At 36.0% G+C, this 144,179-nt stretch overlaps 8 protein-coding genes and 3 non-coding genes across 22 annotated transcripts in view; 6 read left to right on the top strand and 5 right to left on the bottom strand.

The window, feature by feature from the left end:
* Nucleotides 1-5,888, top strand: part of itm2cb (integral membrane protein 2Cb) — a 7,892-nt gene extending 2,004 nt beyond the window's left edge. Inside the window, exons 2-6 of the mRNA XM_067362902.1 lie at nucleotides 1,214-1,354; nucleotides 1,521-1,709; nucleotides 2,514-2,624; nucleotides 3,127-3,277; nucleotides 5,748-5,888. Of these exons, the coding sequence (XP_067219003.1) occupies nucleotides 1,214-1,354; nucleotides 1,521-1,709; nucleotides 2,514-2,624; nucleotides 3,127-3,277; nucleotides 5,748-5,845 (690 nt within the window). The 3' untranslated portion in view covers nucleotides 5,846-5,888. The remainder of the gene's footprint in view (nucleotides 1-1,213; nucleotides 1,355-1,520; nucleotides 1,710-2,513; nucleotides 2,625-3,126; nucleotides 3,278-5,747) is intronic.
* A 284-nt stretch (nucleotides 5,889-6,172) lies between these two features.
* On the bottom strand, nucleotides 6,173-10,423 carry lpar5a (lysophosphatidic acid receptor 5a). 2 transcript variants are annotated; one of them, XM_067362899.1, is made up of 2 exons: nucleotides 9,376-10,422; nucleotides 6,173-6,315 (listed from the first exon to the last, which is right to left on the bottom strand). In XM_067362899.1, exons 1-2 carry the CDS (start codon nucleotides 10,274-10,276, stop codon nucleotides 6,176-6,178), a joined length of 1,041 nt encoding a protein of 346 aa, XP_067219000.1. In that variant the 5' UTR covers nucleotides 10,277-10,422; the 3' UTR covers nucleotides 6,173-6,175. The 2 variants fall into 2 exon arrangements, with proteins under 2 accessions (XP_067219000.1, XP_067219001.1); XM_067362900.1 differs by having other exon boundaries at nucleotides 6,188-6,315; nucleotides 9,265-10,423.
* Nucleotides 10,424-22,941: 12,518 nt separating this feature from the next.
* LOC137003141 (G-protein coupled receptor 55) lies at nucleotides 22,942-29,104 on the bottom strand. Of its 4 annotated transcripts, none has more exons than XR_010891946.1 (4): nucleotides 28,493-28,641; nucleotides 28,228-28,314; nucleotides 24,623-27,261; nucleotides 22,942-24,194 (listed from the first exon to the last, which is right to left on the bottom strand). XR_010891946.1 is itself a non-coding variant. In XM_067363186.1 (4 exons), exons 3-4 carry the CDS (start codon nucleotides 27,252-27,254, stop codon nucleotides 24,111-24,113), a joined length of 807 nt encoding a protein of 268 aa, XP_067219287.1. In that variant the 5' UTR covers nucleotides 27,255-27,261; nucleotides 28,228-28,314; nucleotides 28,493-28,641; the 3' UTR covers nucleotides 22,942-24,110. The 4 variants fall into 4 exon arrangements, 3 of the variants coding, with proteins under 3 accessions (XP_067219287.1, XP_067219286.1, XP_067219284.1); XM_067363186.1 differs by having other exon boundaries at nucleotides 26,532-27,261; XM_067363185.1 differs by lacking the exon at nucleotides 28,493-28,641 and adding an exon at nucleotides 29,034-29,104 and having other exon boundaries at nucleotides 22,942-27,261.
* Nucleotides 29,105-33,482: 4,378 nt separating this feature from the next.
* gigyf2 (GRB10 interacting GYF protein 2) lies at nucleotides 33,483-64,104 on the top strand. Of its 4 annotated transcripts, none has more exons than XM_067362401.1 (29): nucleotides 33,483-33,579; nucleotides 37,068-37,118; nucleotides 39,068-39,206; nucleotides 39,341-39,436; nucleotides 39,725-39,833; nucleotides 40,066-40,174; nucleotides 40,425-40,465; nucleotides 41,259-41,291; nucleotides 41,913-42,089; nucleotides 42,175-42,389; nucleotides 42,520-42,670; nucleotides 43,057-43,305; nucleotides 43,434-43,630; nucleotides 44,027-44,177; nucleotides 45,751-45,917; nucleotides 46,002-46,096; nucleotides 48,025-48,126; nucleotides 48,301-48,440; nucleotides 49,146-49,243; nucleotides 49,365-49,505; nucleotides 50,670-50,828; nucleotides 52,164-52,409; nucleotides 53,357-53,485; nucleotides 53,639-53,914; nucleotides 58,212-58,399; nucleotides 58,543-58,691; nucleotides 59,356-59,537; nucleotides 60,450-60,603; nucleotides 63,698-64,104. In XM_067362401.1, the coding sequence occupies exons 2-29, from the start codon at nucleotides 37,081-37,083 to the stop codon at nucleotides 63,763-63,765; spliced, it is 3,999 nt and encodes a 1,332-aa protein (XP_067218502.1). In that variant the 5' UTR covers nucleotides 33,483-33,579; nucleotides 37,068-37,080; the 3' UTR covers nucleotides 63,766-64,104. The 4 variants fall into 4 exon arrangements, with proteins under 4 accessions (XP_067218502.1, XP_067218500.1, XP_067218499.1 ...); XM_067362399.1 differs by having other exon boundaries at nucleotides 42,175-42,404; nucleotides 52,167-52,409; XM_067362398.1 differs by having other exon boundaries at nucleotides 42,175-42,404.
* A 2,553-nt stretch (nucleotides 64,105-66,657) lies between these two features.
* snorc (secondary ossification center associated regulator of chondrocyte maturation) lies at nucleotides 66,658-73,175 on the top strand. Its single transcript, XM_067364200.1, has 4 exons — nucleotides 66,658-66,779; nucleotides 66,912-67,025; nucleotides 72,533-72,691; nucleotides 72,871-73,175. Exons 2-4 carry the CDS (start codon nucleotides 66,941-66,943, stop codon nucleotides 72,978-72,980), a joined length of 354 nt encoding a protein of 117 aa, XP_067220301.1. The 5' UTR covers nucleotides 66,658-66,779; nucleotides 66,912-66,940; the 3' UTR covers nucleotides 72,981-73,175.
* Nucleotides 73,176-75,986: 2,811 nt separating this feature from the next.
* Nucleotides 75,987-76,058, top strand: trnap-agg (transfer RNA proline (anticodon AGG)). Its single transcript has one exon. It is a non-coding gene; the product is annotated as a tRNA-Pro (tRNA).
* A 292-nt stretch (nucleotides 76,059-76,350) lies between these two features.
* On the bottom strand, nucleotides 76,351-76,422 carry trnaw-cca (transfer RNA tryptophan (anticodon CCA)). Its single transcript has one exon. It is a non-coding gene; the product is annotated as a tRNA-Trp (tRNA).
* Nucleotides 76,423-76,644: 222 nt separating this feature from the next.
* trnai-aau (transfer RNA isoleucine (anticodon AAU)) lies at nucleotides 76,645-76,718 on the top strand. Its single transcript has one exon. It is a non-coding gene; the product is annotated as a tRNA-Ile (tRNA).
* A 3,274-nt stretch (nucleotides 76,719-79,992) lies between these two features.
* pfkpb (phosphofructokinase, platelet b) lies at nucleotides 79,993-111,760 on the top strand. 5 transcript variants are annotated; one of them, XM_067363165.1, is made up of 23 exons: nucleotides 79,993-80,263; nucleotides 83,788-83,861; nucleotides 85,230-85,307; nucleotides 85,843-86,032; nucleotides 86,122-86,287; nucleotides 88,236-88,280; nucleotides 88,364-88,472; nucleotides 89,667-89,762; nucleotides 91,651-91,743; nucleotides 91,830-91,955; nucleotides 92,291-92,355; nucleotides 92,495-92,564; nucleotides 93,695-93,841; nucleotides 95,851-95,921; nucleotides 96,015-96,102; nucleotides 97,028-97,180; nucleotides 101,314-101,466; nucleotides 104,107-104,271; nucleotides 106,340-106,401; nucleotides 106,521-106,632; nucleotides 106,740-106,839; nucleotides 108,967-109,072; nucleotides 111,116-111,760. In XM_067363165.1, exons 1-23 carry the CDS (start codon nucleotides 80,179-80,181, stop codon nucleotides 111,261-111,263), a joined length of 2,502 nt encoding a protein of 833 aa, XP_067219266.1. In that variant the 5' UTR covers nucleotides 79,993-80,178; the 3' UTR covers nucleotides 111,264-111,760. The 5 variants fall into 5 exon arrangements, with proteins under 5 accessions (XP_067219266.1, XP_067219264.1, XP_067219263.1 ...); XM_067363163.1 differs by lacking the exon at nucleotides 97,028-97,180; XM_067363162.1 differs by lacking the exon at nucleotides 101,314-101,466 and having other exon boundaries at nucleotides 79,997-80,263.
* Nucleotides 111,761-113,298: 1,538 nt separating this feature from the next.
* pitrm1 (pitrilysin metallopeptidase 1) lies at nucleotides 113,299-128,998 on the bottom strand. The gene is made up of 27 exons (XM_067363161.1): nucleotides 128,800-128,998; nucleotides 128,464-128,560; nucleotides 127,275-127,381; nucleotides 127,008-127,159; nucleotides 126,810-126,924; nucleotides 126,616-126,712; nucleotides 125,652-125,812; nucleotides 125,438-125,564; nucleotides 125,248-125,336; nucleotides 123,747-123,875; nucleotides 123,550-123,663; nucleotides 123,266-123,362; nucleotides 122,611-122,745; nucleotides 121,366-121,504; nucleotides 121,171-121,287; nucleotides 120,943-121,072; nucleotides 119,310-119,430; nucleotides 118,994-119,070; nucleotides 118,738-118,903; nucleotides 118,545-118,645; nucleotides 118,057-118,177; nucleotides 115,816-115,866; nucleotides 115,617-115,729; nucleotides 114,927-115,052; nucleotides 114,670-114,815; nucleotides 114,362-114,464; nucleotides 113,299-113,831 (listed from the first exon to the last, which is right to left on the bottom strand). Exons 1-27 carry the CDS (start codon nucleotides 128,844-128,846, stop codon nucleotides 113,738-113,740), a joined length of 3,072 nt encoding a protein of 1,023 aa, XP_067219262.1. The 5' UTR covers nucleotides 128,847-128,998; the 3' UTR covers nucleotides 113,299-113,737.
* A 2,155-nt stretch (nucleotides 128,999-131,153) lies between these two features.
* On the bottom strand, nucleotides 131,154-141,580 carry klf6b (Kruppel like factor 6b). The gene is made up of 5 exons (XM_067363350.1): nucleotides 141,443-141,580; nucleotides 139,616-140,112; nucleotides 136,671-137,151; nucleotides 132,973-133,096; nucleotides 131,154-132,887 (listed from the first exon to the last, which is right to left on the bottom strand). Exons 2-5 carry the CDS (start codon nucleotides 139,715-139,717, stop codon nucleotides 132,836-132,838), a joined length of 759 nt encoding a protein of 252 aa, XP_067219451.1. The 5' UTR covers nucleotides 139,718-140,112; nucleotides 141,443-141,580; the 3' UTR covers nucleotides 131,154-132,835.
* Between the last annotated feature and the right edge of the window lie 2,599 nt (nucleotides 141,581-144,179).

The raw sequence follows: 144,179 nt of genomic DNA, 5'->3' as shown, positions 1-144,179 counted from the left end.
TCTGTCAATGGGGTCAGAAAAATAATCTTGTTTCCTCTTTTGAATAAAGTACCCATTCTTTTAATCATAAACCCACTTCATTTTGATACATTTTTCAGTGAAAATGAAAATGAAAATTCTGTCATCCGTTAACTCCCCCTCATGTCATTCAAAATCCATAAGATTTAGGTTAATCTTTGAAACCCAAATGAAAAATGTCAAATTTATTGTCTTTTTTTTTTTTTTTTTTTTTTTATGATGATAGTTTTAATTTTATTCTTATATAAACACACATTCTCTGTGCATCGCATATCTTGTCAGTTTTGGTTACCTGGTTTAATTAAAAATATCTTTCGTTTCATAGATTTGCCAAAGTCTTATAGGTTCGGAATGACAAAAAAATACTTTTTTTTTTTTTTTTTTTTGGGTAAACCATCCCTTTATTATCTTAAGTCTTTTTACATATCAAGTAAATTTATCTTGATTTAAGAATATTTTGGTAGTTATACTAGAAAAGAAGACAAAAATACTAAGTAAGAAAACCATTTTTGCAGAGTGTTTTATGGCAGCTTGCACATACAGATTTTGGTATGAAAAACTGATATGTAGATCAACCCTAAGCCTTATCAGTGCATATATATTCAATAAGCATGCATGGTGTATTTGACTTGTTTTGTCAAGTATGAATCAGTCCAGACACAAAAAGTAGGGATGCACGATATATGGGCCACCATATTGGTATCGGCCGATATATGTTCATTTTTAATGTTATTGGCCCGATAAGAAAATTTTGCCAATATATATTGAAGCCGATAAAGGATTATTTCCTTCAGATGTGCACTGTTCACCATGATGCTTTTGAATTGCTTGAAATATGATTGGAGTCACTTCAAAAAGGAAAATACAGTTAAGTACAACATATGCAGCGCAAATCTGTCATATAGGCTACATAAAATTCTAATGATATCAAATAACATCATTATAATTGTGTGCTTGGGGAATGGCTTTTTAATGGTGAGACTTTTGTTTTTGTAATCAGGCTCTCAAAAATGATATGAAAAATTTGGATTTAGATTTATAGGCAAATATATATGTTAGCGACTTTGAAATATAAAGAATTATCGGTTATCGGCCAAACTTTTTATATCTGTGCATCTCTACCAAACAGCCAATGAAAAGCATACCAAGTGTTTGAATTCTTTAATCCTAATTGTAATTGTTTTGTGTTTCCCAGAAGGATGAGTTGGTGCTTCCGGTAAGATCTAAGAAGTCTCCCTTTAGAGGCCTTTGGTGCGTCGTGCTCGGCCTTGTGATCTTCCTGTCAGGCTTGATCATGGCATCTGTATGCTTGTACCGATACTACTTCAGCCCTCAGGTGAGACTTCAGACGTCATCGGATCTGTTAATAATCTTTTATTCACGAACAAGTTCATTGCCATAGCGATCACCATAGCAACACCTTGCTGGCTCTTTTACTCAGTCTTCTGTTCACTAGACTAGTTCAAGTGCCCTATAATAAACCGCTCTGCTTTCTTACCCAGATCCCAGAGGACAGTTTGTTCCACTGTCGGGTGATGTACGAGGACCCCCTGTTCGCCCCGTTACTCGGACGGCAGGAGATAGAGGAAAATGTTGGCATCTACCTGGATGATAACTACGAGCAGATCAGCGTACCAGTGCCCGACTTCGGAAGCAGCGACCCAGCTGATATCATTCACGACTTTCACAGGGTGAGGATCTTTCCAAGTTGTGAAGTGAAGTTCTGCCCATTTAGCTCTAGTACAGTTTCTTCTAGTTCTTTGGCTGCACAAAAGATGCCGTTAGTCATCACAGCTCCCCCAGATGGACTGTGAACCATCTCTAAGGAAACCTTTTGTCTGCTGAAATCATTGTTTAATATGCAGTGCAATGTGCCAGGCACAGGAGTACATGCAAATGTTTCTGTGAAAGCCACATTTTCAAGTTTCCTATAGCAGCTATAAATCTATGAGAATGTCAGTCTGGCAGAAATCAGAACTTTTTGTTCTCCTATATGGGTTTAATTGATCAAAAATTCAGTAAAAAGAGTTACATTGTGAAATATTATTACCAGTATTATATTATTATATTCAATATTGCTTTTAATTTATACTGCGATGCCAAACTGAATTTTCAGCATCATTACTCCTAGCCTTCAGTGTCACATGATCCTTCAGAAATCATTCTAATATGCTGATTTGCTGAAGGATCATGTGACACTGAAGCCTGGAGTAACGATGCTGAAAATTCAGCTTTGCATCACAGGGATAAATTACTTTGTCAAAAATATTTAAATACTACACAGTTATTTTAAATTGTAATAATAGTTCACAATATTACTGCTTTTTACTGTATTTTTAATTAAATAAATGTAGCCTTGGTGAGCAGACGAAACTTCTTTTAAAAACCTTAGTGGTTCCAAACTTTTGGACTGTACTGTATAATTCAACATAAATCTCTCACATAATTTTTTGAGTTCTAGAGTCATTTTTAACGGAGGTGTTTCTCATTAACAGGGACTCACAGCTTACTACGACATTGCGTTGGATAAGTGCTACGTCATTGAGCTCAATACGACAATTGTCATGCCGCCCAGGAACCTGTGGGAGCTGCTTGTCAATGTCAAGGTAACAGATTGCATAAAGTTTTATGTAACACTTGAACAAAAGGTATCAGTTCGTGAGTCACACATTTGATGTGCAGCCTTTATTTCAGAAATGTAAAATGTGAAAGAGTAAAAATGAGCCTTCAGAAATCAGTTGTTTAAAAAAAATGTTCCATGGTCATGGAAAACCTGGAAGTATCAGGATTTTTTTAAAAGACATGGCAATTTCATGGAAACTTCTTTATAAATATACATTTTATATTTAAAGAAATTAATTTTTATTTATAATTTTGTACATTTAAAAAAAATTTTATTATTCTTTTTTTCCCCTCATTTCAAAAATGCAGAAAAAATCATGGAATTTTTTCAGAATGTGTGCAACCCTTAAACGGAACTTGTCACTTCCCTTGCAGAGGCGATGCACAGATTTCTAATGTTTGATTCATCATAGCCAATGTGTCATTGTTGATGGAATGAAGTCTGCAGTCCCATGTGACCGTTTGAATGCATTTGTGTTTCTGCAGCGGGGGATGTATTTGCCCCAGACCTACATCATTCAGGAGGAGATGGTAGTGACGGGACGTGTTAGGAACATGCGTCAGCTGGGACCCTTCATCCACCGTCTCTGTTACGGAAAAGAAATCTACAGGCTGAGACGCCGTAGTAGCCAAAGACGTAAGTTTCATGACTTTTATTATTGGTGTTTGCCAAGTCCGTGGGATTTGTGTTTTGAGCAAACTCTTAACACTAAGCATTAAACTTCGCATTCCAACTTAAAGTATTGCTCAAATATTTTTGAATAATTTTGATTTTTTTTTTTTTTTTTTTTGAAAGAAGTCTCATCAAGTATGAAAACCATGATACTTTTTTGGGGGATTCTTTGAATAGGAAGTTCAGTGAACAGCATTTATTTGAAATAGAAATCCTTTGCAACACTATAAATGTCTTGACTGTAGCTTTTGATACATTTAATGTGTCCTTGCTGAATAAAACTATTAATTCTTTTTTTTTTTTATATAATCTTACCCCAAACTTTGAACTATATCACAGTTTCCACAAAAATATTTAGCTGCACATCTGTTTTTAACATTGATGATGATGATGATAGCAATAATAATAATAATAATAATAATAATAATAAATGTTTCTTGACTAGCAATATTATCCACACATTAGAATGATTTCTGAAGGATCATGTGACAATGAAGTCTGGAGTAATGAAGCTTTGCCATCACAGCAACAAATTACATTTTAAAATATATTAAAATAGAAAACAGTTATTTTAAATTTGAAATAAAATTTGACAATATTACTGATTTTTATGTATTTTTATCAAATAAATCCAGCTTTGGTGACTAGAAAATACTTAAAAAATAAAATAAAAAAATATATTTAAATAAATAAATAAAAATAAAATAAAGTTTTATTTATTCCAAACCAGTAACCCTACTTCTTTTATTATTCTGCTCTGTATGTGCCACATGAATAATCTCATAAATTCTGTGGCTTATTAAGAAAAGATGTGCTAATGACTATTCTTCAGTTAAAACCAAATTTTTTGTTGCACGGCCATAAAAAGAGTGAAGAAAAAAAAAATCCAGAAGGCTTGATTTAAAATCTTGTATTTTTGTGTATTACATCCTAGTGACTATATAATAACATCCAAGCATCATCTGTGACTTTTGCGTATTCCAAATTAAAAAGCTTTTACATCTTCTGAATAAATTACCTGTGATATTTTGTTCAGAAGATGTAAAAGCTTTTTAGTTTTTAAGTGTGCCTTTTCATTTTCTTTTGTTATTTGTTACTGGCACCTGCGCACACACACAGACACAGATGTGGCTGTGGTTTATCTGCTTATTTTCTTCCTGCTTCAAGTTATCTTGTGACAATCAACCACATTAACTGTTACACCAGCAGCATCTTCCTCTTTTTAGAGTTAGAGTACTTTGGTCCATTAGAAAATATTGCATTCAGATCTATATGGGCATGTAGTGCGTTCTTTCTAATCCGGTGCGTGTGGCACGCTGACACCGATCTTCATCCTGATTAATGCATGTGAACGTGGGTGTGCGAGCATGACTCATGTTTGTATAGTACACAGAACATCTCCAGTTAGGAAACCACACAGAGGGGGATGTGATGCACGTCAGACACTGATGCATTGTGGGAGTTGTCGTTTGGATCAAAGGGGCATCTCTCTTGGGTGATGCAGAGGCTGAGGTGTAGGTAGTGATGTGGCGTGGGAGCTGTAGTTTGGCTCCATGAGAACTTCCTCTCACTCATCTATGTGCAGATGGTGTCTGGGAAGCCACAGGAAATGTGATTTGCAACATTTGCGCCACACCAAGAATGACCGAGTTCATCCTCTCAAAAAAGAATAGAATATTTCACAATTCTTTCTCAGTGTCCCAAACAGCCAGCCCCAAGATTAAGACATTTTTGATCAAAACATTTCTGATTTGAAACAAAAAATATATATGTTGATTTCAAATAAAAAAGTGAGGGTACAAAAGTACACACAATTTAAAAGTTTGGGGTTAGTAAGGGTTTTTTTTTTATTATTAATACTTGCAATGATGCATTACAATGATGAAAAGTGACAGTAAAGACATATACATTTTAAACTTTTGAATATCAAAGAATAATTAAAAAAAAAGCATCAGTTTCTACAAAAATATTAAGCAGCACTACTTAATGTTTTCCACATTGAAAATAATAATAAATGTATTTAAACACCAAATCAGCATATTACATCATGTCCTAACCAGACGAGATGCGATAAGATTCCAGCGACAAACAATTTGTCTGTCTAGACCAGACGCGACGTTACTTTGAGATGTGATAAAATCTGTCATTTTAAATTCTAATAATATTTCACAATATCACAGTTTTTACTATATTATCAAGTAAATGCAGCCTTGCTGAGCATAAGATTCTTTCAAAAACATTTAAAAAATCTTACTGATCTTTTGAATGGTAGTGTAACATGCTTTCCAAACTGGGCAGCACAAAAATCCATCCTGAACTATGATGTTGAACATTGTAAATCAACATTAGTATGTGTTCATCCAACACTTACACAGCATGCGAGTCCTATAAGAAATAGTCCATGTAATCCAACTCGAATCTGCTTCTTCCTCAGACATCGATAAGAGAGAGACCAGGAACTGCCACAGCATCCGGCACTTCGAGAACACGTTTGTCGTGGAGACGATGATTTGCGACCGGCTCCTGCTGTAGTTTCCTTCCTTTCTCCTCAAATCTACTGAGCAAAACCCAAAAGCGACCCTTCCCCATCTGTCCAGCTTAACAGCACTTTATCAGCATGATAAACCTGTACATAATGTTACATAATGCCATCTTTGTTCATTTTTTTTTTCCAAGGATAAACTGTAATTTATTTTTTTTTTGCACCCAAGTATGTATTGTTTTGTCTTTGTCCAAGTTATTTTGAAGTTTTGATTTGCATATTCTGAAGTCTACAGTTTGTAGTTTTATTTCACTCTCAGGTTATTTGTTTTTCTTTTTTTCAGTGGGGAAGTTTCCTTGAAAATAACTGTGAGATTAGTCTCATTCGTCGTCGTCGTCTTTATTCTGGCTTGCACTGACGAATGATTTGCGCTTTTCTTTTTTTCTCTGTAACGCCTCAGTTTGCGTTGACTGGCAGTTCCTGTGGTTTGTTTCATCTGTCCAAACATGATCATTTCCTCCTGTGTTATAGAAGAAATCCAGTATTAGAAAATTGTCTTCAATGCCAAAAGATGTATACCTCATATTTTCGAAATGTATGACTTCAAGCCTGTTATTTAAGTCATAGCGTGGGTTTTTTGAACGTGATATAAGCAATATAAGTTTTCTTATCTTGGATTTCCTAACTTGACATCCATGTCTTTGTAGTAATGTTGATTTAACTGAGCAGTTTATCATGTTTAAATACTTTGTGTGTTGCTTTTTATTACGTGCAAATAAAGTTTGTAGAAAGATGTGAAAATCTATCCACCGGATGTTGGTTTGAAATGTTTTGTATTCTCTAAATGGTGAGATGTTATCTCCGTACTGATGAAAATTGACTGTTTCAGATTGTTTTGAATTTAATTAAAAGTGAATCTTCTTAGGCACAGATGTTAAATTATTTCTTGCTCTCCTTTTCCTTTTATTTTTATGTACGATTCACCCATGAATAATGGTGGATCCTTAGAACTTATCTGAGGTGGAATCATTTCATATCGCTAGCACTTTTTCTAATTGTACCATTTATATGTGTTTGTTCCTCTTCCACATACTGGTGTAGCAAGTTTTGTCTAAATGAGGCGTTTGATTTGATGCACTCTATTCTGCTGCTCTCGCTTTGTAAATAATAATCGCTTGTAAAATCCATCAATAAACTGCTGAAACCCTACTTCTGCATTCTGTTGATCATTACAGCTACTTTACCCTAGTGAAAAAAATACTAATACGTATTTAAAATACATTTATTTTGTGCTAAGTATACTGCAAATACATTTACATATTGATGTGCTATATGAAAATACCCTGCAATTGTACTTTAAGTCTGCTAAATTGGAACAATTAATTTTGGAGCTACTTTATGCACTTTAATAGTGCTGAGGTCCAACTAAAGAAATACTTGAGTATATTTGATTGTGCTACAGTGGAATTATTGCAAGTATACTTTATGTACACTTAATCTTGCATTTAAAGACTGATATTATACAATCTGTATTAAAAGTGATATTAAAACACTTTTTAGGCATAATATTAAGAAATGTGCAGTACTCCAAATAAAGTTGAATTATAATTTTATATCAGTAAGTCTTAAGCAGGGCTGCAGGTTACTTTTGAAATGTGTTTCACTGCAGATTACAAAATATATGCTTTAATGGAAATCTAATGGAACATATCTCATTAGATTACCCAAGTTTTGTAACTTAATCTAAATACTTTGGAATACTAATATGTAACACAAAAACAAGGTAATTGCGAGTTTTTATATCACAATTCTGACTTTTTTTTCTCAGAGTTGTATGATGTTAAGTTGTAATTGCACATTAGGTCAGAATTGTGATATATAAACTTGCAATGTTGAGAAAAGAAGTCAGAAACTCAAGTTATAAACTCAATTTTGAGAAGAAAAGTGTTGCGAGAATTGCGAGAAAAGCCAGAATTCTGAGATATAAACTCACAATTGCGAGAAACAAGTCAAAATTTCAAGTTTATATCACGTACTTCTGACTTTATAACTTGCAATTGTGTTTACATCTCCCAATCCTGACTTAAAAACACAAAAAAGTCAGAATTGTGAGATAAAAAGTTGCAATTATCTTTTCTTTTTCTTTTTTTTTTACAATTACAAGGGACTCACAAACAACTATCATCATTCAGGTAATGACAGACACTTAAGATTTAAAGGTATATATGTAAATTTTTGAATGTGGCAATTTTTTTTGTCTTGTTGAGTATATGTAAACATCTGTCATGTGAAATAGCTTATACAGGACAGTACTAAATAAAAAAAAAATTTTATGCAGAATGTTGCATATTCTTCAATGGGGTATGAATATGAGCAGAACTGTAGCTTAGGATGCTTTTGCAGTGTCAGAGAATCACCAGTTCCTGATTACATTAATGTTTAAATGAAATAAATGACTAAAATACAAAGTAATCACTTTTTTTCGGATGTAACTGTAATTTGATTACCATTTATTTAAAATGTAACTGAAATGAAATACAGTTACTCAAATTTTGTATTTTAAATATGTAATTAATTACATGTATTTCGTTACTCCCCAACCCTGGTCTTAAGTGATGCGTCAGTAAATATGTCTGAAGTATATTTAGTATGAAATAAATGTAACCTGTTTTAAATAGCATGCAAGAGACCTTTCAGGGCACTTGCTTCACAAACCACAAATAATAAGAACCCTTGTGCAAAACAACAGGAGAGGGTGTGGAGTTTAACTCTGTTGTTGACTCAGAAATTCAGCTTTCACTTCCTTTTTTGCCAGCCTGTGAGCTTCGTGAAACTGTGAATGTTTCTCACACACATCTCAGTTGAAGTTAGATAAAAGTGAGGAACCCCTATATTGCAGATATCATCTGAGAAGATATAAAAGTCGTGGATTAAACTCGCAGAAGTTTATTTCTGCTAACATAATGCATGACACTAAAGTAAAAGTGTATATACTTTGCGTAAATATGAACTCTGTTGATGACACAAAAACAATTATAAAAAAGACAAACTATGATAATGCTGGTAGAAATTACAATGCAGCTAATGCGGTAAAAAAAAGAAAAAAAAAGAAAACCACAGCAATACATGGCTAGAGGGGCCAAAATTTTTAGCTACAACCTTTTGGCTCTCAGTGAAAAGCAATTATACAGCTTTGTTGATGATTTGCTACATGTGTAACAATGCAAGTTTTCCAAAAACACATTAAAGTATTCACGTCACATTGGCAGGTATTCCTCTAAGAGAATCACTTCAGCTCAACATTTTCTTTCCTTTTCAACCACTAAGTGTAAGGACACCCAAGCGAACGAAACAGATTTGCAACTTTTTCACGCGCTGCACATGATAGGAGACATGCAACATTGTCTTGCGTGAGTCAGCTTTTGTTACAGTGTATGGTTTTTTTGCATAACCATTTCCTCTTGTTTACCTCAACAACACTGTTATTCGGATAGTTTGTTGCTTTACTGTCCTGTCCAACTCGTGCTCTGGACCAGGCCGAGACCGATGCTTTTGGAAGAAGAATCGCATCTGCCCCTACCTTTTATTCTCTTTGAGCTGAAGTAGTAGATCAAAGGGTCCAGACAGCTGTTCGTGCTGGCCATGCACATGGTAACAGTTTGCAGGTCGAAGAAAAAATCTTGATATTTTTTTTGTTGCCAGATTCCAACTTTGTTCACACCTAAGAGGATGAAAGCGATGTGAAAGGGGATAAAACAAATGGCATAGATGAGCAAGTTGGACAGAAAGAGATTCACAATCTTGCTTTTGCTCAGATCAGTGGTGCTCGAGGAAGTCGCCATGCTGTAGCCTCTCAGCTGCCGCACGACTGCCACCGTACAGCCCAGAATGATACCGAAAGGTACTAAAATACCGAAGAAAGTGGTACAGCAGAGGATGATGAAGCCTGTTTTCCATTCATCACTTGTATATTTTTCAAAACAACGTGTAACGTTACAGATTTCATCCACATTTTCGCGGTGGTTTATGGCAGTTGGCACTGCCAATCCACCGATGATCAACCACACTGCCAGACACAGCATCCAGGCCACCGGTGCCGTCCTGAAAGGCCGAGATCTCAGAGGATACACCACGGCCAGCATGCGGTCCACACTAATGAGAGTGATGAACAAGGAGCTTGAATAGATGTTGACGGCAAAGAGGGTCCCTGGAATCATGCATAGAAAGTTTCCCAGCGTCCATCGACCTGTGGCAAAGTAGAAGATCCGAAAGGGCAGGGAGAGCGTGAAAAAAAGGTCCGATAAGGCCAGGTTGGCCATGTAGATCACCGGAACGGATTTCTTCAAGCCACCCCGACATAGCAATATCCCAAGAGACACGAAGTTCAGAGGAAAACCCAACGCCAGCACAATGCTGTAGGTGGAAGTGAAAAGTGGATATCTAAAATGTGATGTAGAACAGTCTGAGTCGTTGTATGGCATTTTCCAAAGAGATGAGAAGATTAAAGAGAAGTGCTGTGCTGAAATGTGCAACGGATCTGTAACGATTTTTTTCCTGTGTGGTACCTTTTTTTTAAGTTCCACTTGGTAGCAACGTAGCAACAGGAAACAGTGGGAGGTGTTAGCGTGTGTATTGCATTTACATGCAAAATTAAAAAGGATATGTTTTTTTTTTTTTGGGGGGGGGGGGGGGGGGGAAAATATTCTGACGTGTGGTCAGAAGACAGAAATTGAAATTAGGTCATGTTTGATGCAAACTTTAAAGGTTGCTCTTGTTTACTAAAGCTTTTTGACTACAAAAAACATTTTAGATACAGAAATTAATATTCATCATGTACATGTAATTTTTCGATAATTCAAAACCAAGCTAAAATGAATAAAACCTTTATTAAACTTCCCCTTTCAAGCACAAGTAAAACGTCACAGCACATCAACATCAGTGATTGTGTTGCAGATAAGAGCTAATGGTATTAGCGTAATCACACACCAGCAACAACAACAACAAAAAACTGCTGCATTCTTGGTAAAGTCAGCATGGTAACTATGAATGTGAGCTATTTCATTCAGACCTCAAGTGTTTTTGTATGTTTTGTTAGCTGTGATGTCATATACAGAGCATACAGTACACAACAACAACATATAGTATGTGATAAAATTGTGTGTGCAGATAATGTATGAATTAATCGGCTGCAATCTTACATCTGCTTTCAGAGCAGAGAAATAAACAGCTTACTGCTTGCTTAACCACAGTGTGATTGTCTTCCCGTAAAGGTCAATTAAGCAACGCAAGCACAGATGCAAGAACCTTTTGAAAGTTTTGTGGGTGGAGGGGCTCAATGCAAACAGGATGTATAGGCTATATATATATATATATATATATATATATATATATATATATATATATATATATATATATATATATATATATATATTTATATATATAAACACATATGTATTTGCTTTATTTCTATGATATATGCTGTTTTAATCTTAGCTTTTTACATTTTAAAGGTTTTATGTATTCTTTCAATATTAGAAAATGAAAGCTGAATATGTGTATATACAGTCAAAACAAAATTTATTCAGAAACCTTGAACATTTCATTCATTAATACAGTTTATTCACTATAGTTGTGGTAATAAAATGGTAATAAAATATAACAAGATCTCAGAGTTATCTCACATCTTAATCATGTCAGATAACACTTAAGCAAAACATGGTCAGGTCAAAGTGTCTGAATAATGCCAATTTTTTTTTTTCAGTTTTACTGGATTTTTTGGGTATGATATGTCATAGTTTATTTTATTTTGCTATCCTCACTTACATAAATTACCCATAGTGTCCTGCACCCACTAGTAAACATATATCAAAAATATCATAAATGTCTGAATAGGTTTTGGTTTGACTGTTTACACACACACATATAATAGTTATTTATTTCATTTAAAGAATACATTCGAATGAATTATTCATATGTTTTTAATTGCTTTCGATGTATAGCATCATCACATTGCAGTATACTGCTATCTCTGCTTGTCATGTTAACTACCAGAGATGATTGTAGAAAGCATTTTGCTGTCGTGGCGCCACCTAGAGGTCGATTTTGCACAGGTATGTCGAACCTCATTAGGACATGCGCACTGAATCGTTTTTTTCCTCACGAGATACTTAGAAGACGGAGAACAAAAACAGCGCTGTATGAAGAGTATTTATTTAAAATCCATTCAAACAAACTGCAGATGTATCCTCCTACATGTTGTGCCCGTCCAGCTTGTGAACAACTCTAATGCAGGTAACGTTACAGATATTTGACAACTAACAGAGTACACTAACACTAGCTACGCGAAAACACTTAAAGTACAAAAAGACTATGGTATTACTACTTTGTTAAGCATGTTCCACGTTATATTATGGTAGTACCACGGCAATCTTTCATGTTGTGAACATGGCTGTGTCCTAAATCGCCCCCTATACCCTCATTCACTTCCTGCAGTGGTCCACTAGTTACCTTGAGGGAGTGAATGAAAACGAGTGAGTGAATTCGAACACTAAGACTGTTTCACAGACAGGGCTTAGATTAAAGGATTAGTTCACCCAAAAATGAAAATTCAGTCATTTATTACTCACCCTCATGTCGTTCCACACCCGTAAGACCTTCGTTCATCTTCGGAACACAAATTAAGATATTTTTGATAAAATCCAATGGCTCAGTGAGGCCTGAATTGCTAGCAAGATCATTTCCTTTTTCAATGCCTAGCTACTAAAAACATTTAAAACAGTTCATGTGACTACAGTGGTTCAGCCTTAATATTATAAAACAACGAGAATACTTTTTGTGCGCCAAAAATAAAAAATAAAGGCTTTATTCAATGATGTCTGTGATGGGCAATTTTAAAACAGTGGTTCAGAGCGCCAAAAATCACATGATTTCAGTAAACAAGGCTTCGTTATGTCATAAGTGTTTCAAAGGGGTAGTTTGACTACCCCTGCATCTCAATCAGCTCCCTAGGTCGTGAATCAGTATATCATGTAAATGAATGTGGCTGATTCCCTGATCAGTGCCCTGACTATAGGGAGCTGCACAGATGGATCGGCGCTGGGTTTCTAGGTTTTCACAACAAAACCCGCCCAATTGCTTCTTAAAACTAGCCCAAAACCAGCCCAGTCGTGTTTTGGGGGTGTCCCCTGGTAAAATCCACGTTTTTGGCGGGGTTACCCTGGTAAAATTGCATTCCAGGGGCTAAATATCATGTTATTTGGGGTTGCTTGAACCCGCAGATGTGAAAAACAACCCGCGGCAACAATGTAAAAGTAGAAAACTGGAATACTGCGGACTTGGCAACACTGGATTGGCGGCTGACTTGAAGCGGTGCATGCCGGTAAGAAATTTTGTCTGACTCAAAATAGCGCCAACTAGTGTTGTCAAAAGTACAGACTTCGGTACCTATCGGTTGAGCGCTGTTGAGCAGATTCATAAACATCTCTGATTGGCCATTGTGTTGACGCGCTCATCGGATATGCCTGTGATTGGCTACAGTGATCAACACGTGGGAGCATTTGAAAGCACACGGAAGTGTTTGAATTTGAAAGCGTTTTGAAAGTGGGAGCGTGGGCGATTGAAAGCAGGCGTCTTAACAGTGGACTGCTCCACGATAGTCGCCTGCTTTCAAATGCTCCCGTGTGTATCTGTGTAAGCGCTTAGTGAAGAGAATAATTGATGACTATTTACAACGTTTTTACAGCGTTGATCATTGAAGCCTATCACAGACATATCCGATTAGCCGTGAAAACAACGGCCAATCAGAGATGTTTACGAATCCGCTCAACAGCACTTAAAGCGTCACGTTTTTAAAATTTCAGTACCGACTAGGTACCGAAGTCGGTACTTTTGACAACACTAGCGCCAACGCCATGTGACTGTTGACATATGACATTAAAAGGCCGACGCCGACAAACTAGTGGCGACAAAAGCAGACTGCGGGGTTGGCTCACGTCGGCAGTGGCAAAGTTGACCTGACACACCAAACTGACGTTCGACAGCCGGTGACCAAGTAGCACATCCGTTCTGCAAGATGAAATGCCTTTCCGTAGCAGCAGGTGGCAGTAGCTGAACAGCCAATCAGAATGACCAGATGGCACGATGGACCGACGAGCTCCGATGCCAACTCAACATGTCGAATCGGCCGAAAAAAAGCTGACGAGGACCAACTTCAGCCGATGGTTTGGAACACACTGAGAAAACTTAGTTGGCCGACGAATAAAAACAGCTCGACGGCCAACCGTCGACTTGTTGTGTTCTTGCCTAAAGTACCACAAGAGCGATTCGAGACAAAGTCCTTTTAAGACGAGTCATTTCACCCGGCGGCCATCTTTGAAACTCCTCTCGGGCATCCTGGGCATCATGCAATCTCTTTGAATGGGGAAACATCAAATTCTCCAAAACTGTTCGCCAACCTTACGATTAAATTTCATATTTAAAATCACCAATGAAATCTAACAACAACCGGCTCATAAATTTAGTTTCTAAACGCTCGAATCGTGACAAAAAAAAGGTATTTTTCAGGCTGGATCAAGCTAATGCGCATTTGCAGACCTAAATGCGCGTCTCTTCGGAGGCGCATGTCTGACTGTTTCTATAGAAACCGGTGATTCTAACGGCCGCTGAAGTGACGCGATGACTTTACCAGTCGGCGGTTGGCTCTTATTTAGAAGGCGGGACTTATTCCACCATATTGCGCGTTACACTTTCTCCCATTCAAAACAATACGAGTGACACGTCTTGTGTTATTCTATAGTCTTTGTTCGAGAGCAGTTGGATGAGTCAGCCAGTGCAGCATCTCCAGCAGCTGCACAAGCTCTGGGGCATGTTCAAGCTCAAACGTGTGCGCAATGTTTTGCTACGATTTCCGGGTTGAACGACATGTTTTATGGAAATGGTGTGCAACGGGGTTTGAGATACGTTTTCTCTTGATTGATGGGTGTGTCAAAAATGTCAGCCCAATCAGAAGCAACATGTATATAAACCACATGGTATTAAAGGTACAATTTGTGATATTTTTTTCCGCTAGAGGTCGCTAGAAGCCTATTCAAAACAAAGGCGTAGTTCGATGACGCCAAGTTTTAGAGCGGAAACTTGGGACATGTGGTCTCCATCTCAACGGACGGTGCAAAAGAATAGGGATTGGAGTCTGGAAGAACTCATGTTCGTGGATGCGATTATTAACGTTACTGTAGTATGAAGCAGAGCAGGAGCGAGTGTTGCGGGAGCTGAACGAGGAGCTGGAACGATTGATAAACACACACCTCACGAGCAGCGGGACTTTTATTATGACACAGTCGCCGGCGCCGCTTCCGCTTTTCCGGTCATGAGTTTACGGGAGCTGTCCTTGTCGACAGAACCAGCGGCAGATGGTAAACAGTAATTATGTTCCATAAATAAGTAACACAATCCACCATAAAACGTGCAAGAAGTAAATAAGGAACTGCTTGAAGCAAGCTAGAGGTTTGCTGGACGCTAGACACTACTTCCGCATTTGTCCACGGCACTGTTGTCATGTGGTTTCTACGTCAGTAAAGGCGATAACAAAGGTAACTGACGTCATTGACAGGCGACTGCACTGCCCCGTGTCACGGTTTAGAATGGGAATTTTCTCATGATTTACAAGTAGTTGAAAACATTAGAGATATTGTTTGTAATCAGCTGGACAAAATATATAACACTGCCTAGTGGTTTTTGGATATTTTACTGCAAAAATTTTACATATTGTACCTTTAAAGAGACAGTTCGCACAATGGTCCAAGTAAAGTCGTTTACAAATGCGTCATCTTCAGCACGGTACGCAACAGTTGAAGATATTAGAAGACATGTTTGTCGTAAGAGTTTTATAGTAAAAATATAGCATATCAACATGATGATGTAGTTGTTTATATTTTTTTCTCTTTTACTCTGGACGGCAAGGGCAGTGTCTGTAACATTTTGCATTATTAAACACGTATTTATACTGATTTCACCATGCTCTGAAAATTCTTCAAAAAGAACGCCATAGTTGCAACTCTTGCGTCATCAGAACAGGGTGCACTACCGTTTCCGTTTTAAAAAAATTTTGCAACGTTTTGTCGGGGTTGAACGCAGCCCTTATGATGACACAGCTGTTTCGTGTTTATTCTGAAAACTTTAGTTCCACTAATGCTCACAAATCTGAACAGTTAAAGCTCTTTTCATGTAGTGGCGATGTTATATTGTGTCATGTTTATCAAAATAAAACATAAAAAACGTAGACCCCACTACATTGGTATTTAACTATATGCTTATGTTGAACTTTATTCTTGTAAAAACACATTTTCTTCAGGTAATGTACATTCTAGTGTTGAATTTTATTGTTGTAAAAACAGACGCTGTAAGCAGGACATAAAGTATTGAATGAAAATATCTCTGAAACAACTGTGTATTAGTCAAATATTGCATTTATTTCACTTTAGCTGTGATAAAGTATGCAAGCGCAGCACGAGCGTCAGTACGGGAAGCAGAAAGTGTCTGACTTCATGTCTCCGTTTTCAGCTCCTCCTCGCCTGCATGCGACTACTGTCACCAATCGATTGCATCCAGTCGCAGCCGCTGTCGAACATACCTAGTATTTGAATAGTTTACGTGACTTTGGCTCTTTGATATGTGCTCCAAACCACTGATTCCAAACAAAAGATTCGTAAAGCTTCGAAGCTTCATGAAGTCGCTATTTTGTTTGGGTTTTTTTTTTTTTTTTTTTTTGGTGCACAAAAAGTATTTATAATATTATGTATATTTGAACCACTGTACTATTTACATGAACTGTCGTCAGTGGCATTGAAAAAGGAAATTATCTTGCTGGCAATGAGCCATTGGATTAAAAGTATCTTAATTTGTGTTCCGAAGATGAACGACAGTCTTACAGGTGTGGAATGACATGAGGGTGAGTAATTAATGACAAGAATTTTCAATTTTGTGTGAACTAACCCTTTAAACCAGGATTAGGCCTTAGTTCAATTAGGGAATTTAAGTATCTTTTGTAAACATGTAAACATGCATATTCTCTAGCCATTGAACGTACAATATAGAACATACTTTTATAACAGTAGTGAAGTAATCACTTATTAAAAAAAAGTACCTACTCAAGAGAGTATTCCATTTCAGATACAGCCAAAGGCCCTTTCAGGTGAGTCATTTCACTCAGCAGTCATCTTTGAAACGCCTGTCAGGCAGCTATTTCAGTTTTGCAAGTGCAGCTCCTCTGTCTCTTTGAAAGGGGAAACATCAAATTCACCACAACTGTTCACCAAGCTTACGATTAAATTTTATATTTGAAATCACCATTAAAATCTGACAACAACTGTTACATAAATTGTTTCTTAACACATTACAAAAAATGCTTTTTTCAGGCTGGGCCAGTATGCGCAGCCCAGCATGCATACAACAGCTGTTTGGTTACTCATATTCTTCAGAATATCTTCTTTTGTGTTCAGTATAAGAAAGAAATTCATACAGGTTTGGAAAAACTTGAGGGTGTGTAAATGATGACAGTTTTCTTTTTAGGTGAACTTTCCCTTTAAGACAATGATCTGGCGCCACCTATTGGCGCTTATCTAAAAGTATAATTTCATTTAAGCTGAGGGGCTGAGAGAGTGACGAAGATTGAATGCTGTTTTTGATTTAGGTCGTGATTGTAACAGTAGTTCTGGTTAAAGAGACAAAAAGCGTTTATAAGTAAGAGTGTAATGAGAGATAAAATTATTAAATATAACAGCGATAGTAAAGTAATTGCAGCCGCACAGCATTAAATGACATAGCATTGTCTGTCTTTTTTTCTCATTGGGGGGCCTCCAAATTGCATTTTAAATAATAATAATAATAATTTCCTTCTGCAGATATTTTTGATTTTGCAATAAACAGTTTGGTTACTTTTAATATTTCTTCTGTTACTTTTAATAAAATTAATTTATGTTTGAAATTTGACTATATACAGTGGGTACAGAAAGTATTCAGACCCCCTTACATTTTTCACTCTTTGTTATATTGCAGCCATTTGCTAAAAGCATTTAAGTTAATTTTTTTCCTCATTAATGTACACACAGCACCCCATATTGACAGAAAAACACAGAATTGTTGACATTTATTAAAATTAAATTTGTTTGAAATTTATTAAGAAAAGAAAAACTGAAATATCACATGGTCCTAAGTATTCAGACCATTTGCTGTGACACTCATATATTTAACTCAGGTGCTGTCCATTTCTTCTGATCATCCTTGAGATGATTCTACACCTTCATTTGAGTCCAGCTGTGTTTGATTATACTGATTGGACTTGATTAGGAAAGCCACACACCTGTCTATATAAGACCTCACAGCTCACAGTGCATGTCAGAGCAAATGAGAATCATGAGGTCAAAGGAACTGCCTGAAGAGCACAGAGACAGAATTGTGGCAAGGCACAGATCTGGCCAAGGTTACAAAAAATTTCTGCTGCACTTAAGGTTCCTAAGAGCACAGTGGCCTCCATAATCCTTAAATGGAAGATGTTTGGGATGACCAGAACCCTTCCTAGAGCTGGCCGTCTGGCCAAACTGAGCTATTGAGGGAGAAGAGCCTTGGTGAGAGAGGTAAAGAAGAACCCAAAGATCACTATGGCTGAGCTCCAGAGATGCAGTCTGGAGATGGGAGAAAGTTGTAGAAAGTCAACCATAACTGCAGCCCTCCACCAGTCGGGGCTCGACTGGTGCAAACATGTCAACAATTCTGTGTTTTTCTGTCAATATGGGGTGCTGTGTGTACATTAATGAGGAAAAAAAATGAACTTAAATGATTTTAGCAAATGGCTGTAATATAACAAAGAGTGAAGAATTTAAGGGGGTCCGAATACTTAACGTACCCACTAATATATATATATATATATATATATATATATATATATATATATATATATATATATATATATATATATATATATATATTTGTTATAATATGCGTGTTATATATTATAACAAATATATTATGAATTTATATTATATATAACATTTTATTTATAATTGTATTAATTTTTTAATATTTTATTTTATTCTTCTTTTTTTTTTTGATGTTTACCATTGCTTTACCCTTCTGAGTTTGTCCTCTCTAAATCATTTTTATTTGTTCACAAATACGATGTTATTCAGGCGCCATCTGCTGGTCATAGATGGAAGAAAAAGTTTAATCTATACCGTAAAAATGAGGAACTAGCGCAGCCTACAAACACATGGCAAAGCATTATGAGATTAAATGAAAGATTTTACAAAATTTAAACAAAATATAGCACAATGATTCACATAAACCTAAACAACTGTCCAAAAAATATCCCTTTCAAGCTTCTCAGTCTGCTAGTTTTGTCCCCAAATAGAAAGCAAGTCGAGCAGTAAAGTAGGTTAAAGTGCATCGAGAGCATGTGGTCAAGGATGCACTATAGTATGAGCAACCGTTTAAAATAGACAAAGGAGACATGGTGGATGCAAAATACACACACAGACTTTGGTAGTTCAGTTTGATCTATATGGCTTCATCTTGCACTCCACTGTAAATTTTCTCTTTATCATTATCACAATTTTTTAATGTATAAATTGTGACTAACTACCAAGGATAGAAGTAATTTTAGCAGCTGGCAGTAGCACTAAACAACAGCTTACACCGCAGCATGTCCTGGTGTAACCACAAGCAGGCGTTTTTTTGATCTCCAGCCTTTTCCTTTTGGTTTCCCTCAATTTTACTCTATGCATGTGCAGAATGTTTTATTCTGATTAGCCTAAAAGAGTAATATGTTTGTGCATGTGTTCATAATAATTTATTATTTAATTCTGTCTGACACAGGTTCACACATACTCAGTTTGCAGTGCATATCGTTGTACGTATGTGGTGCAGGAGCAGCACAAGCTCATTGTGCTTTCACATATGACACATTTGCAAACGCAACATTTATTCATTTTAATATCAAATCCAAAAGTTATTACTGAAAATGTTTTGTTCAGCATTATGATTCTGTTTGTACACAGTACAGTTATACAACCTTTCACAGACATATTCATGTATAAACACACTATGTTTAAACAACGTTTAGAACTAATTATGAAATCACAGCTAGAAAAAATAAATGACTTTATATTTTACATATAATTAAGACTAAAATCATTTTCCAAAATGAGTTTTCTACATCTGACCTTTGACCTTTCAATTATTTTTGACAAATTGTCAGAAACTTCACACACATTTCAATGCATCTGAAAAGTAGTGAAAAGCTCTTAGAGTTTAAAAAAAAAAAAAACATTAAAAACCTTTGTTAACATTCCATTTCATTTGGAACTCATATGTGAAAATTTCAAAAAATTAACACAAATTCAGATGTAACTTCACTGCCTGAAAAGTAGTGAAACCATCTCTTGGTGTTTCAAAATGCATTAAAAACATTTGATCTCATTCACTAATAATTGCATATGTAACCCCCCTATCCAGGTCCTACTTGCCCTCCTCAGTGCGGGCCTAGAACCTGGGTCTCCGGCATGGGAGTCCGACTCTCTATCAAAGAGGCTACAACCCCTAGCGAGAGCATCAATTGAGATCAGAGGAGTGAGGTTTACTTGCACAGCAACTACTAGCTGGCCTCTGTTGCACATACACTCTTTGTATTTATCTGCGCGCTTGAACTTTTCACGAAAACTTTCCACCTAATTCACAACGCATAGGCACATGAATTTGTTCTTAAAGGGTTAGTTCACCCAGAAATTAAAATAATGTCATTTATTACTCACTCTCATGTCGTTCCACACTCGTAAGACCTTTGTTAATCTTCAGAACACAAATTAAGATATTTTTGATAAAATTCGATGGTTCAGTGAGGCCTGCATTTACAGTAAGATAATTAACACTTTCAGATGCCCCTGAAAGCTACTAAAGACATATTTAAAACAGTTCATGTGACTACAGTGGTTCAACCTTAATATTATGAATCACTGAGAATATTTTTGTGTACAAAAAAAACAAAATAATGACTTTATACAACAATATCTAGTGATGGCTGATTTCAAAACACTGCTTCGAAGCTTTACGAATCTTTTGTTTCGAATCAGTGGTTCGGAGCGTCAAAGTCACATGATTTCAGATTTTTTAGTTCATGAGACTTGATACGCAATCTGAATCACTGATTCGAAACAAAAGATTTGTAAAGCTTCATGAAGCAGTGTTTTGAAATCGGCTGTCACTATATATTGTTGAAAAGTCCTTATTAGTTTTTTTGGCACACAAATAGTATTCTTGTTGCTTTATAATATTAAGGTTGAACCACTGTAGTCACATGAACTGATTTAAAGCTGCTGTCCGCGATTTTTGGCCCTCTAGCGGTTAATAAACAGAACTGCACGCGTCTTGTGGAGGAACATTCTAGCCGGAGCTACTTTTCTCCTTGTATGTCTATGGCGAGTCACGCAGTTACTGTGATACTCTGCGGCGAGTCCTACCAGTCCGGTCTGAAATAGTCCGAATATAAACACTTATTATAAGTGTACCATAATGATTCAGAATAAGACAAAAACACGGTTTGGAAAATGGATTCATGTTGTATATTATCATTATATAATTTTTGTAAATCTTTAACACAAAAAAGTTGCAGACTGCAGCCTTAAATATCGTTTTACTTTTAGTACCTTCTTGGGCATCTGAAAGTAGTGATAGGAAATGGAAGCTTTCTGAAGCATTTGAGGCTTTCATCAAATTGTGCCGAAAAACGGTTCAGTACTCAAAACTTTTAACACAGTGCGCATTAGCGACATCTGGTGGTCAGACTTGTTTTCTCTACCATATCTAAATCATCGCGGAGCAGATCTACGGTTTGAAAAAGCACGTGACCAAAGCTTCAAGTCCGTGACATACGGAATCACTCTTGACTTGTCTTGAATCAGTTTTATCTAATCTGATGTAATCTCATCTAAATTAATTTGTGACAATGAGGCCACCACTCGTGTCATATGTAACCTGATTTGATCAATAATATAAAATATACAATGATGTGATCATAACTGACGTGAGTAGTTAAAAAAATATTTTGGGTGAGCTGTTTACCCTTTATATTCTGTTCAAGGTCTCTGAGACCCCAGCAATAAAACATGATTAAATGCATTTTCCTTTATGCATCAGGTGAAGCGCCAATTTTTCTCGACTTTCCGATACTGCATCATCAATCACGTGGTATTGTCATTTCAATACAAGCATCGGTACAGTGTGTGATACAACAGTGCTTTGAAAACTGCGTCGGAGCATTGAAGCCCCGGTATCAACTGTCCCATCACTAATTGAGAGTTTTAATTGTTAAGTGTTAATGGCCTCACTGAGCCATCGCATTTTATCAAAATATCTTAATTTGTGTTCTGAAGATGAACGAAGGTCTTATGGGTGTGGAACGACATGAGGGTGAGTAATAAATGACAGAATTTGTGGGTGAACTAACCCTTTAAATTAATTCTAATGTATTGTACATGAGCGACCACGTGTCTGAGCTAAGTAATTTAATATACAGTAATTTAAATGGTTCATCTAAAAATGAAAATTCTGTCATTAATTACTCACCCTCATGTCATTCCAACCCAATAATACCTTCGTTCATCTTCGGAACACAAATTAAGATATTTTAGATGAAATCAGAGAGCTTTCTGACCTCCCCATTCACAGCAATATCATAACAAATTTCAAAGATCAGAAAGGTAGTAAAGACATCGATAAAATAGTCTGTGTGACAACCAGTGGTTCAACCTTAATATTATGAAGCGACAAGAATACTTTTTGTGCACAAAACCAATACAAAAATAACAACTTTAATCAACAATTTCTTCTCTTTCATGTCAGTCTCCTGTGCTGTTCATGTAGTAGACACAGTGCAGAGCTTTCAGGTTCTACGTCAGAACGGTGACTCAGCATTGGCCGACTCCTGCGTCAGCATGATATGCATGCATGGTGCTGCTCTTTTGACCAGTGTCGCAACCTGAAAGCGCTGAACGTAAACAGCATATGAGGATGACACAGAAGAGAAGATATTGTTGAATAAAGTCATTCATTTTTGCTTTGCTTTTGTGCACAGAAAGTATTCTCATCACTTCATAACATTAAGATTAAACCACTGTAGTCACGTGGACTATTTTAACAATGTCTTTCTGGGCCTTGATGTTGCTGACATAAAGCCAGTACTGGTGCAGCTATACAGAAATAATGTATTCCCTAGAAGGACTTTGTCATTTAGGCATGATGCACAGATATTTTGGTCTTCTTTTATTGTTTTTACAAAATGTGCATTAAAAATTACCAAAAACATTAGAAAGCACATTTTGATATGGAATTATATATATTTTGTAGTCTAAAATGAACTCACTATAGTGTCTTTACAGCATGTGACCTAACATGTGCCAATGTCTTCTTCACTTCCTTGTTGCCAAAATGCCAAGCACATGGCTAAAAGAATTTCATTTTATTAGCTGAAAAGGATGTCATAAGATATTACTAAAATGCCATTTCTTTTGGTTGAACATTAATGTATTTTGAAGGCAATTTTATTAGCATCATTTATAAGGAGTTAATTGTTTATCTAAATTTAAGGCAAGGTGCAGTTTTCCTTTACCCTGAGCAAAAAGCCATGTGTTGACTGAAACACAGTTTAATTCTATGCATTTATGGTGAAATTACTACATTTTCGTCAAGCCGTGTTCGTTTTTCTGCAAACAATGCGCTTTCACTTTAATTCAGTGCATATAGCACAGCAAAAACACACTGCGGAAATGATCGCTGCACTTCTGCATACGCTCTGCCCCTGGAACGCATTGCCGGACGGCATCCGTGTGCAGTGAGAATGCTCTAACCTCTTAACATGGGCACGGAAAAAAACATGCACCACATGCACACTAGTATGTGTGAACCTGGCGTGATGATGCATATACAGTAAATGTTTTCACCTGAGCTCTGCCACACTTCGTATATCATATAAACACAGCTGAAATCCAGATATGATGAGAAAATCACCATCTGACTAGGTGAAACTAGTGGCATATATCTCTGTACCCACACATGCTTATCCACAACTTCAGATTCAGTGACAAAACTCTTGCTCAATGGGAATCTGTTTCAACACAACACTATAACAAAACAACTGATTCTTGTGTAGGCCAAGTCAACACAAGTCCACACAAATATTTTAATATTCTGATTTAAGAGGCTGATTACAGAATAAAAGAGGTAATTGTGAAGTAATGCAATAACCAGTGTTGCATCAGAAACACTTATGAGTCATTGTGAAGGTTTCGAGATGGTTTGCCAGACGACCATCGCGTGTGAGCAGGAACACCTCAAGTTTTTCATGTTGACAGTGGGCTGTTAGATAAAGACAAATACAGAATCTTTGATGAAAAATCCTAATCGCAATGGCAAATGGACAGACACAATTTCATTTAAAATAAATGAATTAGAGCACTGCAGTAATGACATATTTTTGTAGGCCCACCTGGAAGTTGGTTCCCTTGACAAAAAACAAATAGGATTTTTTGGATTATTGCATAAAAATAGGTTTGCCATTTTTAAATGGCTTGATCATCAAATGAACACAACTTATATGAATTTTGAAGCCTAAATACAATCGACAGATGTAAAAAGATATCGTAGGCTATAAACGAACTGCACCGCGGTCGGATGACTTTAACGTCGACCGAAACAGGAGTGCTCAAACTCATTTATAGGGTTTTGGCCTACAAAATATGTCATCCCTGCAGCACTCTATTAAATGCAGTAAACACTTTGAATACCGCAAATGAAATGTCCCAGTAATCTTTAAATGAGTGTCTTGAGATGCCACATCTTTATGACAGACCTAGACTCAAAAACAGCAAAAAGGGGTCAGGGTTGCGGAAATGCTATCAGAAATGATCTCAGACTGGCAGTCGTTCTGTGTGGGTGGTTTTGTTGCCATGGCTTTAGAGAGGACGGGGTTTCAAGGATGTGGTTCAAGGAATACAGAATTATTTAATGCTTATAGTCTTGTGAATGTTAAATTTCACAAATGGAATGGATTTGGGAGATCCTGATCTTGAAATCCCAACCAGCCAAATTATCAGATTTTGGGACTGTTCAAATCTGAAGATCAGGTTAAAGTTTCTGTACTATTCCTGTTTCATCTCAATTTGACACACTTGGTAAAATTAAAGGGATAGTCCACCCAAAAATGAAAATTGTCATCATTTATTCACCCTCATGCCATTCCACACCTGTATGACTTTTTTATAATGCGGAACATAAAAGAAGATATTTTATAGATCATTGGGAACCAAACAACATTAAAGTCCACTGACTTCTTTGCATGGGCAAAAAAAACAGAGCGACATTTCTCCAAAATACCTGTTTTTTGTTTAAAATTGGCATGAAACTGAATCTGTAATCCGTAAATGTAATGTAATTAAATTACAGTCACTTATGAAAATGTTAATGATTAAAAAGGGGGTTTCCACATTGCCACCGAAAACTTTAGGCTACAACCTGTCTGAGAGTTGCCACCAGTGATAAAAATGCGTTCCAGTGCTGGAAATGTAAAAATCATTTAATCCAGAAATCTGTATTTAACCTCAGAATGATCTCAAAGTAAAAATGAGGTGATAAAGTCTGACTTTGGGGTGGCTGCGCTTTAAAATTAAATTATTATAATCTTGATTCAAGTGATGAAGTATTTTGAAAGTCTGACACTAATCGGTGTTGAGTACCACTGTAAGGTTTAAATATTTGAAAATGATTAACAGTTGAAAACATTTGTTAGAAATTTAGAAAAGTAATCAGATGTAATCAGATACATTACTTTAATAAAGTAATTGAAATAATTACACTACTTATTACATTTTAAATAGGGTAACTTGTAATCTGTAACCTATTACATTTCCAAAGTAACCTTCCCAACACTGTGTATATGTGAAACGACTTCTCGAACAAGAAAAAATTTAGGGCGTGACTTTATTTTGTTCATTGGGAATTGATTGGATCGTTGTTGTTGTTTTCTATTGGTCGATCTTACGTGAGTGACAGGTTGCCCCGCCCTCGCGTCATTAGAGAAGAGATGTCAATGCAAGAGGGAGGGGAATTATTTTGATTAAAGATTATGAGGGCACGTGAATTTGAAAAAACTAGTGTGCATGGATAAATAATTTCTAACAAATACTGCAATATTCTATAAAAAAAATAAGAATTGTCAGTTTAGATTTTTTATGATGGCTTTAAAAAGAAACAATAAATAAAGTCATACAGTTTTAAAATTACATGAGGGTTAGTAAATTATTTTTTTTGTGGATGGGGGGAGGGGGATTATAAGCCTTTTAACTGGAATGAGAGGAGTAATATTTTGTCCATTTATGTCCATGAAACATGCAATTAACCTCGAAATTGGTCCAAAATATTTCCTTGCGGTCTCTTACAGTGGTCAACAAGCCACCAACACACATTCTGAAAGTCTAATAAACTGAATTTGACTTCTCAAACTTCTGAGGTGCTGGTGTTTCTCGCTCTGCTGATGGACAGTTTAAGTGTCTCCTTGGTGGATCGGACTTCCTTCGCGATGAAATAGTAGCATAGCGCGTCCAAGCAGCAGGTCACATTTGCAATGTTCATTGACACCTGTATAAAGAGGGCTATGTTCTTCTGCTGTTTACAGTCTAAAATGAATTCATTACGCACCAGGTACTGAAGGAATATGGCTATGTGACAGGGAGTGAAGGGCACTAGGAAGGCTGCTAGGCTGCTGTAGATGATTCTCACACCAGCTTGCTTCTTGGGGTTGCTGCTCTTTGAGGCTTTGAGAGTACGGATGCTTTGAATGGAACAAACCACCAGTACTGCGGCGGGCAACAGGAAACCGAAGAGCTCCAGACACACAATTATTGCAGTGCTCCAACCCTTCTTAGAGAAACCGTGGAAACAAGTGAAATTACCCTCTTTCTTATTCCGGAAGGTATAGATGGGTGAAGTCGCAGCCATAACGAACACCCAGATGAGAACACAAACAATCATGGCATTTTTCTTCGAACGCACCTGCTTGGCGCGAAACGGGTGGTTTATGGCGATGTATCGGTCTATAGCTATGGATGCAATTGTGTAGATGCTGCCGTACATGGCCACAAAGTAAAGACTTTCCAGGAAAGAGCAAAGGAGCATCTTGTTTTCTTCCCACGTGTGGTATGCTGCGTGCATTTTGAAGGGTAGCTGCAGCAGCAACAGCAGGTCCATCAGGGCCAGGTTAGTCATGTAGATTGAGGACTCTGTCCATTTTCTGAGCAGCTGACAGAACACCACCAATGCCGCAATGTTTAACGGCAAGCCGAACACCAAGACGGGCACATAAATCGCCAAGTCCAACTTCTGCGTCAAAGTGTCCACATCTTTAGTCGAGCAGTTCGTCATAATGAAACTGGCAGGAGAGAGGCACGAAAAATCACTTACGTATTTGTGAAATTTGTAACTTTCACAACTGAAATGTTTAAATCAGGTGCAGACTCATCAGTGTCATGCTTTCGTTTTTAACTTGTTGATACAAAAAGTTTGTTTATTTTAGATTTCAGAATATGCAAATTTCTTCAAGAATAAAAAGAGCAGCTCTGTATTTCGATTAGTGAATGTTGTGAATACAAAATGTATTTTTAAAACCGCCTTTACACACAGAACAGCATGATTTCTTTCTAAAATTAAATACAAGTTATATATATATATAAAAGTGTTTTTTGTCATTGAAAAAAAATGTTAAAATGTTAAAAATATCTGGATGGTTTCAGATCAAGCAGAAGAAAGTACCTTATTTTTCATTATAATGATGTTTCATATTTTGGAAACATCAAACAGGGCTCTAAGTTTCTATTCTTCTTTTCACTTCGAACAACTTTACACTCATTTAAAAAAAAAAAAAAAAAAAGAAACGAACATGAACATGTCAATGTGCTGATAATAAACATTTATTTTCTCTAGATGATAAACCCTTCATTTTATTTGTAAAAATTATTTCCGATCATACCAGCTGCCACAAAATGAAGCAGAGATAAATAAAAATTCTGATCTGACTCTCATGCACTCTTGTTTCATAGAACTCAAATATTAGCAATATTAATATAACTTGCTGCAAGCAACTGCATCAAGCACTTTGCTGCATTGATGATTAAAACTCAAAATATTAATATTAATTGAGACATATTAATAATTTTCATCATTGGTTGATTGACAAATTTTATATGATACAAATGTATGTACATTTTCTTCAGCAGACAGATGTGAATATTCATTTTTAAAAAAAGCAAATGTAATCATTGGCAGTTTTGCACAATTCATTCAGTTGTTGTGCATATAGTTTTTTACTTCTATTTAGTACATTAATAGTTATTCCTACCTTAGCTAGTGATACTTCAAAGAATCATTTCTTTGTAGAGTGAAACTGGTGGTAGCTTTCCGTGGTATAAGCTCTCATGAAGGAAATCTTTTTAAAAAACAAAATATGACCGTTAAAAAAAAAATTGGAAAGGAAATGGTGAATGTGCAACAACGAAATTACCAAATACCCCCAATTTCGGACACATGCTGACAAACACACATGCACAAAACCTGCATTAATCTCACAACATCCGTACAGATAAGTGTAGTTGTATGAGACGCACCTCTGCTGCCAAAGATCAGCAATATTTTCTCAAAGCAATAAACCACAAGGACAAAATCCGTTGAACATGACCTAAGCAGGACAAACTAACGGATGTCTTTTTTTCATCCTGCATTATCTACGAAATACAGCCATGTAATGTTTAAGCTTCTCTCTCACACGTTTCTGAAATTTTTTTGACATTTCATATGCTTCTATGTGCGTCTGAGACACATGTCAAGAAACCACAGGCTTTCCCCTTTTTAGACATGTGGGCTGCATCTCTCACGAAATCATGTCTGGTACACAAAATCACCTTTGCAATCAGTTCTGTGAATGAAGTGAGGATTGGTTTTGTTCCACTTGCACGCTATTGAATTAGTTACTATATACTATATATCATTCAGCTGGAATATTTCACACACTGTTGAACCTGCAGTCAATTTTCAAAACTTACTGGAAAAGAGAATACATTTACTGAAACTATGCCTCTCTGCAATATCTAAACTGACTTTGTGAAAATAATAATAGCGCTGAATTAAATATGGAGTGTCTGTGCTTACCAGGATGACAGTTGTCTCATAGTAGATACTTTCCCTTAAATGCTTCAAGAAAACTACTTAGTAGCACTTCTGTTTTCAGAGGTTTTGTCTGTGACCACATCCTTGCTAACAGAAACTTTAGCTTTGGTACTTTTCTGATATCTTCCTGTTAGCCAATAGGCTACTTCATTTTCTCTTAGTCAGTATAATTAGAGATCATATATGGGTATAGTTGACATGAGATGAGTTTGGGAAGTTAACATGCCCTGCGGTGTGATACGTTTACTTTATTTTAAACAGCATTTGTTTCACTTAAACAGCATACTACTATTTTACAAGTATAATGCACGCGGCTTTGGTGAGCTCATTTAAGATTTTTTTTTTTTTTTTAAATGCATATGACACAACAAGAGCATTTAAAATGTACATGTGAAAACTGATTAAAAATTGTGAAAAGAAAATGTTATTTTGTCAGTATCTCAAATGAACTTTCTATAATGATAAATTATTTTACTGACTAATGATCTCTGATGTGTTAATTAGGGGTGTAACAATATAATACATCGCAATACAAAAATGCAACAATATGTATCATGCATAGTGACAATATATATTGTGTATAGTTCACCCAAAATGAAACTTGCTGTGGGAATATTTGTGGGTCATGATAAATGTTTTGTGTTACCAGTAAAAAGTGGCCTACATTCTTTTAAATATATCTAGCCGATGACAGATTGGAAGTATATTTGTATTTTTCTGTATTTTCAGATTTAAAATCATGAATATTTTTATTCTGGTGTCACCATTGTCCCATGTAATTGGGTTACCAGCACCAAGTCCAAGCCTATTCATTTCCACCCCTAATGTAATACCAAATTTAGCATTTTAATCAACACATCATTTCTGTTAACCTTTTACCTTATGACTTGGAGTATCATAATAATATAGTATCTTGATATTTATCGAATTGTGACATGAGGGTATCGTCACACCGCTAGTTAAAATCATTTCACTGAAGGACAAAAAAGGTTGAAAAGCATGTGTGAGTTTACAGGAAATTAGACAAACATAAATGATAAAAAAAGAATTAATCATACAGGATACTTAAGTCATTGCTTGTACAGGAGACAAAGTGGATCACATTACAATTCAGAGGAAATAGAGATTGTTTCCTTTTGTTCTGACTGTTTTGGGGGCAGTACGTAACCCACCTGGAGTATAGATACTTTAAAGTGAAATTTACTATATGTGCCATTTCTCAGAATTACATTGTTGCCTGACGCAACACTTTTGTCTTGCTTGCTTTCAGATCTAGATGATAGCAGGTTATGATTAGGGTTAGCGTGTTTCCATAGAGAGTAAAAGACAGAATAATGATGTTCACAGATTAAATCAAGCGTGATTTGCAGACAAAAAAAATTGTGTTTAACGTCTTTAAATGCATAGAATAGCATACAAATAAAATATTTGTATTATAAAAGTGTAAATGTGTTTTGTTACGTCTAATGATTACACTGAAAGACATTACTGTTGATTTGTTTTGTAAATATCCTTTCAGCAGTTTCCATTCCATTTTTAGTCATTTAGAAAAAAAACTCCACTACAGTGTAGAAGAAGAAAAGCAACAGTGCATAAGATAACTTCTATCTCAATACTTTTATTCTATTGTATTGTGACTTTTTAGGAGCACAAATCAAAGGAAGTATCTAGTTATAAATTGTGTGGTAAACATTTATATATGTAAAAATAAGTTAATAAAAAATAAGCACATACACACACACACACACATATATATATATATATATATATATATATATATATATATATATATATATATATATATATATATATATTATTGATGAAAATGGACTTGTATTCTGTATCAAAATACTTTAGAGTTTTGTATTTTTGTAGTTTTAAAATACTGCAAAATACTTTGTAAGAAGTCTACATGACGACATCATAAAAATGCAACCTCTGGTGCTCAGTAGTTTGCCCAGACTTGTTGAGTTCAGAACAGATGTTAAGTTTTGGTGTTTGTTTTAGTAGCCTAGGCTAAATAGTTTACCAATTTACATAGTGTTCTTGAAAACTATTATGCTGAGCAGCAGCCCCCTATATTTATGATTAACAGTCAATTTATTAATTAGTTAGAAACTAGAGCCATCAGTTGTCTTCTTATTACTGACTTGTTTGTCATCGAGTCAGTGTTGCTGATGCAAAGTAGGCCCTTCGTTACCAAACATCAAGTAACTAAATTAGAATACAATTATGAGTCATTCACAAACTGTTATACATTATACTGTTGGTTACTTTAAAACTAACCTTCATCTGGGAGATTACAAGGATGTGTGAATATTTGATCTGTTAAAGCCACAATATGTACATTTTCGCAGCTAGAGGTCACTTATTCAGTCGCTTATCCTTGATTTTGTGGAACCATGGGATGCTGAATGAGACTGCTGGAGCAATTGCTATTGAGAGACGAGTGTGACATGTCTCAAGAGCAGCGGAAAATTTATTATACCACAGTCACAACTTCTGCTTTTTTCGGTCATGCATATGTGGGTAATGCAGCACTTTTTATCATATTAGATACATTTGTGTGTTGAAAGTTGTTATAATGCTATTCTGTGCGTTCGCATGGCAGCTGCTATGAAAAACTTGTTGTACATTGCAGTAAGCTAGATCGATATTAGTCATGGTAAAACATGGTACTCGCGGTAAATCAAGAAAACGAAATTTAAACAAGAAGCTATAGAACATGATTTGTTTACAGTCGATGAATGAATCCAAAAGGTTCCTCATCTGTCTAATAAAACATATAATATGTTTTATTAGACAGATGAGGAATATAATGCATCTTTGGTGTTTCCATGGTTTCTACAAAATAAAACCGGAAATTGAGGGTATGATGTCTTCGATAGGCAACGCATGGACACAGCCCGTGTCCTGGTAAAAATTTCTTATTTCTCTGGATTTAAACATTCTTGGAAACATTTGGGATAATGTAAGTATACACAAGTTAACAAAATATATAACATTGTTCTAGTGGTTTTGGATATTTTAATCCAAAAATCCTACTGTACATATTGCATGACTCGGGCAGAGAAAAGCTGTTGCTATCAAACATTGTTTACTTCAACTGAGTCAGTGTAATGGTGAAGGTGTAGATCAAATAGGCCAATTGATGGAAGGTTTGCAAAGAAATGTAATGCTTCCTTCTAAAAGTATTTTTTTAGTATTTTTAAACTAAAAAAATACAGTAATTTATTTTGAAACACTTAAAATTAAAGTATTTGGTGTTTTTTTTTTAAGTTTATTTAATTTATATTTAAGTTATATTTAAGTTTTTAATGGTCTTAACTACAAATTATTGGTCAGGAAATTAGCACAATTTACGCAAATGCACTTAAAAAAAAGGCATTGCTGTCTCAGAAAAACATTAAAGACAGAATAAAATTTTTATCAGAATTTAGGAAGTTGTGGAGTGATGAATCACAATAAAGCATGAGTCGCATGGCGATGCTCCAGAGCTTTGTCTTCGAAAATCTGCTGAGAAATATAATCATAGGCTAAGTGCATCTCTACCGCAGTGACGCATGTAGGAAGAGTGTCATTGTGTGGGGAGCCTGGCTGGTATTGGTGAGATGCTTCTTGTGAGAAGTAATTTAATGCTTTGGAGTACAAGAGAATATTGCAGAATGGCTTGCTTCCCACAAATGAAAAGTAGTAATCTAAAGAGGAATGATCAGATGTTATTTTTCAACAAGATAATGCTCCTGCCCAAACTGCAAAGATAACCAAGAAGTGGCTTGAGAACAAGTCCATCAGGCTCATGTTTTGACCTGGTCAGAGTCCAGATTTGAACCCTATAGTGAATATTTGGTCTCATATTAGACTCAAACGAACTGGGAAACATTTTTCAACTACACATGAACTGTTTGAAGCTAGCATTGAATGGAACAACACTCACTCTTCTTCCTCTAAAAAGCTGTCTGCAAGTTGGGGAAGGCTATTCTGTGCTAAGCTTCTTTATCTACAGTGTTTGTGCGATTCTTGCTAATTTCCTGACCCGTGATTTTATGATTAAAATGGTTAAGACCATTAAAACACCACTAGCTACATATTTTGCCATTTTTGGCTTGGCCCATTTTGTTCATTATGGGGACCAAATGTCACCTCAAACTAAGTAATACCAGTCATTTTTGATCTTGTGGGGAAATTTTTTGGTCCCCATGAGGAAAATAGCTTATAAGTCATGCATAGTTATGTATTTTTTTTAAATGTAAAAATTCTGTAATGGGTAGTTTTAGGAGTAGGGTTAGGGTCAATGGATAGGATACAGAGTTTGTACAGTATAAAAATCATCATGTCTATGAAAAGCCCCCTTTAAACATGGAAACTCAGCGTGTGCGCAAGGAAACTGCTGCTGTCAGCACGCTCACTCTCATCCGGGCAATTTTCAGCATACGTGTTGTCATGTGACCTACTTTCAGCCATCTTGTGGATACGAAACGAGAGACGCCACTCGCACACAAACTCAGCGCTGTCAGTAAAAGCAGAGGTAAGACAGCGGGCCCGGCGTACACGGTTTTGCTCTAAAATAAAACTTAATTATTCCTACGCTAACTTTCAGTGATATAGACCCGCCCCAACTTAGCGGAAAGACGCTATTCTAGCCCGCATGTTTGCTAGGCCTGGAAACACTGGGCTCGATTTGACCGGCCTACCGCTGATGATGCTATCAGCGATCCGTAGGCAGCTCTAGTGGAATGCGATGTGGCTGGAAACTAAGCACAGGCCGCACGGATTAAAACTCGTGTCAACACACTTACACATTTACTCCGGTCGGCCGTACGATGCGCTTCAATGCTCATGTCGGCATTTATTACGGCAATATTTGACAGCTCGTACACTTAGCGGCGGTGCGTGGGACTGTTTTAAAGTTGGTAGGAGTTGGAAGTCAAAGTTAAATGTCCAGCGATAGCCAGACTAGGATATTTCACCTTATTAAAACGCCTCTTGAAAAGGTTACATGACATCTGTAACTATCAATTCAGTAGTTCACGTTACATCTAAACGAGCTTTAATTGATTTATTGGTGTTTTCTTGAACTAGCATGTGGACTGCAATGCTAACAGGGTGTATGAAGGCATGTCCCGACAGGGACGTGATCGTCGAAACCTTAAACTGACATTTATCGGTCTTTACTTTTGAGGTTTGTGGAAATAAAAACATGTTAAGTCTTGATACAGATCAGTTACACACGATCACTTATACAAGCCTTAATAACTGGTCAAGCCACGTATAGAATCTGCAATCTGTTGACCATCTGTTTTCAAACTAAACTAGCTTTATTGACTTTCGTTTTGTGTTCAGCTGTTTCCTTTTTCCCTGACTGGCGTTAAGCAAATATAAGAACATATAATGTATGTCTAATTGGCATCTGATGTAATCGCATGATTTGATCAGATGAACCTATCAAAATGTCATTATATATATATATATATATATATATATATATATATATATATATATATATATATAATATAATATAATATAATATGGGGTTTGTTTTTTGTTGATGGCATGTGTGATCTGGATCGGATTGCTTCATTGGGTTGTACACGTGGTTTAAATCCCTGCAGCCGCAAGTCACTACTGTTTGTTTTGTATAGACCTTATGTCATCTACATAATGTGGCTGTGTAAAAGTTCATACTAAATTTAGAATATATAATATTACGCCGAAAATAAAATTGAGAGGTCTCCTTTTTCCATGAGGTTAATAGGTCTGGTTTGACAGGTCTGCCAAGATGCCACTGCAATATGTGATCAGTTCTAATCAAGTTCAAAAAAGTTAGTTGCACTACATAGTGAGCAAGGGAAGCCATGGGTTGCACAGATGTCTGAGAATGCCCTTCCTAATCAGGAGAGGTCTTAAAATAGCTCTTGCCACAGTAAGGGGGGTACACTAAAGTGCTGAATGAATGGGGGTCACCTCTTGAATATGCTGGGAAAAAAATGTTTTACTGCCAAAGTAACTAGTGTGAAGGCGTATGAAAACTGGTCATGCTTTATATACGTTATTATACCTATCTGGCACTATAAAATTGAATAAAATTGCACACTCTTTAAGGTGTTATTTTGGAAATAGTCACTATGACAGCTTCATTGATTTTAGAGCAAAATATGTCACATCAACAGAATTTATCCACTTTTGTGTATTCATAAGCTTTGTGTTGGCGAGTATTTGCTGTGTGCATCTGTTTTTGCAATTGCAACCAAAGGGGATGACCCAAAAAAAAAAGGAATAGGAAAATATCAATATGCAATTTTCAGAAACCTTGTACTAGTGCACCAGTTCACCTTTTGATCTGTTGTCGTCCTTTTCTTTCTTTTTTTTTTTTCTTTTTCCAGTGTGTGTAGGTGTAGTTTTCATTTCATGAAACCTCTCACACTCAACACAAAGATTGTTTATTGCAGATATGTACGTGGACATTTTTTGTAAATTTTATGAATTTGATGGTACACTGCAAACCTGTAAAGTCATTTGTTGTAAACATGCACCGGTAGATAAATGTGTAATCCTATATGTCGACATGCGTCCTTGCACACATGTTGTAAACCATGAATGATGGCAATTTTCAGATATGTTTTTGTTGTATTGACTTAGGGCTGGGACGATACATCGATTCTTGATCGATACACTGAATCTGGATCGATCCTTAGATTTTCTCTCTCGAATCGATTCTGAGCTTAGTTTTAACAGCAGATTGCGCTTTAGGCTAGTTTTTAACCACACACTCTCAAACGCTCACAAAGAAGACTGCTGGACAGTGCTTGTGCGTTCTGCTGAGTCATGTAAATGGTTAAATATACTTGCACCTCAGCTCAGAATGCTTTTATGATGCGAGACTTGTAATTCGCTTCAACCTTTTTGAACTTTATGAATGATTACTTTAGGTTTAAGTGGTGTGTGTAAAGGAACTGGAAGCAGGCAGTGTACGAGTGTTTTTAAAGCACGTATAGTAGTGCCATCTGCTGTTTAAAAACTAAGCTCAGAGTTGATTCGAGAGAGAATCCCGATACAACGGAAAATATCAGAATTGCTCCAGATTCTTCGTATCGCGAATCGAGATTCAATGTATTGTCCCAGCCCTAGTACGTTACATGACGTTAATGTATTAAAAAAACAGTGTTTTTCCTTTGCTTTTTTTGCTTATAGTTTACACCATTGTCAAAATGATCCCTGTTCACATGGATCTGTGAAAAACGAAAACAACTAAACAAAATATCATAATTTACTAGAAGTCCTGACAAAATATTAAATGCTGCTGTCTATTTAAATAAGGTTAAATAATTTGAATGAATGATTTTTTTTAAAAATCGGTTTGAATGAATGATTTATAAACACTTCACTTGTTTCATTAATGAATAATTTTTGAACACATCTCTTCAATAAATGATTCAATGACAAATACATTTTTTAATAGTCACTTGTCGCCACCTACTGGTGTAATGATGTATTCAATACAGTCATTATTTGAAGCGCCAGGTTACTTTCAAAAGGTGATTCACTTTATTTTGATCAGTGTTTATATCCAAACTATAAACTTTTATCTCAATACTTCTGTTTCATACCGAAACATGACAGCTCCTCCCTTTGGGTCAGCAGCAACACAAACACAGATTTGAATGTTCCTCTGTAATTTTGTCAAAGGTTTAATAGACAGATGAATTGTTGTGAATTGTAGGAATAAGATAACGTGGGTGTTTGAATTGAGATTAGTCTTTTTAACGATTAATTGTGCAGCTCTACTTCGTGGCTGTAGACTGAACAAGTAATACGCGTGCGCATGAGGTCACTGTTTTCACAAATTTGCGTTTTTGTAGTTTATATGCCATTGTCGTGCAAATGAATGACTAAAACACACAAGTTGTGTTGTGTAAATGGCCCCTTATTTTCTGAATGTTCAGTACTTTTTCATGTTGCATGTCAATTTATATTTGTATGCTGAGTTATTAATTGAATAATTTTAATTTTCTTCAGACTTTCTAGGAAAATGGCAGAAACCCAGACGCTTAACTTCGGACCTGAATGGTGAGTGTTGTTGCTGAAGCATAAGCATCTGAAGCAGCATTGTGAATTGTTTTTTAATGACATGCCATAAAAGTTTAGGCTGATTATGTATGTGCCTCAGGAATGCTTCTGAATTTTTTTCATTTTTTGGAAGTTTAGTGATTATACAAAATGAAACTTGAGCTCTGTGGACATCATATGTGGCGTGCTGTCAATTACAGATAAAATTATTTTTCTCAGAACATGCAAAACAGGGTATTGCCACTGATTTTTCAATTTGATTGATTCACAAGTTAAGTGTTTTGTTGGTTGAAGTTTCACACACTAAAAGTGGAAGATCTCATCTTAATGTCTGGAAAAAGTATTATTTAAGATTGAAAGTGATATCAGAATTATTTAACATATTAGACTTATTGGTAACACTACAGTAGGGTTTCTTTTGTTAACAGTAGTTATCTACATTTAGTTAAAATAAACAAACGAGCAATACTTCTACAGCATTTATCAATCTTAGTTAATGCTAATTTCAACATTTACTACATTATTACAATCAAAAGTTGCATTTGTAAACATTAATGTACTGTTAACTAACATGAACAAACAATGACAAACTAACATTAACCAGGATATTATACGAGTCTAGTAGGCTTGAAAAAAATCAGGGGCGTTTCCCCTGAGAAGGGTTGGGAGGTAGACTGGGTAAACCCAGCCTGATCTGCCGGCGATTTGATTTCGCCCGGCAACTCAGTCTGGAAACCCGTACGTTAATTTCTACTGCTTCTGTTACACTTTTGCGGGAACCAATCACAGACTGGCTTATCCACCTTGCTCGCTATTGGCGGGTATAACACGATGACGATAGAGAAGCGGCGGCAAGCACGACTGTCAGTCCAATTCCTTTTAACCTCTCGACGATGCTGAATGACTTCTTTAGTTTAGCAAACAAATCGCTCGAGTGGGTGTAAATACCACTCACTTTCATGTTTTTTTGCACAACCAGCAAAAATCGCTCGATGCCATTGCTGCTTCTGCAAACCGCTGATCAATGCTACAAACCAATACAAACTAAACCTGTCTGGAGTTTTCGCGTCGCTCTGCAAAGTATGTCACCCGGATCGTTGATCTGATTGGTTGAAGTACTATCCAATTGCATGAATAATGCTCGTTGATCTCGCCTCTTGTGCAGTAGAAAATACATACAGACTCCCCAGACCAATTTTAAATTTTAAATTGAGCTTGGTCTGGTGATAGCAAGACAAGTTGGGAATAATAATCGATATTACAAAAATAAAACAATGCAAATATTACAAAATATGACATTAAAAAGTGTAAACGTCACTCGTTTTTAAAAAGTAAAGCTGCCCAACAGCAACGCCCGCAGGAGAAGTTACAGCGGGAGCCTGCATCTCTTGTGCCTCCCCTGATCCCATTGACTTATAACAGACCACCTAATAATGTGTGTGGTGGGTTTAGTGGGGGGGTAATTGAGAATGAGTGGGGGAAAGCGCTATGAATGGACATGTTCGGTTATGGTTGTATATGATTGGTTTGTGCAATAAATCCCGCTTCTTGTTTTCGTGCCTGTTCGTGAAACGGCTTGAATGAAGACTATGTTAATGGGAAGACTATTTAAAAAGTGCGTAAGCAACTCAGCCAGATATCACCAGTTTGTCATGTCAAAATCAAACTTGAAATGGCCTGAAAACATGACTGGGGGGGTTTTTAGTAAACAATCTCTGTCTGTGACCAGTGTATATAAGCTTGATGACTACTGAAAATATGTTGACTATTAAATTTATTACTATTTACTATTAATTTTACAAAATTTAGAATGAGATTTATCTGTCACACAAATATATAAAGTACATTTTCTCGGTTTTCAATGTTCTTGGTGTGAGGAGAATACAGTATTTGTGTCTACTAACATATCAAATGATGACGTAGCATATTTTCTTTCGGCTGTGTCCCAGGCTCCGCGCCCTGTCTGGTGGAGTGGGTAGTAGCAGTGTGGCCTCCCCTCCGCTCTCACCTGCATTGCCAAAGTATAAACTTGCAGACTATCGCTACGGGAGAGAAGAGATGCTAGCACTTTATGTAAAGGATAACATGGTGAGGATGCCGGTCAGCTTTTGCTGACGTTGAATTTTTTGTCATGCTCTGAAGTCTCATTTATCTTCCTGATTTTTATTAGAGCAGGTTGTGAAATTTAAATATTCATGTTTAAAATGTTTTATCTCCATTAGATTCCGGTAGATCTTCATGATAAGGAATTTCTACCTATATTACAAGAGGAGCCCCTGCCACCATTGGCATTAGTCCCATTTACAGAGGAGGAACAGGTGAGAATTTGACCTATTTACTCTGAAGAATTGCAAATGAATTAGAAATGTCAAAGAGGTGCTTCCTGCAGCAGCTCTCTATGAAACTAAAGTCGGTGGAACTTCAGTGAAAAGCTGTGCCTACGTATTCAAGTAGTGGCATTTGTTTTTTTGCATATGATGTCATTTTCTCGTTTCAGCACAAGCCGTGGTCAAAACAGAGCCTACTCACAGTCTCACTGTCACGCAACCCATTGCCAAGCATGGGGTGGCCTTAATGTTGCTGTGCATGTGTGTCTGTCTCCACAGAGAAATTTCTCCATGTCTGTAAACAGTGCAGCAGTACTCCGTCTGACAGGAAGGGGTGGGGGCACGGTGGCAGGGGCACCCAGAGGCCGAAGTTCTTCACGGGGACGAGGTGAGCTACGTTGCAACCACAGACTTTCCTTTTTTTCGTTCCAAAAATTAATGCAGTAACTTGATACGTTTTTAGAAGCGGAAATGCTGCACTTTCTGTTAAACCAGAGCAGAGTGCAGACACTTGTCACCTCGTCTAACATTTTCCTTCCTAAGTAGTTGCATGCATGGTTAAGTAAGCAAAGGTTATACTTGAGCATATGCTTATGAGCCCTTTTTTGTTTGCTTGACAGGGAGGGGCAGAGGAGATGGAGGGTTTTACCAAAGAAGTTTTGATGATGTGGAGGGAGGTTTTGGCCGTGGAGGGAGAGAGATGCATCGCTCCCAGAGTTGGGAGGAGAGGTATCCAAAAATAATTGCACCTGAATGACAAACTGTCTATGAGCATTTGCAATATCTCCAGCTTGTGATAGGTTGGTAGGTAACTCAGTGTATGCAGACTAAGTGCTGAAAGGATCAGTTTTGTGGCCCAGATATGTTATCTAAAATAAACCGGGAGAAGGGACAAATTGTCCCAAAGCGTGTCTTTGTTTTTGCACATTTGGTTCAGGTTACACTGATAATATTTTTTTTTTTTTTTTTTCCTGCCCAGGGGAGACAGAAGGTTCGAAAAGCCAGGTCGAAAAGATCCAGGTTAGTATGCTGACTTTTTAAGACATAAGTCAGAGTGGGATCAGACGTGTCCCCTATAATCTATAAAACTGCAAAAGTTTTGTCACAAAACTCACCAGTGTCTTTTTGAAATAACTTCCTTGTGATCTGATGGGGATTCTGATTACTGTATGAGGCAGAAATATACTTGTATGCAATGCTAATGGCTACTTATGATAACCATTGTGATAATAAATACACACGTGTTCATGGAAAATACCAGACTGAAGAAAGTACACAAATCGTATATAATTGATATATAGGATTATAACCAAAGGGATAACGGTATAGTGAGATGGGAGAGATCGCTCAGACCTCCTCAGAGTGCATAATTTTGTGGAAAATTAATACAAATGCTCGCTCTTTCTAAAGAAATATGATGTAAACATTATATTTTATCAGTATTTTTCTAAATGGGTAAGCTTTTGGACTTAAAAGGTGAGTTTATGTGATGTTGTTCTATGGAGGCGTGTTAAGGGTGGGTTTTAGGGCCATCAGGCCCATCCGTGGAAACGCAACTTGATTATGTCCTTGGTCCTTGAGGTTTGAGGCTGTTGGCCCTGCCAAAAGTGGCTATTGAGAGATTGCAAATGAGAAAATTGGTTAGGGCTGTCTACATGCAAAATTTCTGTGCGTTTTTTCCAAAGTTATGGGTAGTTACGGGATAAAAAGTGGCACAGATGACCCCACTCTCTCCTACAAAGCGTGACCTGATGTAATGTATCTTATTATTATGTATATCAGCACTGAACCAACTGAATCTCTCTGTCCATAGATGGAGCACCAGCCCATTTTCCACTCAATCACAGTAAGCCCTCTTTACTAACAAACTGATAAATTGTACACTACCATTACCATTAGGTTGAGGTCAGTAAGATTTTTTTTTTTCATTATTTTTAAGAAAATAATACTTTTATTGAGCATGGATGTATTAAATTGATCAAAAGTGACAGTAAAGACTTTTAGGTTACAAAAGTTTTTTTATTTTTCAAATAAATGTTGTTCTTTGAACTTCTGAACTTTCTGTTCATCAAAGAATTCCAAAAAATGTATCATGGTTTCGACAAAAATATTAAGAAGCTCAACAGTTTTCAACATTTAATAATGAGAAATGTTTCTTGAGCACCAAATTGGCATATTAGAATGATTTATGAAGATTCATGAAACACTGAAGACTGGAGTAATGATGCTTTGCCATCACATAAATGAATTGCTTTTAAAATATATTAAAATCGAAAAAGTTTTTTTAAATTTTATTGTCTCACATGCCTTGTTGATACACATAAGAGACTTTTCAAAAACAAAAAATCTTACTGACCCTTTAGGAGTTATGAGCCATTACTCCAGACTTTTGATTGGCAGTGTGTAATAGATGCATTGCAAATGCTTCTAACATTTTTTTGAAGCAACTGTTTTTTCTTCCCAAAAGTACGGGCTAACTATGAGGATGCAGGTGCAGGTAACACTCGCAAACACGAGTTCATTCGCTCAGAGAGCGACAACTGGCGCACGACTCGAGATGAGCAGAATGGAGAGGATGATGATGGAGGCTGGAGGCTTGCAGGTTCTCGTCGGGAAAACGAACGATGGTGTCCTCCAAGTCCAGGTGTGTTGCATGCCCTTTTCTTCTTTCATGAACTTGTATACCTAATTTGAAAATGTTGGGATTCAAATAAATTCCTCATTTGCAGATGGCCCACGATCAGCAGGGTGGCGGGAACACCCGGATCAACGTCGTCGCTTTCCTTTTGACTCAAGGGATGAGGAGCGTGTTGGTTACCGTAGACCTCGGTCTGGCAGCGGGAGCGTAGAGGAGGAAAGGGACAGTTTGCCAGAATGGTGTCTGGAAGATGCAGAGGAGGAGACGGGGACATTTGACTCTTCAGGGGCCTTCCTCTCACTTAAGGTGAGGGCGTGGGAAGTGAGTTCTTGAACTTTGATCTTTTATTATATTCTATTGTATTAGTAGTAGTAAATAAGGATTATCTGTTGCGATGGTGTTTTTGATCAGTAAATTTTCCTCATTGCTCAATTAGAAAGCTCCTAAGGAGCCGATCCTGGAAGAGGTGGAGCTGGACTTCAGGCCACTGGAGGAGAATGATGAATACACAGAAAAGGATGACAGTGAATCAGAACAAACCAAAGATACTGACACAGAAGCTAGATGTGAAAGTGATCGAAATGAAGGTGAGAAGGCAATAAGACATCCCATCGTGTACTCTTTTAAGTTAATCAGTTTAGTTGCATGCATGCAGGTCTCTCACAAAGGCTGTATTTATTTGTTCAATAATACAGTAGAACAGTGATATTGTGAAATATTACAATTTCAAACAACTGTTTTCTATTAATATATTTTAAAATGTAATGTATTCCTATGATGGCAAAGCTGAATTTTCAGCATCATTACTGTTCTAAGTTCTGGACTAGAAAGTTCAAAAGAACAGCATTTATTTTACTGTATTGTAATTTTACCATTTTTAAGTCTTCAATCTTGTATGTTGTCATTTCACTTCTGAACAACTCTTTAACAATTGTCATCGTTTTTAATCAAGCTTTATTTTGGTTTATTGAAGGCAGTAAATCGGAAGAGCCATCGCCAGTTGCCGTACCGTTTTCAGCTGTGGCAACACCTCCCAAGGCTGTGACTCCAGCACCCCTTCCGTCTGTGAACCCGGAACAGGCTGAAGAAAGTGAAAGACCGCTGGAGAGGACGACAAAACCAGAACTCAGACCTGAACTCAGTAAAGCACCACTACACACAAACCTACCAAACAGCATTGTGGAGGCCATTTCCATACCACATGTCACAAACACACTCCCAGGTAATAATCAAATGAGTAAAACGTATGCAAATACTTAAGCAAAAATAGTTTCTTGTGAAGAGATTTTTGGAAATAAACCCTGTAGCCTTCATTTAGGGAATGCTGAATTGAACTGTCTCTGCTTCCAGCTCTTCCGCTTTCTACTACTTCTGTGCTCCCCGTTCAGTCAGTGCCCACTCAAACCCAGCAGGTCAAGCCTCTGGAGATGCCAGTGGCAGTGGCTCCTATTCTCCCCCACTCCACAGGCATTGTGGGTCCTATCAGCCGGCCCTCTGCACTGCCCTCTGACATGGATGAGGATGAGGGACTCAAGCACTTTGAGCAGGTGTGAATGGCTGTTTATTGTACAACTCTGCTTGCATCTAAATATTAATTTGGTGCCTAACACTGCGTCTACACTGGATGCGATAAAGCAACCATTGCAAATGCATTTGCTCTTTGTGTCAGAAATAGCACAAGCACAAGTTTGTCAGAAATAGAACGTGTCATCAGTTTACTGTCGGGAATTTGTTGTTTCTTTGCGCCGCATCCAGTGTAGACAATCACTTAATGGGTTGAATTTGCATTTATCGCATTGCATCGCACCGCGTGAGTCTGGTGTAGACACGGTGTAAATTATTGGTATAAAATACTGCTAAAGGTATCAGGTCTATCAGTCATATTATAATGCTGCTGTGAAGATCGACTGTTTGAACAGTAGACTTTTTCCTAACTGACACAGGAAGCTGAGAAAATGGTGGCATACCTGCAAGACGGCGGTGTGGACGATGACCGTTTGGCCGCCAAGATTGGTCCCAAACCAACAGCTCTTCCTGTTACCCATGAGGCTGCATTCAAATGGTTTTACAAAGATCCACAGGGAGAGATCCAAGGTAGGCAAATCAGGATCCAAACTAATTTTATCGCTGCATTATAAATGCAGTTGTGAAGATTTTAAAGATTACATTTTTAAGAATTTTAAATGTTTCCGAAAGAAGTCTCTTATGTTCACCAAGGCTGCACTTATTTTTATTTATTAGGGGTTCAAGCGCTTAGCGCTGAAACCCTATTGTAATTGTTAAAATTTCCAAGGATCAGCATTCTCCCCTAAAAGTGATCTGGCAGACCAAACCGTAAGTCGTAGAGACTTGAAACTTTGAGGGCTGGTAGTACTCGCACCATCTACAACGTCACCAAGGCTTTCCCCGATCGGCTTGACGGGGGCACTTCAGCGGTCAAAAGTACGTAATGGCTCATAACTCCTAATCCGTTAGGCTCAAGTGTCTTATATCATTGGAATCCTTGGCTCAAGACGGACAAAATGCATGCCAGAATGGTGGATTCGCTCATCGTTCTGGTTTAATTTTCGGGTATTTTGGATTTTTTGAAAAAAACTACTTTTTGTGAACTTGTCCTAGGTTTTTGGGCCAATCGGAACCAAAACAGTGCCACAAGTTTCTCTGGAGTCTGATTATGAATGATTATCCAAAAAAAATTTGATATTTAATTTGTGGGTGGTGTGGGTCATTTCATCAAGTGGGTGGAGCCACTTCTACTAAAATGGCTATAACTCGTGAGCGAAATTAGATATTGGCTAGAACTACTACACCGTTAGTCCGATTGACTTGAAAATTAGCATGCAGCGTCTTTGTCCGAGGTGCCACAATAGTCTACGAGGACATTGATGTATCACAAAAAACGTCTGCCATTGGCCAATGAAACGTGAACAGCTATCAGACAAGGTTAACGGAGGCCAATTGAAACGAAACTAGCTGGCCTAGAGGGCTGTGAGAAAAAAGAAAGAAATCGGCCACCGGGGGGAGAATTTGCCTTTTTTACATACGTAAAGCATTGCGTATCGAGCAATTTTCCACGGCATTTATACCATGTGTTAGATCTTGGAGCAACTTTGCCTCTAAGACCACCACTGTCCATCTAATCGTTCATTAAATATTGAAGATTATTTCAAAAACCAACTCAACCTCAAAAACCATTAAAAAGCTTTATAAACCAAAAATTTCCTATGGTAAATTGCCTGTATTGGCCCTAATTGGTCTTTTCCATCTATGATCCAGATGGTTACAGGCTTAAATTATATTTAAGTAATATATGCTGCGTGGATATTTTACACATTGAGATATGATATAGAAAAATCTCCAATGACACTTGTCACATTGATAAATATTGTCAATACTGCCCATCCTTAATATCAGGTATATCATTCTAATTTAAACATTTTTATTTTCAACCAATCAATTGTCAGTACTCAACTAGAAATTACTCAATGCCTTATTATTAAATCTGTGCCATGAATGTTAAAACCTGTACCTTGAATGCTTTTCAAAGAGCATACAACTTTTTCCCCTTGCCTGTGATGAAGCCTTCCAACTGCAGAGAATTCAAAATGTTACTGTGTTACTCTAAATAGCCACTTTCAGTGACCCTAGTCTGTCTGTCTTCTCACAGGACCATTTAATAATCAGGAGATGTCTGAGTGGTTTCAGGCTGGCTATTTCACCATGACCTTGCAGGTGAAGCGAGGATGTGACGAGATGTTCCAGCCCCTTGGAGAGATGATTAAGTTGTGGGGGCGAGTGCCCTTTACACCCGGCCCCACACTACCTCCCATACTGGTAAAGAGACTCAATTATCTGATAAGACTTCTTCCCCTGTTGCTCAGCATCCTAAAAGTTTTATGTGTGTTTGTCTGTATATAGGGAGATCCAGATCAAGAGAGGATGAAGAGACAACAGGAGATTAATGCTCTAAATATGTATCAGCTACAGCAGCTGCAATATCAGTACTTACTCAGGTATGATGGCAAACGATGAAGTCTTTTTCTTTTTTTTTCCTTTTTTTTTGCACAAACAGAAAGAACATCAAAAATTAATTGGTTAAAAAAATCCTTCATTCCACTCGTCTGTTGTCAGGCAGTTCTGTCCTAAACTCTGTAATGATATAAAGTCAGAATTATGACACATATATATGACACATTCGGAATTCTGAATTTTTTTTCAATTGCAAGTTTTTATAAAGTCAGAATTGCGTGATATAAACTCACTTTTGCATCTTATAATGAATTGAGATATAATCTCCGTTCAGTCAATTCTGACTTTATATCTTGCGATTCTGACTTTATAACTCGCAATTCTGACTGGGGTACGCGGTATACCGGTACTGGGAAAATACCGGTATATATTTTATTTTCAACCGTACGATATTATGATTTTGCTCATTTTGGTATATGCTGCTGTTCCAAAGTTCACCGCTAGGTGGCAGTGTGCTACCCAAACTGACACGAAACCGGCAAATGTGACAACATAGAGGAATGAAATGGATAAAGCAGTTGAATCACACTCAACACGCCCAAAAGTAATTAATAATGACATCAGTAGAGGCATAATTTGGAATTACTTTGCTTATAAAAATGATGAAGAACCATCAAACCTTGCCAAGCACCTGTCACTTGCTCATCCTGACTTACAAGACGAGATCGACAGGTCAGTGCATCATTCAAACGATCAAATTTATACATTTTATATCAATGCACGTAAGTTACATAAGATCATAACATTAAGATAACATGAAAGCTCCAGCTTGCGTTTGAACCAATGATGTTTAGATCTCTTAATATTTGTACAAGTTTAGGTAGTTCTAACAGTATTCAGGGATGCTAGTTAAAGAAATTAAATAAAGTAATCAAATGTAAAATAACACTGAATAGTCACTATTAATACATTAAATAGGTAAATATGATCCATGCGATTAATTAACGTTATTTGCGTTTGTAACTTTACACATTTACACTACTACACATGCGATGATACTATTAAACTTTTTAAAATCACAGACATAACCGACTGTGTTTATGTGAATACTCACTAAGACGGAAATTTTTTTGACAATTTTGTGTGTATTTGGTAAAACAACTCAATTCGGAATGCACAAGCTCTATACAGGCAGCTTGTGTGTGTGTGTGTGTGTGTGTGTGTGATTGTTGGTTCAGTGCAAAGAAACCATCTCTCAAAGAGCTCCCAAGAACGTTGCTACTGAATGATAAAATTGCTTGGATGTTCAAATTGGCAAGGTTTAAAAAGATGCGGGCAAGTGATTTCTGTCAGTTGTCCGAAACGCGCACGAGAGTGTTGTATCACAGCGCGCATATAGGCCTATACTTAGTGCTATATTTTCCCGCACTAATTTTGTACTTAATATACTAAAGATTCTTCATTAGTACTTGTAATTGAACTCAACTGTGCTATTTTGAAACACCATGAATATGAACTAAATGTGCTTTTAATATACTATCTCTGTATTTAGAAAGTATTTAGTTACCACTTGTAGTACACTATGGGTTCAAGTGTACTATAAGTGTTAACCAATTACTGATTTGATTACTTTGTTGATTCATTTGCTAATAAACATTTGTGGTAATTTCCCACTTTGTAAACGTGAAACCTGCGAGAATTAGTAAAATTATGCGCAATACTCAGGCCAAAATTTAGACTCTGTATGGTATCGATTTAATACCCATATACCGGTATTAGATTGAGGTACTGTACCGAAGCCAAAATTGTGGTATCGGCCCATCGCTAATTCTGACTTTATATCGCAATTGTGAAGATTTAAAAGAACAGCATTTAGATCAAATCAAAATCAGTTAGAAACATTATAAATCATGTAACATGTAAAAAGTTTTAAATATGAGAACAAAAGTTAAGACTCTCTCTTGTCCTCTAGGCAACAGTATGCTCTGGCTCAGCAGAAAGTTTTAAGCTCTGCCGCTCCTCCTCCTCAACAGCAGCAGCTCAATCTTCTCCTCCATCAGGCGCTCAAGATCAGGTGAGATTCATTTGCTTTTGATTTCAGCAACCCTGTCAGAATCACACATTCATCAGGGCAAACAAAGGACAGTAGCATATTAATGCATTGCGTGGGAAGTGTGATACACTGCATTGGTATTGCGGTTGAGCGTCTGTGACACCATCTCACAGTTTGATTTGTGTGCCCTTGCAGAACATCAGAGCCGCAACAGAGCCTCTTACCTCCCGTCACACGTTCCATGTCCGTTCCAGACTCGGGATCTGTTTGGGAAATGCAGAACCCTTCCACTCAGGCATCCTGTTCTCCAAACATGCAGCCCACCACTCCCAGCAGTACGTCAGCTTCGATATCTGCTCTGCTAAGCATTATAAGATCAGAACATGGACATATTTAGAACTGGAAATGTACATTTTCCTAGTCTAAAATATGTTAAGAGGCATATTTTTGAATATCTAGACCCACCCCCACATTCTTGAGTCAGTTTATGCATTCATCTGTGTCTCAAACTTTCAGATGTTTTAGAATTGATGGTTGCAGTTTTTTTCACTTCATTTTGTTTGTTGTCAAGAATTCCTCAACTCATTAGTTCAACAGTTGAGTCAAGAGCGCCACACTAGCTTTAAATGGAAAAAGTGCTGTGGTTTTCCTGCAGCTCTTGTATTGTGTGTTTGTGTGTGTGGTGTGCTTGTTTTCTACTCTCACTTACAGTAACGCGCCACTCGTTTAGTTTTGGATATGACTCATGCTTGTCTCGTGGTATAACCCTGTTGCAAGTGATTTGACTCAGCTGAATAGATGCCAATCAAGCAGAAGAGAAACATGGCATTTGACAGTTGTTTTTTTTTATTTTAAGAGGAACGGTGGCTTTTGCTATCATATTTTGTGTTTACATTCACAATATTCATGCTCTTTTATGTAACATAAAACATTGATGACTCACAGATAAGACTTGTAATTATGTTTGTAAATCTCTGTCAGTCAAATTGAGTAATCATATTACATTCTTATTGGAAGTCTGTTTGTGTTTTTTTTTTTAGCATGGGAAGGGAGTAGCGTATGGGATCTGCCTCTAGACTCCATGCCTCAAGCGTCTTCCATTGAACAGATGCAGCTGGAGAAAGCCAAAGCTTTGAAGGTGAGAAAGATAAGAGTTGTGATGTAAAATTTCTGATACCATTGCACTGATACAGGAGTTTCATTTTGTAAATGTAAATATTGTTTTATTTTCTTCTTAAATGGTCTTTTCTGCTCTAAAGCTTGAAATGGAGAGACGGGAGGCGGAGATTCGGGCCAAAAGGGAAGAGGAGGAGAGGAAGCGACTGGAAGAGGCACTGCGTGCCAGACAGGAGGAGGAGAGGAAACGTTTAGAGGAAGAAGAGCTGGCCCGCCGTAAGCAGGTCAGTAGATAAGAGAACTATGTAATGACTGGTGCGGAGTTTCAAATAAAAAGCTCTGCAATTAAAAAAAATGGTACCATAGAGGTGAATGAGAGCTTTTTTGCTTTAACACTAGAACTACCAAGGCAGTCATTTTGACCGTTTTAAAAGATTTGCAATGTAATAACTTTGTTGAAATAAAACCCATATAACTACAGTTTCATGACTTTTCTTAAATTAATGTAAATTTTATTTTAACATTGTTATTTTATTAAAATTACAAAACACAAAAGAGTTCTGAGTATTTCTACCTTGAATGGCCATAGCGGTCAATTTGACCGCACATATTACAGGCGTTGTATCTCCTCAGCGCTTTTTCCCGCCGTTAAAGATGTGCGTAGCTGTTGCCTAGCAACTTTTCTCTGGCAGTTTTGTATGCTTTTGCTAAGCTAAAACTTAGCTTTACCGTCAAAATGGCAACAAGAAAGAAAATGACTGTCACTGAGGTTTTATCCTTGCTTGAGAACATTGATTGCGGAAAGCAAATTGCGGCATGCACTTTTGTGGGAGGTCTAGTAGCTCTTACACAATAATATCACAAACATATTATATTATGTATGCTTAAATTACCCCACATTTTTCATAAAAAATGACCATAGAAGCTTTGAAGTAAATATAACATGACAAAAATGACATTCACTGCTGTCTGGTATGAACAGTCAAAATGACCGCTATTGGCAGTTCTAGTAGTTATAGAATTCCGGTAGTGCTAGTGTTAAGCATGCATTTCTCGTGCATATTCACGTGGCACTTTTGATTGCTGTTCAAGCATGTTCTTTATGTGCTTTCATTAAAGGAAATGGCACACTGACATTCACACACCTAGTTAATGTTAATGTTAATGATTTTTGGTTTATATATTAGGGATGCAAATCTTTTGGAAGATGAACATGCTGCTTGTATGTAAAAAAAAAAAAAAAAAATAGCTATACACATAAGAGGCGGCAAGATTGAAAGAAAAGCTTGATTTGTGCCATTAAAATAGGCACTTTTGTCGTCAAATAAGCTTCATTCATAATGAAAAGAATAAAGAAAATCAATTTTTTTAAATTTGTGAATCAATTTCCCCACCCCTAATATGTATAAAAAGCTGTGATATAAAAAAAAAAGCGGTCTCTTCTGTAGGAGGAGGCTCTCCAAAGGCAGCGGGAGCAGGAGGCCGCGCAGCGGCGAAAGAAAGAAGAGGAGGAAAGGTTAGCTCAGGAGGAGGCCCTCCGTCGGCTGGAGGAAAGGAGGAGAGAAGAGGAAGAGAGGAGACAAAGGGAAGAATTCCTCCGCAAGCAGGTGAGACTTGCCTGCTTATGAATATTAATTATAATATGGATCCGAAATCAAATTGATTTAGCCATATTCAAAAAATTTGTAAAATAGCATTTGTTGGGTCATTACCAATAACTAAGTTTGGAGAAATAGACTTGTTTAGGCCAAAAGTTTTTAAAATTGGTATTTTGAATGAACAGGTGAAATGTACAACATTTATAAAAAAGTCTTAGGACCCTATAATACACCCGGTGCAATGCGCAAGGCACAGCGCAAGTGTGTTTGCTAGTTAGCGTCCGGCGCCTTTCGTGTTTTCCCGTTCAGTGCCAAATTATGTACAATATAATTAACTATATTACTTGACCACTTGTCTACTTACATGATGTATTTCCTGTATTTGGCCCAAGTGTTCAAGTAGGCATGAGGACTGCAAGTGTATAGAACTTTTCATTACCCGATGGGACACAATTATATGTTGCAAAAAAAATGCAAGTGTTTACAGAGCTTTTTTTTTTATTTCAGTACTTTGCATTTTAAAATAAACTTCTAAATGTCTGTTCAGTGGTCGCTATGTAACTAACAGAAGACACGATTTTAAAATTATGGTGCTTCTAATTAAGTGATAAAAAGCAGTTGGAAATGTTGTAAAAAATACACAGCCTACTCATCTTTGCACCAATTTACTACCAAATTATATGTTATATCTAATTAATAGGCAGTGGAATTAACTTTTAACTTTCCTCAACATCTCGTGATTTCAGGGCATTTGAGTTCCCGAACATAATGCATGACGGGATACGCTTAGCCTTGAATACCGCTTCGGATAGTGCGGATTTAGTGTGCATTAAGGGCACTGCACTTTGGCATTTTAAAGATATGGGACTTGTGTACTCACTTCCTGTCGCGTACACGTGCTCTTAAGTGGCTAAGACCACAAGTGTGGGTAACTAACAATGAGTAATATATTTGTTACAGTATTTATAGTCTTGAATGTTAATGAAAATACAGTAATTCATAGTTTGTTCATGCTAGTTCACAGTGCATCAACTAATGTTAACAAATACAACTTCTGATTTTAATAATTAGTAAATGCTGAAATTAACAAACTAAGATTAATAAATGCTGTAGAAGGATTGTTCATTGTTAGTTCATGTTATTTTGATATTTGATATTTTATAAAGTTTTGTGTCGGAACTAAGATCAGCAATTAACCATGGTACAATCACTAATGCATGGATTTATTCTACCACAAATGACTTGGTTCTTCTGAGATTGGTCAGTTTGGCAATATTAGCTGAGATGACATTTGGTGTGGTATAGTGCTGTTATTGATTCTTTTGTTCATTATTTTTGTTCCAGCAGGAAGAGGAGCGGCGGAAACAGGAAGAACTGGAAGCTCAGAGGCGGCGTGAGGAAGAGAAGAGGCTAGAAGAGGAGGCAGCGGCTGCAGCAGCTGCATTGGCAAGGCAACAGCAGGAGGAGCAGAAGAGGAGAGAGCAGGAGGCGCAGAGGCAGCAGGAGCTACAGAGGCAGCGGCAGCAGCAGCAGGAGGCGCTCCGTCGACTGCAGCAGCAGCAGCAACAACAGCAGCTCGCACAGATGAAGGTGAAAAATCCTGCAGAGCGTATATTTACTGTCTTTGTAGAGTTCAGTTCCTGAAAGGATGTCATTTTGATATAGATTGATAGATAATCCATTATTCATGGAAGTGATTTTTCCATATTTATTTGGATTATTTGGGCCTGTGAATTGAAACGCAGCATTTTTTCCCTCAGATTTAAGCAAATACATGTATTTCATGCATGTTTACCATCTCGCCAACCATCTAAAATCATCTAAATCTGTAATGAGAATTGTTTATAAATCTGTCAACAAAAGAGAAGCTTTAAGGTCTCCCTGCGGTTTTCAGCCAAAATAAAAGCTCTACAGTTTATTATTTGGAGTCAAAGAATTTAAAGCAGCCATAAATAATATTATTGTAATTTTACTGTTTTTATTTATTTATTTTTTTATATAAATAATGTATTTACATCTCAATGGAATTATTGCAGTAGTTATACATTTGATTCAATTTTTATACTTTAAATAACATGATTTTGAGTATTTAAATACAGTTGTAAATAAATATAATTACAAAAAGTAATTAGAAATAACTATTGTTACTATTACATTTTTACAGTGCAATAGTATTATTGCAATTGCAATATAATTTTAGATTTTTATCATTGAATTTTTGCCTTAAATTTTTATTATTTAAATAAATTCAATGTGATTGTGTATTATAAAAATGTAAATATAAATATAATAATTAGAAGTAATGAATTATTAATATTATTATGTTGTTGTATAGTTATTATGAATAGGTTTTCCTTATTTGTGCTTAGCAGATCACAAAAATATTTTACAAAAGGGAATTTATGATGGTAACATGGTTGGTGCATAACCTGAAAATACCACCTATTTTTTCTTTTCTTTTTTTTTTTTTTTCCTTTTTTTTTTGACTGTCTGACTGAACAGTTATTTATTTATTTTTTTCGTGTCTATATTGCCAGCTTCCTTCATCCTCCAAGTGGGGCCAGCAGTCGACCACAGCAAACACCCTGTCTCAATCTCAGAATGCCCTGTCGCTTGCTGAAATCCAGAAACTGGAGGAGGAGAGAGAACGACAAGCACGAGAGGAGGTATGCCTGGGATTCTTCCCCAACTCAAGCTTTCTCATGTGACCAAGCTTTCAACAGGTTCCCATGTGACCAAGCAGGAGGCAAAAACCACTTCATAGAGAACGCTTTCTTTTTTTTTTTTTTCTCATTTATCTGTGTTCATTTTTCCTACAGCAGAGACGACAACAGCAGGAGCTCCAGAGGGCCCAGCAGCAGCAGCAACCTCAGGCCAAGCTCTCAGGTTGGGGCAGTGTGGCCAAGCAGCCAGCAGCCACCAAGTCCCTGCTGGAGATCCAGAGAGAGGAAGCGCAGCAGATGAAACAGCGAAAGGAACAGCAGCAACAACAGCAGCAGCAGCAGCAGCAACAGCAACAACAACAACAACAACAGCAGCAGCAGCTACAACAGCAGCTGCAGCAACACTCAACCGTCACTCAGCAGAACCGAGTGGTGAGTTACACACATTCTGATGCAATTAGCTACCTTTTAACGTAAGAGTGGGTATGGTCATTTGTGACTTGAATGTAAGCTTCTGGTGTCATCCACTAACCCTAACCCTAACTTTTATTTTAGATATACAAGAGCAGTCCGTTATTCTGCAAATTTCAAACTGCTATTTATTATCATAATATTTTAAATTTGTTATTGTTATCGTAAACGCACTGGTTTGTAGCACAAATAATTTTGATTAAAATAAATTTGATCAAACTTAAGGTTACAAGTCTTCATTTTAAATGGTATAACTAAATGCTAGGGCTGTAACGATATGCGATATGAAACAGAAATCGCGATACGCAGGTCCACGAACCTGTATTGCGATGTGAGAAGGCAGAATCGCGACACACCCCTTCTAACTCCCAGAGTTATCCTTCCTGTCCAGATCCAATGCTACCACATTTTTAAAGTACTATAAGTATTAGGGGTGTAATGAGGTTTAAACGTTTCTCATGTCAGTCTCTTGCATGGTTGCGTGAGAAAAGTTGTGGCTTTCTTTCACCGCAGTGCACAGCAACAGCTGTGCTCACAGAAAAGCAAAAGACGCTTGCGATGCTTTGCTTTAAGAAGTTCTGTGGGGCCGTTCACATATTGCGTCTTTTCCGCGTGCAAGTCAGTTATTATTTTCAAATGTAGCCGCGCGGCAGTCGCGCTCATAATGGGATCAACGCGGTCGCAACGCGCATGCAATTCTCGACTTCTCAGAATGCCGCAAGCGCACCGCAGGTCGTGTGACAAGAATCAACCGATCAGCTATGGCCTTTCTGTAACAAAACATCAAAAGCTCAGTCGAACAGCTGATCATAGCTGTACATGGTGGTTTTTGTATCTTATCTCCATCAATATAAACTAATGCAAGGGCTAGAAATCATTTATCCTTTGCAGAAACATCCTGATCCTCTTGGAGAGCTCAGTTCATGGTTGCATAGCAACGACCGATGCCACAGGAGTGCAAGCGCTTTGGAAAGGAGAAGAGGTGCAGCCGCGCCTTCCACACATTTTTAGACGCGATTTGTGAACGGCCCCTATTCATAATTCTAAGTTCATGTTAAATTTAACATTTTTTTCAGTGACAGACAGCCGTATTCAACTGTTAATTTGAATACAGAAGGTTTTTATTAAAATGTTATATTTATTTTATTGAAATGTGATCTTGTATGTACAACAAGGAAAATTATTGAAATTTGTTCGTTTTTTTTAATAAATCTTGTTTGAATTTCATTTTGTTCAAAATATCGTGATACGTATCGTATCGTGAACTCCGTATCGAGATACGTACCGTATCGTGACCTGAGCGTATCGTTACACCCCTACTAAATGCTTAATTATCATTTTAGGATGTCTTAAATTTGGGGATGGAAAAACAGGAATTGCTATAAAGCCTAACATGATGATTAAACTTCAAAAGGCTATGATTTGCATAATGTTTTAGGGAGTCCTTTTTTGGAATGAGCAGCTGCCAGTTGTAAACCATAGACATATTTCAGAATAAGAGTCCCACAGGGTTCCCACTCGTCCTTGAAAACCTGGAAAATTTATGACACATTTTTCAGTCCTGGAAAACATATGGAAGATTAGAGAAAATGTAAAATGTCCTGGAAAATCTTGTTGTTGGCCTGGAAAATAATTTTTAAAAAAGTTCTTGGGTTTTTCTTTAGTCGAGAACAAAGAGTTTATCACTGGCCTAAAACAATCACCATTAGTTGCAGAACGTGCGACGTTCTGGAATGCTGAGATTTGACACGTGAGAGTAGTATTTTCAGTGATGATGTTTAGTCTTGGGTTGCCACTTGCAGCAGTTATTATATTGTTATAGTATTTTATTAACTGCTTAAATGCATAATTTTACCAATTCCAAACCAATAAGCCTTAATAACTACTATTAATTTTGTATTTAGTCATTTAAAAGTGATATATAATTATGAAGGCTGGTTTTCTTTTATAGATTAAATTAGCCAAAAAGAGATTTATTTCAGACTGAAAAGTGAAAAATCATTAAATGCCCACAAGAAGGATGCAATACTAATAAAATACTAGAAATTGCAGTTAAAGTATGACCATTGGACACTGAAATGCTCATTGGGTCAGCAGGGTCAGACGAAAACAGGTGGAGAAGAAAAGACACGTTAACTGCAAAAGAATTAAGAATTGAGGTGAAGAATTAAGTGTGAAACCATCAGAAACCCTTTAGTCTTCAGCGACACCATTTTCCAGAACTGCAACCTACCTGCAGTCTCCAGAAGTGCAAGGTGTCAGGATCTTAGAGACTTAGATTAAGTAAAGAATCCTAAAAAATGACCACCACAGTATGAGTCACATACTTGAATTGTAGTAAAATACAAGAAGACAGATTTTTATAGGCTTTATAGACAGACAGATTGAGAGTGACTCTTGAAGGACCAGCACCACATCCTCTTGTACCACTTTTTGAAGAATTTATCTTCCGGAATCTAGCTGTAAGGTGTGGGAGTTTATTTTTAGTCCATCACTTATCCTAAAATATCCACCTTGCACAGATAATGATCTTCCAAAACTTACTGCCAAAAAAATAGATATGTGCATCAGTAGTTAAGTAATGACAATAAACTATGGAATCTTTATTCCACCTCTGAATAAAAAATAATAAAGGTAGCCTAATTGCAACTTTTTATCTCACAATTCTAAAAAAAAAAAAAATGCTTGCAATTGCAAGTTTACATAATTGTGAGTTTATATCATGCAATTCTGACCTTTTTTTCTCGCTATTATTACTTTTTTCTGGCGTTTGACAGTTTATATCTTGCAATTCTTACTTTTTTTCTTAGAATTGTGAGATATAAACTTGCAATTGCGAGCAAAAGACAGAATTGCGAGTTTCTGTCACCCAATTCTGACTTTATATCTTGCAATTGCGAATATCAAATCACAATTGCGAGAAAAAGAATAGCGAGATAAAAAGTAAGTCATAATTACCTTTTTTATTTGTTATTCTGTTAGCAGAAACAATCTTCCATAGTCATAATGTATGATTAAGAGCTCATATTAAAAACTGACTTTATAGTTAAATCATGGCAATAAACTGTAGGTACACCTTTTAAAGACTTAGAGAGCAATATATTACTTTAGGGCGTAATTCCAGTCTTTTATTCCCATTGTTGTAAAATTGAAAATGTCCTGGAAAATGATCGCTGAAAAAGAGTGGGAACCCTGTCCCAGTTTGTTTATAAATGAAAGTTCTACATTATGCATAAATCTTTCTTTCTTTCTTTCTTTCTTTCTTTCTTTCTTTCTTTCTTTCTTTCTTTCTTTCTTTCTTTCTTTCTTTCTTTCTTTCTTTCTTTCTTTCTTTCTTTCTTTCTTTTTCTTTCTTTCTTTTTCTTTCTTTCTTTCTTTCTTTCTTTTTCTTTCTTTTCTTTTTTTTTTTTTTTGATAAAATGCATCTGACATTTAATTTAATGTAAACTCTTGTGGCTTTGGCTGCCCTGTAACAGGAAGGAAAGAATAGGGAAATTGAATTCAGTATATAAATTTTACTAGTATTAGCCCAATAATATTTTTATTTTATATCAATCAAGCTCTAATTCAAATGAATTGATATATGTGACCCTGGACCACAAAACCAGTCATAAGGGTCAATTTCTTTAAAAGTGAGATTTATACATCATCTGAAAGCTGAATAAATAAGCTTTCCATTGATGTATGGTTTGTTAGGATATTTGGCTGAGATACAACTATTTGAAAATCTGGAATCTGAGGGTGCAAGAAAATCTAAATATTGAGAAAATCGCCTTTAAAGTTGTCCAAATGAAGTCCTTAGCAATGCAAATCCACTCACAAAAATTGATTTTTTTTATATATATTTAAGGCAGGAAATTTACAAAATATCTTAAATGGAACATGATCTTTACTTAATATCCTAATTTTGACCCATAAAATGTATTGTTGACTTGCTACAAATATACCCAAGTGACTTATGACTGGTTTTGTGGTCCAGGGTCACATATTAGTACATATTCACATATATTGACTGAAAGAGTATTTTAAACTTGCAGTTACCCTGTTTTTAAGTTGAATGTATGCCTGTTTAATTAAGTAAAAGAGTCTGAGACTTATGATTTATTTTTAGATTTAATGGGTTTGTTCTCTATGGACATAGTGTTGCTTTTACATATTTACATTTGATGGAAAAAAAAACCCTGCAGAAACCCTGAAAATCTGCTCTAAATACATTGGTTTAAAATAGATTGCGTGACCTCTCTCTTTCTCCATCTAGGCTCTCAGTACATCGGTGTGGGGTTCTGTCAATAATGTGGGCTCGAACTGGATGATGGATAGCAGTGTCTGGGGTGACGCTCAGAACTCTAATATTGGCTTCTGGGATGAAGCAGTAAAGGAGGCCGGCCCGCCTCAGGCCACACGCAAGAGCCACAATCAGAAAAATAAGGGCAACGCTAACCTCAGGTAAACCACCAACACATAATAATTTCTTTCTATTGCTCTAAAATGTATAACCTCAGACTTTAGTATGCTAACTAGTTCCAGTGTGCAAAACTGCTTTTTGTGTCATTTCCTTATTGTATTTTGTAAAACAATATGTGATGCAGTAATAGCAGCAGTGTTAAAGCAAGTAAAAAGGTGGAGGAGGAAGAGAAGCTACTGAAACTGTTCCAGGGAGCCAATAAGAATCAGGATGGCTTTATGCAGTGGTGTGAACAGACTCTTCACACTCTCAACACAGCCAATAATCTCGATGGTGAGTCACTGGCACACACTCGTCTATCTCACTCAACCATCTTTGCGTTTGTTTAATGCGCAAAAGATGCACAGATAATTCTTCCCGCAAACCACTTCCCTCCCCCTGTTTCCCCTTTTTTTCATGAGAATGTTTTGTTGTCATTGTATACACCGAATGTAGCTTCTGATGTTACTAGGGTCATGTTATTATTACCTTTTGCAAAGTCTTCATTTTGTTTTTGAGATCTACTAGTATAGTTTTTCATGCTTGAATTTCTAAGAAACATTATTTTTCACGTATTTCACATTGTTCGCTCTGTTTAGTTCCTGTCTCTGTCCCCCCTTTTTCTTTTTCTTTTTTCTTTTTTGCATATGCCCTTGGTGGGAATGATTTAAATGAGGAATATTGTAAAATGTATGTTCTCTTGAGAAAACTCAAGACTACTGTACAATCGAGGCGTTCCAGACGTCCTCTTTTTAAAGCATCTTTTTTTTCTTTTGACATGAAAGTTCATTGTACTTTGAAAACCACCAGTGTGTGTACAAAAATTTGGCTTGTAATATGGTAATGAAAAAGTACATTGCAAACAAAAAAATCATGTATCATACATAACCTCTTAAAATGTGTGATTGAAAGACAATGTAGCTTTCTGAAATTCATCAGTCTTTCACTCTTTCCACAGTTCCCACCTTTGCATCCTTCCTGAAGGAAGTGGACTCGCCGTACGAGGTACATGACTACGTGCGAGCCTACCTGGGCGACACTCCACAGGCCAAGGACTTCGCCAAGCAGTTCCTGGAGCGGCGTGCCAAACAGAATGCTAACCAGCAAAAACCTCAGCAGGGCCAGCAGCAAAAACAGCAGGTTCGTTTGCGTGTGTGCGCCAGTGTTGATTTTGACAGCAAATTTTAAGTTTAGTTTTAGTCATAGTCTTTGGACTAAAATGACGTTAAGTTTTAGTCATTTTAGTCATCTGAATTGTTTTAGATTGTCTAGTTTTAGTCAACTCAATCTACAGTAGATTTAGTCGACTAAAATCTAATGGGTTTAGTTAAATTGTAATGCATCACTTAAATATTTCTCTAAAATTACCAAACTCAGTATATACTCCTGGAGAAAACATCCATTAACCTGTTAATATGAATGATATTAAGGTTTGAACATGCAATACAGATACATATTTAACTGCTGTGACATATAACATGTCTTTATTTATGTTAAAATGAAATGTAACCACTTCTCTTAAAGAAACAAGAACATGGTCTTCTTTTTAATTAATGAAATCTGCATTCTTTATAATAACTTGCATAAAACATTCTTCATTCTTTCAGACATATTTGTTTGTATAAATTAAATATAGATTAATCTTATTAAAGCTATTAAAGTTATTCAGTAAAGAGCAGTAAGTGATTTTCTTTGTTTGATTAACATTAATGACAGACAGCAGCGGCTTTTAGTCTGCTGTCACTTTAAGGCTGAATGCACGAATCCAACATACTGATACACATCCGATATTCTCCAAACTGTTTACGTATACTTAAGATATGACCAACTGTTTTTACCTGAATACTCTAAAAACATATTATTTTGAAATAATTTTGTGTGTATTTGTCCTTTCAAGCCTGTAAAGACTCGAAAGAGAGCTCAATTTAGCACCCTGACTGAGAAGCTGCTTTCTGTGTGGAGAAAATTATCATCACACATCATACATCAACGAAACTAACACGGGTGTGCACATGTCAATTTGCTGCTGAACTTCCCGTGTTTGTGTCTTAGGACTCCGTGTGGGGAATGAGCCAAGTGTCACAGTCAGTCTTGCACCAACAACAACAACAGCAGCAGCAACAGCAGCATCAGCGTTTTGAGACAGTCACTTCTGGAAAGAAGAAAAAGAAACAGAAGATGGTACGGGCTGACCCAAGCCTTCTAGGTTAGTGTCGGCGAAGTCATTCATTCAACAAACTGTTGTCTTTCTAAAACTTGATATGATCTGCAGGGAAATTACTCATCAGTGAAGTTTGAATTCCTGTGAACTGAAGTTCAATTCGTTAAAACCTAACAGCATGTTATTGAGCCGCACATAAGTTAATCATGATGGCTGTCAGAGCAGTTTGATTTGATTAAAATTAGGTCAGTAGATTTTAATAAAAACCACAAATTTGTTGCTTGTTGACATTTACACATTTATTTATATATACAGTATTTGTAATGGATAATCCATGGCTAGCTGTGCATTCAACTGTTTTAATGCACAAAGTGGAGGCAAAGAACCCCCTGACACAAAGCGGCGTGCATTAAAATCATTTAATTCACGGCTAGCCATTGATTATCTAGTTTATATTATGGTCATTTGCCAGCATTGACAAGTTAAAGCTGCAGCACAATATTTGACCACAAGGATAAAAATGACGGTCATTTTTGTCAGTTATGGCTGATTAGATCTAGCATTCTGCCCACTTTACATCAGACATGGAGTATACCAGTGTTGGGGAAGCTACTCTGAAACTGTAGTTTGACAAGCTACAAGCTACTCATACATTAAAGTAGTTAAAACTACTGTCAAGCTACCCTTTTGAAAAAGTAGTTGGCTACACTACAAGTTACTATCAAAAAGTAGCTAGCTACATTGAAACTACTTTTATTTATTTTTTTAAAAAAAATTTTTTTTTAATGACATAGCTTATTACAAATAACTGGATAACTGTTCATGAAGAATGTTTAAGTAAGATGTTTAGAGTTTAAAACAAAGCAACGCACTACAATTATGATTTCAAAGCGTACTGTTTTATTTATTTTGTAAACTTTATCAAAAGATACAACACTCAAATGTAGCCTATATCTCACACTGACTCTCTTTGCACGCTTTATATATAATACGTTCAGAATTTTAATATAAATTTAGTTTTTCATGCTATGAGAGGACCGACCACCAATTGCACTCTGCAGTTTCAGAAGTGATTTCTACATATAAATGCAGGATTCATGCTCAAAATTGCTACCATAACCATAACACGGGACAAAAATATGCAATAATAAGAATAAGAATAAGCAATGTAAATGCAGACTAGAAAAATATTAGAATTTTTTTTATCAATATTTTTGAAATTTTATTCCAATTATTTGTAAAATTACTTAATCTTAAATGTCTCACTATACATTGCTATTCTTATTATGGTGGAGCCTTTGTTTACACATTACATCTGCACTTTATTATAATAATACCATCACTTATTTCATAAGCACCCTCAACGATTTGATTCTGGAACCGGACCTGCACGTAAACCGAACCGGAACTTAAATTGGATACACAGAAAAATGCAGGTTAAACTCACAGCATGCAGTTATATGCAGCTTTGAGACGCGAATCATGCGCTTCTTACGTGAACGTTCTTATATCCGAGCAACTGATTTTATTAGATAAGCCGTGTGATAAGCGCACTAAGCTATAACGCGATTTTGTTCTCAAAAAGTTGACGGATGCTTTGTCCTTACATAATCATCAGGCGATCTCTTCTCGATGAATTGCCAATGAACGGATAAAGCCGCAAGATGCGTTATATAACAATAGATGGCGGTAATGCACGATGTTAGTTCGTGATCTGAAGATGCTGAAGACGAGCTCGTCAGAACGCAAAACAGAAAGTAGCTTGTAGCTTTTGGTCGCGCTACACCGATACTTGCTGGAAAATGTAGTTAACTACTGGAAAAGCTACACTATTTTAAAAGTAGCTGAACTACATACAAGCTACTGAAAAATGTAGTTAAACTAGTAGCGCCGCTACATGTAGTTAACTACTCCCCAACACTGGAGTATACACATCTTGTGTGTAAGATTACATTTATTTGATTGAATTATAGCATTTATTTGAATTAAATTGTGATTAATCTGACTGGAATTACCTGTACATTGAATGGTTTTAATGCACACCATCCAGCCAATTAGAATTCAAACAATAGTGTGTATATGTCATATATTAGGCACATGATTAATAATAAATGGACATATTGTGAATTAATTTAATAAACTTAGTTACCTAGCTTTCCTGGTAGCCTTCAGTCAATTAACTTCTCTAAGAAAATGATTTAAAAAACATCAACTGAGTGTCTGTACTGACACAGATGAAAATGAAAAGACTATCGGTCAAAGCTCAGCGTTAGGAGCAGAAGAGACAAAGGAGATGGGAAAAAAATAGAGGAGATGATAATGACAAGGAGAGATTCTAAAGTTATAATTGTCCAATTTTTTTGGCCTTCAAACGTCTTAAAATGCACATATGTAGATCAGAGAAATCTAAATTTTAATAAGTTAATGGTGTTATTTTAGACAAAATACTTCTCCTGAATGAATCAGCTGTTTGAACAAAAATAATTAATTAGACCACCAGAATGACCAGAATTAAACCACCACTTGCTGGCAGTTTTAGTTTCTTATTTAGAGTATAATTTCTTTAAAAAATAAATAAATATCATATTTCCATATTAATAAAAAATATATAGTTCACCCAAAAATAAAAAAATTCAGTCATCATTTACTCAACCTGATGGTCCAAAAATGTGTAATAAATTCTATGTTGAATCAAATAAAATTTCTTTTTGAATCTACTTTTTGTAATATTTGACGCTTTACACAATGACTTATAAAATAATCTTTTGTGGGTAATTTCTCTGCCAAATTTGATGTACGATTAGATTAATCACCACCATGTAATTAGATAAAAAAAAATTGAATCGCTTGACACACACATTTTTTATTTTTATATATATATATATATATATAATTTTTTTTTTTTTTTTTTTTTTTACAGGGTGATAATTCTGATTTCTTTACACTGTAATGCATCTGGACAATACGCACACACATAAACACACATACAATGAGAATTTAGAGGAAGAATTGGGGAAGAATCAAAAAATGAATTATCTCTAATTATAATTATTAATTATAAAATTTAAAATAAATTTTTCTGTATGCAAAATATTTTTCCCTCCCTCTAATGTTTATCCTTTTCCAAATGTGTCTGCAGGTTTTTCTGTCAATGCCTCATCTGAGAGACTCAACATGGGCGAGATTGAGACCGTGGAAGACTTTTGAGGCTGCTGATCAACAGGCTCCCCCTACCGACTGTTTCCCTTCTGAACAGCTGCCCTTGTATTCCCCTCAAACTTTTTCCTCTTTTCTGTTTCTTTTTCTTTTTTTCTTTTTTGTATTGCCAATTCTCTGATTTGGAGTAGATTCGGGGCAGCAAGTTTTTCTTCCTCCCTAATCCAGAGGAAACCACAGTTGCAATAACAGCGCTGCCCCACGGCCACGAAAAGAACCAAAAACATTCAGCCCTGATTAAAGGAAGAGAGAGGCTTGCATCTGCAGGAGAGGAGTCAACCGATAGCGTCTGCTCACGATCATGCTCATCTCCCAACTGATGTTTCTTTAAGCATGAATATAAGGAGTGCAGAGGAAAAAAATATTATGTATTATCCCCATTACAACTTCCTTTTTTAATTTATTTGCTCCTTCCCTCATTCTTTTAGTGTTTTCCATTTTCTTCCCTTCTCTCCTCTCCCGCTTTGCTGCCCCCATGTTGACGGACGTCGAAAACAATAAAGGACTCGAGGAAATGTCATCAACAGTGTCCTGTTTTAAGGACATGTTTGAAAGTTCCAGACACTTATCCATTTCTTTGTAAAATACTAGGCTGTTTAAAGAATAAACTTTCAATTCTGCATCTGTATTATAATATATGGAAATGATGAACCAATGGAGTCATACTTTTTTTTTTTATTACAGTACAACAAATAAATCAAACAGTCTCTTATGTGGACTGTTCTGCACGCCCTTACTCCTAATGAACAAAGCAGGGTTGTGCAAAGTCTGCTTGCAAATGTTTACCCAAGTTGCCGTTTACAAATTTGCACCATACAGATCCCATGTTTATGGAAAACCTGGAAATTTCTGGGAATTTTAAAGTTGATTTCCAGGCCTGGTGTATTTAAAGTGGAAGTGCAGTATACATTTTTCTGGTTCTCTTCTCGGTTTTAATTGGCTATCAGTATCTCTTTATATGAAGCCATATTATTTAAAAAGAAGAAAAAAATCCTACTAATATTTACATACTTCAAGATTGTCTAATCCTGGAATTGTTTCCTAATAACCACAGGAAATGCTTTCTTTAATGCATCATTTATAAACGAGTAAAAATGATTTACACTGTCAAAGGCACTGCACCAGAATAAATGTTAAAATGCAAACTTTAACACAAAAGAAGTACAGCTACAAGTCACAAAATGTTGTATCGTGTTAATATGACAATACTGTCATGAAAGTTTATATAAGATTTATTTAATTTACAAACTGCAAGATCAGAGTTGAGTTTAATTATTATTAAATATTATTAAACTTGTATTTAACGTGAAATATTCCCTTAATTGGTTCTTTGAGATGCATAAAGCTGGCAAATTCAATGATTAATCCACAGTGTTGTGTGAAAATGGTCTCGTCGAGGCCAAAGAGACCCTTCAGAAACTGTTCAGCGTCTGTCTGGTGTTTATGAAGGGGGACTCGGCATCTAAGACCAATATTGATATGTACTATATACTCAGTTCATGTCTCCATAACATAACTTCAGTTGAAGAGTTTGGTGGCAGGGTGGAAAAAAGCCTTGCAGGAAAAACTTGTCACGGATTTTAAAAAAGCAAAAAAAGTTATGAGGCGTATGTAATCTCTTCAGCCTTCACTCAAAAAAAAAAAAAACTGTTGGATTTAAAAGAAGTGTCAAGTAGTTCCTCACAACTATATTGAGTCATTTGTACAACATTGGCGACATTAGTTGTATGAACAAAAGAAATTCAAGTAAAGCTGACAAAATTTCTTTGAGTAAATAAAAATCATTTGAATTTGTCTGTTAGATAATATTTATGTGCAGTTTACTTAATGTTATGTTTATTATGCAAGGTGAGAACACATTTATTGACTTAATCTACCTTATTAATTTAACTTTGCTCTACAAAATGCACTTAAAAAATAACTCATTGAACAAACTGAATTGAGAGCAGGAATTCCATCCCTGCATACATGAGGCTCACAGCCTAAACACATGTGCCACTCTTCTGCATAATGGTAACCACAAAATTCAAAAACATTACAGAAACTCCTCTAAATGTCCATCATAACTGAACATTAAACGCTAACATAAACCAATAACATCTTTCTTTTACTGAAAAACATAAAAATAACACTTTCTCCTCTAATGCAGTCCCTTGCAAAGCATGCTGGGAACTACGGATCCACTGCCCAGTTAGCTGTCAGCATTAATTTGTGTTTCACCCAGCAATGTTAAGTTGACTGAACAAACACTTAATTAAAGCTGACAACTCGGTTAAATTAAGTTAATGTAGTTACAATAAGTTTAAGTAATGTGAACAAGGATGGTTTGAGTGACACTAACAACAGTGAAAGTTCATTTTTTTGAGTAGCAACAGCTACTACAAAATAAAATTAATGACACTATACACTTTAATTAAAACATTTTATTAAGCAAATTCACAGGATAAAGCAAAGTGAAGAGGTATTTCATGTCATAGCCAACCTGATCTCACAAGATGTAACTGTTTTACGAGGTGGCGATTTTGTATGAATTAATACGTGAATCATACGAAAATGTAAGGGTTTTAGTAAAAGTAATCATGTATGTCTACTCCTATACATAACCATCGCTGGGAAGTGACCAGATCATATGAAAATGTGATGTTACAAATGAGATTGTACAAATTAGCCACCAATTCACTTTGCACTTTGTATTATAACTAAAATGCCCTACATGTTATACTTGCATTTTTCAGTCAGTATTCCACTTTTACATAAATTGTCCCTAATTGAGAATCATGGCAAAATAATTCAACTGTATCATGATCAAACTTCAGATTTCATGATGCCTGACACAGTTTGATTACATCAGTTGTAATAAAATTGAATTGTCATCACCTCTACGTCATCACCTCAATTATCATCACCTCACCTCTATCCTAAATCCTACAGAAAAGGAGCCTGGGGCATGAAGGCCGTCTGCATCGTTCTGCAGGAGTGGAAAGACTTTGCTGGGTTTGAAGAAGGTGGGCAGTTACCAGAAGAGTTGACAAAAGTCTGCACTGTCCATACAGAGTCCTCCCACCTAAATCCAGCTACCCCTACCTCTCTCACTCAGTCTCTCACTTCCTCTCTGTGTTCTTTCATTAACGTACCAGTCTAGGATCGGTGAACAGAACCAGGAACCATGGGTGTCAGCAGCAGTTCCAGCACTTTATCTCGGCTCGTCTTCATTACCGCTCTGGCCATCTGCATGGCTCTTGTGCAGACAGGTAACATCACTATCTTCCCATCTAAACAATGATGGACTTCTCATAAATGTGTTGAGTTATTAAAGGTTAAATGGGTTTTGATAAGTGAATAATTCTGATTGACTGGTGACTATGAGTGAGAAATTGAGTTTCTGTCAGTTTTAGTGAGAATTTTGTTGCTTCTTGACTTGTAGGTGTGTAAATCAGTGTCTTTCTGAGCCCATGTTGATGAAGGTTCAGAAAAACCTCATCTCTGAAATCTCTAATTGTGCATACGTGTCATTCTCGCCATGTTGACCCTCTTGGTTTTGCAAGGCCCCTTTTTTCAATAGCCATTGCTGAGCATGAGAAACCTTCAAAACTGAATAGCAGAAACTATTTTAATGAACATTTGCTTAAATTTCCTAAATGCTAGGATCATTTCAATGGGCAACAAAATGAAAACAGACAAAAAGGGTTAGCTCATTATTGTAAAAAGGTGTTATTATAAAGCAAACCAAAATTACATAATTGAAATGTTTCACTGAACCAATCCCAGGATCAAGTCTTTACAGCGAGACTCTTGCAGACTGAAACGTCACACTGTCTTCGGTGACTCAGACCTTCTCTTTTTCACATCCAGGTGTTGAACCTGAATTTAGTCTTGGGTTCATTGCGTACAAAGACAAAGAGTTAGTTTGTTGGACTCTTGGGGAAAACAAGGCATGTATACAGCTAAGTTCATTTGTACAAACCAAAGAAAAAAAGCAGTTTTTTTAAAATTAGAATTGCATTTTAAAAACAGTTGCCTTTTTCAACCATCATCTTTAAAATAGTACCTTCCAAAAGATATATTAAAATCACAAACCTGCTCATAAAGTAGGAGAAAATAAGTTTAAGATAAACTCCGACTTTCCAGCCAGAAAACATGATGTAATTCCTTTTTATTACACATTCAAGACCCAGAAGGAAGTGGCGATGGAGCATTTGCTTGATATTTCTAATGTGAACTTATTTGCATTGATGTCATGGCAGCAGAAATGGTTCCAAAAGTCTGGATGATCATGATGTCACTGTCTGTTTTGATACACTTCCAGTACAGAACAGAATTTGTGGAGGAAGAACTCTCTTTTTTAATCTTTGAATTCACTGAAGATATTAAAAGCCTTTTTTGCATTACAATAATTTCAAAAGATTTACTTTTACATGCTCTGCTGAAGAGTCAACTTTGAATTTAGGTGTAATGGGATGACTTTTAATCCATGCTGCTTCCTCTCAACCATAACCGCTGTTCGCTTGTATTACTTTCATGTTATTTGCCATTTTTTGCTTTATTTTACGTTTTATTTGGTAAAACAACATACATGAAGACAACAAATTCTGTAAAACTGAACAGTGTTGACTAGTTTATATTACCTTTATATAATGCTTTATAAAGTACAGATTGTTTCAAAGCAGCTTCCCAGTGATAAACAGGAAAATAACAGCATCAATGATGCAAACTTCAAATTTGAGGTCTGTAAAGCAGCCCTGTAAAGATCATTATTCTGTTCAAGTCAGTTCAGTGTTGATTCAGTTCAATAACTATGTAAAGGTAATTAAGAAACTAGTTCAATTTAGCTTTAAGCAGCTCTCCAGCAGACAATACTGTTGTTATTCAGCTCAAATCAGTTCAATGTTGATTCAGTTCAGTTGATGTTGATTCAATCTGTCGATGTCACTAAATTGATCAATTATGAAACAAATTTAATTCAGCTCTACTGAAGACAATAGTGTCATCGTCCAGCTCAACCCTAACCCAGCTAACGGAACGTTCTCAAATCGTTAGCTAATGTTCTGGCAAGGTTCTCTCAAAGTTATGAACAAATGTTCTTTCAGTAACATTAATAGAACGTTTATTCAAAGTTATCCAGTCTTTAATAATGTCCTTAAAACATCAAAATGTCCTTAAAATCGTTCATGGAGTGTTTTTTCAGAAACATTTTAGTTGAACGCTTGTCTAACGTTTCTTAAATGTTATACTTGTTTCAGAACGTTCAGAGAACATGGAAATGTAACGTTCCTATAATGTTTGCAGAATGATGAAATGGATTAAACATTTAACTCTTTCGCCGACAGAATAACTAATAGCTACAGGTAAGAATGCTAAACAAATAAAAATAAATAAGTAAATAAAACGAACGTAGAAAGATATATTTAAATAATACTAACAATAGCTACAAATAAGAATAGGAAACAAATGAAAAATAAGTAAATAAAAATAACATAGGAATATATACTTAAATAACTAATAACAGCTACAAGTAAGAATACTAAATAATCTCAATTTTTCATAAATTGGCGAGACAACTCTTCCCACAGCATTAACGGGATTTTTTGGCTTTCCGTATTTTCACTGTTATATGGTAGGGGGCGCTGTTACACAACTTCTGAAAGAGTAAAGAATCTATGGATCCAAACACAGGCAAAAAAGTAGCAGAAACAATTGATAAAAAGCATTGCTTATGTACTTTGTGGTCTGAAAAAAAAAAATTCTCTGCTTTTTTTTGAAAATTTTGCTTTTTTATTAAACTTACCCCAAAAAAAAGAATGCATGAAACTAGAATAAAACATTTTTTATTTTTTTTTAAAGCAGAGGCTCTGTTCTTTCTTTTGATATATTGCATGTTCAGATATTCATACAAGAAAAAGGTAACACTTTAGTTTAGAGTCCAATTCTCATTAATGACTAGTTTTTTATCAAGCATATTACTAGTATATTGGCTGTTTATCAGTACTTATAAAGCACATATTTATGCCTTATTCTGCATGACCATATTCTACATCCCTTAATAACTTAATAACTACCTACCAAGCAGTAATTAATAGTATATTGAGGCAAAAGTCGTAGTTAATAGTTAGTTAATAGTGACAATTGGACCCAATAGTGAGAAGTGTGACCAAGAAAAATATTCTGGGGGCTATGAAAGTTCAGAAAACACTCAGAAATAACATTTCCATAACTTAATGGGAACATTAGCAAAACGTTCTTAGACCATATTGTTAACTGGATATTAAGGTCTTTTAATACCCTAATGCGTTTCTGTATTTTTTTACTCTAGCGGGAGTAAGGTGAGATGAGGACATGGGCACACACACGGAGGATTGTGTCATTCACACGCACCTGTCTGCATGTTGCCATCTCACTGTTGTGTGTTAAAATAGAAGAAACGAGACAACGTCCTTGTCCTATCACCAAATGTTTAAGCAGTACTTAATAAATATTTAAGCAGGCCATGAAGTGACAAAAAAGTGTACTTTTTCAAATCAACGGGTTGCGTATGCTGACGCCGAGGTGCGTGCTTTTCCACAGACTGGCTTCATAAACAAGCTTGTTTAACTTGCAGTATACTGGCTGTGTTTAGGCCGTTGGTTCCTCTGCCTCAAGCCGTCCTTTCTGACCACACAAGCGCCTTTTTGTACCCTCGAGTGAAGGGCTCATTGATGTATGGCTGGCCTAGCGCCCCGGTGTGCCGTACCTACAGCCTGCTTCGAGTCCAGAAAGTGTGTCTCTCACTGAGCAAACACACTATTATTAAAAATACGCTAAAATATGTTGACCATCCCCAACTCAATGACTTCAAATATTAACCTTTTATTTTAAGATTTAGGGTGGAATATGAGCATTTTAGCATGTTTAATGCCATGGAAAGGTGGTATAAGTGGCCGCTACATGTAAATACGTCTATTTTTGAAACCTAACTGGGCTTTCGGTGCATAAATGAGCACTCTGTTATGTTTGTCTGATTGTATGCTTGTTCTTACTTGTATAGCCCTTATTTAGTTATTTCAATAATTTTTTTTTTTATACTTTATTTAGTATTCTTACTTGTAGCTGTTATTAGTTATTTAAATATATATTCCTTGGTTATTTTTATTTATTTATTTTTCATTTGTTTCCTATTCTTACATGTAGCTATTGTTTAGTTATTTAAATATATCTTTGTAGGTTCTTTTGTTTAATTATTTATTTTTATTTGTTTAGTATTCTTACCTGTAGCTATTAGTTATATAAATGTATCATCCTAGTTTTTTATATTTAGTTACTTTTTTATTTGTTTAGTATTCTTACTTGAAGCTTTTGTTTAGTTATTTAAATACGTCCTTTTATTTACTTGTTTATTTTTATTTGTTTAGTATTCTTATTTGTAAAATCAAGACAAAAGCACGCACATCACCAGCAAAAATATGCTCAAAAATGGATGCTCGACCAAAAAAAAATTTATTGAAAAACAGGAAAAATGTCGACACCAAAAATAAGCGAAACATTTTAATATAAGACTCACACCGAGTCTTATATTTTTATAATATAAGACTTTTTACGGGTTTTTTTGGAGCATTGGTGTGCCGACTTTTTTCCTGTTTTTCAAGTATTCATACTTGTAGCGATTATTTACCTATTTTTATGATCAAAAATACGATGGCCATCCCCAGCTCGCTGACTCTACATATTAACCTTTTATTTAAGATTTAGAATATTTTAGCATGTTTATTTGCATGAAAATTTGGTATATGTTGTCGCTGCATGTATACACCTATATTTCCGAAACCTAATTGTGCTTTCAATGCACAAACGAGTACTCATGAGTGTCTGCTTTATGGGTTTGTTTTGACCCATGACATTGGTTTGCTAAAACAGGGTCAGGCTATATTCCACTGTTTATCCATGTTCACTCTGTCTGTCTTTGTCCCTTCATTTTGAGGTCAGAACCTTTGTCCAAAAGGTGCACTTTGGGATTGGTGGGCAAGCTTTAAGATAGGAAATGGGCTTTGTGCTCAGTGAGTATGATGTAGGTGAGAAAAGTCGCATGGCTGTTCTATGCCTGTGGGAGATGTGGAATGTCAGTGAGAGATGTGAGGAGAAGAAGAAGGGAGGAACATGCAGGACAGGATGCCATAGTGAGGAGCGAGTGCTAATCCTCCATAAAGACGCCCATTGAGTCATTGAGACATAATGTGACTAACATTTGCCACTTTGTAGACCTAAGCATTCCCTGATGTTCAGAAAAAAGAAAAAAAACTTTTCCAGCTCACATTGTGATGCCTTAAGCAATGTTCTGCTGGGAAACCTTGGGTCCTGCCATGCATGTGGATGTTACTTTGACACGTACCTACCTAAGCATTGTTGCAGACCATGTACAGCCTTTCTGGTGGCTGTGGCCTCTTTCAGCAGGATAATGCGCCCTGCCACAAAGCAGAAATGGTTCAGGAATGGTTTGAGGAGCACAACAACGAGTTTGAGGTTTTGACTTGGCCTCCAGATTCTCCAGATCTCAATCCAATCGAGCATCTGTGGGATGTGCTAAACAAACAAGTCCGATCCGTGGAGGCCCCACCTCGCAACTTACAGGACTTAAAGGATCTGCTGCTAACATCTAGATTTTGATGTTCTTTTCATGTTGGTTGCCTTTCCGTTTTGAAATGATTTTTGTGAAAATAGCTTAAAAACATTCTCAAACTAAATATATTGTTTTGATTCCGTGCACCTTCATTTTTTTGTCTTCCATCAGAAACGGTGGCTGATTCCTCCCCTACACTGCAGAATGATAACCAGGACACACTATCCGGTGCTGGAGCCATCGATGTGACAACAAAAGTCCCTTACCAGGACACGACAGAAAACATTGACTATGAGGACAGTACACATTTAGTAACCTTGGATGAGGAAGGTAAAGTTATTTACCTTTACATGTTCACATACTTACTAAAATAGAGTGTGTTTATATTTACTGGTTCAGAAATGGCTTGTTAATGAATCCTTCTGCAGTCATTGAATACGGTAAAAGTAGAACATTGCTACGTTTATGATATGGTGTGTGATTGACAGTTGTATTATTTCTGTTCTCAGTTGTGCTGGGGCCAGGTGCCATCACAGCTATCGTCATCGCGGTGTTCCTCGGAGCCTCTGTCCTTCTCGCTCTCATTGTTATCACGCTCAGAAAGTTCACTGCTTCTTAGGAAGTGTTTTCATTTTCTCCCTTCCTCAATCTCATCTCTTCTCTTTGCTCTCTTGTTTTCCCCTCTCCTCCATCTGTACTCATTGGTGGCAGGTCCTCATGAAATGGTTGTTTGCAGCTGCTCTTTACTGTTCCTCTGAGTTTTGTGATTTGTTTCTCTATGTTCTTAAAGAACTTTTCAGTAAACAGTTTTTTATTTGCATTGATGGTTCCATCACAGCAAAGTTAAATCAACTCTGCTCAGAGTACATATGGTCCCTCTCTAAATAGTGTTAAAGTAACACTGAAGCAGAGTTCAAGTTTAGGAGATAATTAAGCAATTAATAAGGCTGTGACTTAAGTCACGTCTTGTGTTTTTTTATTTCTTCAGTGATTCTGCTTGTTAACAGAAGGTGTTCATCACTACTGCGCAATCATTACTTAATTAATTGCTTAATTATCTCACTAAATTTAACTCTGCTTCAGTGTTATTTTAACACTATTTAAAGAGGGACCATATGTACTCTGAGCAGAGTTGATTTAACTCTGGGGATTTTGCTGTGATGAAGAACCATTAACATCCATGGAAAGTTTACACTGCACAAAACGTCATTATAGTGAAAAAAGGTTATTTAGATTATTAAAATGTTCTTCACACTAAGAAAAACGAGGTTCTTTTTAGAACTGTTTACTGAAAGATTCTTTGTGTAACCAAAAATGGTTCTTCTATGGCATCTGTGTGAAACCCTCCTAGTGGAACATTTTTTTTAGAGTGAAGACAAATCAAACCAGACTGATGCTGAACAAAAGGGCAGTTGCAATCAAAAGAAATTATGGATGCCTTTATTTTGTAACCATATTATCAATGTCGATATCCTCTTGTAATTAGGTTTAGACTAAAAGATAATAGGTTTCTTTAAAATAAGTTAAAATTATTGATATTAGTGACATTTTAAGATATAGTTTAATACCATTCATGTGCAACTATTTTTTTTATTTCATATTGTTTTCTAATGTATACCAAGTTCCAATTTTTTTTGCTATTACATTAGACTGATTTCTGTAAAATGATCATGTTTAAGATAAAGTGTGTGTGTGTGTGTGTATGTATTGAGAAATCAAAGCAGTCTTTGAGAGTGAGTGTTTTAATTGAAATTTTACACATAAACTGATGAATTTGTGTATCACCTTGTGAATGGTCACTGAACAGATTAAAAGACAATGTTTAATCCTCCTCCAAGAGTGATTTCTTTCTCTTAAGATTCTAATCTTATGAAATAATTGGGTTATTAGACAAAATCATTGGTTGTAGAGAGGTGCAGGTATGACGTCACTTTGTAGGCCAATCAGCAGTTAGCATCCCACTGGTTCTCACAATAAAACCCAAATGTTTTTTCTCATAGGCTTTTGGATTATCGGAAAAAATACGCTCTGTGATCAACAAAGGTTTATGATACTTATCAATCTTATTTTGTCCATCAAGATCATTTTAACAGATGAACACAACTTTTATGAATTTTGAAGTCTAAATGCAGTCGCCAGAATAAAAAGCTAAAAATAGGCAATAAACGGACTACACTACAGTCGCTCGACTTCAGCGTCGCCACAACTAAGCTTCCGAAAACCAGTTTTTATCTAAAACATTTTCTCAGAAAGTTTTAGTTAGACTACGTTATAAGAGCACAATTATGAGCATAATGAGGCTGTAAAGCGGACTGAGCTTACCTTTTCGGTGTGATGACGTTTAATGTCCTCGACTGCCTCTGTGGTCCAATTTATCCACTTGTTAGCAACCGCCTTTTTCAAGGCACATTTAAAAAATCACAAATGGGTTGATTTTTTAAATACTGATGTATTTATTTTTTAAATACTGATGTATTTTATGTCGTATAATAAAACGTGAAAGTGTCTTGAGCTTGTGTTCACCTTATTTCAGCCATTTAAACAAAATCCCATTCAAGACAAAACAAAATGAAACAAAAAACACTGATTTTGGGAAGATGGAACTGGAAGTGCTAAAATGCTAATTTGCTAACGTGTTTTGGCCACCAAAAGTGATGTCATACCTGCACCACTCTTGTTGACTGTTCTCTTTATTGTGAGTTGAGGAAGAGAAACAGACTTAAAAGAATTAATTATTAGGCCTAAAATAGTACTTTATATATCGCATCTATTTGATATTATGGTAACACTTAACTATATGATTCCATTTGTTAACATGAAGCAACAATGACAAATACTTCTAAAGCATTTATTAAACTTAGTTAATTTAAAAATTTACTAATGCATTATCAAAATCAGAAGTTGAATCTGATAATATAATTTAATGGACCTGAGCTGACATGAACTAACAGTGAATAGGTTTTTTTATTACCTAACATTAACAAGGATTAAATCCTGTAACAAATGTATTGTTGTTAGTTAATGTTAGCCATTAACGTTTAAATTGTGGGATCTTATTGTAAAGTGTCTCCGATATTAGATAGATTATAGTCTATAACACTTTACCGATATTAACGTAGCATAGATGGCAACAAAGCTAACACACTCACAGCCACAAAATCAAAATCTACAATGTTTGTCATCATAGTGGTGGACAGCAACGAAATAAGCCTATTTTTAATTCACTCTACTTCAGTACACCAAGTTAGCCAAGTACTTGATTTGTGTACTTCGTCCGCCACTGACCATGACTGACGTTTGAGTCTGTGGAATAGTTAGAACAATGTGGAAAGGTAACTTCCTGATTTAACAAAATATCACAAACTGCTTGGTAATTTGTGTAGCTAGAACCAACAATAACACAGTTTAATTGATAAAATCTTTTAAGTGTGAGTATTTGGCAGATAACGAGTGCTTTACGTGTTGGTAATTCAAGTAGCTGAGTGGAATAGGAAAAAAGCATAGGATGTCAAAATCCTACTTGTGCTCACCTTCGCCGATTGGAATTAAAAAATAAAAATAAAATCTGTAGCAACCTTTCATCAACGTGAAGGACTTACTGTATTATTTGGATCGCTTGCATGTCGGCTCGTTGGTCTAGGGGTATGATTCTCGCTTAGGGTGCGAGAGGTCCCGGGTTCAAATCCCGGACGAGCCCTACTTTTCCTCTTTCCTTTTTGACATGTTCCAGCATTGAAGTGTGGACCCTTCCTCTGACTATTCTAAAAAAAAATGTGACAACGAGACTTAATAAAAAGCTGACGCTCCTTCGTATCAGAGTAGTCAACAACCTCGCTAGTTTGTACTTACAGCGCCTCTTTGTGGCGAAAAAACATATATTACATGATTTTAGATTTTTAAATAATTTGAATCGCAGGTCTTACGTTTTCTTGGTATGAGTCCCTTATGTTCTATTACTTTCCTCCGTTTTATAGACTCAAAAGGATTATTGACCCCGACGTGATTTGAACACGCAACCTTCTGATCTGGAGTCAGACGCGCTACCGTTGCGCCACGAGGTCAGTCGCAATGCAGTAACCTCAACCGGCCTATGATCTGTAAGCAAGCTGTCTGGCAAGCCTATGTGTGTGTTTTTTTTTTTTTAAATATATGTATGTGTGGTTAAGGATGCAAGTAAAGACATAAAAAATACATGGGGATATATTTACATATTGCATGCTTAAGCAATGCTGGCTAGCCTGACCCGAAAGAATGAATTAAGTACAGGAAATATGTGCGAACGTGGCCGGTTAGCTCAGTTGGTTAGAGCGTGGTGCTAATAACGCCAAGGTCGCGGGTTCGATCCCCGTACGGGCCAAATTTATTTTCTTACTTTCCCTATTTTCACTTGCCATCGTAAAAATATAGATGGTAGGAATATATAACCATTAAAAAAGTTAATTTAAAAAATGGTGATGACAGGTCATTACTAAACAGTGAAACGGATGTCAAAACAAGCAAATATAAATGTTAAATGTAAAATGCCTAAATATGTTTAATTTAAAAAAATATATTATTTTAAACTTCTGCACTGCACAAATGTAAAACGGACATGCCCAAGGTTCTAAATGTACAACTGTTTCTTATTTGAAACTGGTACATATTAAAATGTCTTGATGTATTTTTTTATTTTTTTTGGTTCACTCATTGTGTAGTAAATAACCATCTGAAGATCTTTCAACCTGTGCTAAGAAAGTGTGAAGGGTGGTTAAGTATTCAATTGGACAAATTTAAATGCTACATTATACAGTCACAAGTGTGTGAATTATATGATGGTTTAAACTTTAAAGGATCAAATAAGTCCTAAACATATGTTCTGCAGCAGACACTCTGGCCCCTGTTTACCAGAATTACTCTGATCATTGTCACACTGCCTGACCTGCAGCCACTGTCAAGCATGTCATGCTGCACTTGCTCTTTCTCTCTTTATCCTAGTGCTTTGTGTGCTTGTCTGTCGTGTGTTTCAGATAGACATCCCACCCTTAGGCAGACTGAGAAGCAGACGTAGGGAGATAAGGATAAAACAGAATGCACACACACTTACACCCCAAATGCTTTCTCTTTTTTCATGAACAACCCCAATTCTCTTTTTATGGCAGGACTGATTTATGGACTGAGAAAGAGGCCTCAGACTGTCAGGTCGAGCATCAGGTCGTGAGGCCAGAGACTGTCAAAAGAAGCTAAACAGCACGATCCTTGCCACATACAGTGCAGCTGACCACTATAGGGCCCTATCTATCTATCTATCTATCCAAACCACAGTCTCTTCAAGTATGGAGGCGGCCTTTGCAATTCGAAGTGAAATGAAATGAAATGTTGTCAGTGTAAATGAATGGATGTAAAACACAACATTAGAGCGTGGTTCTAACAAACTGCTCCCAAGCAAGAACTCGGCAGCCGCGCCGACAAACTCTTGCTCCATGTGCCCTCAATTCATGACCCAATCACAAGACCTGCAACAAAGGAAAAAACCAAAACGCCCAAACCAACACATCTCAACCCTAACAGCTGTCACGTTTGCAATTGTGCTGATATTCGGGAAAACAGCCTTCTATATACTGTTATAAATATTACAACCAAGAACTCATACACAGACATTTTTGCTCCATATATTTTGAATTTTGGGGGCATTTTTATTCATTTTGGTGGCATTTTATTTGAATGCATGCACAATTTTGAGCAATCCCTCACCACGAATTACAACCAAACATCTTTGTATTCTTTCATGCTAGAGTTGTACAATGAGGGTACTTTCTAACCTCTTTGAACTATCTCTCGTCCATGTAGGCCTCTATCGTCACTGTAGCTTGCATGCGTTCCCGTCTGTTCTGTTTATGCAGTTTTTCTTTGACTACCTTGTCAATCGATGCCCCCTGGGCATGGTTGCCACCTTGTGGATAAACTCATTACTGCAAAAAAAAATTAAATTTGCATGTGCGACTTGAGCCTACAAGTGCGCTTACAATATACGGTGGTACTCTTCTGTTGACAAAATTTGCGTCACAAACACTGTATGCTGACCCTCGCATACACGTAAAAAGTGGATTAAGTGGACTATGTACTTATCCATGTAGCGTGTGAATTGTATAAGGTTATTTTGTCATTTAACAATGGAGTCCAATACCCCCTCCGCTACGTAATTAAAGCTGTGACAGTTGAGTGCATGAAGTGTCCAACATTCCACACTTCATTTTTTCTGTTAATTTAGTGCATCATCCGGGTATTTAAAGTGCACTTTTCTTTTTGGAATTTTCGCACAATTTGTACTTAAAAAGTTATAGAATAGTGCATAAGTATGCAAATTGGGACGCACCTATAGTTAAAATAGTCCATGTGACAGTGATTCATCCGTGTTCTATGTCAGAACGTCACTCATTATTGGCCGGCTCCTGCATCCGCATCACATGCATGCATCGTGCTGCACGCGTGAACAGCGTTGGCCAATACTGAGTCGGTGTTCTGACGTAGAACCTTGTTTTGTTTTTGCGCAAAAAGGTTTTCTTGACGCTTCATAAAATTAAGGTTGAACCACTGCAGTCACATGGACTATTTTAACTATGTCTTTACTCTCTTTCTGGGCCTTAAAAGGTGGTTCAGAAACCTCTCGTATTTCATCAAAAATATCTTAATTTGTGTTCTGAAGATGAACAAAGGTCTTACAGGTTTGGAACGACATGAGGGTTAGTAATTAATGACAGAAATTTCATTTTTGGGTGAACTAACCCTTTAATACACGTGCTTCCTTCTTCAGATTCAGAATGAATGGCTGTAAAAGTTAAGTAATAAAAAAGTTGTTTAACCGGAATATGTTTCCTGCTGAACTCAGTGGTGCAATGCGAATGTTGAGTGCTCTTCTTTAAAGACTTGACAGATGATGCCATTACTTGACACATTTTTAAAAAAAATAATAATAATAATCGATTAGAATGTATAGAGACATTAACTTGTGTAAAAAAACAGAAATTTAAAATCTGTATTAAGCTCTATACATTAGCTTTTTATCTTTGTGCAGCGTCACTGTCAGCATGATGTGGTTGCCCTTTTCTTGCTGTAAGCCCAGACAAGCCCATTTGTCTGTCTTTGGCAAGGCAGTGCTCTCTCTCTCTCTCTCTCTCTCTCTCATACACACAAATTCTCTCCGAGTGAATAATATGTCAAGGTCATATAGAGATTCCACTGTCTAGATTTAGTTGACAGAGTTTCACCTTTTGTTTACTAGATGAGAATTGCTATGCAGTGTGTTCTATAGATAGTATTCTATTACTAGACCACAAATGCATACATATTAATATGTTTTGTCTTCGTTTCATTATCATGAAGCCATTTGTGTGTGACAAATAAGTGCATAAACTAGGCTACTTCCTTAATGACTGTAACGTAATCTGTTTTTCCATGTGCTGCAAGAACAAGAGTATCGTGTTTCATTTAGAGTAGGCTGGATCTTTACTGTGTAAATTGTTTTACAATAACTCTCAACTTGATGAAAGCAAAGTAGGACTTCCTTGTCACTTATTTAATCCCAACATCGGACGGCAATTGGTCTAAATTCGTCCAGATGAGACGTGATCAGCAGGACTATTGCCTGACGCTGCTGTCAATCCAGAATGGGGCGGTAGATGTCAACCTACCGGACCGCGCGAAGCGCCGAAACGCACGTCCGACACCGGAGGAGAAGTTGATCGGCGGAGCCTTTTATCCTCTCCAGCCTGCTTTGGATTGCTCTTACTTCAACCAGGAATACAAGGCACTGCTCTGTTCGCAAAAACATCAGCGTAATAATGCCGGACAGTAAAAAATTCTTCGAGAACCTCTCTGGAGCAGGGAAGTCCATTGGCGTCTTGACAAGCGGCGGAGATGCTCAAGGTAATTTTTGTCTATAATAACAAGGATTAGGATGTCAAGGGTGCTTGTTTGCCCGATCTAGCAGTGGCAGATTGACCTGTTTGCATCTAATGATTAACGTTACATATCTTGGCAAAACGCAACCGATGCAACAGATGATAAAAGAGAAAGGCGAGGCAGTTCCGGGCTTTAAAATGACGCTAAAATTACTTTATGAGTACTTATATAGCGATTCTGAACTGTTTTCAGTCGTTAATTAGGCTACTGAAAATATGATTGGAATATGTTTATGAATAAATTAAATATTTTAGTGTTAAAACACAATCATTTAACACATAGTTTATAGATATTGAAATTAAAATAATTAACTCGCATCGCTGCACTGACCGCTCGAGCGTCATGACAACGCGTATAAATAAACTGGGTGCGCTCGAGCGACTTTAAACGCAAATGCAATAAAATATTTATACAATTAGCTATATGACGCAGTATTTACGTTATGTCATACGTCTAATTTTATGCTGACATTGGCATACCGTTAAATCATGAACGAATTACAATAAATGATTGACAGATCAGACTATCTGTTGAATTTTGGCCGTCTATGTGTTTCCTCACCTGGTTTCCTTTGCATCTTTGTGCGCATCGAGTGTTATATTTGTTATATGTCATAATAAATATATAATAGTGAAGAATGTCTACGTGATGACAGGCAAGTATTAGAGCGAGACTCCCATGATGCCGTGTTCACGTGATAAAAAACCCACGGCATCCCAAGCATGAGCGCGCGAGTTAAAAGCCTTGTAAAACCATTTCCGTTTTAAAAGCGCACCTTTCCCGGCGCTCGTTTATTCGTTTGCGCATATTTAACTGAGAATTAAAGAGGTCACGAAGCGTTGTTTTGCTCTCTGATGCAATGTCTGACTCCCTTCATCAGTATCATACGCTACATCCAACCTAGAAGAGACGATTGTATTTTCCTCAGAAACATTGCCTGTTTGTTTACTCTTGAATGCGTTTGCACATTTCCTGGACCAGCATAAAACACTAGTTTTAATTTTGAGTTCGTAGGAAAAGAGTGTATTTAAAATACAGCTACTCCTAGAGTTTCCACTTCTGACCCATTTTGCCTTTTTAGTTCGGTTCCTGGTCTGATGGCACTAGGTTTCCTAGCAACGGTCTCCTGGCAGCAGCCCTCCCATCACTATGGGTTAGGCTGGACATACAGCCTCAGGGGAATAGATGCTTGATTCAACTTGTCAGGTCACAGCATGGGAACATACTGAGCAGAGCCTCCACCTTTCATTCCTCTATTTGTGCCACAAATGGTTTGGAGATCTTTGTTGATTGTTTAAGGGGTGTCCAATCCTGCTCACTGTCAGCTCCAATCCCAGTTTAACACACCTGAACCAGCAAATCAAGGTCTTACCTGGCATACTAGATAGAAACTTCCAGGCAGGTGTGTTGAGGCAAGTTGGAGTTAAACTCTGCAGGACAGTGGAGTGGCCCTCCAGGACCGAGTTTTGACACCCCTGGTTTAAAATTACTTTCTTTGCACTGTAAAACCGAACAGTGAAATTAATAAAATGAAATGAGTTTGTTTCTCTCACATAATAATGATAGTTCATTGTACTTAATAGAAAAAAGTTGCGTGAACTCAAAATTTCATTGTAATAAGCTGAACTTAATATGATTGAGTTTCTAATTCACAGGATGCTTTGCCTCAGACTGTATAAATAAATGTTGAAATTAAGTGTTATTTTGTGTGTTTTTGCACAAGATTAACATAGGGAGACATAAGTTAGTGTTTAATGTTGTGATTTTATGGGGGTTCTGTTATGTTAGTTTTGTAGGGTTATCATTGTGGTGAAGAGTAGCAAAGTCCCTTTAAGACGAGTCATTTCACTCGGCGGCCATCTTTGAAACGCCTCTCGGGCATCCTGGGCATTATGCAATCTCTTTGAATGGGGAAACATCAAATTCTCCAAAAGTATTCGCCAACCTTACGATTAAATTTCATGTTTGAAATCACCAATGAAATCTAACAACAACCGGCTCATAAATTTAGTTTCTAAACACTCGAATCATGACAAAAAAAAACTATTTTTTTTCAGGCTGGATCAAGCTAATGCGCATGCGCAGACCTAATGCTTGGCTCACACTACAGGAGTTTTAGGCCGATTTATGCCCGATTTTCCCCTCCCGAGAATCTGAGAAAAAATCTTGTCCACGACCTCGATCGGTTCTGGTGTTCGGCACAGATTATCTGGTAATGTGAGACGTTCACAGATAAAATCTTGCACCTCCCGATCTGACCTCACACAAATCGGGCTTACCCCGTTCATATCAAACATGTTTGATATTTATCGGGATGAGCAAGATCGTAATAACATCAGTACTGTCACAATAGCCAATAGGAAACAAGTATACGACGCAACGGAAGTGACAGACATTTCGAAATGGCGACCGCGAAACCAAGATCAAGGAATCTACAATGTAAAAGGTGACACTAGCGCTTTTGAACTACAGTAGGCAGGCAATATTATAACGATAAACATTCTAGCATACTACGATAGTAATAAAAGGTAAATTTTACCTCCATTTCTCGCTGAAGAACTGACAATCCATGTTGAGCCCGTCTCCTCAACCATTTTTTCATCCACACTCGTTTATTCTTCCGCTTTTGTGTTTTCTCACAACAAACGATTATTATTGCTACAGCAAGTTTCCGTGTTTCCGTATCCATTTTGTTTACATCTGCTTTTGAGCTGCTGTGTAGATCACGTGACGCGCTTCCTCTGGCAGATAATCTTAATAACATTTTGTAGTGTGTGATGCTCCGCGAATTTCAAATCGTGTAGTGTGAGCATGTTTAAGATTTGAGGGAAGAAAATCTGCAAAGATTCTCCTGAAGTGTGTGCTGCAACCAGATTTTACAATTGGACAGGATTTTAAAACTCCTGTAGTGTGAGCCAGGCATAAATGCGCATCTCTTCGCAGGCCTCGCGTCTGACTGTTTCTATAGAAACCGGTGATTCTAACGGCCCCTGAAGTGATGCGATGACTTTACCAGTCGGAGATTGGGACTTATTCTACCATATTGCGCGTTACACTTTCTCCCATTCAAAACAATACGAGTGACACGTCTTGTGTTATTCTATAGTCTTTGAGAGTAGATCCTTTGGTTAGGTTGTAACATTTAACCAAGATCTGAATGTGATGTTTATGTAAATGAACTGAATGTAATTAACATTATGATGAGTGGGACGAGGCTGAGAACTGTGGGAATGAAGGGATGCTGGTGGCGTGATTTTTAATGTGAGACACCTGTGCACTCACTCCGCTCCCACAGCTTTTGGCCCCGCCCCACTTGTCACAAAAATTTTAAGTTCTACTAACTTAAAAAAAATGAGTTAGTTTACTTATGTTTTGAGGTAATAAGTTTCTTCAGATGTTTTAAGTATTCTGAACTTATTGAGTTTTACAGTGTGTTTGATGCATCAGAATTTGTGAATCACCAGTCTTTTCTGTATTTCTTCATGCAGGTATGAATGCCGCTGTAAGGGCAGTGGTCAGAATGGGAATCTATGTAGGAGCAAAAGTTTATTTCGTCCATGAGGTGATTTTTTTTTTTTTATCTCTTTTGATGTATTCTCTGAAATTTATATAGGACATTGACTGTTTAAAGATAACATGAAATTAATGTTGAGATAGTCTTTATTTCCCTATTGTGACATGTATCTAGGTGAAACAAGACAAAATGTAGATCGGGACTTGATTTTATCCATAGGGAATTGACCGGAATGTTGGATGGTAGTGGTTTTTGGTAACACTTTATTTTAAAGAGTTCCTATAATGCCCCATTCACAAGATGTCATATAAGTCTTTGGTGTTTCAGCTCAAAATAACCCACAGATAATTTATTATAGCTTGTCACATTTGTCCTTATTTGGGTGTGAGCAAAAACATGCCCTTATTTGTGTGTGTCCCTTTAAATGCAAATGAGCTTCTGTTCCCGGACCACTTTCCCGAAGAGGGCGGAGCTTTAACAGCTCACGCTTCGGTTGATCAACAACAAAGCTGGAGAATCTCACACAGCCAAAATGAGGATTGTCAGTAATGGTGTGATTTAACACATCAACTAGCATGTGTCGTCATGTTAATCTTTTGTGCAAATCCAGAGTTGAACTGACCCTCGTTTGTTAAGCAGTCTGGTGTAAAGTGACGGTATGGTAACAACACTTGACAACAACAACTCTTCCTCTTATTTAAAGCAGCCCAACATGGCCTCACCCCCTTTGTTGTGTGTTCTCGGGGGCAGGGTTTATGTAAATTTTAGGGTTAGTGATGTCACCAACCCGGGAAGAAGCTCGTTGTTGTCCCTACCAGTCCTTAAACAGTGATTTCTTTAAAAGAAAATATTTCCTTTTGCATTGAACTTTGAGCAGTGTACTTTGAGCAACTTTGCAGACATCGTTTATGCTGTAACAGCAACATTATACACTAACTAAAGTTAAAAAAGTGAAATCATAATCAACCACAACTTTAAGGAAAAGTAGTTACACATTACATGTACTTACTTTAGTAATTACAGTAAATGATGCATAATTATGTTTAACTAACCCTAAACCTAACCCTAACCGTAACTATATAGTAAGTACACATAGTTAATTAATATTAGTCAGTACTTATTTGAGTAAGTACAATGTAACTACATCACCTTAAAATAAAGTGTAACCTGGTTTTCTATTGGTTGATCTCACGTGTTGCCTGTAGTCATTTGATGGTGGCATCTATGGTCTTTGTTGTGCAGTGATAAATAAAGATTCAGGTATTCCAGCAAGCAGCATTGTTTCCTTCATCTCAAAGCACATGCATGAAAGCTTGTGACAGATAAAAGGATTCCATTCTGTGGTTGCCTTGGTAGAAAGGAAAATTAATTCAGCCTATTAATATGTCACAATAAATGTTTTTTTTTTATCCTCAGGGCTACCAGGGCATGGTGGACGGAGGTGACAACATCAAAGAGGCATCATGGGAAAGTGTTTCCAGCATGTTACAAGTGGTAAGCTAACTTCCATATTAAATTAAAAGCTAAAATAGCACATAAAATTGAGTGAACATAGAGAAGATGCATTGCAGTGTTGTTGCATAGAGCTGCATGATTCTGGATAAATTAATTAACTGTATAGTTTGAGAAACATGATTCTCAAACTGTACAGAAGGGGTAAACATACATCACCATTTTTAATGTTGCATTATATTGTGCAAGGAAACAATTTACCTTTATTTATTTAGCATAGGTTTTTATTCAAAGTGACTTACAAATAAGGGACATCACTTGTAGTTTGTCATCAGATCCTTCAATATTGGGGAAGTTAAGCTAAATTTGCATACAAGCTAACTTAAATGCAGAAATATAAGTTCCTGTATTTATGGTTGTTGTTAATTAATGTTTTTCTTGTAGCATTTCTTGTTGTCATATAGCATTTGTTTTGTTATTGAATGAATTATTTTTTTTGAATGGATGATTCAATGACAAATACATTTTTTAGCTGTCACTGTGTGCCTATTTTCTTAATGTCACCATGTGTGTGCAGGGTGGCACTGTGATTGGCAGCGCCCGTTGCAAGGATTTTCGCACCCACGAGGGACGTTTGCGTGCTGCTCTAAACCTGGTGGAGCGTGGCATCACTAACTTGTGTGTGATTGGTGGAGATGGCAGTTTGACCGGAGCTAATCTCTTCAGGGAGGAGTGGAGCGGACTGTTGGATGAGCTTGTCCAATCAGGTAGCAGAGAAGGAGGGGCTTATACTGTATTGAATAACATAATACCTTCATATTTTTCTCTGTATCCATGATTTGTTTCTGTCTCCCAGGTCAAATCACTGAAGAGGCTGCCCAAACTCATTCTGTGTTGCATGTTGTTGGGATGGTGGGCTCGATAGACAATGATTTCTGCGGGACAGATATGACAATTGGCACTGACTCAGCACTGCACAGGATCATAGAGGTGGTGGATGCCATAATGACCACCGCACAAAGGTATATGCTAACAATTACAATATACAAAAAAAATAAATAAAAAATCCCAGTTATTTCAATACATTTAAATTTGCAAACATTTTTGTTGCCCAACAGTAGAGCATGTCACTAGCCAGGGCTGGATTTAACTCATGATGTGAAATATATTTTCTTGCCCCCTCAATACCCTCCACCCTGACCCCAGTAGCTTACATACATACTAAACTATATATATATATATATATTGGACGGAAACCCAATGTCCAAAACTGATGTTGTTGGTTTATATATGGTCAGAGACGTGCATGTGTCATTATATTATTAACTTTCTACCAAAATCAAGCTCAAGTGGAGTTACTAGGTTTTTGACCAGCAAAAACTTTTGGACATTCGTCAATAAGTTCATCGCATTACGTTTTTCATTAATTTACGGGTTATAAAATTTACTGTAGCTATGTGGGCTCTCAGTTTTTTTCTGTCATTTGTCCAAAATCTCATGTTATTAAAGATGATGTGTTACACACAGGCTATTTAAGACAGTATTGGCTATGACTCGACATTCAACAACAAATAATAGACCCTCTACTTCGCTCCTCAAATACATAAAACATTAGCCTTTATATATATAGTGTTTCTTGAGTAAAAAAAAAATGCTGTACTTATTCAAAGAACCAGGGGCCAGTTGCACCAGCTGTGCGCAAGTTACAACGTAGACTAGTTTTGACGTAAATGGGCACTAAGTTACAACTTACGCACTACTAAATATTTTTGTGTTGCACCATTAAACTTAGTTGAAGCGTATCAGTCATAATCAATAAATGTCATTTCTTATGTTTTTTATTGATCCTTATTAATTTCATTTCAAATACAGTTTCTGAATGTTATTTACATATAAAAACATTTATGATTAAGTAGTAGGCTATTATATTTAACGGGAACTTATTTTTACTGTTAGCTACGTGAGGCAAAATAAGTCAGAATGAAGGATAAACTGAAATTCACAGAATTTCAACAACTTCTGCTCCTGTATTTGAAGGATCTCTGAAGGTAAACGTCATATTATGCGGCTACGCATTACTTTACGGAGACCTTACGAGCTACTAGCTACGTTCTGCCTTAAGAACAAATGGTGCAACCGAATAAAGTACAGAGTTAGTTACAAACTAGTTAGTAGTTACTAAGCCACTAGTGTGGACTTTACGTTCCATTTTAAGAAAGAACTTACGAACGGCTGGTGCAACCCTACCCTGTTCTTTATTAACCCTTGCGTTGCAAACAAGCAGAGATGATCCAAACTGTGTGTGGAACTTTATTCACGATAGAAGTTATGAGGTTTGACTGACAGTTTGATGATCCAATGCAGTTATGAGGTTTAGTCACAAGCTCTTTTTATTACTTTTCATTGGTTAAATATTTGCACAACTGTCAGACAGACGTAAAGGGTGACCGATAGTAATGATTTATGGAAAAAATTTACGAAATACAGAGATACAAGTTTTCTGAATGATATTTTCAATGTTGTTAATTTTATATAGTATATGTCTTAAAGTGCTTTACCATTAGAGTGAAATAATAATATTTAATAATATTTATAATTTATACACATGCATTTTCTGTAAAGCTGCTTTGAAATGATATGTATTGTGAAAAGCACTATACAAATAAATGTGAATTGAATAAAATAATATTTCTCCTCATTGTAATTGGACCCCCCCCGCCAGACATCTGAGTGTATGTGCGTGCCTAGAATGCCAATGCATAAATCCGGCCCTGGAATTAGCAATGCCAAGGTCATGGGTTTGATACCCATGCATGCACTGATAACATACCTACCTTAAATGTAAAGTCACACATTTTCAAGTCATGGATTTTGAATATCAAATACATTAGACATTGTTTTGAACAATTTAAGCCTATCATTAAAAGATAAATCAAGTTTTTTTAAAAATTCATATTGTGTCTCTTTTAGCCATCAGAGGACCTTTGTGCTGGAGGTCATGGGTAGACACTGCGGGTAAGACCCTGAACTATAAACACTCAAAGAAAAATGCGCTATATTTGAAATCAGCAGTAATCCGTGTGTGTATGTGTGTGTAGGTATCTAGCATTAGTCAGTGGTCTTGCGTGTGGAGCTGACTGGGTGCTGATTCCAGAAATGCCTCCCAAAGATGGCTGGGAGGAACAGATGTGTCACAAACTGTCAGAGGTAACACGCACATAAACATGCATGCAGAAACCTACAGCCACGCTCAAACTAACTAAAGAAGAGAAACTACTAACCTAACTACATTGTTCAGTAGCGTGACAGTACTCCAGTTGTAGCAAACAAGCTAGCTTTTACAGCAGTTGCAGTGTAGTTTGACCAAACATTACATCACTGCATGGAGTCTTGCAGTCAAGACAAACATTTATTTATTCATTTAGTATGCGCTTTTATTCAAAGCGACTTACAAACGAGGAACATCACACGCAATTTGTCATCAGAGCCAACAATATATTATGTAGAATTATATGAGAGATCATAATATGAGTAATTTACATATATATATATATATATATATATATATATATATATATATATAAAGTTTCTTTCCTGCACTAAATAAAAAATTGGACTTTTCTCGCAATTATGTGTTTTTATAAAGTCAAAATTGCGAGATATAAATCGCAATTCAGACTTTTTTATCCGAATTGTGAGAAAAATATACAAGTATTCAGATGCTTCATTTTAATGAAAAAATTCACCTAATCCATTGATTCATCACTCAGTTGTGTTCCTGGAACTCTTTAAATTTTTTTTACATTGTCTTTTTGTAGAAAGAATAAACATTTAATTAAATACTGTATTAAATAAAAGAGTGTCTTATTAATTTAGTGTAAAATTATTTGTATTAATAGATTAAGTTTGATGTTGTCACTAATTGATCTATTGTTTTTGTGCCAGAAAAATGCTTCTACTTTTAACTGAATCATGTAATCTGATATTTAGATTATTTAATAGCTTATAGCTTCAGTTTACTTTTTTAATTTTTAGTAGCTTGTAGTGTAGCAAGGCACGTTTTCTAAAGAATAACTTAGTAGTTGTTGTTTAGCTTGCTACAGTTTCCCCCAAGAAGCCATGCTCAAACACATGAACACATTCACACAACACACTCATGCATACATGCCAGTGCACACACACACACACACGCACAGCTTGTTTCAGTCCTCCAGTGTTTGTCCTGCAGAGCCGTTTGCGAGGTTCTCGTCTTAATATAATCATAGTGGCCGAGGGAGCCACAGACAGACATGGAAACCCCATCAGCTCTAATGCAGTGAAGGACGTGAGTATCTCCTCCCCGTTCTCACCAGTGTGTATGTATGTACGGATGTGTGTGCGCGTGCTTTTTTTCCCTTGTAGAATCGTGCTGATAAGAAACGGCTTAATATCATCATAGTAGCTGAAGGTGCAATAGACCATAACAACAAGCCCATAACCACAGACCTTATAAAGGACGTGAGTAATGCACAGCCACAGGCCATACAGCACATCCATACTAATGAGTGTATAAATGACTGCTTTCCTTCTCTTACACATAACACAATTTCCATATTTCCATTTTCTTCTTCTAGTTTTGTTACAGAAGGATTAACAAATGCATGTTTTATATTTGAGTTTTGGTAGACACTGCTTTTGGTGTAAATATCAGCTGTGTGTGTTTACATGTGACACTTCCCTTCATTTACTTTTGTGTCTTTAAGTCACACACATTTCTCTCACAACATGCATGTCTGTGGTTATGTTTGCTGACCTTGCATATTATGGAATGCCAAAGCTGCTGAAATAAGAAATAAATAAATACACAAAGAAATGGAATGAATGAATGAATGAATGAATAAATAAACAAATACATACATAAATACAAAGATAATATTTATAAGAAATATTTTTTTTGCATATTTATTTATTTATTAATTTCTTTATATATATATATATATATATATATATATATATATATATATATATATATATATATATATATATATATATATATATATATTATTATTATTATTATTATTTGTATTTTTTTTTATGTATTTATTTATGTATTTATTTATTTATTATTTCGGCAGCTTTGGCTTTCCGTAGCCTTTAGAGTAAACTGCTTTAGAAATAGTGCTCTGTTCTTGCATGTGTGTTTTAATTCATGGTGGAGTTTTGGGATTTTGGGCTCAGTCTGACATTAATAATAAATCCATCTACACTACCTTTCAAAAGATATTTTTCCCCCAAAAAAGGATGCATTAAATTAATCATAAGGCACAGTAAATTTTTCATTTTTGCAACAAAAAAACTATTTCAAGTAAATGCTTTTCTTTTCAACTTTCTATTCATCAAATGATCCTGGAAAAATGGTTTCCACAAAAATATTAAGCAGCACAACAGTTTTATACATTGATATTATAACAAGAAATGTTTCTTGAGCAGCAAATTAGCATATTCTAATGGTTTCTGTAGGATCATGTGACACTGAAGACTTTAGTAATGATTTGCTATCACAGGAATAAATTAAATTTTAAAATATATATGAATAGTTCAGATGCAAAAGCCGCTAAACACCACCTCCTTCAAAAACGAGATAATGATATTGAGCGATTGCTTACCGCACATATTATACGTTCATCAAATACTTTCGCTTCAAATCTGATAAATCCTAGCGTCAGCCTATTCAGAAATACCGGTTAGTTGGCAGAAACCGCTAAACGCCACTTCCCTTTGTTAAAAAGCCTCTAAAGTCCACAGAAGAACCAATCAGAAGATCCGAATTGAATCATATGATTTCAAGATGAATGATGGTGTGTGTACGAGCTGACATTCAATTGCCGAGCTTCAAGTTTTTATCAAGGACAGGACTTTGCGAGTAGCAAGTAAACACAATAGTGTTGCTTTTGCTGCTATAAAACTGACAGAAACTGACATTTTACTATGTCTTGTTGTCCAAAGAGGTGGACCTAAAAAAATGTTAAATACCAATTAATTTAATTTTTGAAAATAAGGCATTTCAATAACTGACTAATAACCTTTTCTTTGTCATTAAAGTGAAATTACTGAACCTAAACATAGGAGCCTGGTAAAAAATGTCAGACAGGTTTTTGCAGTGGAACTCTTCATATATACAGTTATTCTAAATTGTAATAATATTTAACACTATTACAGTTTTTACTGTTTTTTTGATCAAATAAATATAGCCTCTCATAAAGCATATGAAACTTCTTTTAAAAACATTAAAAAATCTTTTGAAAAGTAGTGTGTGTCTGTCATTAATCTTTTAAGTTTGCTGGATTTGTTTGAGAATCATCTGTATTTCCGGTGAAGTAAAGATTGTGTTGACTCTCTACTGCAGCTGGTTGTGCGCTGTTTGGGGTTTGACACGCGGGTCACCATTCTGGGTCACGTCCAGAGAGGAGGAACACCCTCTGCCTTTGACCGCATTTTGGTATGGTCCTGAATTAGACAAAACACACTTGTAACATGTTGTATTCACTCTCTTTAATTCTCTTTCTCTCCTCTGTTCCTCTGTAGGCGAGTCGTATGGGAGTGGAAGCCGTGTTGGCCCTGTTAGAAGCGTCTCCTGGTACTCCAGCGTGTGTGGTGTCTCTGTGTGGGAACCAGGCTGTCAGGGTGCCTCTGATGGAGTGTGTTCAGATGGTGAGAAAGTAACTCAACTAATGACTATAGTAAAGTTTGTTAAATCTGAGAGCTTTACTGTAGAGGTAAGTGGATGTGCTCAACTTCCTGTTTCCTGTAGTCTTTCCACATCTGTATCAGTAAAAGTGCTTAGATTTTATTGCATTTGTCCTAAAGCAATTATCATAAAAGCAACGTTTCACTTTATTTCTGCATACAGACGTGGTCCGTATAAACAGTATTATCATCCAATCCTGAATCTCAGTTTAGTTCAATCAATAAAGTATTTGCTAAGTAGTTTAATGCTCTGTTTGGGAGTTTTGGATTTGTCAGTTTGATTGTTTGTCGTACTGCAGACACAGGAAGTCCAGAAGGCCATGGATGAAAAGAGATTTGAAGAAGCCGTAAAGCTGCGTGGAAGGTAAACCACAAAAACCACATTATTTTACTCTACAGAGCAGGTGTCGATGTTAATTGTAAAAATATTCATATCAGTTTATGCACTTTTATCACATCACCAAATGTCTGAATGGCCTTTTTTCTCTTTTTTTGCATTTTAGAAGTTTTGAAAACAACCTGAACACCTACAAACTCTTGTCCCACCGCAAAACTGATGCTGAACTTCCACATGTAAGTCATAATGCGAACAAGACAGAATGTATATTTTGCACAACATGTTTGGTCTGCTTTAGCCTCTTTCTGTTACACTGACAGCTCAATATGTTTATTTATTTTCTTTTGTGGGGATGAGGATGGAATGCAGGATGGCCATTGTCATGTATGTACTGTGCATGGAATATACAGTAGAATAGAATATAGAATAGAAAGCTTTGCCTCCTGATTAGGTTTCTGAACTTTCCCATTTATTTTCTCCACAAGCATTTGATTGATTTGTTCTAAGTCTAAAATAATATATATATTTTGTTTGCAATTCATTTATTGCATAATATTCAAATATATGCAAATATATACTACCGTTCAAACATTTGCAGTCGGTCATACAGTAAAACAGTAATAGTTTATGACCCCAAACCTTTGAACGGTAGTGTATTAGCTAGTTGTTTGAGGGATTAGGGAGAGTGTAGTCAGTTGAAATCACATTAACATGATGCTTCCAGAGATAGTTCACCCTAAAATGAAAATTGTCATCATTTACTCACCCTTCAAGTTGTTCCAAACCTGTTTGAGTTTCTTTCTTCTATTGAACACAAAAGAAGATATTTTGAAGAACTTTGGTAACCAGACATGTGATGGTAGCCATTGACTTCCATAGTAGGAAAATGGCTTACCAGCAATCTTTAGAATATCTTTTGTGTTCAACAGAAGAAAGAAACTCATACACATTTGTAACAACTTGAGGGTGAATAAATGATGACAGTATTTTAAGTTTCTCTATAGAATAGATTAGCAGATAGTAGCATAGACAATAAAAATAAAACAATATCTTTAATGTGAAGAAGGTTTAAATCAGAGGCACATGACAACAGACCACATGTATGTAACCATGGATTACAGTGCTTTCTTGAGTGATTTACTCACAAACGCAGCTTAATCCAGGATTTTTTTCCAGTTGTGTATCAGATTAGATTTAACGCTGTATTGTTCTATAAACATTTCTGCATGTCTTATGCAGTCTGTGTAATAGCAGAGAGCAGATACTTTGAGCTCATCTAATTCATTTTGAGAAGCAGGCCTGACTTCTAATTGAATGTCTTTGTGTTTCATTATTTTTATATTGTGTGATATGCTCTCTTCTCTAGAGTTCATTTAATGTGGCCGTATTGAATGTCGGGGCTCCTGCAGCTGGCATGAATGCAGCCGTGCGTTCCGCCGTCAGGGTTGGGATCACAGAAGGCCACACTATGTTTGCTGTTAGTGATGGATTCGAGGGCTTCTATAAGGGACAGGTAACACAACTCAAACTAACAGACCTTTATGCATAATTGGTGTTTCTGTAAAGATGCCGTAGAACTTCTTTATAAAAGATGTAATATAAGTCTAAGGTGTCCCCTGAATGTGTCTGTGAAGTTTCAGCTCAAAATACCCCATACCCCATACATTTTTTTAACTGCCTATTTTGAGCCATAATTATATATGCACCGATTCCTTGCGCAGCCCCTTTAAATCTCGTGCTCCCCGCCCCCGGAGCTCGCGCTTGCCTTAACCAGCATAAACAAAGTTCACACAGCTAATATAACCCTCAAAATGGATCTTTACAAAGTGTTCGTCATGCAGCATGTCTAATCGCGTAAGTATAGTATTTATTTGGATGTTAACATTTGATTTTGAATGAGTTTGAGGCTATGCTCCGTGGCTAAAGCTAACATTACACACTGTTGGAGAGATTTATAAAGAATGAAGTTGTGTTTATGAATTATACAGACTGCAAGTGTTTAAAAATGAAAATAGCGACAGTCTTGTCTCCGTGAATATAGTAATAAACGATGGTAACTTTAACCACATTTAACAGTACATTAGCAACATGCTAACGAAACGTTTAGAAAGGCAATTTACAAATATCACTAAAAATATCATGTTATCATGAATCATGTCAGTTATTATCACTCCATCTGCCATTTTCCGCTATTGTTCTTGCTTGCTTACCTAGTCTGATGATTCAGCTGTGCACAGATCCAGACGTTAATACTGGCTGCCCTTGTCTAATGGCTTGAACATGGGCTGGCATATGCAAATATTGGGGGCGTACATATTAATGATCCCGACTGTTACGTAACAGTCGGTGTTATGTTGAGATTTACCTGTTCTTCAGAGGTCTTTTAAACAAATGAGATTTTTATAAGAAGGAGGAAACAATGGAGTTTGAGACTCACTGTATGTCATTTCCATGTACTGAACTCTTGTTATTTAACTATGCCAAGATAAATTCAATTTTTGATTCTAGGGCACCTTTAAATGTAGCCACTTTTATGTTGATGTTTCATCATTTATTTTTGGAACTTTTCAAATGTTTTTTATGTCGATGTTTAATTTTTTTACTCTTCTCCCAGAGCTAGACTTTCAATTTTAAAATAGGAAAATATGTTTTAAAAATATTACAGAATTTTTAAAAGTTTGGTAATTTAAACAAAGAGTGCAATAAATGTAAACAATTTCAAAAGGTAGATTATTTATGCACAATTTTTACACATATTAGCATCATTTTAATCACAACCAACTATTTTGCCATTTTTAAGAAAGTCTTTTGAAACATAGTGTACTTGGTTACCAACAAGACAAAGTAAGATAATATATTATTATTATTAACATCATCACTATCATTTATTGCTGTAATTTAATTTTGTCAAATTCTATAAAAACTGTGTTAAAAAAAGTGTGTATTTTGTGAAATTAGCCTTTGTAAAATGAACGAGTCCAGCATTTTATTCCAAAATTGTTATAATGTTATAAAATACAATGCACGGTTTAAGATGTGGAGGAAATTGCATGATATTTTGACATTAATTTTGCAAAGAATTTGTTGGCGACAGTCTGTGAAACACTGTGAGACAGCATATAGATGTTTGTGAATCAGTTCCTTGCCAAATGAGATAAACAGTCATGATTACAGTAAGCCCATTATTCCCTCCCACAATCCCCTGCTGCATTGTGCTCAGTGCCATATTTAACTTACTGTAGCATTACAGATCCACTTTATACTGCTTGCCTCGTGTAGAGGAAATAGTGCTAATGCTGCTTGTAAATAAATGCAAGTTTGAGGAGGCCAAAAATTCCTTAAATGTGATTGGATGTGTTTCCAGTGGTTTCACAAGGTTTCTAAAATGAATGAATGCTTTATATCTCGAGTCTGTATTATTAGAAAGAAAAACAACATATTAAACTCTGACTGTATTGAACTCAAGCATCCAAACTCAAGCAAAGGTCCATGATCCCATATTTACTTTGATTTGTTCTGCAGATAAAAGAAATCAAGTGGGGTGATGTTGGGGGCTGGACAGGCCAGGGCGGGTCCCTGCTAGGCACAAAAAGGTACGATTATATATCTAAGAGCCCATTGTCAATAACAAGACACCGATATGCCTTTAAACACTGAATAAGATGCGTTCTAATATACTTTTTCAGAACTCTCCCAGCAAAACACATTGATAAAATTGCAGAACAAATGAGGATTCATAACATCAATGCTTTACTGGTTATTGGAGGATTTGAGGTATGAAATTATTTGTTTATGTAAATTTTTTTACACATTTTGCTGTGTATTAATGAGTAAAATTTGATTCTATAACTCTGAAGTTTCTACTGAAAATCAATCTCTCCTTTACCCAGTGCTATTCATTATGATCACATGCCATTGTGTGTCTTTTTTGTCTTAAAGGTGCAGTAAGTGATTTCTGAGAAACGCTGTTGATATTTGAAATCATTCAAACAAACACGCCCTTACTCAAAAGGATCACACCCCTATCTTGATAGCTCCGCCTCCAAATTCACAAACACCCTATGCAACACAGGCACCTCGCCTCTCATGAGTGTATACGCCCCTCACTGCTGATTGGCTACTGTGTGTTTTGGTGCTCAGTCCGATCCATTTTTAATAATGTTTCTCAGAATTCTCTTACTGCACCTTTAAATGATGTCATGATCATATTATATTACTGCTTTATAGTATTTATTACAAATTGTTATTTACAGGTGAAAAAACAATAATTAACAGTGTTTTTTTATTGCTACCAGATATTCATTAGTTTATAACAAAATAACATTTAATTAAATGTAAGAAATACATTTCTTACAGTATAAATAGATTCAAATCTTTACATCATACACTACATTTCAAAAGTTTTGAAGTCGGTGAGATTTTTCAGTAAGAAAGAAATGAAAATGCATAATTTATTTATAATTATATAATATTTATTGTCTTTTTTCCAATCTTTAAAATATACCGAAAAGAAAGTAAAAGTTTTAGTTGTTTTGTGTTTCATCTGTCATTTCACAATCATACTTTAAATCTTCTTCATAAATACTTCCAGTATCTTCCTACCATCATAATCAAAGTGGGCATGGCTCTCTGCCCTTCCCCTTCTTAACATTACTCATAATTCTAGCCAGTGACCCATAAGTCCTTGCTCTGACCGCAGGCATATTTGGGGTTGATGGAGCTGCAAGCAGCTCGTTCCCAACACACAGAGCTTTGTGTTCCCATGGTGATGGTCCCGGCCACTGTGTCCAACAATATCCCCGGCTCAGACCTGAGTATCGGGGCAGACACGGCCCTCAACGCCATCACGGATGTAAGACGTCACACACTCGTGTCAGAGAGTGTGTGTGTGGGGTGGTGGGCTTGTATATCTGTTTGTCAAGAGCACTGTCAGTAAGAGACGCTGAAAGGTCAGGGCTGATAATGACCAACCTCCCTGCCAGGAAACACACAGGTCACACTCAAAATACTTGAAGGTTAAATGACATTGACATGGATGGCAGCCAGCCTAGATAAGTAGGTCATTTTTGATTTTAGATGCAAATGTAGACCTTTTGCAGAGCATAGAAAATGTGAAAGAGCATTGTTTGGTGGAATGAGGTAGATTTCTATGCTTTAAAGCAGTGGTCGCCAACCCGTCGATCGCGATCGACCGGTCGATCTTTATCACTGTTCCAGTAGCGCGCGAAAATAACAGAAATATGAGTACAAACATACATTACATTTCTCCAGCCTTTTACTGTATTTTTGTATTTATTTTTGTGTTATTTTCTGGAACTACTGGGGCAGACAGATGAAGGTAAATAGCCCACATTACGTCTGAGTCTGTAAACGGCCGTTAACAAGAGGCCAGAGACGCTGAAGACGTACGCGAAGAGGAGAAAATTCTGTAGCAGGCAAAGCAGCTCACTGTTCACGATGCTCGAAATATAGGAAGAAAATATAAATATTGAATTGGGGGTGAGGGATTAGGAATCTCCTAAAAGGAGATCAGTCTTCAGGAAGATTTCGATGGCAATGGCATTTTATTTTCCTCTTACTTCCGAATAAAGTAGCTAATTATTAGCGCATTTCAGCTTTGTTTACAGCGGTAACCAAGGAAACACTGTATCACTGCTGCTCCATAAGCGCCACCTGCTGTCAGAGAGTGAATCTGCGTCTCATTCAGTCTGCTGTTTTTTTTTTTTTTTATGCATTTTTGTGTGTAGCATTTATAATTTCACAAAGATACAGTCAGACCGTACTGTTTTTGCTTTAAATGTTGAAATTAAATCTAATTCAAATAAAAACTCTGCTGAAAAATCCAGCTAAAACCAGTCTAAGATGGTTGGCTGGTCTTAGCTGGTTTAAGCTGGAAGTAGCTGGTTTTAGCTTGTCTCCCAGCCTGGGTTAGCAGGTGTTCAGCTGGTCAAAAGTCAAAACCCCTCTAAAACCAGCTATGACCAGGCTAGGAGACCAGTTAAAACCAGCTAAGCCAGGCTGGGAGACCAGCCAAAACCAGCCTGACCATCTTAGGCTGGTTTTAGCTGGATTTTTCAAGAGGGAAAACAACTGCTCATGCAACATGCGTAGCATCTTTGTTTGGATTGTGATTAAAAAGCAGTGGTTCCCTCTCATTTGAAATGGCTATATATTTTTGTTTATTATAATAATATTAATAATAAATATCTGCAACCAGTATCAGAATCCGGCCAATTTGCTTGTAAAAAAATAAATAAATAGGCTAAATAAATCAGAATCTACATTGACCACGAAAAAAATACTAAATACAATATGAGCTGTCTTTTTCTATGAAGTAGATCTTGTCTTTCAAAAAGGTCGAGGTCAGGGATCTTGGGCTTAAAAAGGTTGGTGACCACTGCTTTAAAGGGATAGTTCACCCAAAAATGAAAATTCTGTCATCATTTATCACCGGTGCTCCTCCCAGGTGAAGCTCATTAACACTCGCGCCACCGGCCTCGCGCCGTTCCCTCGCGGCTCTCGCCCGCCCTGGTCGCCACAAAGATATTTTGAAAAATATGTTAACCAAACAGTTGATGAACCACATTGCCTTGCATAGCATCTGGGAAAAATACTATGGAAGTCAATGGGATCCATCAAATGTTTGGTTACTGACATTCCTCAAAATGTCGTCTTTTGTGTTCAGCAGAAGAAAGAAATTCATACAGGTTTGGAACAACTTGAGGGTGAGTAAATGATGACAGAATTTTCATTTTTTGTTGAACTATCTCTTTAACGGTGTATAATATGTAAGTAGCTAAGCAAAACTGTTTTATGATAGAAATGGTAAACAACCAAACAAACCATGTGACGAGACAAAAAAAAACATTAATAGAGGCCTTTTTTGCCACTGTATTTGGTTAATGTGTGCATATTTTAAAATAAAAATACTGCTTGCAAATTGATTGATTAATGCTCCTTTCATTATTTAATTCCTTTAAATATTTATTATATTTATCTTTAAAGATAAATTTGGTTTTGTCCCCCCAATGTTAAAGACATGGTTATGGCCTTGATATAATATCGGAAGGGTTATTGGATAATATTGGAATTGTATTCCAATTAACGTGCATACATACTGTTTGCAAAAAAACAAACTACACTGAAAAAAGAATCGTGTAAAAACAATTTTTACTCAGAAATTCTTTGTCATTATTTGTGAAATTTACAAGTAACACTGAATTAAATGTGACATTTTGAAGTACAAAGACTGAAATAGTATTTTCTTGTAAAATATACCTCAATAATCCTGTTTGAAAAATAATTTTTTACAGACAGTGTCGTTTAATTTCACTCGGTATGTGACATTTTAAACAAATTACTTTAGTCTGACTGAAATCAAACTTTTAAAGTGCATGTAAACATACTTACAGTGTTTACAGTGTTCTGGCTAGAGCTTTGGTTTTGTATTATGAAGTAGAGCTGAATGAGTTTTGGGTGGGATATTGCTGTGTGAGATGATGGGCTGAGGTTGGTGGTCACTGCAGCCTGACTGAATCAGCGTGTCTGGAGACGAACGCATGTGGTCACTCAGCACAACCTGTCACCCAGTCCTGCTACTGACTGTATAAACGTGCGTTTGCATCTTTTGTGTGTGCTTATATCGCAGGCCTGGTCCAACAATGTAGCACAATCATACTGAGATCCATTTTATGTTTGATTGTAATGCATGTGCTGCCAAACATTATCTAAAAGTTTTCCATTCTGTTTCATTTATAAATACACCTTTTTATATACACTGTGAGATTAAGATTAATATGCTTATTAATCTTGTACCTTTGAGCTCAGTTCTGCTGTTTCCAAATAATAATAATATTGAATAAATAAATACTTCTGGACATAAATTAATGTCCTGGGACTGAGTTCAAAAGCATTTGATATTGAACGACATCACTAACAACAAAAACCATTTGGTGGACAAAAATTAAAACAGAATTTTTCCTTAATATAAATTGGTAAACTTTTATTTATATCATATATATGTTGTGGAATAACCTTTTATTTTAAGTGTTTGAGCAATAACAAATAATTACATGATTAAGCTCTTAATCACAGGTGCAAATGGATTAATGAAATATGTCTTATTCATTAAAATTGAATGATTATGGACAGCATTGCCAGCTAACAAAAAATGTTCTAAGAAAATTTAGCTAAAGTTATGAAAATGTCGTAGTTTTTTTTTTTTTTTTTTTTTTTGGTTATGCAATGGCAAGGAAACGTTAAATTGTATCATTCTTCAAATGTTACATTTAAATGTTCTTTGAACATTCTGAAACAAGTAGTAACATTTAAAAACAATGTTAGACTAACATCCAACTACAACATTTTTAGAAAAAAACATTCCATGAACATCATATATATTACAGTTTTGTGCTTTTGAGAACATTATTAAAGACCAGATAACATTGAACAAGCATTCTGTTAATGTTACTGCAAGAACGTTTGTTCATAACTCAGAGAACCTTGCCAGAACATTTAGCTGGGTTTTGTGGCACACTGAGAAATTTCATGCATTCATTTTTCACTTTAAATTAATGCCACATATGCTGTCCTTAGACATTAAGTTGTACTAATCAAATAAGAGCAACTAACTGCATGATGTTTTGGACCTGGCCTGAAGTCTTGCGTGTTAATGTCTGCATGTGTGTGTGATGTCATGCTATTTAAGGTCTGGTTGTGCTGCTATTTAGTCTGGTTGTGAAGTCGGTCACACTTTGGTTCTTGTGAGGCTTCCTGCTATCTAAAAAACTTGCCTCAGTCACCATTTAGCCAATGCCATGCCCACGTCATGAGGATCTGGTGGTCAACTATACGTGCGATCTAGTCGTCTTGAGCAGACAGGAAACACTTTCTCTCCCTCAAAACAATCAGAAAGGTCGTCCTATTTAGTGTACACCTAGAAGAGAGTAAGTGAGCAATCGTCCTAATGCATGTGCACTGCTGCAGGCCTTTGAGAGTTTGCTGCAGCTGGTCGATGCCCGCAGCAGTTATGAGGAGTTCTGTGTGCCCATGTGCATGCTGCCCGCCACCATCAGTAATAATGTATCCGGCACTGACCTCAGCATTGGCGCTGACACTTCACTCAATGCCATAGTGGAGGTAAGACACACCACCCTTGCCCAGAACGCCAGATGTTACCATGTCGATTAGTACATTATCAGACTCTATATTAAAAGGTGCACTAAATAATTTTAAATAATGTAAGAATGAGATAAAACATTTATAGGACGATTTTTTATTTTTTTTTTGTAAAAAAAACACCTACTGATATGTGTTCTATGGAAGCTTGTTTACGCCACTGAATAAAAAATAAAAAAGGTAATTTTAACTTTTTTCTTGCAATTTCTCAATTCTGACTTTTTCTTAGAATTGTGAGTTTATATCTTGCAATTTTGACTTTATAACTCGCAATTGCGAATTTATATCACAAGTCAGCCTTTTTTTCTTCAGAATTTGAATCGCAATTGCAAGTTTATATCTCACACTTCTGAGAAAAGAAGTCAGAATTGCGAGATATAAACTTGAAATTGCGAAGAAAATGTTTATTTGTCACAATTGCAAGTTTGTATCTCAAAATTCTGACTATTTCTCGCAATTCTGAGTTTGCATCGTGCAATACTTGCAATATCGTGCAATAGTTTATATCTCACAAATGTGAGTTATAAAGACCAATTCTGAAAAAAAAGGCAGATTTTTTTTTTATCAGAATTTTGTGATATAAACGCAAATATCAATTATGAGTTATAAAGTCAGAATTGTGAGATATAAAGTTATAAAGTAAAGTCGCAATTGTAAGATAAAAAGTCGCAGTTATGTTTTAAATTGTTTTATTCCGTGGCAGAAACAAGCTTCCATAGGATTCAGCATTACACACAAGAAAATGTTTTTTGTTATCAGTACCATTGTAGAACTTCCCCTGTCGCATACATGATTGATTTATTCCAAGAGGAAGTGTACAATAATGTGGGTTTACCAAGATAAAGTGAGTATAGTATTCAGCTGGTCAAGTGATCTCAATAAGACATTAGGTACAAAAAAACACACAAAAAAGGCACAATATGTAAGATTTTTGTATTAAAATATCCAAAAAACACTAGAACATTGTTATATATATTGTTGACTTGTGTACTTACATTATCCCAAATGTTTCCAAGAATGCTTAAATCCAGAGAAATAAGCAATTTTAAACCAGGACATGGACGTGTCCGACTGTCCGTGCGTTGCCTATCAATAACATCATACCCGCGTTATTCTCGATTTTCAATTTTATTTTGTAAAAACCATGGAAACACCAAAGACGTTTTAATATAAAACATGTTTCATTAGACAAGGGAACATCTGTTTGGTTACATTAATAAACAGAAAACAAATTATTGTTATATAGCTCAACACGTATAATCTTATTGATTAAATCTAGTTTTCTTGATTTTCCGTAAGTATACAATGCCTCAGAGAAAAGTAGCTACTTTTGTCAAGTTGCTAACATAGCGTAATCAGATGCAGCTTTATTTTTACTAACAGTAATACAGCATTTTCTCCATCATGCTATACATTTGTATTTAATTGCATGCCATTTATCAACACAAGCCATCCAGCATTTATTAATAAGATATTCTAATATTGATCAAGCTTACTGCAGTGTGTAACAGGTGATGTTAAGTAATGTTAGAACATAATTTTCAACACACTCAAATGTATCTTAATATGATAAACAGCACTGTGTTTCCTCATACGCTTAACCGGAAGAATCGGCGACTGCAGCCAAATAAATGTTCTGCTGATTTCGCGCCGTGTGTTGTGGTCGTCTCTCTTTAGCAATCACTCCACTCGATTCTTTCCCACTGACTGTGTGATGAAGATTCCACGCTCAAACTTTGTTTGAATAGGCGACCTCTAGTGGTGAAAAATCCACATACTGTGCCTTTAAATATATTTGTCAAATGTACTATTTAAAAAAATGATATACTTAAAACATATTTTTCAAGTGGAAAAAAACTGTTTAGTGCACCTATACGATTTTACACTTATGCCTGTGAGTTATGAGAGATATAATTTTTTTTAATAATTTTTACATTTTTTTGAATAAAGAATATAATTTATCAAGTGGAAAAAAAACGATTTAGTTTGCGATCATGTCTGTAAGTTATAAGAAACGCATACAGAATGTTTTCCAGGTTTCATTTAATCGTTTTTTCTTATTTAAATATCTGACCATGAGAGTTTAGGCTTTAGATATGAGATACATTATCTGTGTATATATAACATACCGAACTGTGTTTGTCCACTACAGGAACAGATTTATATGCTGATCTGAAACGTTTGTATATTTTCCCAAGTTGCATGGCAAACATGGATCCTCACAAAAAGCACATATTTATGAGTTGGAACCACATGCATGTTCTCTGTTGTTGTGAACTATATTGTGCTCGCATGTGACTTCTTGCATACAGGTCCAAAATTAACCAACTGTGAGTAAAAAAGTTGGTCAGAAGTACAACATTATACATGATGTAAGTTAAATTAATTATGGTTTGAACTATTGTGAACTATATTATGTTTAAAATAAATAAATGACCCACCATTGGCCAGTTAATTTTGGACCATGCTTCAGTACTTCTGCAATATCCTGTATGTCTGAGTTGATGGTTGTGTGTCAGACCTGCAGTCTGTCTGTTAATGAAGTGTGTGTATGAGTAATGGATATGTTTCATTCTTAAACCATTACAATGTGTGTGTTAGACGTGTGATCGTATAAAGCAGTCCGCCAGCGGAACCAAGCGCCGCGTGTTCATCATTGAGACGATGGGCGGTTACTGTGGTTATCTGGCGACGGTGGGGGGGCTGGCAGCCGGAGCGGATGCGGCCTACATCTATGAAGAGCCGTTTGACATCCGAGATCTACAGGTGAGAGGCGTACTTCTGTCCATATTCACTGCAATGAGTTATCTGAATATAATATTTAAAAAAAATATACACCTATGTTACACCTGCGGTGTAACTGGATGGAATGGATCAGGTGATTGATTAAATGTCATACTGAATATACACTATATTGCCAAAAGTACTTGCCTGACAGCATTGTGCCAAGTGTAAAGTTTGGTGGAGGGTGGTTATGGTGTGGGGTTGTTTTTCAGGGGTTGGGCATGACCCCTTAGTTCCAGTGAAAGGAACTCTTAATGCTTCAGCATACCAAGACATATTGGACAATTTCATGCTCTCAACATTGTGGGAACAGTTTGGGGATGGCTCCTTCCTGTTCCAACATGACGACTACACACCAGTGCACAAAGCAAGGTCCATAAAGACATGGATGAGTGAGTTTGGTGTGGAGGAACTTGAGTCCTGACTTCAACCCGATAGAACACCGTTAGGATGAATTAGAGCGGAGACTGTGAGCCAGGCCTTCTCGCCAACATCACTGCCTGACCTTACAAATGCGCTTCTAGAAGAATGGTCAAAAATCCCCGTAAACACACTCCTAAACCTTGTGGAAAGCCTTCCCAGAAGAGTTGAAGCTGTTATAGCTGCAAAGGATGGACCAACTCCATATTAAACCCTACGGATTTAGAATGGGATGTCATTAAAATCCATGTGCATGTAAAGGCAGGCGTCCCAAAACTTTGGCAATATAGTGTAGCTCTGCATCTTTATATAGATTCAGCTTGTGACCTAGATTTGAAAACACCACTAACTAAAAATGTACTGAAACTATAACTTTTGTGGACATGTACCAATATAGTACCATTGTTTTCTGTGAAGAAAGTACACTAAAATGTCAAAGATATGATGAATATGAATATGGTAATCACTAAGTACTATGGTATATACCTAAGTATTATATGAAATCATCAATCATGTACCATGGTACTTCCATATTTTTGTTTTGTATTGTTCATTAACATGATGACTGAAATAATGTGTCCACTGTTTTTTTTTTTCTCTCTCCATAATTTGAACTGAACAATTTTATTTCACATATTGGTTATGTTTGGAATATCAATATTCTTTTGAATTTTGAATTTTCAGTGTCACATTATCCTTCAGAATTCATTCTAATATGCTGATTTGGTGGTGCTTATTAATATCAGTGTTCAAAGTAGTTGTGCTGCTTAATATTTTTTTTGTGGAAACTGATACAAGATTTTTTCAAGATTCTTTGATGATCAAAAGAACAGCATTTATTTGAAATAGAAATCTTTTGATAAATGTTTATATATATATATATAGTGGGTACGGATAGTATTCAGACCCCCTTAAATTTTTTACTCTTTGCTGTATTGCAGCCATTTGCTAAAATCATTTAAGTTCATTTTTTTCCTCATTAATGTACACACAGCACCCCATATTGACAGAAAAACACAGAATTGTTGACATTTTTGAAGATTTATTTAAAAAGAAAAACTGAAATATCACATTCAATGTTAAATTCACTATTGTTTTATATAGAATTGTTTATATATATATATATATATATATATATATATATATATATATATATATATATATATATATATATATATATATTAAATTGAATGTCTAATGTATGTAAAATGTCATTTTTAATGTAACCTTCTCCATTTAAATACTTGGGTCAGTTTGAGAATAATTTATGCAATTTTATATTATTTATTTGAAAGAATTAAACTGGTAAACTATTGTTCAACTGGTCGAGGTTGATATGTGATTTAGAAAGTAATTAGTAATAAGTAATGCAATGCTTTTTACAGAGAGTAATTATTACAGTGTAATTAGTAGATATTAATTAATTACTTTTTTAGAGTATCTTGCCCAACACTAGATAAGGATTAAAGGTCATATCTGCCCCCTTCTGTCAGACACAGGCATTACACTCTCCTTCCCCGTCCTCTGTCTGCTCTGTCCCACGCACAGGGAGGAATATATAGCAGTGTGTACTATTTAAGGAAAGAGAGAGAGCGTCAGGCTGAGTTTTTATGAGTGCTCTATTTTTCAGTCTAACGTCGAACATTTAACTGAGAAGATGAAGACTAGCATCCAGAGAGGTTTAGTGCTCAGGTAAGATTTATATATCGTACATACAGCATTAATACACTACACTGATTTCATTCAGCTGTATCATGTAAATCTGTATGTGTAGAAGCAGTGAGGTGAGATTGTGTTTGTGTGTTTTACAGGAATGAAAACTGCAGTGAGAACTACACCACTGACTTCATCTACCAGCTGTACACTGAAGAGGGCAAAGGAGTCTTTGACTGCAGGAAGAATGTCCTGGGACACATGCAGCAGGTACACACACACACACACACACACACACACACACACACACACACACACACAAACACTGTGAACATGATCAGAATATTGTTCATTTGCCATGTTATGATGTCCTGTAGGGTGGCGCTCCTTCACCGTTTGACAGGAACTTTGGCACCAAGATTGCTGCTAAAGCCATGCAGTGGATCTCCAAGAAGCTCAAAGAGTTTTACAGACAAGGTAAAGAGAAATCATTCATGTAAAGATGCAGTCTGGGATTGTGTGAACTCAGAAAATGTGCTTGGTACAGCAGCTTCAGAAAACTTGCATATTCAACACAGCTGCAGGAAATGACATGCTAATAGTCTCAGAACTAATTTTTGCACCAGATACATTTATTTAATTTTGTAATTATGCAGAATTACTTGATTAACTAATCTTGATTAACTAAGAGGATAGTGCAATTTTGATTAGCAAAATCACACAATTTTAGTAAATTAACATCAGTGCCATGTATTTGTCATACTTATGGGTTGCACAGATTTGGATGTAAAATGTAATATAATATTCAATATAAAAAATAAAATAAAGTATAATAATTATAATCTAATATTATTAAAAAGTTATTAATAATAAATTGCTATTAAAGGTACAATATGTAAAATTTTTGCAGTAAAATATCCAAAAACCACTAGGCTAGTGTTATATATTTTGTCCAGCTGATTACAAACAATATCTCTAATGTTTTCAACTACTTGTAAATCATGAGAAAATCCCCATTCTAAACAGTGACACGGGGCAGTGCAGTCGCCTGTCAATGACGTCAGTTACCTTTGTTACCGCCTTTACTGACGTATGACAACAGTGCCGTGGACAAATGCGGAAGTAGTGTCTAGCGTCCAGCAAACCACTAGCTTGCTTCAAGCAGTTCCTTATTTACTTCTTGCACGTTTTATGGTGGATTGTGTTACTTATTTATGGAACATAATTACTGTTTACCATCTGCCGCTGATTCTGTCGACAAGGACAGCTCCCGTAAACTCATGACCGGAAAAGCGGAAGCGGCGCCGGCGACTGTGTCATAATAAAAGTCCCGCTGCTCGTGAGGCGTGTGTTGATCAATTGCTCCAGATCCTCGTTCAGCTCCCGCAACACTCGCTCCTGCTCTGCTTCATACTACAGTAACGTTAATAATCGCATCGACGAACATGAGTTCTTCCAGACTCCAATCCCTATTCTTTTGCACCGTCCGTTGAGATGGAGACCGCATGTCCCAAGTTTCCGCTCTAAAACTCGGCGTCATCAAACTACGCCTTTGTTTTGAATAGGCTTCTAGCGACCTCTAGCGGAAAAAAATATCACAAATTGTACCTTTAATAAAATAATGACATATTAATAAAATAATTTATAAAATATTATAATAAAATGTTATACATATAAATACATTTTATTATTAATGTATTAAATTTAGCACATTAAAGTACTTGTAATAATAATAAAAATAATGGTAAAAACAGTAATTAATAATAAATTAATAATAAGTTACTATTAATAAAATATATAATTTAATTTAAAACTAAAATGTTATAATAAATTGTTTACATTTATTTCACTGTGGTAACACTTTACAATAAGGTTCATTAGTTAACATTAGTTAACTACATGAGTTAACATGAACTAATAATGAACTGCACTTATACAGCATTTATTAATCTCTGTTAATGTACATTTCAACATTTACTAATACATTATTAAAATCTTGTTAATGTATTGTGAACTAACATGAACAAACTGTATTTTCTTTAAGTAACCTTAATAAAGATTAGTAAATACAGTAATAAATGTATTGCTCATGGTTAGTTCATGTTAATTAATACATTAACTAATGTTTAACTAATAAACCTTACTGCAAAGTGTTACCAACTTTGTTAATAAAATTGTTAGTTACTCCACAGTGCATTAACTATTGTAAACAGATACATTTTGATCTTAAAAGCGTATTATTAAATTTTAAGATTATAATTAACTAAGATTATTGTAGAAGTGTTGTTCATTGTTTATGTTAAAACAAATGTAGTTAACTAATGTTAACAAATAAAACCAGCTTATTGTAAAGTATTACCGAATATATTATATACAAATATGACCATATAGATTTTTATGACGTCATAGTGAGTTATTTTCTTTTGCTCTTTGTTTTTTGCTTTCCTCGGTTGGCTCAGATGAAGGTAAGGATTTGCATTTCAAAAATATATTGATTGTTTGAGTTCACTTTAAAATGCAGAGTTATTATGCTTGTAACACTGACTGGTGACTTTGCAGTGCTTGTAGACTGTGTGCAATACCATATTTTTGTGTATTTGGTAGGACATGTGTTTGCGAACACAGAGGATTCTGCTTGTTTGCTGGGAATGCGGCGCAGAGCTCTGGTTTTCCAGCCCGTTGTACAACTGAAGGATGAGACTGATTTCGTGTAAGACAACAAACACACTTCACAAAGCTGCTTCTAATATCTTAGTAATGAGGTCATAATATTTGTTTCAAAGGCAACTCTTAAAGGATTCTATTTTGTAGCATTTCACTTTTTCCACAGAAGTCCATGTGTAATGTTAAGTTTCTTGCTCCAAAAGCAGTCATAATTTAGTCTTACTTGACATTATCTCTGACCTTTAGAATTAAAAAGGCTGTATGATACTGTACCTTTTAAGATTTCTAGATACTGAACAGTCATGAATATGTAAATAGGGCGATGATATGTTAATGTTGTTAATGTTTTCTGCTTAATTTTAATAAATGGTCTTGAGAGTAGTGATGGGAGAAACTAAGCTTTTTAACACTTTGAATCAATTGAACCAATTTCTTCGCAAAATGATTAACTGTTTTGAAGCTGATGATGCCTGCTAGTCAAAAGATTATTAAAAATGTGTCATTAAAAAGCACTACAAAATTTATAAACCTGTGGTTCATGGGTTTACAGAAATCATCGCCCCCTAGCGGCAAACCATTGAAATTTCAAAACATTTTGAAATGGGTATGATGTAACAAAGCCAAATCATAACAGATGAATTCACATTACTTTGGTCCACTTGTTTTTGGATCCGGAGATTCTGTATTTTTTCTGATGACTCATAATGGCCCCCCCATCCCCCACCCCCTCCCCCCCCACCGTATAACTGTTAAAACATGGATTGGTATATATATATAGTGCAGAAAACATAAGAGTATATATATAATATATCAGGTCTTTTATATATGTATGTAAGCAATCATGTCGTGCCTAACAACGCCCTTCAGCCGTGACTTATTCACGATATAGCACTAGCCTGGAGTACCTTATTGCTTTTATAAAACGGTTACCACACAATACAAATATTAAAGCCAAAAATATGTAACAATGCAACTATCATGAAATAAACTCTTATTAAAAGCCTTCCTTCCGCCGGAAAAAGTAGTCCCTGACCGTGAACCGCAACAGATGTTACATTTCACCATTAGATGATGGCAAAGATTGTCTTTATGAGTGTGTCAGTCAGTAGCAAAGACTTTTACATTGAAAAGACTGAATTGTTGTGAACACGGAATAAGACGCAACTGACAAATACTTTTTTTACGAGCGCTGTCAGTCATGGGAAAACCTGACTTGTTAAAAGGACAAGATACTACATCGGACATTTAAACAGATTTTTTATTATGATGACTGACCTGAAGGAAAATGCTAAATCTGAATGCAGGTAAATAACTCGCTTACTCGATCTCTTTCTCACAATACTCTTCTACATAATACAGTAAGCTTTAATGAACAATATCAATTGAGAACAAACAGTTTATGTTGCTAAGAGTGGTTGCTAAGGGTGTTGTGTAGTGATACACAGAACCGTTGGGTGAAGCGGTCATGTTTAATCATGAATAAAACACAACTATTGACCAATCAGAATCAAGGACAGGAACTAACCGTTTTATAAATATATATATATTAAACATTATAAGTGAACCTCAAGCAATGAAAAATCAACTCTTTCTGCGCCATTTATGACAGAGCTTCATTTTTCTCGCCATTTTACCTTTTTCTAAATATTCTTACTAACTTGTATATATTTAATGCAGAAAAATTATTTTCAACCCTCATTCTGACTCTGTCTGAAATGTTCTGTTTTTAAGGGGCGGCTCCTTCAAGGCTTGTCAGTACACAACCACTGTTATGATTGCCTAATGAAATTGCGTAGGAGACACTATCAACACCCGCTTCCGCTTGCTATTGTACATGACTGTTTAGAAAATATTATACATATAAACTGGATTTTTGGAATATTTGAAACTGAAATATTTCTTTAGAGGTAGGTTAGGGAGGATGTTTTACTGGTACAAAGACTTCTTATATGTCAAAAGATCAAAGCAAATTAACTCAAAGAGCAAAGAGAAAATAATCCTGTGTTCCATGATATTTCCCTTTAACATTTCAAAAACATTTTAAAATGAGACAGACTTGACCACTGACCTGATATTTGTTTATTTACAGTCACAGGATCCCGAAGGAACAGTGGTGGCTCAGACTGCGTCCACTCATGAAGATTCTGGCCAAGTACAAAACCAGCTACGACGTGTCCGATTCGGGCCAGCTTGAACACATTGTCCGTCTGAGAGCTAAAGACAACTCTGCTGTTTAAAATCAGTCCAAGTAAAGCCTAGATGTCTTGAAAATATAAACGTATTTATTGAGGACCTGTGATTCCATAGCAGATCTTGTAGAAATCTTTCTTGACCTGAACACATAATCATATACAGTCTGTGTAAAGCAGTTCACATTAAAGTGTGACCATAGACATACAGCCACAAAATCCTTAAATATTGTAACTCAGTGTTGTGACAATCCATATGCTCAAGCAAATAGCTTATCCCTTAAATGGGGCCAAGTGGTATATTTTGTTAATATGCAAGATTTCCATATTTATATTTATTCTAATAAAGCTTATTTTCATTGACAATGAACAGTCCAGCTCCACTGACTAATTCCAAAACTGCACCTTGTTTTAGTTTAAATAAAGTCTGAAGGAAGTCTTCCAAACTGCTATTCTGTTAACGCAGGCACTTTGTACCAAAGCAGATGTTGTGTTAGTGTGTTTGTCATGATGTACATGTGTATATGCTTCTAATGCTTCATAAACTCCCTTTAAAATTTAAAAAGGTGTGGCTTGTCATTTAATTTATTTGAGCAGTTGTTCAGACCATGCACAGCATATTAAAAAATACAACAGCACATTTAACCCACTGGTGCTGCTTGTGTGGCAGTCAAAAATGACTTTTATTTCAATTAATGTATTATATTTTAGTTGAATAATGTTTTTTAATATTTTGTATTTTTAGGGTAATTTTTAATTTGGTACTAAATTACATTTATGGAATAGTTATCCATTTATTCAAGCATAGACTTGAAAATGAAATTTCCAACTTAAGCTGTTGTACATTTTGAATGCTTTGGAGCACAGACTTAAGTTTGGTCTCAGTTTTAAAAATACACTGAGGCAGTGAAAAAAAAAAGTGAAACTAAAAAAAGTTATAGAAGTTTTACTATTATTATGAAAAATGCATAAAATACTATTTTTTAAATTGATTTTGAAATGTATATTTTCCAAAACATAGTTTTAGAGTAAAACATGAGAAAAATCAAAACCATAAATCCAAAGTTTTGTTCCAAATTTGAAGTTGATATCTCAAAAAATGAGCTTTCAGTAAGATTTTGTTTGGGGCACAGTACCAAATGTTTCCACTAGATGAAATTAATCTCCCATTAAAGGATTAGTCCACTTTTAAATAAACTTTTCCTGAAAATTTACTCACCCCCATGTCATCCAAGATGTTCATGTCTTTCTTTCTTCAGTCGAAAAGAAATTAAAGTTTTTGATGAAAACATTCCAGGATTTTTCTCCATATAGTGGACTTCAATGGGCACCAAACAGTTGAAGGTCAAAATTAGTTTCACTGCAGCTTCAAATTGTTCTACACGATCCCAGATGAGAAATAATATTTGAATTCCGGCAGTGTAGACACTGCTAAGTGTATTACTGCCCTCCACAGGTCAAAGTTTGAACTAATTGTTAGTATATAACAATTAGTTCAAACTTTGGCCTGTGGAGGGCAGTAATACGCTTAGCAGTGTCTACACTTCTGGAATTCTAATAGAGGAGAAGAAGAGAGCTAGTTCAAGAAGAGCATTTATGGTTAAAACCTTACTGTCTATGGTTAAAACTTATATAACTTTCAATTTTTTTTCAGAAAATAAGCGATGGTTTCTCTAGATAAGACCCTTATTTCTCATCTGGGATCGTGTAGAACAATTTGAAGCTGCACTGAAACTAATTTTGACCTTCAACTGTTTGGTGCCCATTGAAGTCTACTATATGAAAGAAAAAAAAAATTGTTTTTCAAAAACCTTAATTTCTTTTCGACTGAAGAAAGAAGGACATGGACATCTTGGATGACATGGGGGTGAGTAAATTATCAGGAAATGTTTATTTAAAAGTGGACTAATCCTTTAATTTCCAATGCTGTCATTTTTTACCCTGAACAGCACAAGTGTGACTATTTTTTGTGTGTATGTGTTCACATAGCAAGTGCTAAAACCTTTACCAAGTTTCGTACCATCCCACCCAAGTAAAAAATTCTAAAAAAAAAAAAAAACGTAAAATTATTTTGGTTCAACAGAGGGTTTAATTAATAAGAACTGGATAATGATTTAGGATTAAAGAAGAAAAGAAAACAAGATTTATATTTTTTAATAGAAAAAGTTTTCCATACTAGTCAAACATGGTCACATTTATTATAATTCTATACATCTCATAAATAATCTTTTTCTATTTTATAAATCTCAGACACAAACTACAACACTTTTAGAATCATATGAGCTGTTTTTGACCTTGTTATAAAAACATGGACTCCACCATAAACTGTGCATCAGTGTAAACAAAAGTAGATTTGCTGGTCTAATAAGTGGTACTTTAATTCAGGTACTTCAGCACTTGACTGTTTAGGAGCACTTCTGTTCATCAAGATGACTCCTGTAATCAGAAGAACATTTGTGCATGATCCTGGAGTGTGTGTGTGTGTATTTCATCCTAATAATAAGAACAGAGGAAAAAAATGTCTATTTGACAACCCAGGAAGGGTCTTTTACGATGCTTTCATTTTCTGGGCCTAAAATAGCCACTCCACATGTCTGCTGGCCAATACCCAGATACCTGTAAAAATAAATAAAAATATATTAAAAATAGGTAAATATTATACACAAATATAAATATCACAAAATCAATCGAGCATAAATATTTTTTATTAATTTTATTTCTTATTTCATATTAATTTTATTAGATATTTACTATATTGCTAAGAAAATTGACATCTTCACCCTTTATTCAAATTTTTAATTTTTATTAAGTTTTATGTTTATTTCTGTGTTTATTTCTGTTAAACTGTGTGAACATCATTTTTGGTCAGGCTGTCATGCAAAGAAATTATGAACACATGCAAAACAATAATTCGCATAGTAAAATAAAACCTATACTTCTAACTTGCCTTCTTTGCAAAATAATACCTTAACCAAGTTTAGCATTTTGTTTTTTTCCGTAATATTTAAAATATTTTGAAACTATATATTATAATATCTTTTCCTCATATTTTGCTGGTATACTCAAACTTGTAGGGTCATTAAAAACAAACATCCTCCCGGACATCACTTTTGGCCACTACTGTACATTCATGAATGTCTCGTTACCTGCCAGCGACGTCAATTAGGTTTTTGTCGGTCACGGCGAACAGTCTCTCTCTGTATCTTTGCTTCATTTCATCTGTAATGCCGTTTAAAAAACGCCCCAAACCTGCAGCACAATTATAAGGTCCTTGTGAACCAGAAAGCAAATATCCAAAAACACAAAAACATTCCTACGCTACACATCTGAGCATTCACACAAAATATCCACAGATTCAAGCATCTAAATTAACATGAACTGCAGCAAAATTACACAGAAAGAGACTAAAACATCATGCAGCAAAGACCTTTAAAAGGTGTTCTAAATGACTGACCCTTATCTGAGGGAGCAACAGGTGCATCAACGGCAGAGAAAACTGAGAGCTTGGCCTCGTCGATATCCTGCTGGGTAAACTTTCCCGCTCGTGCCCACTCTACTCCGCCGCGGAAAGCCGACAACGTCTGGGTGGAGTTTGGATCTCTGAGAGATGACAACCAGATAATAAAACAACTTGGCACATACATATACACACATATATATATATATATATATATATATATACACACATATAGAAAAAAGTGTCATACACACCTATAGGAATAAAATGAGAACAGGCCACCTCCTCCCATTCTAGCACCACCTCCATAAGCCCCACCCTTTTCTCTGATCTCTCCATGGAGGAACTTAGCAGTCATCATCCTTCCTAAAATACACAGACTGAGAGACACACAGATGGCAAACTGTAAATGAGTGTACGATCAATCAAAAAAAGATGTAAATAATTAAATCAATATATGCATTTTATACACGTGTAAAGAGAAGCACTTATGAATGGCTGTGGTTTTTTGCCAAAATAAATGCTTGATGGATTAACATTAGAAAATGAAGAAATTTAGAAAGCCATAAATACTAGTATTGTAATTTTACATTTTATAATAACAATATTATTACTATATTTTAATTTACAGTGAAAATGAACACATATTTTGTTTAATATTTATATTAATAAAAAATAAAAATAATCAATGTAATAATAATATTTATTTATAATAATAATGATGATAATTATTATTATTATTGTTGTTATTAAAATGATATTGCCATATAGAAGCACAACATTTTTGGCCAAATTGTACAGCCCTACCAAACCTGGAGCATTTTAAAAATCACAAATTGCATTTTTTAATCAGAAGAAAAAAAAAAGTAATTCGAATCGTGCAGCCCTAAGTGAGCATAATGACCATCTTTTTTTACAAAAGTGCATGAGTGTGCTTGTTGTACCTGGCGTAATCGTCGTGTGTGAACGGAACCGTGCGCACACACTCACTGACAAAGTTCACAGTAAACGGAAGCTGGAAATACGTCTTCATCTGACAGGGTTTAAAATGAGGCTCCTGGTAGGATGAAGAGAGAGATCAGTGAGAACGCTACCAATGAATGAAATATGAATGTTGCTGTAATGCTGTACAAATGCACTTACTGAGATGAGTTTACGGCTCACTGCTGATCCAGCATTAGGGTCTAATGCTCTCTATGAGGGGATAAAAAAAAAAGAAGTGAGATTTCCTCTTCATCTAAATAACACATGAATGAATCGTCCTTTTTTAATGTAGTTTTATGGGGGAAAAAACACTTATTTATTAGTGCAAGTGTTATAAGTGTTCATCCCTCTGTCTTTGCAACTTAAAAAATGTCAAGGATAGCTAAAAACCATTATCTTTATCTTTTTCACTAGGTATTATAAAGCTTCTCTATAAAGCTGTTATGGAAAAATATATTAAAGGTGCCCTAGAATTAAAAATTGAATTTACCTCAGCATAGTTGAATAACTAGAGTTCAGTACATGAAAATGACATACAGTGAGTTTCAAACTCCATTGTTTCCTCCTTCTTATATAAATCTCACTCGTTTAAAAGACCTCCGGCGAACAGGCGAACCTCAACATAACACCGACTGTTACGTAACCGTCGGGGTGTACGCCCCAATATTTGCATATGCCAGCCCATGATCGAGGCATTACACAAGGGCAGCCAGTATTAACGTCTGGATCAGGCAGATGGAGCAATAATAACTGACATGTTCCATGATATCATGATATTTTTAGTGATATTTGTAAATTGTCTTTCTAAATGTTTCGTTAGCATGTTGCTAATGTAGGCTACTGTTGGTTAAAGTTACCATCATTTATTACTGTATTCACGGAGACAAGAGCCGTCACTATTTTCATTTTTAAACACTTTCAGTCTGTATAATGCATAAACACAACTTCATTCTTTATAAATCTCTCCAACAGTCTGAAATGTTAGCTTTAGCCACGGAGTACTATCAAACTCGTTCAGAATCAAATATAAACACTCAAATAAATACTATACTCACATGACCCGAAGCATGCATGCAGCATACATGACGAACATCTTGTAAAGATCCATTTGAGGGTTATATTAGCTGTGTGAACTTTGTAAATGCACTGTATTATAGAGTCGCGAGCTCGATGGGCAGGGAGCATGAGATTTAAAAGGGCCAGCAGCCCCTGAATCAGTGCATAGTTAAAGGTACAATATGAAAAATTTTTGCAGTAAAATATCCAAAAACCACTAGGCTAGTGTTATATATTTTGTCCAGCTGATTACAAACAATATCTCTAATGTTTTCAACTACTTGTAAATCATGAGAAAATTCCCATTCTTAACAGTGACACGGGGCAGTGCAGTCGCCTGTCAATGACGTCAGTTACCTTTGTTACCGCCTTTACTGACGTAGATACCACATGACAACAGTGCCGTGGACAAATGCGGAAGTAGAGTCTAGCGTCCAGCAAACCACTAGCTTGCTTCAAGCAGTTCCTTATTTAGTTCTTGCACGTTTTATGGTGGATTGTGTTACTTATTTATGGAACATAATTACTGTTTACCATCTGCCGCTGGTTCTGTCGACAAGGACAGCTCCCGTAAACTCATGACCGGAAAAGCGGAAGCGGCGCCGGCGACTGTTTCATAATAAAAGTCCCGCTGCTCGTGAGGCGTGTGTTGATCAATCGCTCCAGCTCCTCGTTCAGCTCCTGCAACACTCGGTCCTGCTCTGCTTCATACTACAGTAACGTTAATAATCGCATCCACGAACATGAGTTCTTCCAGACGCCAATCCCTATTCTTTTGCACCGTCCGTTGATATGGAAACCACATGTCCCAAGTTTCCGCTCTAAAACTTGGCGTCATCAAACTACGCCTTTGTTTTGAATAGGCTTCTAGCGACCTCTAGCGGAAAAAAATATCACAAATTGTACCTTTAATGATGTCCCAAAATAGGCAGTTAAAAAAATTCATTTAAAAAAATCTATGGGGTATTTTGAGCTGAAACTTCACAGACACATTCAGGGGACACCTTAGACTTATATTACATCTTGTAAAAAAACGTTCGATGGCACCTTTAAGTGTATTAAGTATACCTTTAACAGTTCACATATTGGCTGGGAATCGAACCCACAACCTTGGTGTTGCTAGCGCTACACTCAACTATATTACATTTATGCATTTGGCAGATGCGTTTACCCAAAGTGACTTGCATTTAAAGCATATATTTCTATCGGTTCATGCATTCTCTGGGATTTGAACCCATAACCATTGCTAGTGGCATGCTCCACCATTTGAGCTACAGGAATATTAATAAGCTTAATAAAGTGCGAAAACTTGCGTCTTCTAAAAAGAAAAGTATGGCTTCTCACCTCCACAATGGTTGGTCTAATAGGTTTGCGCTCCTTCCTGTTGGCTGCTATATTACCTATAAACCTCTCCACTTCCCCAGCTGCATCTGACATTTTCTGGGGTGTGGCGTTCACGGCACACCTGAAACAATGACATCGTAATCATATTTAAATGCATTTGTAGGACTTTAAAAATGACTTTTTCATTCAAATATCCCTCCATTTATTAACACATTAAATAACTACACAATTTCACAGAAGAAATTATTAATGTGGATATTATTAGTAATCTGCCTAAATTAAATGAAGTGTTAATTGTTTCGTAATGTGTCTTTTGTCACTGCTTTAAAAAAGTAATCAGCCTTATAGAGGCCATGTGTGATTTTACCTCAGTTAATACCCCCAAACACCCTCTAGTCTAAAATGGTAAGATCACTGTAATATAAAATGGCTTATTATATTAGCATATATAATGCAACATATATTGTGATATACTGGCTGATATTTACCTCATGTTCTCAGGATTAAAAAGGTGTCTCTTTATCCGGGGAAGTTTCCTCAAAACTGAAGTCAGATCAGTCATCTCAGCAATTCTTTTCATAAATTTAACCTAAAATTAAAATACCATAAATTCATGAAACAAATTCTTCTTGAATACCTCAAATGCTGGGGAACAACATCAGAACATGTCTCATCACTCACTTGGTCCATCCCGCTGAAGGTCTCCTGCAGGTCTGCCGTAGGTGTGAGTGATCGAGCTGCCCGTGTCATCGCGTACATGTGACCGGAATAGGAAATGCCATTGGACAGCTCTTGAGCTGACATCATGACCAGCACACGCAGACGCTCCTCGTCATCAAAACGAGGGCTGGATGTGTACACGGCAAATTCAGTTTAAAATATTTATACTTGCACAGAAACGGAAATGTTCATTTTTGTCTCTATAAACAAGACTAACCAGTTAAATATGTCACTCCACAGATGAAACATGTCAGGTAGATTCCGTTCCAGACAGGAAGATGACAGGATAATACCCTAAAAAACACAAAAAAACACTAGTATAGATTGCACACTTATTCCAATGCAAGTAACAAGTTCAAATATCAGCAAAAAAAACAAAAAAAAAATCTCCAGAAAAATGTGGTTTCAAACCTACAAACTTCTGGCAACCAGTTCAGAGGTTTTAGCTCTACCTCAAAGTACTTATGCTTGCAAGCAAAAGAGCATCATATTTATATAAATTCACATGATAGGCGAGGAGGAAAGAGTGATACCTGCTCGTACAGATCAAGATCATCAGTGTCTGGAATGATCTGTGGTGATACAGACATGCCTCCGGTCTTCAGCTCAATACGCTGGGCCTGCTGACGATAATTCAGCTCCCCACTGCCCAACCTGAGATTATATCATCATTACATTAGTGTTATTTACTTACTCTACTGTTCAAAAGTTTGGGGTCAGCAAGATTTGATATGTTTTTTTAAAAAAAATAATAATTTATTTAAAGGTGCCCTAGAATTAAAAATTGAATTTATCTTGGCATAGTTAAAATAACAAGAGTTCAGTACATGGAAATGACATACAGTGAGTCTCAAACACCATTGTTTCCTCCTTATATAAATCTCATTTGTTTAAAAGAACAGGCGAATCTCAACATAACACCGACTGTTACGTAACAGTCAGGATCATTAATATGTACGCGCCCAATATTTGCATATGCCAGCTCATGTTCAAAGCATTAGACAAGGGCAGGACGTCTGGATGTGCACAGCTGAATCATCAGACTAGGTAAGCAAGCAAGAACAATAGCGAAAAATTGCAGATGGAGCGATAATAACTGACATGATCCATGATATCATGATATTTTTAGTGATATTTGTAAATTGCCTTTCTAAATGTTTTGTTAGCATGTTGCTAATGTACTGTTAAAAAATCTATGGGATATTTTAAGCTGAAACTTCACAGACACATTCAGGGGACACCTTAAAAAGACGTTCTACGGCACCTTTAACAAGGATGCATGAAACTGATCAAAAGTGACAAAGTAGGGCTGCCCCCTAATAGTTGACTAAACATTAGTCGACTAAACGTTATTCGACAAGAAGAGGCTTAGTCAACCAAGATTTTATTATTCGCAGAAAAAAGAAAAAAAAAACTCCAGAGGAAGTGGCGAAGTCACGCAGTCTGTGAAGGACAGATGGTTAATTTCGGGTCCTTGTTATTATAGTATGGCGGGCAGGAAATCCAAACGTTCGCCTATCATCTATCGACCCCAAATTAAATATGGCTCATCATTTGAAACATCTAAGTAGTGACAACTTTACATGGCTGCTCACTTTAACGTCAACCTAGATGAAAGTGCGCTATTATATATCCAAGTGTTCGTGCAGAGTGTGGACGGCAGCTAAAGTATAGCGTGCTTTACTGCACGACATGGAAGCAATTTTCGAATTTTGAAACACTTATCACATAACAAAGCCTCGTTTACTAAAATCATGTGACTTTGGCGCTCCAAACCACTGATTCGAAACAAAATGTTCCTAAAGCTTCATGAAGAAGTGTTTTGAAATCGGCCGTCACTAGATAGTCATAAAGTCATTATTTTGGTTTATTTTTGGTGTTTTTTGAGCAGCAAATCAGCATATTAGAATGATTTCTAAAGGATCATGTGACTAATAAAGTATATTTCAAATAGAAAACTTACTTTAAATTTTAATAATATTTCACAATATTAGAGTTATTTTTGATCAAATAAATGCAGCATTGGTGAGCACAAGACTTATTTGAAAAACCTTCAAAAATCCTACCGACCTACCGAACTTTTGATTGTTATACAGTATAGTATTTGGATACTGTATACTCTATGTTGCAGTATGTAGCTGGGATAAAGCACAAAGGGTTTCATACTTGGTAATGACGCTGCAGAACAGAGGAACGTAGATCTTGAGGTCTTCAGGGAGGGAGTTGAGGTTGCACATGGCTCTGAAATAAACCATGCCGTTGGTGGGTTGCTCACAGTACTGAACAGGTACACCACCTACAGACACAGAAAGACATAGCAAATGTAGTAAATACAGTAATAATAATAATTTCAACTTTGAATGTGCTTGTTACATGTATGAATGTGCATTTTACCTGCATTACCCAGCTCTACAGGTGTGTAGGGAATGATCGGCTCAATGTCAGACACCTTTAATGCAGGCAGACAGGAAGCGTCTTGAGTTGTGCTCTGAGCAGCCAACAGCTGCAAACCTAAAACAACAACAAGGTTTAATCTCTGCAACAGATTGAGAGTAATAATTCTCATCCTTCCTGGTCTCGTGAACGTACCTTTCTCATAGATGTCTTTGCGGTCTGCATCGCTGAGGATCTGTATCTTCTGCTGTAGTTTCTGTTCCTCAGCTTCAGCCTGTTTCTCCAAGAATCTCTCATCAGGACTCATGGAAAGGGTCAATCGATGTGTGTTATTCTGAAACACAAAAACCCAGACACATATTTTAAAGCACCTTAATGCAACAAACATACATGAAAAAAAAATGCAATCATGAAACAAACATCCTGTTATAAATGCTGTTATTTAGGAGCACTACCTAGTATGACTGATTTTGATGAATGCATAATTTTACTTTATATTTTCTATTTGTCCTATTTAGTACAGTTAGGGTTGTCAAAAGTACTGGTACTTCGGTACCATGTAGATACTGAAATAAAAAAAAATTGACGATACCAGCATTTTCACTTAGCATTTTGAGCACTGTTGAGTGGATTTTAACTTAAACACCTCTGACTGGCCATTGTGTTCACATGCTCAACAGATATGTCTGTAATTGGCTACAATGATCAACGTTTCAAAAACATTTTATAAACCGAGTGCTGATAGACGCCTGCTTTCAAACACTCCCGTGTGTATCAGTGCAAGCACTCGGTGAACATGTTTTTGAAGTGTTGATCATTGTAGTCAATCAGACATATCTGGTGAGCGTGTGAACATAACAGCCAATCAGAGGTGTTTAAGTTAGTCAGAATCCACTCAACAATGCTCAAAACGCTAGGGGGAATGCTGTTATTGTCAGATTTTTTAAATTTCAGTACTGACTTGATACTTTTCACAACCATAGTTACAGTATCAATCTTTTTTGTCCATTTTTTTCAGTGTTTTTAGTTTAGTTTTAGGATTTCAATGTACTTAGTAATTTTAGATTTAGCATTTTAGTTAATGATAAAATTGATATTTAAATGTGCATAAATTTAAATGTGTTAAATTTCTCTCAGCTGTCTGTTATTGCTATTTAGCACAATTTGTCATTCAAAAACTACAATTTATTTGATAATTTTTCATTTCTTTTAGTTAGCTTTGGAGCCATAAAAATATACTTCACTTTGGTTTTAGTTAATCCAATTATGTTTGCATTTAATCTTTAATACAGATGTTTTAATTTCATTTTAGTTTTCATGAACAAAAACAACACTGCTGCTTAAACACATACACACATAATTAGCAAAGCATATGATGCACAAAGCAACATCCATTGCATCAGAATAATTAGTCTGAATGACTGAAGAAAAGAATATTACCTTAAAGTAGTGTTGGACTTTGTCCTGAAGGTAGTGAGGGTTCTCCTTCAAACACTGCCGGAATCTGGACACACTCTCACTTATCTTCAACAGCTGCACCGGATCACCATCATGATTCCAGCAGGATGCAATATACTGACAGAGAGAGAGAGAGAGGGTGTTTCTGCCATGCAAGTTATACATTTTAGGCCGTCTGTTGGAAGCTAGTTATTATAGCTAATAAAGTTTTTTAAAGACATTTTTCTTACAAAAACCCATCGCCTCACTTCAGAAGGCCTTTATTAACCCCCTGGAGTCATATGGATTATATTTATGATGGATGGATGGAATTTTTGAGGGGTTTCAAAACACGCCCCCCGTTCACTACCATTATAAAGCTTGTAAGGATATTTTTAAATATATCTTCGATTGTGCTCCTCTGAAAGAAGATAGTCATAAAACACCTAGGATGGCTTGAGAGTGAGTAAATCATGGGATAGTTTTCATTTTTGGGTGAACTATCCCTTTAAGAAAAATAGAAGTTGTTAGAGCCATGCCTTAGTGGTAAGAGCTAAGAGCTTTTCTTTTTTATAACATTTAATAAAAGTAGCAAAATAAAATAAAAAATACAAGAACACATTTGTATACACAAATATATGTACTTGAGTTTACTCACTGAAGCGAGAGCTAGGCCAAAACTGGTGGACTGATGTTTCATCTGAATCTCGATTCTATGCAGCAGAGCTTCAATCTGCTCCTCTTCAAAACCAGTTCTGAAACAGCAATTCATTTATTCATTTAGCAAGTCCTTTTATCCAAAGTGAACATCACAAGCAAATTCAGATTCTCTCAAAGTCAAAACTGAGTGGAAACTCAGTGAAGCATCAGCAAAAGCTTGATTTAATTTAAAACACCTTATTGTAATAATGCAATAAAAAAAGTCAGCAAATCTATACTCACGCAATGATGGCATCGATGGTTTTGGCAATGATGTGTTTGACCTCCTCGGTGTCGGCCTCCGCTATGCCTTGAAGACCGATGGTGAAAGACGCTTGTCTAGTGCTGCCGTCAAACCTGCGTGAATCACACATTTATAAAGCTCCACTCTCACTGATCAGAAAGAGGAAGTGATTTTAAAGATTTGCCAAACAACGCACCCCACTGAAGAGGAGAAGTCAGAACCGATTTTGGGCTCGATCAGGGCTTTGTAAAAAGGAGAGTTTGGGCCAGAGATCATCAGAGAGGAGAGGAGGCTCAGAGTGAACGCCTCAAACGTGTCTGTGATGCTGAAACACACACAGATATGAGGTTAGAGAGTTAAACTACAAATGTAAAAAATGAAATGACAAGTGCTGTCAAAAGTCCCGGTACTATTCTTTGCATGCTTTATGTATATAACCCATTGATAATTTGAATATAAGTTTTATTTTTAATGCTGCCAAGTACACATTGCAAAATTTCAGGAGTGTAAAGTGTATCAAAATGCAAGACTGAATCTGAAATTGCCATGTTTTGATAACCATAGCAACTGATGGGACAAAAAAAAAAATCTTAATATAAAAAAAAAAAATTTGATCTGTGCATTAAGATCCGGAGCTGAAATTCAGATATAGCATTTGACGTTTTGTTTCTGACACATTATACTCTAAGCGGTTGACCAAACACAACAGTCTGGGCCATCTGACCAATCAGAGCAGAGTAGGCTTAGGAGGGGTTTAGAGAGACTGCATACTTTATCAAACCAATCTCAGAAACTGTGAAAAAAGGTGATGCTGCAATGTATATTATGGGAAATTGTTTTTTGACCTTTTGATGCATGTAAATCTATTATAGGAGACCGAAAGAAACAAAATTAGGAACCCTTAAAATGGCATAATAGGGGAACTTGAAAGGAATAGCTGGCACAAAAATGAAAATTATCCCATAATTTACTCACCCTCAAGCCTTGCTGGGTGTATATGACTTTCTTGTATATCCACTTTCTTGGGTGTATATGCCGAACATAATCAGAGTTATATGAAATACTATCTTGGCTCTTCCCAGATTTGTAATGGTCTTGAATGGTGCCCGAGTTTTTGAAGCACTAAAAAGCATCTTTTCTTAAGAAAAATATCCATATTTAAAACTTTATAAACTAAAATCACTGGCTTTTGGCAACGACCATAAATGCATTCATGAGAGACCTGATGTAGAATGTAGCTCCTCCTCTCTCATATTGAAATCCTTTGACATTTTTCTTTAAAACTTCTCGTTTTAGACTTCTAATTCATGACTGGGGTTCTTCTGCACTGGTCAATTCTCACCGGAGCTTACACTACACCTACGTCATACATCGGGTCAGAGGTCACCCTTCCACCAAAACTCGACTCACAGCTGGGAAGAGCCAGGATATTTTTTAATATAACTGTGATTGTTTTCAGTTGAAAGAAGAAAGTTATAGACACCCAGGATGGCTTGTTGGTTTACTACTTGAACAATATTTGAAGGCTACATGCTAATGTTTTAATGTATTGTATACTTATAATTATTAATAACATTAGTAATGAACTACTTGAACCATGGACTTTTACTAGTACTGCAATTTTGCTATCGTGACAACACTAGAAATGACCAAAACAGACAAGTGAAAAAAGATGCTGTAAATATTTGTCCACTCACTCTCCCAGCAGATAGCTCATGCAGAGTGTGTTTTGTTTCATGGGGTCAGGAGCCAGTGCATCAGGCCTGCAAGTCACATGATCTGCTCTCTGAACAAAAACACAAAACATGAACAAACCTCGAAAAGCAATATTTGGACTGAATGAGTTATTTTTCAGGTCCTTCTCATGTGTGTATTGCATAACGTTACGGGTTTGTCCCAGAACATTTGGCTAGGAACTGCAGTGTTGGGTTCTGTTCTCTCAAATTTAGACAGAGCCTCCTCCTCTATCTGCTGTAGGTGCTGCTCCAATGGTAAATCACCATATGTGAAAAACCTGCAATAAACACACAGAACAGACAATGAGTATTTTCTGCTTTTAACACACATTCATTTAGTGAGTCTGAATGTTTTATGTTCATACCGTGCATTGCTGGGGTGGTAGTGTGTGGCGTGGAAGTGTCTGAGCTGTTCCCAGGTCAGGTCAGGGATGGCCAGCGGTTCCCCTCCAGACACAACAGAGTACGTGTGATCCGGCAGGAGTTTATTCTGCAGGTGCTGAGCGTATATACGCTCATTATCTGACTACACACACAACATATACAACAGTAGAGAAGCATTTGTTAGTCTAAAATAATTATAACATCATAAGAAACTCAAATAAATGTAAATCTGACATCCAGCAGTTACATTTTAACTCTGATGCTATTTGTAATTATGGACAGATGCAGTGATAAATTCAGTATATGGATGTGTGCATTATGCGTCTTATTATGCATACTCAGGGATGCACTGATGATATATATTGGCATATCAAGATATTCATTTTTACACTATGATGCTTCATATTACAAATCTACAGAGATTTTTGTAATATTTGTGACAACCAAATTTCTAAAAAAAATGCCCTCACAAATCTAAAACCATTTAATAAAAATAGTTAATGAGTTGAAATGTGATGGCAAAAATGTGACATGCTAATTTAATACGCAAAAGAAACATAACTGTTTATTACACTGAAACCCTATATATATTATATATAATAAACAGTTATGTTTCTTTTGCGTATTACATTAGCATGTCACATTTTTGTATATACATACATGGGCAACATTTGACTTGAGTTGGGGGGGGGGGCAAGAAGGTACAAAACATCTTTTTGTCTTTACTGTCACATTCGATTAATTTAAAGCATCCTTGCTGAATAAAAGGTCATTAATACCTTGAAAATTCTTAAAATCTTATTGACCCCAAAATTTTTGAACAGTAGTGTACGAGGTTACTGATATATCATTCATGCATCTCTATACATATTACTTATATATACATATATATATAAAAAAAATTTTTTTTTTTTAAATCAGAAGAGCATAAATGAGTTTCCTTACAAACACTCCCTTCATCTCATTGAACACCACACCCTTGAACACCAGACGAGTCGAGGGGTCTGTGGGGGTCTCGTGCTCCAACCTCCAGCCCTCCTGCCTGAAACAAACAAACAAAAAACAACAACAAAACATGAAATCCTTTTTAAAACCAATTTATGTGCCATTAATTACATTATTTGATTTATGGCCTTTACCAGAAGTCCAGTTCTCTGAGACAGGGGAAGAAAACAGCATCCAGATAGACCGACAGAAGGTTCTTGAAGTCTTTGGCATTCTGGGTTGAGAACGGATACATTGTGTAATCACTCGCTGGAGAGAGAGAATGACATAGTCAGAGAGATAAATCACACACACATACACTCACTTGAACACAAACCCACTTCAGGAGGTACCTGTGAAGGCATTCATAAAGGTGGAGAGAGAGCGATTGAGCATCTTAAAGAAGGGGTCCCTACAGGGGAAGCGCTGAGAGCCACACAGGACCGTGTGCTCGAGAATGTGAGGAACACCGGTGCTGTCCAATGGTGTGGTCCGAAACTGCACACTATAATAACACACATACAAAGGAACATGCACATCACGGAGCATATAATGGGCTTCAAATGAAAATCCTCAGATGTTTTAAAGCATTATCAGTCTCCATCAGATGCAGACTGTACCTGAAGAGGTTGTTGGAATCGTCCCGGGCTGCATGCAGATACTGAGCTCCTGTGGCATCGTGGGAGAGCTTAACGGCCGTTAGGAACAAATCCGGCACCGCTGTAACCTAGAAATCCCAGTCGATCTTAGCACAAGGTCACTTTGACACCCATACAAAATGTCCAGAAGTGCTGTGACGGTCTGGTGGACTATCACTGATCACATTTGAAAGCATAACAGCCAAGAAGAAAATTAACCCTATAAAACCTACTGTATCATATTTGACACATGAATTTCTAAATGATCAGCACGATCATTTCTTTAGCAATTAAAAGACCTTTTAGTATAATTCTTAAATAATCCACCTTCAGGTCATGGTAAACACAGCGAAATCTTTAATATGTTTTATAAAATAAATATAAGAATAGTTTTTATATTGTTAGTGATATTTCAAGATGAACACTTACTGGACTGAAGCAACTTAGATTTTCTTGATTATCCATACATTATTATTATTTTTTTTTTTTTATAAAAATAATGTTAATATGCATCAAATCTGATCCATCAGGCGTTTGAGTGTTTTTTTTTTTCACGTACATCTCTCAATAACCACTGTATTGAACTGTATTATGTTTTAAAACTACAGAGCTTTGATAAAACTAAGCATTTAAAATAAAATCATACTAAGACATTATTGAAAGACAGAGTGACAACTGATATTTATATGCATTTTATGTCTACTACGCTGTAATAAAGATCCTATTGATATACATTACAAGCTATTAGAACTTCATCTTACTTTTTGGGCATTTATTATATACAACATCTGCACCAAATTGTATATTTTTGCTCAGTTTGTGCCAATGCTCCACATTGTTATATAGCATATGACATACGCCTTATGTATTAAATATCATTCAAAACATAAAACATACACACAAACTTTAATATTTTTCTTTCATATTTTGTCTAAACATTTAATAAATTGAAAAAGATTTTCTGATTGATATTTCATATGTAAGTCTTTACTAAATAAAGCAAGCTACTAGTGATGCGCATTAAAGTGAGTTTAGTATTAATTTACACACTGAATTCACTGAATGAATCTTAGTTTTATAGAAACTATCAGACTCCTGCTTCACTGTATGTGATGAAATAAAACAACACTGCCATCATATGCATTTTCATGATTTGTTTATCTTTCTTTACCTCTTTAACAGTGAATCCGTGGATCTTCTGTCCCACTGTGTACTGCAGTGCTCTCTCTACAGCAGAGCTGCCTCTCGACCTCCATGAACCCTGTAGACTACAAACCCCTCATTCATCAGACTTACAGATCACACTAATCAGCGTGACTGGGCATTTCTGAATTACACCACACACGTCAAAATTATACCTATAAACATGATGACAAGTCGTTACACTGACCTGAATAATAAATTAACGACCATTAATATGTCAATAACAGCCTAAATAAGATCGCGCATGTGTCTGAAAGCAGGAGTGAAGTTTAATTCATCGGAGATGTGTAATATTATTACTCACCACACATTTGTTAGCTTCGTAACGATTGTCTTACTTTGACGAAACATTTTAGATGCTTATATCTGCTGTCTCTAATAACTAATGTGATTTTGGATTAAAAGTTAAAACGCATTATATGTAAGTTTCTAGATTCATGTTTCCGTTACGAGTACAGCTCTGTCCTTCCATGTCCCATGGCATGCTGTACACAACGCATGCGCACTGGACGCCGCAAAAAACGCTGCTTTCATTGGCTGCAACACGAAGAGCGTAAAGTCACTGCTTCTACAAAATAAAAGTATGGGCAATAACTAACTGGAAAAGAGTATGGTCAATAACAAATACGTTTTTTTTTTTTAATTAATAATGAAATTAAAGAAGTGCCCTATAAAATTTTACACAGAATTTACTCTGTCAAGGAGTTGCTTGAACGTTTCCATGTTAATATTGAAAACTTATGTAACGTTATATGATGTATTTGTTTTGTTTTTTGTACAGGACAATGTTGATTCCAACAGTACGATGTGCTTCCTTACACAACTTTTTATTTTACTTGGAAAATATCACATTCATGTGAAAAAATGGACTAAAATTAAGCCAAACTTTGAACATTTTATAAAAGAGATTAAACAATATGGAACTGCATTAGACAAAATCAAGAACAAAAAAGCAAGAAAGACCTATGAAGCTTTTTGTTACTTTAAATTGTTGTAATTTTACCCCCTATTTTAATTTACATATTTTTATGTATGTTTATTTGTTTTCTACTTGTTGTGAGTTGTATATTCATATACAAACCTTTGTCTATTTTTTGCATTAAAAGAATAAAAATAATAGTATTAACAAAAAAAAAGTATTGGCAATAATAATAATAAAATAAAAACTACATTAGATGTAAATTTGAAGCTATAAAATACGGTTTAGATAACTATACACACTTTTAAAGAGTTGGAATGCAGGGTGCATGTTTTTTTTTTTTTTTTTTTAAATATTTGACAATTAACACTTCCTAAAATGACCAGCAGATGTCAGTAGAAACAGGGAAACAGAGGTCACACTGCATAAACACAGGGGTCAAGTACTTCGAAAAGGAAGGAGCTCCAAAATAAACTTTTTGGACATATAGGGAGTTAGCCATTAGGGTTAAATATTTTAAAACGTTTTAAAATGATAAGGATATTGCTAGAGGGAGTTTTCCTTACAAAGAATTATCATCGTTGCTACTGAAAAATCATATACTATAACAAGAGCTCCACGATTCTGGATAAATTGAGAATCACAATTTAAAAAAAAAAAAATATAGATCATGATTTTTCCACGATTCCGAATAGATAACTAAACAAAATAGTGTGTAATTTGCTAGAGACTCTGACAAAATGTCAATTGGTGCAGTCTATTATATATATATATATATATATATATATATATATATATATATATATATATATATATATATATGAAGACTTCAGATGCAAAAGCCTCTAAGTGCCATCTGAAATTTTCTTCTAAACTTAGTGTTTTTATCAGGCTGCTATGTTTTAATTTTAGTATTTTCACTTTATTGGCAATTAATAGATCCTTTTCATTACCGTTAAAGTGAAATAACTGAACATAAACATAGGAGCCTGATAAAAATTTCACAAAACAAAATTTCACATGGCACTTAGAGGCTTTTGCATCTGAAGTCTTCATATATATATATATATATATATATATATATATATATATATATATATATATATATATATGTATATATATATATATTACATTTTTTTTTTCTTAAAATATCTAAAAAAAAGAAAGGTTTGAATGTCTTCACTTGAATAATCGTTTTTTGAACAAATCCCTTGAATGAATGATTCAGTGACACATTTTTAATATCGCCACCAACTGAAATCTGACAGTCTTATTTAAGTGAGTGTTTGAAAGAATTGTTCTTCCTTAGTGTTTTTGTGTATGAGGGTGGGTCTGTAGAGCATGTTGTTCATCTCACTGATGTCTATTTTAAGTTCATGTAGAGGTAAAAGTCTGTAAAACACTCCCATGAACTTGCAGTACTGAACATTTATTGTAACATTGAACAAAGTGCTTCATATTTTGGTGTACACTATGTTCCTGTTCCAGAAGAGTCTTTGTTTACCGTTTCCACACAGTCCTCCTGTGGATCTTTATTGTTGTCTCCGATACAGGATCCCTTTTTGATCCCTAATGCGTGATGTGCAGCAGTCCAGACCTGGAAGAATGGAAATCTGATGTGTAATCTTTTGCACATTGTATAATAAAAAAACTACAAAACAGAAGTTTATAAAAATCATTTATTATTGTTTAAGTATAAAATGTATTTACAAAAATAAAATAAAAATGTTACACTATATTGCTGCTTTATACTGTATATAGATATGTTTTTAACAAAGAAAACAAAGAGCAAACAAAAAGTACCATTGTTTACAATAAAATGTCATGTTAATGATCATGGTATACAGGAAATTGAGGGAAAACAAGTCAAATTTCAAACTATTATTCAAATAGCATGAAACAAAAGTAAAATGTTTTACATTGTTTAGCTCAGTGGTTCCCAACCACATTCCTGGAGTACCCCCAACACTGCACATTTTCCATGTCTCCTTTGTCTGACACACCCATTTCTGGTCTTGGAGTCTCTGCTAATGAATTGATGACTTGATTCAGGTGTGCTTGATCAAGGAGACATGCAAAATGTGCAGTGTTGGGGGTACTCCAGGAATGTGGTTGGGAACCACTGGTTTAGCTCATAACCTTTAAAAATCTTAATATGCACATAAAGTATTATCAAGGGATAATATTAGAGTGCATATTAAATTCCCCTAAAGATACTGAATTCCAGTTAGACAGTAACAGATTTCATATTATCATTCCCTGAGTGAACACCCTCGTCTCTGCAACACCTGCAGGGCTTTAAACATCTGGATGAAAAATGCTAGACATCATGTCAATCTGTACTCACAGAAACCAAAAATTGCCAATGAAAGGTCCTGATGCATTTTTTTAAAACCACAAAATGACAACATACTACACAGTAGCAAATTCAGTTCCTCTCTTTATGTAACAATCATTTAATAACACAATTCAGACATTTCAGTCTTTATGACACAAAATATACAATTTTCATCGATTTTCCAGTTTCATCCAATGGATCTAGGCTAAAATTTTACTTTAATTGGCCAAAGTAATTCTTCTATTAATTGGCCAAAGATGAAGAGGATGATTTTAAGGCACTAATACGAAAATCTTAACAATTTTGTTGCTTTGGTGGTTAAAAAGGTTTTATTGCCAGTAATATCAGCACAGTGAATGATGAACCTATAACTGAGGGATAAAGCAGATCATTTGCTAACTATACACAGCAAAAAACACTTTTATTACTCTTAAATATGTATTCTTATAACCTACATGGACACACACGTAGCTGCTCTGGATAAAAATATTTCAACTGCGCAATAAAGCAGAGAGTTTTCAGTGTGTTAATGCAAAGTGTTACTTAAAAATAAAGCTTTATATTATATATATTCTAACAACTTTGGTGCAGTTTTTTTTAATATATATATATATTATATAATTTCTACAAAATACAAAGTAGTTTTTGTGGTGTGGATCATTTTCAGTACAGAATGGAAAAGCAGGCCCAGATTTTAATATGGTAATATATGGATTTAAATATGATAAAATATGTCAAACTGAATTTTTTTCTGTGCGGACCATGATTTTATTTTTAAGGCAGAGTGAAATTAATACACTACAGTTAGTAAAGCCTGCAAATATGTTAACATGTATTTAGCACCAGACTTTCTGCATTGTCAATGCATTCATAGCTATGCTATAACTTGAATCAACAAGTCAAATGTCACCAGCATGGGAACAAAATCTATTACCCTTTTGCTGAAAACATAATTGGCAAGAAGGTGCAACACTGACACTCAGTGAATACATAGAAAACCAGCTGTGCTGGTCTTTGGCATTTTCACACACATTCTGTTCATTCTTGTGCTGTACCAGTGTATCTGTCCCTCACTCCTCTCATTCAGATGTGTCGCTTCATGTGAAGGGCCAGATGATCAGAGCGAGAGAAACACCTGAAAGAAGACATAATGATTAGGTATAGCTCCAAATCTGTGTTTGAAACACTGTGTCAGATCACACACACACACTCGCTGTCACCTGTCGCAGTGGCTGCATTTGAAGGGTTTCGCTCCGGTGTGTTTTCTGAAGTGCCTTGTCAGTTCATCACTTCGAGCAAAGCGCCACTCGCAGCCATCCCATGAACACCTGTACGGCTTCTCACCTGCAGGGGGCGAACAAACACATGACAATACTCACTATTAGTACCGAAGGTCTTATTTTCAACATAACATCGCAGCATAGGCTAATTCAGGGCCTCCCAAAATGGGGTCCATGAGTTGATGAAAAGCGAATAATTACTTAGTTCATAATAATGTACAATTAAATCAAATAATTTCAAAATAATACAAAGTAAATCACTTACTAAAAAGAGAAGAAATATTTTATTTGTTAACCTGCATGTCATGTGAAGTGATGGAATAAATATACAAGTATTATTGCATGTAATGTTATACAATTAACTAAGCCATATTTACTTAATTGAAAATTACTTAAAATGCAATTGTTTTAATTTATTGTCAATTTATAATTACTTTAAAAAGTATACATTAAATATTTAAAGTAGTTTAATTAGTTAATAATAATAATAAATAATAATAATAAGTGAATCATGAATCAATTTGAAGTTATGACACCCGGACTTGAATCGACTCGAGGTGTGTAAAGATTCCCAGCCCAATACATTTTGTATAGACAATTAAGGAGTTGTTATAGGTAGCTCCACCCACACTGAAATCTCATTGGACTGTAGTACAGATCCTCATGTATATTAATTAGCAGGTCGGGATGAGAAGAGATTGGTTGTGGAAGTTTAGAAACTTTGTATATTATATGACAAATCCATCAAGATTTATAAGAATACGATACTACCATCCATAATCAAATTAAAATGGCTACCTTTGTGAATAACTGCTGGTGAGCCAAAAAGTAGACCCTCTGTCTTGGAACAGTTTAAACTTAAAAAAATATGGTGCATCCATGTTTTTATTTTACTGCACACACTCCGAGAAAATAGTAGAGGTGACAGTAAAATCAGATTTGGAGCTGATGTAAATTTGGGTCTCATCAGCATAAAAGTAATACCCCAAACCAGATTCCCTAATGATTAGCCCCAAAGGAAGCATATAAATGCTAAACAATATAGGACCGAAGACAGATCTCTGAGGGACACCATGGCCGTCCAACTTCAGATTTGTTGTTTCCCAAAACAACAAACTGAGAACGATCAGTAAGGTAAGATTCAAACCATTTAAGCACAGTACCAGTGATACCAAGCCAACTCTCTAGTCTATTTGCAGGACGGAATGGCACAATGTGTCTAATGCTGCACTCAGATCTAACAAGACCAAGATGGTTCCATAAAGAAACTATAACATCCATGGAAAACTTCCATTGCACACAAAGTTTTTTTTATAGTGCTATAGTTGTTCTTTTAGGTCTTTACACTAAGAACAAAAATTGGTCTTTTAAGAAATCTTCTTTGGGGAACCAAAAACTGTTCTTTTATGGCACTGTTGCGAGAAAAAAAAAAAAAAAACTTTTGGAATTGTTATTCTTAAAGATGTAGGACACACATTGTTATTGTGTCACCTCACCAATTCTTTAAAGGTTTTATTTTTAGGCTTTTGTCACTTTGTATTTAGAGGACATTTGAAAACCAACAAAGAATAGTAAGCCCACATCTACAAGATTTTCTTTGATGTGATCTAGATTTCATGATCTTTATTAGTTATTAGTGAAGTCAGTACATTTTGCAAACATTTTGAGATTGCATTCAAGATGAACAGTGTGAATACGGTGTTGTAATCTATGTTCCTAGAGTGTATGACAGCATCATGAAGAATGAGCATTTCAAGAATGTGGGGAGTCACCAAACCACATTCACACAAACATTTGCCTCCAGAGGAGGAGGAGGCCACAGCCGCCTCTGCGTACTAAATATTCAAACAGTGAGCGTTATGCAACAGCAGTGCTGCATGGGAATCAGTCTGTTATCATTTTGTGAAGCTTTAACCCTGACATATGAAATAACAGTTTTGAATTGGTACAGTATACTGACCAAAATATTAGAAACTATCTAATACAAGTTTGCATGTGTTTTTTGTTGCGTATCATACTTGAAACATCAAATAGTATGATAGAGTGAGAAAATGATTCTTTAGGAAGAAAACTTTGAGGTCCAAACTTAGCATAAATACACAATTTGGTGAAGCTAATGATATTTATATGGCCAAAAAGTAAGATTAAATTAGCTTGTAAAACAATGAGATCTCTATAACAGTATAGCAGACTACTTACATAAAATGCATATAGATATCTCTATATATTTTATGATGAAAGCTCTGTAGTTTTTATTGTGTGAGCAAACATAATGCAATGCAATATCATTGATGATAAGAGATGTACAGATAAATGTTCCTCAAAAACCTAATGTATCATATTTGATGCTCATATTTTACCATGATTTTTCTGAGAAATGACGTATGGATAATCTAGTAAACCTAAGTTGCATCAGTCCAGTTAATAAGTGTTAATATTGAAATATTATTAACTATAAGTTATTCTTACATTCGCTTTATAAAGAATCATTAAAGATTTCACACAAAAATTACACACTAAAAAAGAATTGTTAGTTTAACTTAAAAAAGTAAGTTACCTGGTTGCCTTAAAATTTTGAGTTCATTGAAATTAAAAATTTGAGTTAAAGGTGCAATATGTAATATTATCTGTCCGCTAGAGGTCGCTAGAGGCTCTGCGGCTGCTGTGAGACACTGTTGCACACTGCAGTAATATAGATCGATTTTAAAATATATTAAATGCTGGATGGCATTTACTGTTAATAAAAATAAAGCTGCATCTGATTATGCTATGTTAGCTACTTGACAAAATAGTGTTTTTCTCTGAGGCATGGTAAAAGCATGATACTTGCAAAAAATAAAGAAAATTAGATTTAAACAATAAGACTAAACATGATGAGCTATATAACAATAATTAGTTTTCTGTCAATAAATATATCAAAACAGTTGTTCCCTTGTCTATTAAAACATGTAAATATTAAAGTGTCTTTGGTGTTTCCATGGTTTCTACAAAATAAAACCGGAAACCGAGGGTAACGTATGACGCAACTGACAGGCGACTCCTCACACGTCCCGGAGCTTTGGTTAAAATTGCAAATTTCTCACGATTTACAAATAGTTGCAAACATTTGGGATATTCTAAGTACTCAAGTGAACAAAATATATAACACTGGCCTAGTGGTTACTGAATATTTTACTGCAAAATTCTTACATATTGCACCTTTAATACAATGAAGGCAATTGGTTTAATCAACAGAAACTCAAAATATTATGTTATCTGAACCAAATTAATTATGTTGATTTGATAAAATATTTTTTTTTTTTGATAAATCATGAAAATCATTTTTTACAGTGTACTAAAAGGCCTTTTACTTACTTAAGTATAAACTATCAATCAGATGACAGAAAACATAAAAGTTTGTGTGCGACAAGATTTTCAGCAAAGTTTTGATCATGTGTGTATTTGTATATAAAATATGATAAAGTAGGCTTTATAAGGTTTGGAGTAGTTTTAAAAATGCTTTGTAAGGCCGATTTATTAGAGTGACTTACAGCATGATCCAAATGAGAGAAGTTTTGTTTCCCAAAGCTGAGAAACTGTTGTGGCAACAGTGAGTCAAAATACAGGTAGGATTATAGACCCTCATAGAAACTGCTTACCGGTGTGCGTGCGTTGATGTGCTTTCAGGTGAGAGCTCTTGGTGTACACCTTCCTGCAACCATTGAAGTAACATCGATGAGCTCTCCTTCGTCCTTCGGGTGACACATCACCTTTGACCTCTTCCCCTCTCGCCTCCTCTGCCTCTTCTTTAACCTCCATAGGAGTGAGTGAGGGTGAGGAGGGCGGCGTCGGTGGCGTGTGTGGGGTGACATGCTGCTGCTCGGATCCGCTGTGACCCAGTGGGTGAGAGAGCACATCAGGAGAGGAAGTGATCTTCTCACAGCTGCCGATTAAAGAATGGGAAGAAGTAGACATCCCGCCCTGCCTGGGGATGGAAGCATCTGGTGGAGACGAGCTCGCTCCAGTCCCACAGCACTGCAGAAACTGGTTCCACAGATCGTCACATTCGCACACTGATTTCAGATCAGCTGCAGAGACGTAGGGCTCGTTCTGCAGATAGCGCTCAAGCTCAAGACAAGTCTGTAAAATACAAAAAGGGCAATCAGTGACGAAAACACCAACCAGAAATCATGCCCAGAAAATTCTTAAATGAAATCCTGTCATCATTTATTCACTAAGCCTGTATGACTTTCTTCTGTGCAACACGAAATTTAGCAGAATTTAAAGGTGCTCTTTTCTATACTAATAAAGTATAAAAGCACTAAAAATGACACCTTTACCTTACCATAAGTAGTCCATATTCAAGTATCAGTCAATAATGGCTTAAAGGGTTAGGTCACCCAAAAATGAAAATTCTGTCATTAATTACTTATCCTCATGCCGTTCCACAGACCTTCGTTAATCTTCGGAAACACAAATTAAGATATTTTAGTTGAAATCCGATGGCTTCGTGAGGCCTTCAGAGGGAGCAATGACATTTCCTCTCTCAGGATCCATAAAGGTACTAAAAACATATTTAAATCGGTTCATGTGAGTACAGTGGTTCAATATCAATATTATAAAGCGACGAGAATATTTTTGGTGTGTCAAAAAAACGAAATAACGACTTATTTGTGTTGGCCGATTTCAAAACACTGCTTCAGGAAGCTTCAGAGCATTATGAATCAGTGTATCGAATCATGATTCGGATCGCGTGTCAAACTGCTGAAATCACGTGACTTTGGTGCTTCGAACAGCTGATTCGATACGCTGATTCATTATGCTCCGATGCTTCCTAAAGCAGTGTTTTGAAATCGGCCATCACTAAATAAGTCGTTATTTTGATTTTTTTTGCCGCACCAAAAATATTCTCGTCACTTTATAATATTGATATTGAACCACTGTGCTCACATGAACTGATTTAGATGTGTTTTTAGTACCTTTATGGATCTTGAGAGAGGAAATGTCATTGCTCCCTATGCAGGCCTCACAGAGCCATCGATTTCAACAAAAATATCTTAATTTGTGTTCCGAAGATTAACGAAGGTCTTACGGGTGTGAAACGACATGAGGGTGAGTAATAAATGACAGAATTTTCATTTTTGGGTGAACTAACCCTTTAAGACCTTCGTTCATCTTCTGAACACAAATTAAGATATTTTTGATAAAATCCGATGGCTCATTGAGGCTTTCATTGCCAGCAAGACAATTAACACTTTCACTGCCCAGAAAGCTACTAAAGACATATTGAAAGCAGTTCGTGTGACTACAGTGGTTCAACCCTAATGTTATGAAGTGACGAGAATACTTTTTGTGCGTCAAAAAAAACAAAATAATGACTTTATTCAACAATATTGTGATGGGCAATTTCAAAACACTGCTTCATGAAGCTTTGAAGCTTTACCAATCTTTTGTTTTGAATCAGTGGTTCGGAGCACATACCAAACTGCCAAAGTCACGCCCCCCAGTGGTGAACCATTGAAATTTCAAAACATTTATCACATAACAAAGCCTCCTTTACTGAAATCATGTGACTTTGACACACGCTCCGAACTGATTCGAAACAAAAGATCCGTAAAGCTTCATGAAGCAATGTTTTGAAATCGCCCATCACTAGATATTGTTGAATAAAGATTTTCTTTTTTTTATTGCGCACAAAAAGTATTCTCGTCACTTCATAACATTAAGTTTGAACCACTGTAGTCACATAAACTTACTGAGCCATCAGATTTTATCAAAAATATCTTAATTTGTATTCCGAAGATGAACAAAGGTCTTACGGGTGTAGACATGAGGGTGAATAATTAGTGACAGAATTTTCATTTTTGGGTGAACTAATCCTTTAAATTTCTGTGTATTCCTCAAATGGTACATATGGCAATTTTTTAAGTGTTTTGGAAAAGTATAACTAGCCCTGATAAATCCTAGATATGTATTTTTATATCAAAGTTATATACACTACTGTTCAAAAGTTTGGGGTCAGCTTCCACAAAAATATGAAGCAGCAAAACTGTTTTCAATATTGTGATACAAAATGTTTCTTGAGCAGCAAATCAGCATATTAGAATGATTTCTGAAGGATCATGAAACACTGAAGACTGGAGTAATGATGCTGAAAAGCATCAATTACATTTTAATATGTATTAAAAACACTGTTTTTTAAAATTGTAATAGTATTTCAATATATTGCGTTTTTTAACTGTAAAAGAAAAAAAAACATACCGACTCCATACTTTTGAACTTTATCATCTGTCAAAAAACATACGCGTATATACTATAGTAGCACGAGAAAGTAAAAAGAAAAGTAATTCAGATTGACTTTTTAAAGTATAATCTCTTATCAAATTCGGATAAATAATAATATATTAGTTATTATTTTCACTTAATAGCGCGTCATGTCATCCACTTCAGTTTTTTAGATGTGTTGCTTTTTATCCCCTTTCAAAACTAGACGCAAAACGTAAGCATAGGAAATCTTATATACAAATAAATCCGACATTAAATCGCATCTTTGCTTTTATTACACATATGGTTGTTAACGGGTGCTTAACAGTACGTTACCTACCTGTTGCCAGTACTCCTCTAAAGACGGTAGTGCGGACAGGTATCCCGTGTCAAGGACACTCTGTAGCTCCTGGAATATACTGCACATGGGAATAACATCCATATCCCTCCCACGAAGAACTGTCAAACCCAGCTGGAAATACTGGAAAAGGCAATTTCCCGCCGTGTCTTCATGCGCGGACGTCAGGCAACAGTTTGTTTGTCTTTAGCGGACGCTCGGCTGCACTGAAGCGCTGCAGACTTCCCATTTCAAAACAAGCGAAACACGTTGAGTGTCGTCACCAGCGGTGAGAGGACAAATCAGAGGGTTCTGCTAGTGACTCGCCCACAGTTTCAACTCCACCCACTGGGTGTGTCTGTCCGCTGATCTGCTTGGTGATTGGTTATCCGTGAGGCTCTCTGGGTGATGATTGGTGGGTTGTAGTTGGCGCTATTTCTGGGGAGGTATATAAACAGACCTCTTTCACTGCCATTGAGGAAGTAATATTTGTGGTAAGCCTATTTCAACACACACAAAAAAGAGAGAGTCATATTTGAACAAGTGTAACCATAGCTTTGTTGGCAAGCAACATAATAGGACATTTGACTGAATATAATTGTATAGTGCATAAACAATATTATAATTATGTCAATTTGAATCATTTTGCAGATGCTTTTTTTATTGTTAAGCAAATTTAATAAGTGCTATCTTTCTGATAAAGCATATTCCTGATATGTGGATAAAAGAAGAGGTTTGGGAGGCTGAGATTTAAAAAAAAATTACACAAAAGCATGATATATCATGCAAGCTTGTCCAAGTTTTCATGCTTTATCCTCTTAACTGTCAGCCCCCATTTTTGAGCACAGAAATGAAAATGCACTATCCAAACTTAAATGGTTGTAATTCAAGAATGCTTTGGAACACAGAATGTTGTATTATAGAATTCTGTAGTATTCCAATGTATTTGGAATGCTCTTTTTAATAAAGGCATGTAGCTAATTATTGCACAGCACTTAAAAAAAATGTGTAAAAAAGTTATAAAGTTTATGCACGAGTATTGGAACACGAGTGTTTACCACCGGCATTCGCTGTGTCGTGTTAGTGGATTCGTTATGTCGGACTCACCGCAGGTAACTCATAATCTGAAGTTGTTACTCCTGTCTCCTGACAAAAACATTGCATGTGGTTGACCAGCCAGAGGGCCAATCGTTTATGCGATGATCGCGTAAACGATTGGCTGATGTTTTTAAGGCCCTACCTCGTGCACAGATGATGTATATTAATATTATTCCTTTCAGTGCACCTAATAAATAGTCTTTAATCAGTTAGTAAAGACAGTTTCAAGGAAAATTGCAAAAATGTATAAAACAAAACATCCTCTTTAGCACCTTTAAAGCATGACCCTGCATGTAGTACCTGCAGAATGAGCACTAATTAGCCAAAATTAACTATGTGCAAAATTATACCACAAATACACAGGAAAGTGGTTTCAAATTATGTAAAGGTGCAATGTGTAAATTTTAAGAGGATCTATTGACAGAAATGCAATATAATATACATAACCATGTTTTCAGTTATATAATGAATCGTTATGTTTTTATTACCTTAGAATGAGCCATTTCTATCTACATACACTGCGGGTCCCCTTACATGTTAAGTCATTATTTTGCACCCACCATTTTCTTGACTGGCTTCTCTCTACTGTCTCAGACGAGTGTTGGCCAGCATAGCTTCTCTATTCTCAATTCGCAACCCCACCGCTAGATGCCGCTAAAATTTACACACTGCACCTTTAACTAATACTAACTTTAATATTAAAGGTACCATCGAATTGAAAATTGAATTTACCTCGGCATAGTTAAATAACAAGAGTTCAGTACATGGAAATGACATATAGTGAGTCTCAAACTCCATTGTTTCCTCCTTCTTATATAAATGTCATTTGTTTAAAAGACCTCCGAAGAACAGGTGAATCTCAACATAACACCGACTGTTACGTAACAGTCGGGGTGTACGCCCCAATATTTGCATATACCAGCCCATGATCGAGGCATTACAGAAGGGCAGTCAGTATTAACGTCTGGATGTGCACAGCTGAATCATCAGACTAGGTAAGCAGGCAAGAACAACAGCGAAAAATGGCAGATGGAGCGATAATAACTGACATGATTCATGATATCATGATATCATGACACAAAACAAGGTATTTGGAACAATGTCAGTTACCACACAGATCTTGCCCCCATTGACTAGTATTTATTTTTCCTATAGTAGTCAATGGAGGGGTGAGATCTTCCACACTCTAAAAACTGCTGGGTTAAATATGGACAAAACCAGGGATTGGGTTGTTTTCACCCAGCCATTTTTTTCAACCAATTTTGGATTTATTTTTTTTAGCCAGCAATATAGTAATATAGTAAATGGCATGTTTTTACTCACCCCCAAAAAGGGGCAAATTTGTGGGGTATTTTTAAGATTAAACTTGACCAGACCAGAGACTTATATTACATCATGTGAAAGAGGGCATAAGAGGTGCCTTTTAACCCAACCTGCTGGGTTTGTCCATATTTTACCCAACTCGGGTTGTTTTTAACCCAGCATTTTTTAGAGTGCAAATATCTTCCTTCGTGTTCAGCAAAAAAAAAAAGAAACTCATACAGGAGCTACTTGAGAATGAGTAAATGATGACATAAATTTTTGGGTGAACTATCCTTTTAAGTTTACCCTAAAGCAAATGTACTGTATTTTATACAAAATATATATTTTAGAAAATCATTTTTACTCTAAAATGGCTATGAAATCAAAGCCATATGTCTAACCAAGTTGTGTTCCAAATTTGAAGTTGATATCACAAAACAATTTCCTATGAGACTTTGTTTAGGCGTAATACAAAAAGTAAAAAACACCATCCACCATAAAACGTGCAAGAAGTAAATAAGGAACTGCTTGAAGCAAGCTAGTGGTTTGCTGGACGCTAGACACTACTTCCGCATTTGTCCACGGCACTGTTGTCATGTGGTTTCTACGTCAGTAAAGGCGGTAACAAAGGTAACTGACGTCATTGACAGGCGACTGCACTGCCCCGTGTCACTGTTTAGAATGGGAATTTTCTCATGATTTACAAGTAGATGAAAACATTAGAGATATTGTTTGTAATCAGCTGGACAAAATATATAACACTAGGCTAGTGGTTTTTGGATATTTTACTGCAAAAATTTTACATATTGTACCTTTAACTTTAGCTTTTTTAAAGTCTTATTTGTGAGAAGAAGGGATTGACATCTAAGTCGTTATTCATTTTTCCCGTCATATGAGGTGGATGGATCATTGAGTCACTGATTTCAATGATTCTCTGTGTCTTCTGAACTGGATCAGACAGATTTTTGAGCAAATCGTTGTGTCAAGTGATTCCCTGAAAGGATCTGCTTTAAAATAATGATTTTGAATAAATTACAACTTTAGTTTCAAATGCATACAGAGCCACAGGCATTGCATTATTCTGCGCATGGCATATGTACACCCAAAAATGAAAATTCTGTCATCATTTATTCCCCCTCAAGTTGTTCCAAACCTGTATAAATTTCTTTGTTCTGCTGAACACAAAGGAAGATATTTGGAAGAATGTTTGTAACCAAGCAGATTTCACCCCACATTTATTACCATAGTATTTTTTTCTCCATACTATAGTTGTCAGTGGGGGGTGAGAACAACTTAATGGGGGAGTAAATGATGACAGAATTAAAATTTTTGGGTGAACTATCCCTTTAAGGGTGTAACATTCGGTTAATGTTCATCATCAGTGCTACAGCAAACAATCTGGGGTGCGTTTCCCAAAGCGAACTATGGTTGCAAGTTCCGTCGTTACCAATAGAGTTCAATGGGACTTACGACCATAGTTGGCTAACGATGCTTTCGGGAAACTCACACCTGAACAGCAATTGCGTGGAGGGCATTTGAGGTGAATCAGAACTGAATCAATTTGTAATGTCTGTTATTGTGCTTTGCACATTCATAAAAGCCTTGGATTAGAGACACTGCTGTGAGGATTACTGAAAGTAAATAACTGGAAGCATGTACACAAACCTGAACACATACTTTTTTTTTTTTTTTACCTTATTAAACCACTGCGGCATGACAATCTGTTTACAGTTGTAAGCTTTCCGCCTTATCAAGGCCGTGTGAATGGATGCACGTTTACACACACATGCACCAACATGCACATACACACAGGGAAGGGAGTGTGTACAGTGGTGGTGACTCATATTTTCTGTGATTGCACTTGCAGTGTTTGTGTACAGGCTCTCTCTCTCTCTCTCTCTTTCAAGCTTTTAGAGATGTAGTCTTTTGCAACATACTCAAAATTACAGAGACTGTTTTCATGGTAAATCACGACAGTAATGGGAAGACACCAACAAGCACATTTGTTAAAGGCATAGCATGGCTGTGTCCAAAATCGCCCCCTGTACCCTCATTTACTATTCCCTACATATCCACTTATATAGCTCATTTAGGGTAATACTTGACGTTTAATTTGAATCTCAGCAAACTGGCAGCTCCAGTAGTGGGATGAAAGATTTATCTTGAA

This window comes from Chanodichthys erythropterus, chromosome 16 (genome assembly GCF_024489055.1).
Source record: "Chanodichthys erythropterus isolate Z2021 chromosome 16, ASM2448905v1, whole genome shotgun sequence".
Taxonomy (NCBI): domain Eukaryota; kingdom Metazoa; phylum Chordata; class Actinopteri; order Cypriniformes; family Xenocyprididae; genus Chanodichthys; species Chanodichthys erythropterus.
The sequence above is the reverse complement of the archived record's forward strand: the minus strand, read 5'-3'. Positions and strand labels throughout refer to the sequence as shown.

Excerpts from the sequence above, each read along its gene's own strand:
- klf6b (XM_067363350.1), bottom strand. The coding sequence starts at position 139,717 with ATGGATGTTATTCCCATGTGCAGTATATTCCAGGAGCTACAGAGTGTC. Across the intron at positions 137,152-139,615 it reads TAGAGGAGTACTGGCAACAG|ACTTGTCTTGAGCTTGAGCG; the intron begins GTAGGTAACGTA and ends TGTATTTTACAG. Across the intron at positions 133,097-136,670 it reads ACATCAACGCACGCACACCG|GTGAGAAGCCGTACAGGTGT; the intron begins GTAAGCAGTTTC and ends CGCCCCCTGCAG.
- gigyf2 (XM_067362398.1), top strand. The coding sequence starts at position 37,081 with ATGGCAGAAACCCAGACGCTTAACTTCGGACCTGAATG. Across the intron at positions 37,119-39,067 it reads CTTAACTTCGGACCTGAATG|GCTCCGCGCCCTGTCTGGTG; the intron begins GTGAGTGTTGTT and ends GCTGTGTCCCAG. Across the intron at positions 39,437-39,724 it reads CATTTACAGAGGAGGAACAG|AGAAATTTCTCCATGTCTGT; the intron begins GTGAGAATTTGA and ends CTGTCTCCACAG.
- lpar5a (XM_067362899.1), bottom strand. The coding sequence starts at position 10,276 with ATGCCATACAACGACTCAGACTGTTCTACATCACATTTTAGATATCCA. Across the intron at positions 6,316-9,375 it reads CAGCTCAAAGAGAATAAAAG|GAGGAAATGATCATGTTTGG; the intron begins GTAGGGGCAGAT and ends TCTATAACACAG.
- pitrm1 (XM_067363161.1), bottom strand. The coding sequence starts at position 128,846 with ATGTTTCGTCAAAGTAAGACAATCGTTACGAAGCTAACAAATGTGTG. Across the intron at positions 127,382-128,463 it reads ACGGATTCACTGTTAAAGAG|GTTACAGCGGTGCCGGATTT; the intron begins GTAAAGAAAGAT and ends TGGGATTTCTAG. Across the intron at positions 121,288-121,365 it reads CAAAGACATCTATGAGAAAG|GTTTGCAGCTGTTGGCTGCT; the intron begins GTACGTTCACGA and ends TTGTTGTTTTAG.
- snorc (XM_067364200.1), top strand. The coding sequence starts at position 66,941 with ATGGGTGTCAGCAGCAGTTCCAGCACTTTATCTCGGCTCGTCTTCATT. Across the intron at positions 67,026-72,532 it reads CATGGCTCTTGTGCAGACAG|AAACGGTGGCTGATTCCTCC; the intron begins GTAACATCACTA and ends GTCTTCCATCAG. Across the intron at positions 72,692-72,870 it reads AGTAACCTTGGATGAGGAAG|TTGTGCTGGGGCCAGGTGCC; the intron begins GTAAAGTTATTT and ends TTCTGTTCTCAG.
- pfkpb (XM_067363165.1), top strand. The coding sequence starts at position 80,179 with ATGCCGGACAGTAAAAAATTCTTCGAGAACCTCTCTGGAGCAGGGAAG. Across the intron at positions 85,308-85,842 it reads TTTCCAGCATGTTACAAGTG|GGTGGCACTGTGATTGGCAG; the intron begins GTAAGCTAACTT and ends ATGTGTGTGCAG. Across the intron at positions 95,922-96,014 it reads TCCCTGCTAGGCACAAAAAG|AACTCTCCCAGCAAAACACA; the intron begins GTACGATTATAT and ends ATACTTTTTCAG.
- LOC137003141 (XM_067363185.1), bottom strand. The coding sequence starts at position 27,254 with ATGACGAACTGCTCGACTAAAGATGTGGACACTTTGACGCAGAAGTTG.